The 144,179-nt window shown below is 43.7% G+C and overlaps 2 protein-coding genes and 1 non-coding gene across 4 annotated transcripts; 2 read left to right on the top strand and 1 right to left on the bottom strand.

Annotated features, from left to right (window-relative positions):
• The first annotated feature begins 25,183 nt into the window (after positions 1 to 25,183).
• On the top strand, positions 25,184 to 67,333 carry CAPN7 (calpain 7). 2 transcript variants are annotated; one of them, XM_032332743.1, is made up of 21 exons: positions 25,186 to 25,521; positions 28,492 to 28,600; positions 33,548 to 33,705; positions 34,589 to 34,656; positions 36,590 to 36,790; positions 38,509 to 38,595; positions 43,021 to 43,147; positions 44,357 to 44,442; positions 45,671 to 45,764; positions 47,160 to 47,306; positions 48,473 to 48,579; positions 49,478 to 49,598; positions 53,972 to 54,116; positions 54,245 to 54,344; positions 54,671 to 54,806; positions 55,311 to 55,386; positions 59,310 to 59,455; positions 60,271 to 60,333; positions 63,775 to 63,905; positions 65,954 to 66,046; positions 66,138 to 67,333. In XM_032332743.1, the coding sequence occupies exons 1-21, from the start codon at positions 25,420 to 25,422 to the stop codon at positions 66,280 to 66,282; spliced, it is 2,442 nt and encodes an 813-aa protein (XP_032188634.1). In that variant the 5' UTR covers positions 25,186 to 25,419; the 3' UTR covers positions 66,283 to 67,333. The 2 variants fall into 2 exon arrangements, with proteins under 2 accessions (XP_032188644.1, XP_032188634.1); XM_032332753.1 differs by lacking the exons at positions 54,671 to 54,806; positions 59,310 to 59,455 and having other exon boundaries at positions 25,184 to 25,521.
• A 1,229-nt stretch (positions 67,334 to 68,562) lies between these two features.
• Positions 68,563 to 141,245, bottom strand: SH3BP5 (SH3 domain binding protein 5). Its single transcript, XM_032332765.1, has 9 exons — positions 140,866 to 141,245; positions 139,079 to 139,141; positions 114,757 to 114,885; positions 82,629 to 82,793; positions 75,217 to 75,347; positions 73,992 to 74,034; positions 73,057 to 73,276; positions 69,983 to 70,243; positions 68,563 to 69,506 (listed from the first exon to the last, which is right to left on the bottom strand). The coding sequence occupies exons 1-9, from the start codon at positions 141,004 to 141,006 to the stop codon at positions 69,298 to 69,300; spliced, it is 1,362 nt and encodes a 453-aa protein (XP_032188656.1). The 5' UTR covers positions 141,007 to 141,245; the 3' UTR covers positions 68,563 to 69,297.
• On the top strand, positions 121,307 to 121,443 carry LOC116581742. Its single transcript, XR_004282207.1, has one exon. It is a non-coding gene; the product is annotated as a small nucleolar RNA SNORA70 (small nucleolar RNA).
• Positions 141,246 to 144,179: the final 2,934 nt, after the last annotated feature.

The raw sequence follows: 144,179 nt of genomic DNA, 5'->3' as shown, positions 1-144,179 counted from the left end.
AGGCCATCCCTGGGGACGGTCCACCAGGACGTACCGTCACACCTTCACCTGGGGCCAGGTCTGTGGCACGCACCACAGTAGAATTTGTCCAATGTTAGGGACCCAAATCTACTCGGTCAAATGCCCTCATCCTGCTAAGCCAGCCCACCCACACGGAAAGCTGGGACAGACCCAGAGACAGGGCGAGCTCCAGAAGGCTCTGGTCTGCACACAGGCCCCTGCTCATGTTGAATTCCTCACCTCCCTTTCTACAAATGGCCTCACATCAGAGGAGCCAAATAAAGAAGGAGCAAGAGGTTTGAAATTCAGGCTTGCAGCAGGCTTCTGGAATTAGCTTCTGGGAGGTTGTAGTCAGAAGAGAGAATATTACTGGTAGTAGTAGTTTATTACTCTGTGTCAAGCTGCTAATCTCATAGTGGAAATTTAGTACATCAGAGAACAAATACTAAAAGTTCTGTGACCAGATATTGTGGATTAGAACAAAGTGACTGGAACAGTTCACACTGTAGTGAACAGAATGTGCGTAAGCCAACGGTTCAGAGGGCATTTGATCATTGCTAAGGGAGAATAAGTCAGGGGCTGGGAGGGTCAGAGGGACAGCATCTTGTCAGCCTGGGGAGTCTCTCACCTGTTCCAGAGGAGGGCAGAGAAGAGCAAAGCACAGAGGGAGAGGGATGTTTCAGGCTCAGGGTGAGGCAGGAGTATGGAGCCCAGGGCGCAGGGGGCATTACCACTCATTGGTGTGGCTGTGGGAAAGTGATGGGAATGAGACTCGAATGAGGCAGCACTCCTCTCACTTCAGCTGAATGGGGCTCACCTGGGGCTGGGAGGCTGCTCACCCCACAGTGCTGGGCTCTACCCCCAGGGCTTCTGATTCTGGAGGTCTGGGCAGGGAGGGCCCTCAGATGTGCATTTCTGCCTGGTTCCCAGGTGCTGCTGCTGCTGGTGGTGGTGCTGGTGCAGGGACCACACTTTGAGAAACACTGGTCTAGATTTAAAAAGGGGACATGGGAGGCTGTTCCCAGCCAAGACTCTTGACCATGGCTCCATGGCCTCATGGCCTTACCTTCTGGTGCTCAGGGACAGCATGTGTCATGCAATGATGACAAGACAGGGGTGAGCCCCATGTCTGCTGTGCTGGCTCCATGTTCTTGAACTTTCCTTCCTTCCTAGTTTCTTCCTCTACAACCCTTCAGGCTTTTCTGCTTTTGGTCCTACAACACGTTTGAATACTGTTCTTCCAGGCCCCTCTGCCTCACCTGTCTTGTAAGGAGACAAAGCTTTCACGAGTTATCTGGTTGCCAGCGGATAGCCCTAAAGGGCTCCCACGCTCCTTCCAGACTCCATCCCTAATGCCTGACTTCCTACAGAAACTGCCCAATTTCAGTGACCTCCTTTCCTCCCCACTTAATGGGAAAATGGAGTAATTTCCCTACCCACAAACACCGCTGTGGCTGTGGGAAAGCAAAAATAACTGTTGGTCCTTGGTTTCTTGGTCATATTGTCTCACTCCGATAAGGGACCCATTTTTCATGTCACTGACAGATTGAGGACATTAGAATTAGAAACTAAGAGAGAAGATTCTAGGGAAAGAAAACACAAGATGAACTTTGTTTTCTAACAGGTATAATGACTTTGGCCCATTTGAAACATTGGGTTCAACCACATAAAACTTCTGTTTTTCAAGGTCTGAATAGTCAAATATTTGTGCTTTTGTATAGTTCAACATAATTATATATTCTGATTGTATAAATATATATTTCTATATACATATTAATTGTTCATAAATACTGTATATATGTTATATATCCTATCTTCATATATTCCTAATTACATGTATATTTAATAGATACTAGTTATATATATACACACCTTAATTATATAAGAAACTGTAAATGTAGGGCACCTGGGTGGCTCAGTTGTTAAACCTCTGCCTTCAGCTCAGATCATGAGCCCAGGATCCTAGGATCAAGCCCCACATCAGGCCTCCTGCTCAGAGGAGAGCCTGCTCTTCCCTCTTTCACACCCCCCTGCTTGTGCTCCCCCTCTCTCCGTGCCTCTCCCTGCCAAATAAATAAATAAAACCCTAAAAAAAGAAAGAAACTGTAAATGTATTTAATTAAACCTACATATTCTTTTTTATATCCTAATCATGTGTATATCCAAACTGTATATATCTCAATTACACATATTCATTACATATATCCTGATTATGTGTCTTCTAATTTTAAACATTTTTATTATATGTGTATGTGTATATATGTTTAGATAAAGATACACACACTAGGATATATGTAAAATTACAATGTAGTTATATCCTTAAAGAAATGCACACGCATTCATAGCAAACAGAAGTCAAATTCTGGCATGTAAAAAAAAAATTAGGACTGTGGGGTTTGGCTTCTCTGTTTGGTTACCTGAGATGTTTGTGGATTTCTGAGAGCACACCACCACCTTGTGTCTTTTTGAGGAAATACGTGTCTCCTAGCCTACTCTAGAAGGGACTTTTAATAAACATTTAACACCTACTATGAACCTAACACTAGGGTGGATTTCCAAGCAACAATATCTAGTCTGAAGCTTCTCTGGAATTCTTTGGAGCACATGAGCTCCATTCCCCAGGCAAAGAACGTCAGTGTGAGAAGCAGGCTGGTGTAGGAAGCAAGTAGAATGACATGTGTCCCACATCCCTGAAGCAGTCACTGCCAGGCTCCAGACAGCTTCTCCAAGAAGAGAGTATGGGCCTAGTAGTCTCTCCCAAGAGAATCTAGAAATTCAAATGTTGGTGTGAAAAATCCAACTTGTAAAAAACACAACTAATTCTGGGATACCTGGACGGTTCAGTCGGTTAAGTGTCTTGACTTCAGCTCTGGTCATGACACCAGGGTCCTGGGATCAAGCCCGGAGTGGGGCTCTCTGCTCAGCAAGGAATCTGCTTCTCCCTCTGCCTGCTGCTATCCCTGCTAGTGCTCGCTCTTTTTCTGACAAATACATAAAATCTTAAAAATCAAATAAAAATTTTTAAAAAAGTCTACTTATTTCTAAACCCTATCAGCCAACATTATGCATCTGCAAGCTACATTCGACTCACATCCTGCCAGATTCGAACCCCTGGTCTGCATTTTTTATCTCTTTCCATCATTCTGGTGGGGCCTCTAGAATGATAGGAGGTGAATGTTGCCTCCTGGGGATGCAGTGGTGAGCAACTACAGACATAGCCTTCCTCTCAGGAGGCTCCAGGAATGGCAAGCCCTCATATTCACATTGCTGAGGATTTTCTAGACTGGTAAAAAGCACACCAGTCCAATGTACCTACAGACCTTGCTCTGGAACAACCTGGCAATCTGCCAGTTCTGAATTTTTGCAAGTCACATAATAGAGACTAGGTGGTTAAGAGAAATAGAACTCCTGCCCCTTATCAAAGAGCAAAGTACCTCCTTAATTACATTTCACCATTTGAGGTGGATGTTAAATTGGTAGAGGGAAAAGTGCATGAAGGTAGAGATCAACCATACCCCTATTCACTGTGCCTGGTACCAAGAGAGTTCAGAACTAATAAAACTAAATTAGAACCCACTAGAATGACTCAAATTGAGAAGGCTGACAATAGGAAGCGTCAAAGAGAATGTGGAAGAACTGGAATGTTCATACACTGCTGGGGGCTGTTGTTGGAGGACCCCAACCCTCTCTGGACCTTCCCTGGTATGATCCAAAACCAATTCTGTATACAGAGGGCTGGGAGAGACCAAAGAAGGAGTCAGGCCACTCCAGGCTGGTAGGTGGCTGTTTTGATAATAGCAAAGGGAATTTACATACAAGGTTTGTCTTGGGTGTCTTGGGCAGCAGCAAGACAATGGATCCCCCAAACCCACCCTCTAAATCCTAAAAGCTCATAAGGAGGCACTAACTGGGCCCAGTTACCTATACTGTGCAGGTGTTTTTAATACCACATCATCATCTTAAGGCTTTGTCCTTGGAGCAGTCTCTGGGAACAGAAAAGGCAAGGGGAACCCACACTCCAAGGACAGGGGAAGGGGTGAGGAACCTCTGAGAGCCCCAGGGTCAATTCATCTATTAGGAGTTCATATCTTTTTTTTTTTTAATTTACTTATTTATTTTAGAGCAGGGGAAAGGGGGCAGAGGGAGAAAGCGGGGCAGAGGGAGAGAGAGAGAATCTTAAGCAGACTCTGTGCAGAGAGTAGAGCCCCACATGGGGCTCGATCTCAGGATCTCAGGACCCTGTGATCATGACCTGAGCTGAAACCAAGAGTCAGACAGTTAATCTACTGAGCCACCCAGGTGCCCCCGTGGGGGTCATTTTTTTTTATCACATTCCCCAACAGATGTGTAAACTACTACATCCATTTTGAAGAACTGTTTTTGCAGTACCTTTTAAAGTTGAATATATGCCTATCTTATGATTCAGCACTTTTTTAAAAGATTTTATTTGTTTATTTATTTATGAGAGACAGAGTGAGCAAGAGAGAGGAGAGCACACAAGTGGGGGTGGGGAGCAGAAGGAGAAGCAGACTCCCCACTGAATAGGGAGCCAGACACAAGGCTCAATTCTGGGACTCCAGGAACATGACCTGAGCCAAAGGCAGATGCTTAACCAACTAAATCATCCAGATGCCCCTGATTCAGCAAGTTTATTCCCAGGTATATACCCAAGAAAAATGAATGCACATGTCCACTAAAAGACAGGTAGAAAAATGTTCTTAGCAACTTTATTCGTAATAGCATAAAACTGTAAACAACCAAATGTTCATCATGAACAGAATGGGTGAATTATGCCATACCTACCCCATTGAATATCATACAGTTATTCTTCACAGGAATATATCACTGATACTGGTACATTACAAAATATGAATAAATCTCAAAATGTAATAATAAGTTACAGAAACCAGACTAAAGAATATGTAACCAGATGATTGCAACTGTGTGAAATTAAAGAACAAATAAAACTAATCTACAGTAATGGAGTCAGAATAGTGCTTATTTCTGGATGGAGGGAGATACTGCTTATAAGGGGACAGAAAGGAATCTTCTAGAATGTTGAAAATGTTTTATATTTTAATTTGCGTATGGTTAAATACGGTACACAAATGTAAAAATGTATTGAGATATGCACATAAGACTTGTGCGCTTTATCAAATGACTATTATTACTAATTTTAAAAGATCAAACAAATTGAGGGTTACTGGAGGAGAGGTGGTAGGAGGGATGGGGTCGCTGGGGGATGGACATTAGGGAGGGTATGTGCTATGGTGAGCACTGTGAATTGTGTAAGACTGATGAATTCCAGAACCTGTACCCCTGAGACAAATAACACATATGTTAATTTTTTAAAAAATCAAACAAATTAGAATCCTTAGGGACATACACAATTTGGAGTTGAATATACTAGCAAAATAGAGGCTCTTACTAAATTTTATATGAAATTTTTCAGGATATTGACGCTTAGAGCATTCCCAGCATGTAGAGGGACCTTGGAAAGTGATTTTAAAACATAATCTGGCAGATTGGGACGTTCTGATCAGAACCCCTTTCAAAAAAGAACTCACTGCCCTGCTAAGAAGAGCATGGTTGGTTGATTGCTTCCAGTTCTTAACCCCTTTGCATCTGCTTCAGCATTCAATGGAGGGCATCTTCTTGGAATAGCCCCCAACCAATATCTGATCAAGGCAACAATACAAGGGCCTGATCCAAAGTGGGACACCTCTGAAGAAAAATATTTGCTCTGGAGTTTCCTCTAGACCAGAAGAGACGTTGTTAGGCCTATACGACCGGCCAAACGCTCCCCTTCTCCATCTTTCCTCCTCCCATTTTTGTTCATGAGTGCTCCCATTAAGACTCTCTTTCCCCATTTTAGCCTCTGATTCCTGAGATCCCAACAGATGACATATGACCAGAGCACCACCTAGATGTTTGAAAAGCAGGTGTTACAGTCTGAATGAAATGCACTGATGGAATGTCTTAGAATAATGCTGCTAACAGAAATCTGTTAGCCACATGTATAATTTTTAATTTTCTAGTAGACATGTATGAAAAAGTCAACAGAGGTAACATTTATTTTTGAAGTATTTGATTTAATCCAACATATTTAGGATATAGTCATGTCAACATGTAACCAACATTAAAAATATGAGATATTCTAGTTTCTCTTTTGCACTTGGCCTTTGAGAGCTGGTATAAATCTTATACTTACAGCACACCTCAACTTAGACTAGCTGCATTTCAAGCATTTTCAAAGAAAAGAAGTCTGCTAACATTAGAGAAATTGAAGAGTATTGTAGACAAAGGCAAAGGCCAGAGATTGCATTTGTATTTATGGCATGAGTGAATACAGTTGCCTCCTTTTGAGGCTCTGACAAGGTAGCTGTACCACGCTCAGCCCTTCTCTTTTTTACTTTTTTATTGAGGTATAACACCCCTCCTTTCACCATCATATACCAAACTTTAGTTTGTTTCCCCAAGTTCACAAAGAGATGGGCACTTGACACATAGCTGCCCTCTTCCGTCACCAGGCAGAATCCTAAGTGTCATTATTACCTAGTGGATAACCCATCCAGTTCTCCAAGTGCTCCTGACTTTTCCTGGCAGGAAGAGGTAGTTATGGACTTCTTTGGGGCTCTGAAAACTTATGACCATTTTGCAAAGGAAGATATACACAAACAAAACTTCGCATCTAATTTCATGGTGTTCACGGTACTTGTGGATGGAGCTATATAATGAATCTCAGGTTAGGAGCGTCTACTCTAGTTTATTTCTTCCACAGGACAAAGTCAAAAATCCCTGTGTATCATGCGAGGCATTCAGCCACTGAACCCCACCTTCCTTTCTGGGCTCGTCTCCTACTGCCTCTCACCTACAGTTTTTACAAGGGCTCCACCCATTCTTTTCTTCTTTTTTTTTTCTCCAGTAATCTCTACATCCAATGTGGGACTTGAATTCATGACCCCAAGTTCAAGAGTCATACGATCTACCGACTGAGTCAGCCAGATACTCCACATGTACATATCTTATATAGTAAGTATACATAGTGTGTGTGTATATATACATATAAATTCATATACATACATACACACATCAAATGTATTATTAATATAACCAGATGAGTGACATTCCATAATCTTTGCTATATTCAGTTGGTTAGAAGTCATGGGTCTGGCCCATGTTAAAATGGGGATCACCCTAATGCCTGTCATCTAGTCTGCAAACCACTCTTAGAACACAAGGTCTTTTGAAGTTATTTTAACTCGCTATACTGTTTCCTACTTTGGCGCATTCTCCCCATTTACAACGCCTTCTCATCCCTCAGGCGGACTTCTCTGCAGCTCAACATTGATTCAAGAAAAACTTTCTCTGACTCACACTCTTCCCAGTTAATATCATCTATTGTGCATTTGTTCACTTGTAATCCTTAATATCTGTAATACTATTACAGATAGTTAAGTTAATATCATCTATTGTGCATTTGTTCACTTGTAATCCTTAATATCTGTAATATTAAGTTAATATCATCTATTGTGCATTTGTTCACTTGTAATCCTTAATATCTGTAATACTATTGGATACAGTGGTTCGGTATTTTTTGATACAACTATTTGTTCAAATATCTGTTTTCCTCCACAAAACCTTCAGGGTAGAGTTCTTGTGTTTTACACATTGTATCCCTTCACTTTGTGTGGTATCTGGAATACAACAGGTGCTCAAAGAATGTTAATGCAACATTGTTAACAAAATTACTCACCTTGGGAAATAGCTTAAACAGTGAGGTGCTGGCAGATATTAGGGAATTTTATAGATTAATTTTATACCAAGGGTATTTTAATGGGTCTCGAAATAAATTTGATTTCTTGGAAGGCTTAAATGTAAGAATAAAAACATTTTTCTCTACCTACTTTTTCCTTTAATTACAAGAGAAATATTGAGGTGTGCCTAGGTGGCTCAGTGGGTTAAGGCTCTGCCTTCAACTCACATCATGATCTCAGGGTCCTGGGATCGAGCCCCATATCGGGCTCTCTGTTCAGCAGGGAGCCTGCTTCCCCCTCTCTCTACCTGCCTCTCTGCCTACTTGTGGTGTGTGTGTGTGTGTGTGTAATAAATAAATAAATAAAACTATTTAAAAAAAAATTTTTTTAAGGTTTAATAAAAAAAGAAAAAGAAAAAAGAAGAGAAACATTGAGCAAACTCTCAGCAGTCACGTTAGAAAATTAAGTCAACAAATCTTCAACAAAAACGCCTCCAGTGAGAGCACATTTTCCTCTGGACTCTAATCCCATTCCGAAAAGTCACAGATCCATCCACAGATAGCAGAAGAAATGGAAATGCTCAGGTAAGTCAGGAACTAGCTTCTGAGACACTGACAGGACGAATTGTGTTAATAAAGCCCGCTGATTTGATTCTCATTAGGTTTCTCCTACTTAGATGTTTGTCACATTGTATAGTATTGTTATTATATAATTAGAAATTATATCATCCTGTAGTCAAACTTGAAATAATGTGTTAAAATGTGTTACTTCTAATACTCTTTGGTACGCATTCCTTCTAGGCATGATAAGTGTTTCTGACAAACCTGGTATTCTGCAAAATTAAGCACTAAAAACTAATACAGAAGAAAAGGGCTCTTTGAGTGGATCGCTCATAACCTATGCATCTTTGTAACCAAAGCCCCAAGAGAAGGCATAATTGTTAGGTTGAAATGATAATCTAGACAGCCCCCCTCCCCAGGATGTCAGAGAGGTTTCCTAGGAGGATATTTTTAAATGCACAAAAAAACAGGTAGAAATCCGGCCTGGCACTCTGAGATAAGGCGGGTAGAATGGGGCTCTGAGTTAGTGGAACTGCTCTCCAGGTAGGCAGGGGGAGAGGCACAACCTGCCCAGGAAAGTGTGCAAGTCATTCAGTGTTCCTTTCCTCAAAATCAAGCTGAAATGACTCCTTCCTGGATAGTAGACATCTGAGAGCTTTTCCTTTCATTTCCTACTGATGTTTTTAATTCTGCCCAGGCTAGTATGGCTCTCCCTGCCCAGGAGAAAATGTGTATAAACGAACACCACTGCCACCTATTGGACAACAGGAAGAGCTGCGAGAACAAAACATAATTTCTTCTGAAAAAGACAAAAGGTTCATAGTTTCAATTTCTACTTAATAAACCAGCTTGAGAGCATCAGAGGAGTATAAACTTCCTCAATTTGACATTACAATTTAACCTTTTGGAACTTGTGGAGAGGAAGCACTTTCAAGTTGCTACCCAGACAGTCACTGTGGATAATCTTTTAGACACCAGCCAAATTGGAAGCTCAACTGCTAAAACAAAGAAAATCCAGTCATCTAGTCCCCAGAACCTTTACTTCCTTTGCCAGAAACAATGTATTCTTTCTTTGTTCTGGATCCTGGTGTAATTAACTACATAGTGTGATAAAAGCATGTTTTAATTATGGGATAGAAGGTAATAGGAGATAGAAAATGTTCAGGTAATTTTTTTTTTTAAGATTTTATTTATTTGACAGAGAGAGATCACAAGTAGACAGAGAGGCAGTCAGAGAGAGAGAGGAGGAAGCAGGCTCCCCGCTGAGCAGAGAGCCCGATGCAGGCCTCGATTCCAGGACCCTGAGATCATGACCTGAGCCGAAGGCAGTGGCTTAACCCACTGAGCCACCCAGGCACCCGAGGTAATTTTAATAGGAAAATTAAACATGAAATGGTAACTCTTAAAAGGCAGTTAATTACTACAAGGGATTTTTTTTAATTTTTGTTTTATTTTTTCAGTGTTCCAAGATTCATTGTTTATGCACCACAGGGATCTTAGACCTACAGAAGTCCCAATTGCAGAAAGCGGCTACTGCTTCTATGGTTGAGAGAAAGTGAACAAGGAGGGAACAGAGAATTTTGGCAAGGGTCACGGTGCCCCGAAGGCTGATATTCAGGTCTCCGTAGAGGGTGTGGCTGACACAGGTCTAAGTCCAGGAAGGAGAGGCCTGCCTCTGGGTGGCAGACAAACTTGCCAGAGGGTATAGATGGTAACTGATAATTGAGCCACACAAGCAACCTGCCTCACACCATCAGGACATCAGCTTAATCTCGTCCTCTACATCATGTTCAGGTATGGATGAGACCCCTTCAGGGTGATTCCTTGGGTGCAGCAGCTTTAACATCACTCCTTTTGATTGGAGAACTGTTAACCAAAGAGACCAGAAATCTGCTTCACATACACACATATCCAACATACCATGATAAGACAGACAAAGGATGATCCCTACTACAGAAAATCCTATTCAAAAGGGTGTGAGGAGGAGGTGTGAGGAAGGCTCTCTCTCTTTCTTTCTCAAATAAATAAATAAAAATAAAATCTTTAGAAAAAAGAAAAGAAAGAAATCAGTCCTACCCCTACACTCAAGGAATTTTTTTCTGTGACTTCCAAATTCCAAAATACATCTGACTCCAAGGATTTCATAAAGAACTGTGGATCTTCACCCACAGACTGGAAGAAAAAAAACCTGATAACACATAGCCTGTTAATAACAGAGCTCTTCAGGTAATGCTATTGTTGCTTCTGTTTCCCCAAGGTGATCAGTCTCCAGGAAGCTGAGTCCAAGCAGCTCATGCCTTCGGGCCCTGCCTGCACTGACAGATTATCCCTTGAAGCAGCCAGAAGGGTATAGAGCACAGCCAAGTGTCGAGAAAGACAGAAATTTGTCAGTGCCTCAAATACACAAGGTGCTAAAGGCCTTCCGGGCATTATCTCATTCAACTTTCTGCAAACCCTGTGAGGCAGGTACTCATCTCCCCATTGATGCTGGCCCATTGAGATGAGAAATTTGAGACTTAAAAGATGTTACGCAATGTAATCACAGTTTGCAAATTGAGAAAATAGTAGCAGAAGTTGTGAAATGACTTTCTCTTTCAATTTTTCTTGTCTTTGTTATTATGGTGGAACTGAAAATCTCTGAATTTTCTATTTTGTACAGTGAAAATTAAAAGCAGATATTAGTGGATTGTTATAACATTAATTTTCTTGTCATGATATTATACTACAGATATGCAAGATGTTACCATTGGGAGAAACAAGGTAAAGATACATGGGATGTGATCTTTCCATACTATTTCTCTCTCTCTCTCTCTCTCTCTCTCTCTCTTTTTTAACTGAAGTGTAGTTGGCATACAGTGTTACATTAGTTTCAGGTGTATAATATAGTGGTTCAACAATTCTATGCATTATACTATGCTCCTCACTTAAGTACTTACCATCTGTCAGCATATAATATTATTAAAATACTAGTACCTCTATTCCCTATGCTATACTTTTCATCCCCATAAATTATTTATTTTATAATGGGAGGTTCCTACCTCTTAATCCCCTTCACCTATTTTATCTCCCCTCCCATCCTCTCCTCTGAGGACCACCAGTTTGTTCTCTGTATTAATGATTCTCTTTCTGGTTTTTGTTTATTTGTTTTGTTTTTTGGATTCCACATGTAAGTGAAATCATATAGTACTTGTCTTTCTCTGTTTTTATTTCTCATTCTCTTATTCTCTCTTTTTCTATTTTTATTTTTTTTTAAGATTTTATTTATTTGATAGAGACACAGCAAAAGAGGGAGCACAAGCAGGGGGAATGGGAGAGGAAGAAGCAGGTTTCCCACTGAGCTGGAAGCCTGATGCATGAGGGGCTTGATCCCAGGACCCTGGGATCATGGCCTGAGCCAAAGGGACTGAGCCACCCAAGCGCCCCGCTGATACACTTTTTTGACATAATTTGCCACAGACCTTCAATTTGTAAAAAAAAATGCAGTAACTGAAATGCAACAAAACAATATAAGCCTGTACTTGCCCAACAGTGAGGCTAGAGGAGTCTGGCCTGCCTTTCCAGGATGGGGCCTAGAGGGCTGCCAGGGTAACCTCCAGTAAGAGAAATCAGAGAGCTTTAGTGACTAGTAAGCCAGGTAGCCCGTCAGGCAGCCAGGCCAAATGGGGACTGAATGTGGCCAGGTTAAAGGAGCCACCTCAGAAAGATTTTGGGGGGGTAGGCTCCCTTTTCCCTAGGGGCGATGAAGCTAGTTCAGAAGACCCAAGCTCCATGGGCCTGCAGAGCCCCAGCTGCCCTCAACAAGCCCACAGGATGCCTGTTGCACAGACACTGGGAGTGCAGGTCAGACTAGCCAGGAATCTACAAGAGAATAAGTGTCTGGAGAGGCCAGATTACAGAAGCCGGCTACACGGGGTCCAAGCTCTAACTTAGAAAAATGAGCCGGAAGCAGCCGTTCAGGGGTTGGGGTCCTGCCAGAGCCCCGCTGGCTTGGAGGGCCCCTGAGCCCATAGCATGTTAATAGGGTACAGGCAGCCAGGCCAAATGGGGACTGAATGTGGCCAGGTTAAAGGAGCCACCTCAGAAAGATTTTGGGGGGGTAGGCTCCCTTTTCCCTAGGGGCGATGAAGCTAGTTCAGAAGACCCAAGCTCCATGGGCCTGCAGAGCCCCAGCTGCCCTCAACAAGCCCACAGGATGCCTGTTGCACAGACACTGGGAGTGCAGGTCAGACTAGCCAGGAATCTACAAGAGAATAAGTGTCTGGAGAGGCCAGATTACAGAAGCCGGCTACACGGGGTCCAAGCTCTAACTTAGAAAAATGAGCCGGAAGCAGCCGTTCAGGGGTTGGGGTCCTGCCAGAGCCCCGCTGGCTTGGAGGGCCCCTGAGCCCATAGCATGTTAATAGGGTACATGCCTATTCCAGGATTCTGGAAGAGGACAATGTTGGGAGAGGCTGGTTAAGAGGAAGGGGCTATCAGGAGTACCTGCATCTTCTTAATTCTAAACCTTAGCCTCCAAATATGCACATATTCCTCCTAAAGACAGAGCTAGAGGAATTTGAAATGCCTGGCCAGGGTGCAGCAGCGCTGTCTGGCTGGGGTAGCCTTCAAGAAGAGCCCCCTGGGAGCCTTGATTGCTCCAGAGCCCTGGACTCCATCAGGCATCTGGTCTGAATGGGAACTGACTATGGCCAGTTTAAAGCTGCTGCCTTGGAAAGAATTTCAGGGTTAGGATTCCTCTGCCCTGGAGGCCACGTCGTAGGTGGTTCCCGCTGGCACTCCAGACTGCCCTAGGCAAGCTGACAGTTGCTCACTGCAAGCCGAGCTGTGCAGACAGGGGAGCCAGCAACCTGGCACAGGACTGCTGTAGGAAGAGGCCTGGGCACAGGAACAGGTTGGGGATGCAGGGCACCTGCCCAATTCCAGGCCCTAACCTACATAAATGGGCCTACATGTTTGCCCCAAAGGTAAAGCTGAAGGAGTCTGGACCACCTTGTTACTGTGGGGCCTGCTCTGGTAGCCTTTACTAGGAGACACCTGGAAGTTGTTTTGTTTTAAGATTTTATTTATTTGTCAGAGAGAGAGAGAGAGAACAGCAGGGGGGAAACTACAAGCAGAAGGAGAAGCAGGCTCCCTGCTAAGCAAGGATTCTGATGTGGGACTCCATCCCAGGACCCCAAGATAATGACCTGAACTGAAGGCAGATGCTTAACCAATGGAGCCCCCCAGGCCTTCATGAGACACCTGGGAGTTTTGATGACCAGTGTACCTGGGACCCCCGTCAGACAGCCAGTGTATGTGGGGACTAGCTGTCACTAGTGTAAAGCCACCCCCTCAGATTTTAGGAGGTAGGCTCCTTTCACCCTAGAGGCTCTGCAAATGGTTTGGGGCCCTCCCAGAATTCTACCAGCCTGGATGACAGTGGCTGCCATTCTGTGTGCTGGTAGGGTGTGTACTGCACATGTGTGAGAGGTCAGGCTTAGCGTAGCCAGAGAACTGGAAGTGTCTGGGGAAGCCAGGTCGTGAGAACAAGCTGTGTACGTACAAGGCATGTGCCTAATTCTAAGCCCTAACTTACACAAATGCACAAATGATTACACAAATTACTCATTTTTCCTATTGCACGGGAAGGAAAGGAGGTCACTGAAATTGGGCAGTTTATGTAAGAAGTCAGGCACCAGGGATGGAGTCTGGAAAGAACGTGGGAGTCCCTCAGGGCTATCCGCTAATGTCCAGACAACAGAAAGCTTTGTCTCCTTACAAGACAGGTGAGGCAGAGGGGCCTGGAAGAACAGTATTCAAACGCGTTATAGGACCAAAAGCAGAAAAGCCTGAAGGGTTGTAGAGGAAGAAACTAGGAAGGAAGGAAAGTTCAAGAACATGGAGCCAGCACAGCAGATATGGGACTCATCCCTGTCTTGTCATCATTGCATGACACACGCTGTCCCTGAGCACCAGAAGGTAAGGCCATGAGGCCATGGAGCCATGGTCAAGAGTCTCGGCTGGGAACAGACCTTGAGTGTCCCATGTCCCCTTTTTAAAACTAGACCAGTGGTTCTCAAAGTGTGGTCCCTGCACCAGCATCACCAGCAGCAGCATAAGCACCTGGGAACCGGGCAGAAATGCACATCTGAGGGCCCTCCCTGCCCAGACCTCCAGAATCAGAAGCCCTGGGGTAGAGCCCAGCACTGTGGGGTGAGCAGCCTCCCAGCCCCAGGTGAGCCCCATTCAGCTGAAGTGAGAGGAGTGCTGCCTCATTCGAGTCTCATTCCCATCACTTCCCCACAGCCATACCAATGAGTGGTAATGCCCCCTGCGCCCTGGGCTCCATACTCCTGCCTCACCCTGAGCCTGAAACATCCCTCTCCCTCTGTGCTTTGCTCTTCTCTGCCCTCCTCTGGAACAGGTGAGAGACTCCTCAGGCTGACAAGATGCTGTCCCTCTGGCTCTCCCAGCCCCTGACTTATTCTCCCTTAACGATGATCAAATGCCCTCTGAACCGTTGGCTTACACCCATTCTTTTTTTTTTTTTTAAAGATTTTATTTATTCATTTGACACAGAGAGATCACAAGTAGGCAGAGAGGCAGGCAGAGAGAGAGAGAGAGGAGGAAGCAGGCTCCCCGCGGAGCAGAGAACCCGATGCGGGACTCGATCCCAGGACCCTGAGATCATGACCTGAGCCGAAGGCAGCGGCTTAACCCACTGAGCCACCCAGGTGCCCTCTTTTTTTTTTTTTTTAAGATTTTATTTATTTATTTGACAGACAGAGATCACAAGTAGGTAAAGAACTAGGCAGAGAGGAGGAAGCAGGCTCCCTGCTAATCAGAGAGCCCGATGCGGGGCTCAATCCCAGGACCCTGGGATCATGACCTGAGCCAAAGGCAGAGGCTTTAAACCACTGAGCCACCCAGGCGCCCCTGTCACTACAGTGTGAACTGTTCTGGTCACTCTGTTCTAATCCACAATGTCTGGTCACAGAATTCTTAGTATTTGTTGACTGATGTAATAAATTACCACTACAAGGCTAGCAGCTTGACACAGACTAATAAACTACTACTACTGGTAACATTCTCTCTTCTGCCTACAACCTCACAGAAGCTAATTCCAGAAGCCCTCTGCAAGCCTGAATTTCAAATCTTTTGCTGCCTCTTTATTTGACTGCTTTGACCGTGAGGCCATTTATAGGAAGGGAGGCGGGGAATTCAACAACCAACAGCCTGGGGCTTCCTGAGCAGGGGCCTGTGTGCAGACCAGAGCCTTCTGGAGCTCGCCCTGTCTCTGGGTCTGTCCCAGCTCTCCGTGTGGGTGGGCTGGCCTAGTGCAGGATGAGGGCATTTTGACGGAGTAGCTTTGGGTCCCTAACATTGGACAAATTCTACTGTGGTGAGTGTCACAGACCTGGCCCCAGGTGGACGTGCGATTGTATGTCCTGATGGATTGTCCCCAGGGATGGCCTGTCATGATGCTCCACCACCCAACTCTCAAGAGTTTCTGAATAGGGAAGAGGAGTCCAAGATGGCAGAAGAGTAAGAAACTGTAATTTCTTCTGGTCCCAGGAATTCATCTAGATAGCTATCAAATCATTCTGAACACCTGCAAACTCAATCAGAGATCATAGAAAAGAATAGCAGCAATTCTAGGAGGAGAAAAGCAACCACTTTCTGAAAGGTAGGACAGGCAGAGAAGTAAATCTGAGGTGATATATGGGAAGATAGACCGCAGGGGGAGGGAACCTCTGTCAGCAGGCTACTAGCAAGTGAGGGAACAGCGGAGCACAAAATTGGCCCTTTTAGAAGTCTGCTCCACAGGGGCACCTGGGTGGCTCAGTGAGTTAAAGCCTCTGCCTTCGGCTCAGGTCATGATCCCAGGGTCCTGGGATCAAGCTCTGCATCTGGCTTTCTGCTCCGCAGCGAGCCTGCTTCCTCCTCTCTCTCTCTGCCTATCTGCGATCTCTTCTCTCTGTCATATAAATAAATAAAATCTTTAAAGAAGAAGAAGAAGAAGAAGAAGAAGAAGAAGTCTGCTCCACAGAGGGATATCACTCCGGTGGCTAAGAGGTATGGAGGGAACACTTGTTGGGACACTGTGGTCTCAGGACCCCGGGGGTCACAGAAAGACAGAGGGACCTAAGTATGGCAGAGTTCCCACGTATCAAAGCAGGGAAGCTAGCTGCAGAGACAGAGCCAAGGAGGGGGCTCTCAGCTCGGGTTTACCTTAAAATGTGACCTGCAACACAGTCAAGTGCAGAACCGGGGAGATACCCGCTTCCTCCCCTGGAAGGAGAGGAGCGGGGGTATGCCGCAAGAGACTGCAGGGTTTGGAGACTTGAAGCAGGACCATGGGCCAGAGAGAGAAATGCTTGATCACAGGCTGGGTGAGCATGGAGTATGACCAGAGACCAGGGAGACAGGAGTGATTGACTGCTTTTCTTTGAGGGCACACTGAGGAGTGGGGCCCCAACCTCTTGGATCCAGGGCCAGAGATTGGGAGGACAGATTTTCATTCTCATCCTCTACAGCTGCATGGAAAGCCTTCAGGAAACAAAAGCCACAGAGAACAAACCTGAGCAGATTACTCAGCCTCAGGTCCCTGGCAAGGGCCCTGCAATTCCACCTCCAGCAAAGATATTTGAGAATCATGGCAATAGGCCCCTTCCCCAGATCAGCAAGAACATCTAGCCAAGACCAAGTAATGAGAACTGCAGAACTCCAGAGCTAGGGAAAAGCAACGCATAGAATTCATGGCTTTTCCCCATGATTCTTTAGTATTTCAACTTTAATTTAAAATTTTTTTCTTTACTTAGAAATTTCTTATTTTATTAACTTCTTTTTAAAATTTTTTTTTAATTTTCATTTTTACAGTTACATTCTATCCCTTCATTGCATGTAATCTTATTTTTGGCTATATATATATATACACACACACACATACATAAAAGGTTTTTTTTCTTTACAATTTGGGGATACAGTTTCTTCTAATAGACCAAAATACTCACAAAATCTAGTATATGACTCTGTTATGTTCACCTGTCTGATGATATTCTCTTTTTTGTTATTTTTTTCTTCTTCCTTTGTTTTTTGTTTCGTTTTGTTAAATTCTCTTTTAATTTTCATCTTTACAGTTACATTCACTCCTTTCAATGTATTTTATTTTATTTTTGTATATGTAAGCTTTTCTTCCTTTACAATTTTGACATATAGTTTCTTCTAACAAACTGACCCCAATACACTCAGGAAATACTGTATTGCTCTGTTCTATTCACCTGCCTGTTTATATCCCTTCCTTTTTGTTGTTATTGGGGGGGGGGGTTCTCTCTTTTTTTTTCTTGTCTTTTAATTTCCATTTTTAGAGTTATATTCAATCCTTTCATTGTATTTAATTTTATTTTTATACTATATTTCTTTCTGTAACTATCCTTCAGAATAAAATACTGTTCAAAATATAAGTTTAACTAATGAGATGTTGTACTGATCACCAAGCATGCTTAAAGATGACCTTGAGAAAAACAGGTACTAGCAGCAAATCTCTGGTTGAGGGAATGATACATGCCCTTGAAGTCGAGCAGCTGTGGATGCCCAGCTCACTCAGCACGGGATACTGCCCGCTTCACGGAAGCCAAGCAGCTGGGAACTACCCCACCAGCCTGCTCAGGGTAGAACTCGGACGGCTTCCCTTTTTTGTTGTCTCCCCTACCTCAGAGAAAGCCTCCTGTTAAGGTAACCCATTTAAGTGTGTTTGCACAACTACAAATCCCATGCTGTTGGACCAGACACACCTTACTCCTCCTTTTGTTTACCTCCTTTACCTCTAAGATTTGTGACAAACATATGACTCACATTCCTTCCTGTTTACCTACTAGACATATGGCTAATGTATAAACTTTTTTTCTTCTCCTTTATCTTGTATCTAATAAATACGGGACTGAGGAGGTGTTCAGGGTGACAGTCCTTCCAGCTGTCGTCCCCTGCTCCCATTGTCTCACAGCTGACTCATTTGTGCCTCATTCTTCTCCAGGAGCTGTTAGGAAAGTGGCACTTTCTTTATAACTTTGGGATCTAGTTTAGAACAGACCAAAATACACATAGAATCCAGTATATTGCTCTATTCTGCTCACCTGTCTGATTATATTGTCTCTCTCTCTTTTTTCTCCTGGATTTGGGTCTCTTCTGATTTGTTTGTGTATATTTCTCTGGGGTCATTTTTGCCATTTTAGTATTTTGTTCTCTCATTCATCTGTTCTTCTCTGGACAGAATGACAAGACAGAAAAACTCACTCAAAAAAGAAAACAAGAGGCACTGCTGACTGCCAGGGACCTAATTGTTAAGGACATAAGTAAGATATAAGAACTAGAGTTCAGGGACGCCTGGGTGGCTCAGTCGGTTAAGCCGCTGCCTTTGGCTCAGGTCATGATCCCAGGGTCCTGGGATCAAGTCCCACATGGGGCTTTTTGCTCAGCAGGGAGCCTGCTTCTCTCTCTACCTCTGCCTGCCACTCTGCCTACTTGTGTGCTCTCTCTCTCTCTGACAAATAAGTAAATAAAATCTTAAAAAAAAAAAAAAAGAACTAGAGTTCAGAATAGCAATTATAAAAATAAATACTAGGCTTGAAAAAAAGCATAGTAGACACTAGAGAATCACTTTCTGGAGAAATAAAAAAACTAAAATCTAACCAAGTCAAAATAAAAAAGGCTACTAATGAGATGCATTCAAAACTGGAGGCTCTGTGAGGATAAATGAGGCAGAAGAGAGAATTAGTGATATAGAAGACCAAACAATGGAGAATAAAGAAGCGGAGAAAAAGAGAGAGAAACAACTACTAGATCACAAGAGGAGAATCCGAGAGATAAGTGAAACCATAAAGTGGAACAATATTAGAATAAATGGGATCACAAAAGAAGAGAAAAGAAAGAGAGAGGGGCAGAAGGTACATTGGAGCAAATTATAGTGGAGAACTTCCCTAACCTGGGGAAGGAAACAGGCACCAAAATCCAGGAGGCACAGAGAAATCCCTTCAAAATCAATACAAATAGTTCAACACCCCAATATTTAATAGTGAAACTTACAAATCTCAGAGAAAAAGAGAAAATCAAGAAAGCAGCTTGGGACAAGAGATCTGTAACATACAGGCGGTAGAAACATTAGATTGGCAGCAGACCTATCCACAGAGACCTGGCAGATAAGGACAGTCAGAAAGGACTGGCCTGATATATATTCAGGGTTAAGTAAGAAAAATACACAGCCACACATACTTTATTCTGCAGGACTGTCATCAAAAATAGAAGGAGAGATAGAAAGCTTCCAGGACAAACAGAAACTAAAAGAATTTCCAATCACCAAACTAGTCCTACCAGAAATATTAAAAGGGGTCCTCTAAGTAAAGAGACAGCCCAAAAGTAACACAGACCAGAAAGGAACAGAGAAAATATGCAGTAATAGTTACTTTACAGGCAATAAAATGGCAGTAAATTCATATTTTTCAATACTCACTCTGAATATAAATGGGCTACATGACCCAATCAAAAGACACAGAGTATCAGATTGGATTAAAAAAACCAAGACCCATTGATGTGCTATCTACAAGAGACTCATTTTAGACCCAAAGACAACTCCAGATTTAAAGTGAGGGGGTGGAAAATAATTTACCATGCTAATGGCCATCAAAAGAAAGTTCAAGTGCCAATTCTTATATGAGACAAATTAGATTTTAAACCAAAATAACCAAAAACTGTAATAAGAGATGAGAAAGGGCACTGTATCATAATTAAAGGATCTACCCAACAAGAAGATCTAACAATATCATTCGGAACACAGCAGGGATGTCCACCATCACCACTGCTGTTCAACATGGTACTAGAAATCCTAGCCTCAGCAATCAGATAACAAAAAGAAGTAAAAGGCATCCTAATTGGCAAAGAAGTCAAACTCTCTCTTTTTGCAGACATAATACTCTATGTGGAAAACCCAAAAGACTCCACCCCCAAATTGCTAGAACATATACAGGAATTCAGCAAAGTGGCAGTACATAAAATTAATGCACAGAAATCAGTTGCATTTCTATACACAAATAACAAGAGAGAAGAAAGAGAAAGTAAGAAGTCAATCCCATTTACAATTGCACCCCAAACCATAAGATACCTAGGAATAAAGCCACCTAAGAGGCAAAGGATCTGCACTCAGAAAACTATAGAACACTCATGAAAGAAATTGAGGAAGAACACAAGGAAATGGAAAAAAATTCCATGCTCATGGATTGAAAGAACAAATACTGTGAAAATGTCTATGCTACCTAGAGCAATCTACACATTCAATGCAATCCCTATCAAAATACTATCAACTTTTTTCACAGAGCTGGAAAAAATAATCCTAAAATTTGAATGGAACCAGAAAAGACTCTGAATAGCCAAAGGAATGTTGAAAAAGGAAACAAAAAGTGGTGGCATCAGAATTCTAGACTTCAAGCTCTATTACAAAGATGTAATCATCAAGACAGTATGGTATTGATACAAAAACAGACACATTGATCAATGGAACAGAATGGAAAACCCAGAAATGGATCCTTAACTCCATGGTCAATTAATCTTTGACAAAACTTCTGAATATCCAATGGAAAAAAGATAGTCTCTTCAACAAGTGCTATTGGGAAAATTGGACAGAAACATGCAGAAGAATGAAGCTGGACCATTTCTCTATATCATACACAAAAATAGACTCCAAATTGATGAAAGACCTCAATGTGAGACAGGAATCCATCAAAATCCTAGAGGAGAACACAGGCACAAACTCTCTGACCTTGGCCACAACAATTTCTTGCTACTCACATCTCCAAAAGCAAAGAAACAAAAATAAAGATGAACTATTGGAAATTCATCAAGATAAAAAGCTTTTCTACAGCAAAGGAAACAGTCCACAAAACTAAACGGCAACCCACAGAATGGGAGAAGACATTTTCAATAATATATTAGATAAAGGCCAATATCCAAAATCTATAAAGAACTTATCAACCTCAACACTCAAAGAACAAATATCCAATGGTCAGGGGGCGCCTGGGTGGCTCAGTGGGTTAAAGTCTCTGCCTTCGGCTCAGGTCATGATCTCAGGGTCCTGGGATCGAGCCCCACATCAGAGTCTCTGCTCAGCAGGGAGCCTGCTTCCCCCACTCTCTCTGCCTGCCTCTCTGCCTACCTGTGATCTCTCTCTCTGTTAAAAAAAAAAAGAAAGAAAGAAAAGGTCAGAAGACATAAACAGACATTTCTGTAAAGAAAACCTCCAAATGGCCAACAGACACATGAAAAAAAATCACTCTGCAAAATGAAAATGAAAATGAAATGAAAAAAATGAAAACATCACTTGGCATCAGAGAAATACAATTGAAACCACAATGAAATACCACCTCATTCCAGTCAGAATGGCAAAAATTAACAAGTTGAGAAACAACAAATGTTGGTGAGGATGTGGAAGAAGGGGAACAATTTACACTGCTGTTAGGAATGCAAGCTGATACAGCCACTCTGGAAAACAGTATGGAGTTTCTTCAAAAAGTTAAAAATAGAGCTACCCTATGACCCAGCAATTGCCCTACTAGGTATTTACTCAAAGGATACAAAAATAGTGATGCAAAGGAGGACCTGCTCCCTAATGTTTATAGCAGCAATGTCCGCAATAGCCATACTTTGGAAAGAGCCCAGATGTCCATTAACAGATGAATGGATAAAGAAGATGTGGTACACACACACACACACACACACACACACACAGAGGAATATTACACAGCCATGAAAAAAGAAATCTTGCCATTTGCAACAACATGGATAAAACTAGAGGGTATTACGCTAACTGAAATAAGTCAGAGAAAGATAATTTATCTTATGATCTCATTGATATGTGGAATTTAAGAAACAAAACAGAGGATCATAGGAGAAGAGGAGAAAAAATAAAACAAAACAAAACCAGAGAGGGAGATAAACCATAAGAAACTCTTAATCATAGGAAACAAACTGAGGGTTGCTGGAGGGGAGAAGGGTGGGGGCATAGGGTAATTTATTGATGGACATTAAGGCAGGTGTGTGATGTAATGAGCACTGGATATTATATAAGACTGATGAGTCACAGACTTGTACCTCTGAAATGAATAATACATTATATGTTAATTAATTAAATTACAATTTAAAAGTAAAAAATAATAAAAACAAACAAAAAGGATTTTCTGGATAATTGGTGATTACCCAATCCAAGGTCAATATATAAATACCAATTTTATTCCTATATATTATCAAAAAAAATTGTAACTAGACAGTGGAGTTTAGAGTAGTATAAAAATATGAAATGCTTAGGGATAAATGTATTCAATGATGGGCAAGATCTGTGCACTCTGCAACACTACTGAGATAAAGAAGACTGGAGCACATGAAGACATTTACTCTGTTCATGTGTTAGAAAACTCCATAAAACTCCATTTTGTTGAGACTGCAGATGTTTTGAAGCTTCAACTTCCTTTTACCCTGCCTTATCTCACTCTCTCTTGTCTTTGTGTCTTCAGTGTGTAGCTCTGTGCCTGGCACCAAATAGGTGTCCAGTGTCATTGAATAAAAGAATAAGGAATAGGATTAAATGTATAGGGAATAAATGAATAAGTGTGGGAAGCTATCAGAACTAGGTAGGAGTGCTAGAAAAGGCTTCCTTCAAGATAGACTAGGAATTCCATAAGCTGTAATGAAAGGAATAACATCAGACTTAGAAATCCTCTTAAGGGGCGCCTGGGTGACTCAGTGGTTTGGGCTGCTGTCTTCAACTCGGGTCATGATCTCAGGGTCCTGGGATCGAGCCCCGCATCGGGCTCCCTGCTCCGCAGGAAGCCTGCTTCTCTCTCTCTCTGCCTGCCTCTCTGCCTACTTGTGATCTCTGTCTGTCAAATAAATAAATAAAATCTTTAAAAAAAAAAAAAAAAAGAAATCCTCTTAAAAGTTAAACTGCATTTGTCTGTGCTAGCTTGTGGTCAGTTTGTGGGATAGAGTGACCATAAATGCTTTGGGAATATGGCCTCAGTTTATCTTCTGAAGGACCTTCTAATCTGTGTTAAGGAATTTGTATCTCATTCTTCAGAATGGAGATGGCAGAGGGCACATTGTATATATTTAGTAAGAGAGTTCCCTCATTCATGTTTTAAAATACTGAATACCTGCTCTGGACCAAGGCTCGAATTCAATACTAGCATAACACTGGTAAAGACAGAAACCATCCCTGCTTCCCTTATAAAACTATCATAGCTATTGATGAGAACTATCTTTGTACCAGGCATAAAGTCAGATTCTTGTGTTTGTTTTTTTATATAACAGTTCAGTTAGACAGTTGTTACTAAATTCACTAAATGTGAGAGGTTAAAGAAACTAAGAAATGAGACTCCCATTTAAATAAAGACCATGGGGGTGCCTGAGTGGCTCAGTTGGTTGGGCAACTGTCTTGGGCTGGGGTCATGATCCCAGGTTCCTGGGATGGAGCCCCGAGTTGGGCTCCCTGCTCAGTGAGGAGCCTGCTTCTCCCTCTCCCTCTGCTGCTCTGCCTGCTTGTGCTCTCTCCGTTTCTCCGTCAAATAAATAAATAAATAAAATCTTTTACAATAAATAAATAAATGAATAAATGCAGACCATGACTAAAATAAAATTTTTTAAGGTACCATTAAGAAAAAATTAAATCACGAATTTAAAATGTGAAGTCTAGGGGCACCTGTAAAGCTGGTCAGTTGGGTCACTGACTCTTGCTTTCTGCTGGAGTCATGACGCGGGGGGGGGGGGGGGGGGGGGGGGGCAGGGGGGCTGTGTGAGATCAAGCTCTGCCTTCCAGCTTAGGCGGGAATCTTCTTGAGATTCATCCTCCTCCCGCACACTCCACCCCTGTGCTCTTCCCTCTCACGTCCCTCTCTCTCTCAAAATTTTTTAAAAATCTTTTTAAAATTCAATAAAAATAAAAATCTTTTAAAAACGTAGAATTTAACGGGTTTCCACAAATGTATATATTTTGGCATCATCACCAAGACATAAAACATTTCTCTTACAAAAGTTTCCCTTGTATCCCTCCTCAACCATTGATCTGATCTCTAACATCACTGGTTAGATTTGTCTTTAACTGTTTCTTATAAACAGAATTATGCAGTATGTACTCTGTGTCTTTCTGCTTTGAGGTCTCATGATTCAATTGACTTTCAGCCATATTGTGGAGCCTATCACTAGTTCATTTTTATTATTGCTGAATTCAGAGTTTTAAGGGGAAAAGATATTAAACAATCACCTAATTAAATGGTTAATTATAATAACATTAAGTTAACCAAAGGATAAGTACAGGTGAAAATATATTACCTTGTTTGCTGACAATTCAACTAATACCATACACTGGGGGTGCAGAGGTGTATAAGGTTACGATCTAATTTGTGGGAAATAAATGTTATTTAAGGGTATCGTGAAAGAATCTTACGTCCTTATTTCACGCCCCTACTTCTCAAAGTCAGTCCAGATGAAAAGTGTTATTCCTCGGCGCTTTATACCTGCCCTTTAAATACAACAGAAACAACAGCTCCTCAAGGCGCAGGCGCCGCCTCCGTCAGGTGTTGGGAGTCACAGCCCCTGCCGACGGCTTTGCCACATCCGCGCAAACCGCGGAGAGGTCGGCTGCTCGGACTTGACTCTGCTCTCGCCTACCCAATCCCGGGAGTCATGGCGATCACGTGCGCGCCGGCACCCGGCAGGCCAGGCCCCTCCCATCACTCTCGTACTCCCACCAGCCCGCGTTTGCCGCCCCATCTCCCGAGAAACACCCGAAGAGCAGGCTGCGACTGCGCAGTGGAGCCGGTGGGCGGGGCGGGGCGGGGGAATGCGGTTGCCGGGATGGGGGGCGGCCCCACAGGCCAGGAGCCGGAGCGGCGCTGTGGAGGCGCTACGCTGCGGCGGGCCCTGGCCGGGAAGGCCCGCTTCCTTCCCTCAGCCACCGAAAATAAACTTTGCTGCTCTTTTCGCGGCGTTCTCGGATCCGCCTCCCGGCGGTGCCGCGGTCCGTGAAGAGCCTTCGTGCGTCAGGCCTTCCTTCCTTCTCTCCGCCGGTGCGGGCACTCGACGCCATGGACGCTACGGCGCTGGAGCGGGACGCCGTGCAGTTCGCCCGGCTGGCGGTGCAGCGCGACCAAGAAGGTCGCTACTCCGAGGCGGTGTTTTACTACAAGGTAGGGCGGAGGACTGCTGCGCTGTCGGAGAGGCCAGGGGGCGGGTCCAGGTGCGGCGGCGGCCAGGCCTGCTGGGCTTTGCTTTTCCTCCTTCCTGCTCTGCTGCTCTCCTTTTCAGGGGAGAGGCGACCCGGCTCCTGCGGCGGTGGGGAGGTTTGGTCGCGGCTTGGGAGCCACCACTTCTCTGGTTACAGTCTCGAATGGCAAATGTCCACCGCTGAGCTACTTAGGACAGCAGTCGTTAGGTATGGGTAGTTAGTGGCTAATTCTCGCGGTCACTTGGCTCTGATTTATGGCTAATAGGAAGTGGTTCTGATACACACTAAAAAAATGCACGTTCGCTGAAGAAAAGAAGGTTTAGGGAAAAAACACGTTTCTTGGAATTTAATACAGCGGTGCTTGTTTTTTTCGCGTATTTACATACGCAGCTTTGAAAAAATTTGAACGTAGTTGACACAGAATAGTACATTAGCTTCGAGGGAACAGCATAGTGATTCAACTTTTCTATACGTAAGTCAAACTTGGATTGTACCGTTTATACGATTTTTTAAAAGATTTTATTTATTTGTCAGAGAGCTAGAGAGAGTACAGGCAGGCAGAGTGGCAGGTGGAGGCATAGGGAGGAAGCAGGCTCCCTGCAGAGCAAGGAGCCCGATGTGGGACTCGATCCCAGGACCCTGAGATCATGACCTGAGCCGACGGCAGCCGCTTGACCGACTGAGCCACTCAGGCATCCCCCGTTTATACGATTTTTAACTTTTCTTTGTATTTGAGCTTTTTAAAAACTCACTGAAGTTGCAAATAGATGCGCAGTACTTCCATTAACGTGAATGCACTATAATTTATTTACACATTAATGGGCATCGGGCTCATTCTGATTTTTCAGCATCGTAGGTACTGATCTGATTAATATATTTATAACTAATGCTTTTCACATTTCTTGGCTGTTTCTTTTGACTAAGATATTGGGGGCGGAATTATTAAAAAATATGATCTTCCACAGTCCTCTCTGCTCGCCAGTCCTGCGGATTTGCAAATAAACCCCTCCAGCTGGAACTATGTCCGTTGCTTCCTGGTGGAGGTAGCTGTATCCTCGTGATATTTTCCCCCCACCTCCTTTTTTTCTTTTTCTTTTTTTAAAGAAGGAAAGTCCGGCTTTGATAATAGCAGAGTGGGGTGTTTTGTTGTTGTTGTTGTTTCATAAACGTATATGCTGTCAGTAATGTATGATTTGTTTTTCTCAGATGATTATGTTGCCTTCATTTTATAATCTATATTTAGAGACTTTTGGGTGTTTCAGAATCATTTCTTTTGGACTTTTTGAGGAAGGTTTCATGAAGGTAGTATTTTAAAATTCTATGTGACTGAGTTTTGTGAAATAACTGACAAATATTCATAGGTTAAAATAGTGCCATATAAAATAGCTTTGTGTAAAGCAAAAGAAAATACTAGGCAGTGCCTCTTGTTGTGCTCTGCGATTGCATGCATGTCATTAGGAAGATTTTTTTTTTATTCTTGAGAAAGTCAGAAAAGTGGTTGTGTTTCTAGGAACTGTTTATATAAACTTTACCACATCTTTAGCATTTTTGGTCTTCATTACTGTTCTATGAGGGATTCCTTAATTGCCATTTTCAAATATAAATTAAATGAGTAAAATAAAACTGATATCAACAATTTTTTTAGTTGGCTTTATTACTTTAAAGCAAGATAATTATTTGAATGTTCGTTATTTGCATGCAAGATGTAAATGGAGGTGAAAAATACACACACACACAATCAGTATTTAGATAATAATAGTACATAAGATAAAGTATTTTTTAAGATAAAATATTTAATGTTTACGTGTAAAGTTATATTTTCCTCCCATGAAATGTCTGAGTTACAGAATCTGAGAATATCATCTTTCCTACTCCCACAGCCTTTCAGTGAATTTTCTTTTCATTTAATTTCATTCAATATCAGACTCTTTACTGATTTTGTTAAGTTCGTGAAACAACTCCTGCTCTAACAACTGGATTAAAAAAGGTTGGATATCCAGCAGATGGCTGGCTTCTTTGGATCCAGACAGTTAGGTATCAGCCTCTGTGAAGTGTTCATGCTTAGGTTATTGCTGAGAAGGTGGTGTTACTTTGGAGAAATCTCGTTGGTCCTTCTCGCTGCAACTTGATAAGCTGTTATTCTGGAATGGTGATGGGGAGAGTGAGGCTTTCCTCACTAGCCACAGCCTACCTGGCTGTGGGAGTATTAGAAAAACTGGACAATGAATTCAGGTTTTCTTAATAAAAATAAGTTGATTTCATACAACTGAAATCTGCTTTAAAATGTGTCACCCTTTGGAAATATTTTCTGTGGAGAAAAAGATTTTCTTCTCACTGTGAGATATTTAACCTTTACAATTTTTTTTACTTTATTTTTAGTCTCTACACTCAACATGGGCCAGACTTAACAATCTTGCAATCAAGAGTCACATACTGTACTAACTGAGCCAGCCAGGCACCCTAACCTTTATAATTTCATATAATCTTCCTTTGGCATTTAATTTTATTTTATTTGTTATCACTAATTGACTCTTGATTATTATTATTAACCAATAGTAACAAGTATTATTGTTATATACCTGTTCTTAATGCTTTTCAGGTTCAATTCTTATTTTCAAGGTATATGATTCTAAGTCTGACCTATTGCATAAAGAAAAGGGAAAGCAGAAAATTTCATGTGAGCTAAAGCTGTTCTAAGAAAATCTCTTGTATTTGAGTTTGTACATTTTCAACAGTATGAGAAAATTGAGAATATTGAGAACTGAAGAAAATCTGTTGGAGGGTTATATAACCCACTCAGTACTGTCTTAAAGACGTTCTTATTTTGTAATTTATAGATAGCAATAGTGAGTTAGAAAGTGGTAGAGAAAATTCAAATTGTAATTCATCTATTAGATTCCTTTTGTTTTTGTTTTTGTTTTTGTTTTTTTAGGAAGCTGCACAAGCCTTAATTTATGCTGAAATGGCAGGATCAAGCCTAGAACATATTCAAGAAAAAATAAATGAGTATCTGGAAAGAGTTCAGGCTTTGCATTCAGCAGGTTAGTAAAGGAGTACTAAACTTGTGTTTTTTTTTTTTTTGTCTTCCTCTCATCACCTCCTTTCCCCCATGTTTCTCTCTTTTTTTTAAATTTTTATTATTGAAGTATAGTTGACATATGGTGTTTGTATTAGTCCCTTCTGTTTTTCTTTCTTTTTCATTTTCATCTTTGGATGTCAGTCTTCACTCTTGCTGCTCATTCCTTTTTTGGTAATCATGTCTTTAAAAGCCATAGTTTGGAAATATGAGTAATATAGTCTAATCTCCTAATTTCCCAGGGGTGCAGAGATAGTGAATTATATACATTAAAACTGTGTCATTGTCAGAGTCAGGGTTAGGACTCTGTTAAAGTCTACTTTTTAAGTATCTGTCATATGCTGTTCCCTGATACTAAGATTGAATGACTACAGCTAACCCTGAACAACAGGGATTTGACCTGTGCAGGTCTACTTAAATGGAGATTTTTTTTTTTTAAGATTTTATTTATTATTATTTGAGAGAGAGAGAGAGGGAGAGAACACAAGGGTGTGAAGGGGCAGAGGAAGAAGGACAAAGAGACTCCCGGCTGGGCAGGGAGCCCACCATCATTGAGCTCCATCCCAGGACCCCAGAATCGTGATGGGAGCTGAAGGCACCCACTTAACCGACTGAGCCACCTAGGCACCAGATTTTTTACAGTAATGTAACTGTATTCTTTCTTTATGATTTTCTTAATATTTTCTTTCGTCTAGCTTACTCTATCATAAGAATACGGTATATAACACATAGAAAATATGTGTTCATCAACTTATGTTATTGGTAAGGCTTCCAGTCAGTAGTAGCCTATTAGTAGTTAAGTTTTGGGGGAGTCAGAAGTTATAGGCAGATTTTCATCAGTGCCTCTAAGCCCCCACGTTGTTCAGGGGTTGTCTTTACTTCTCTTTAGTGTTAACGACTTCAGCAGTATGTTCATGGTCTCTTCTGTATCAGTATCCTCAACCTCAAGACCTTAGCTAAATTCTTTTTTTAAACTGTATCTTGGAAAGCATTGTGTAAGTAGAGACCTGGAACAACTTGTATTTATTTTGGTAAACAGCATGGTAAATGTTGTGAAACAAGCACACAGGCTTAGTGATCAGTTTTGTTAGAGGTATGTGGCTACGGTCAAAATTTGCTATTGACATGGGTAGAAAAGAAAATCATTACCTACTGACATTTTGTTTTAGAAATGCGTTTTTCTAAGAGTTCTTTTTAACCCTTTTTTTCTCTGGCTGTATAATAAACCCACAAGCAGCTTAGAGAGCTCTTCATTCAACATTGCCTGGTGGACTTTGTGCTACTTTCACCACTCCTTCTGAGTAGATAAGAGCAGTTATAAGCACATCGTTAGGAAAAAGTAGATTCCATCACTGGATTTCTTGTTAGGACAGTGCCCTTAAGGATGAGGTAGTTTAGTTTAAGACAGTGCCCAGAAATTGGGTGTATTGAAAAGTGAACTGCCTTTGTAGCAGGGCCTCAAATGATAGAAAGTTGTATTGATTCAGGTATCCAGAATACCATGTAATTCAGAGTAACTCCATTTTCCCAGCCGAATACACTTATAAATAAGATATTTATAGAGGTGATATTTAGGCACAGAATGTGACAGCTCTAATCGCTTGAGGAACAAAGACTTGTCAGTGAAACAGAAATAAAGTTCAGGAAAGATTTTTAAAGCATAGCATGCCTTAATTGTATTGCCAGCTTTTTGACCTGTTATGTTCAACCTATGGGGTATAATTTGTAGATAATTAAATGGTTTCTTTAATTAGCATTTCAGACAGTGTTCAAAACAAATTTTGCGGATAGACTCTTGAGAATTAAGTTGATTTCTGGGTGGGGAAGGGTAACACAGTTTGAAGTGCACCAGTATTGTATAAAGAGCTCAAGATTTAGAATTAAAAGATCTAAATTGTAGCTTATAGCTACAAAACCTTAGTCTACATCAGGCATTCTCAACTGAGAAAAGTTTTGCACCTTGAGAGATTTTTGGTTTAAAGGGAGAAGTAGGAAGTAGACAATGGAATCCATTTGGGTGAGGCCAGGGATCTTACTAAAAATCCTCCAGTGCACAGGCCAGTCTACAGCAAAGAATTATGCAGCTAACTTCATACAACATGTCAGTAGTATGAGGCAGAGAAACCCTGGGCTAGATATTTTAATGTTCTTGAGATTTTGTGTCTTCATTTTGTAAATGGGATTAGCACATAAACTTCAGAGAGGTGTTTCTGAGAGTTAAAGTTCTAGAAGATCACCGCCATATCTTTAAGACACAAAATGTCAAGTTGTTTTTTTTTAAATAGCAGCTTTATTGAGATATAATTCATGTACCATAAAATTCACCTTTTTAGAGTGTAGAATTCAGTGGTTTTTAGTATGTTTTCAGAGTTGTGCTACCATCACCAGTGTCTAGTAGAACATTTTTGTTGTCCAAAAGAAACCTCTTATCCATTAGCAGTTATTCCCTATTCCTCCCACCCTCTATCGTCTTAACAGCCACTAACCTATTTTCTGTCTCCCTGGAGTTGCCTATTCCGGACATTTCATGTAAATAGAATCATCTAATTCGTGGCCTTTGGTGTTTGCTTTTTTCATTTAACACCATATTTTCAAGATTTATCCATGTTGTAGTAGGTATCAATACTTCATTCCTTTCTCTGGTTGAATAATAATGCCATCATACCATATGTTGTTTGTCCATTCATCTGTTGATGGACATTGGCTTGTTTCCACCTTTTGGCTGTTATGAATAATACTGTTTTAACATTTGTATATATGTTTTTTGTGGACATGTGTTTTTAGTTCTCTTTGATACATACCCAGGAGTGAAATCACTGGGTCATATGGTATAGGTTGTTGTGTAATTTTTTGAGAAACCATGATCTATTTTCCAAAGTGGCAACACCATTTTACATTTCCATCAACAATATATGGAGGTTTCATTTCCTTTATGTCCTTACCAATCTTTGTTATTTTCTGTCTTTTGTCATTTTAGCCACCCAAGTGGGTCTAAAGATGACATCTTGGGTTTTGAAATGCATTTCCCTGATGGCTAATGTAGTTGAGCATCTTCTCATGGGCCAATTGGCCATATGAATATCTTCTTCGCAAAAATGGTTTATAGACCCTTTGTCCATTATGTAAGTCAGGGTTCTCTAGAGAAAAAGAACCAGTAGGATATATATAAAGAGATTTTATATAAGGAATTGGCTTATAATGGAACCTCATCATGGAGGCTAAGAAGTCCCACACTCTGCAGTCTGCATATAGGAACGACCCAAGAAAGCCAGTGATATAGTTTATTTAGTCCAAGTCCAAAGGCCTGGGAAGCACGGTAGTTGATAGTATAAGACCCAGTCCCAAGGGGAGGAAAAGACCAAAAAAAAAAAAAAGGCAGTCTGGCAGAGAGGGCAAATTTTTCCTTCCTCTGTTTTTTTGCTCTGTTCATCCCTCAGTGTATTAGATGATGCCCATCCACATAAGGGAGGACAGACTGCTTTTACTACCAATTCAAAGGTTAATTTCATTCAAAATCACTCTCTCTCTTTTTTTTTTTTTTTAAGATTTTATTTATTTATTTGACAGACAGAGATCACAAGTAGGCAGAGAGGCAGGCAGAGAGAGAGGGGGATGCAGGCTCCCTGCTGAGCAGAGAGCCCAATGCAGGGCTCGATCCCAGGACCCTGGGATCATGACCTGAGTCAAGGCAGATGCACCCAGGCACCCCCAGGCACCACTCTCTTAGACATACCTAGAAATCATGGCTAGCTAAGTATCTGGGTACCTAGTAAAGTTGACACACGTTGATATGATTATTCACCACATTCATTTTCAAAACTGGAATTGTCTTTTTATTGTTTAGTTGTAAGAGATCTTTATATATATATATATATATATTTTTTATAAACATATAATGTATTTTTAGCCTCGGGGTACAGGTCTGTGAATCGCCAGGTTTACACACTTCATAACACTCACTACAGCACACACACACCCCCCAATGTCCATAACCCCACCACCCTCTCCCAACCCCCCTCCCCTCCAGCAACCCTCAGTTTGTTCTTCGAGATTAAGAGTCTCTTATGGTTTGTCTCCCTCCCGATCCTGTCTTGTTTCATTTATTCTTTTCCTATCCCCCAAACCCTCCGCATTGCATCTCCACTTCCTCATATCAGGGAGATCATATGATAGTTGTGTTTATCCGATTGACTTATTTCGCTAAGCATAATACCCTCTAGTTCCATCCACGTTGTCACAAATGGCAAGATTTCATTTCTTTTGATGGCTGCATAGTCTATATATACTACATCTTTTTTATCCATTCGAGATCTTTGTATATTCTTGATACAGGTTCCTTGTTGATATATACCTTTATATTGAAAACAAATACTTATTTCAAATAATCACAGTAAATATATGTGGTTATTTAATCTAGACTCAGATGAATAGGAAACAACAGGAACTTTATCATTAGGGCCTAGAATATTATATTACACAATTGTCTGTACTGAAAAAAATTTTTAATTACCTTAAAACATAATTGAATTTCTTTAGGCTTAAGATTTTTTAAGTTTTTTTTGTTTTGTTTTTGGGAGTGGGTATGTAAGGAGGAGCACTGGTGTTCTATTTTTTTAAATGAAGAAAGTGCTGGTAAGGAGAGAAATTCAGGGGAAATGTTTTAATTAATTAATTTTTAAAAAATTAATAATACATTTTTGGTATTTTGGTCTCTTATGTGCATTGTGTGATGAGTTGAACAAGTGGGGACTTCTTTTTAGGCCTTAAAATTCAGATAGAAAGGAGAGAGTCATTTTTTAAGGATTATGAAGTTTTTATAAAGAGTGTCTTAAATGTATTAAAATGATGTCTTGTTTCCTGGGTATAAAAATACATATATAGGTAATATCTATATGGCTTTCTTCCATCCTAGTTCAGTCAAAGAGTGCTGATCCTTTGAAATCAAAACATCAGTTGGACTTAGAACGTGCTCATTTCCTTGTTACGCAAGCTTTTGATGAAGATGAAAAAGGGAATGTTGAAGATGCTATAGAATTGTATACTGAAGCCGTAGATCTCTGTCTGAAAACCGTATGTATAGCTAATAGTTAAATTTGGTGGAATTATGCTAAGAAATTTCTCTTACTAGTGAATTTTATTCAATTCCTTAAAGAAAAATAATTATTGTATCATAAATATAAGTTACTCTTCATTAAAAGATGATGAAGAATAGAAAACTAATGATGGATTTTAATCCCTTAAAAAATTAACAGTAGTAATATTGAGTCATTAGGCAGTGGTTTTTTTAAATTATAGGTATTTTTTTTAACCTATTTAAACCCATATACTTAAAATTATCACAGGAGGAATTCATCACAAATCTATGAATTTAGAATAAACCTTCCCCTTTTTAAAAAATTTCTTACATTTAAAAAAATAAGGTAGTGGAGGGGAAAAAAAAAAAAAACAGGGTAGTGGTTTGGGAGAGCTTTATTCATTTGCAGTGTGAAATCTGTGTGCTGGGTGGCTTTTACTGCTTCCTGAGGACCCTGGTTGGAACAGCTAAGTTTAGGGGCATCTAGTACATAAGAGCAGTGCATTTGACAGGAATGTGAGGTGGAATGATAGTGTTGTTCTCAGTATTGTCAGAGGACTACCTTTTTGTTCAACCATCTGGCCTGAGGTTTTGAGGTAAGTGCTGGTCTCCTCAGTTTCCTGCTGCTCAGCTTTTCCATGGCACCATGTCCTTAAAATTGTAGTTCATTTATCACATGATGTGGTCTTCAGGTTTATCTCAATGAGAAGTTTTCAACACTATTTTAAATATACCTTTAAGGATGAAAACAAATTGTCATCTTTGTTTATTCTCTCATTATTTGAAGAAATACATTGCATTATAAGTTTTTTGTTAGAAATATGGATCAAGCAAAGAAAAGAATTATGCTTCAGAATGTCTGTCTCTCTTTCTCTTAAGTCTTATGAAACTGCTGATAAAACTCTGCAAAATAAACTGAAACAGTTGGCTCGACAGGCACTAGATAGGTGAGTTTTGGTCACTCAAGTTCTTATCCATGGATAGCAGTATACTGTGTTTACTTAAATTTGACAGATTTCTCTAAATATGTCATAGAGTTAATAGTGACAAACCTCCATCTCCAAGCTGAGATCTAGAGCAAGTCTACCTTCTTCCTCTGGGTGAATTTATTCCTCTCTAGTTCCCTATTTTAAACTCAAGAAATAACAGATCAGCCAAGACCTGTTTTATTTAGTTTTTGCTTTGTGTAAAGCAATGATTATATTTGAAGTGGAAGACTTCCTTCTGTTGTGTAATACCAGATTTCTGGGGAGAACTTCCAGAAAGCCTTCCAGAGCTACTATTAAAAGTAGAGAAATTGAGAGTGAGCTGACCTTGAACCATTCATATACCCTAAATTAAACAGTGTATGTAGCTCCTTCAACTCTTTGCTCAAATTGTTAACTTCAAAAAAGCCTGCCCTAAACATTTTATTTAAAATAGAATCTCCTCCAGTAGTTTCCTTCTACTTAATCCATTCTAATAATATTCTTTCCCAAAGCTCTTAACCACTTTCTAAGGTATATGAAAGTTACCAGTTTATCATGTTTGTTATTAATGTCTGTGTCCCTTTGAACCCCCAACCCTTCATGAGTGCAGAGAAATTTGTCTGTTTTGGTCAATGCTGTAACCACCTAGCAGAGTGCCAGACATACCGTATGTGTTCAGTAGGTATTTGAGAATGGACAGATTTGCACAAGAGAATTACACCTCTTAAAGGGTGTTACATGTGAAGGAAAAAGATGGAAATTGCATTTTTAGTTATAGTGTGAATTAATAAAATTACCTCCTTTTGAGGGTCTGGCCTGGTAACTGTAGCACCTCTAGTCCTTTTTTTTTAAATTGAGGTTTAACAGTCATCCTTCCTTTTCATTGTCATCTAACATTTAGTTTGTCTCTCCAGATTCATGAGGATATGGGCACTTGACACATAGTCTTCATGTCCATTTTCACTTTTTTCACTAGTCAGATTCAGAAGTGATGTTTATTATTACCCATGTGGATAACCCATCCAGTAGCCTCTGCGTGCATCCTTACTTAACACAGAGGGGTGGGTCAGTCATTGGCTCCTCTGAGGGTCTGTTCAAAATTATGGGTGGTCTTTCTAGGAGAGAGGTACATAAAATTTCTTTTGGGTGCATTTTATGTAATTTCAAAAGTGTTCACAAGATTCCTGGACCTCAAGTTAAGAACTTCTGTTTTTTAGCTTACTGAACCTTTGACAAAACAAAGCCAAAATCCCCTTGAATATCATGTGAGACATTCCATGATCAACTTTTTCCCCTGGTCCCCTCTCCTTCTGCCTCTTGTTTGTACTTTTCATAGGGCCTTCATCCTTTTTTTTTTTGAAGTTACCTTAACTCGCTATGCTGTTTCATACTTGTGCACATACTCTTCTCTACTTAGAATGCTCCCTTACTCCCCAGATGAGCTAACTTCTCTGCAGCTCAAGCATCGATTCAGAATAACCTCCCCTGACTCTCTTTTCTTCATCATTAAGTTAATACCATCTGCCTGTATGGTCACTCACATACAGTACTTCTGGCATCTCTCACTTTAGATGCATTTGTCTTTCTTTCCCCCTCAAAACTGTGAACACCTTAAGAGCAGAGGTTGCATTTTATACTTTCTTGTGTCCCCTTACCTTGCATAGTTTCTGACATGCAGTTTGTGCTGAATTAATGTTAGCAGCAATATTATCAATTGCTGTAGATCAGTTGTGAAATACTTATTTTTGGAAGTAGCTTAAGAAGTGAACTGCTGATTGATATGTATGAATCGTCTATACTAATTTTACATTAGGAGTGCTTGACTGGTTCTTGAAATAAGTTTTATTTTCTGGAAAACTTAAATGTGAGAAGAAAAATTAGAACAGTTTTTCTGTACCTCTTTCTGTTACAGAGCAGAAGCATTGAGTGAGCCTTTAACAAAACCATTATGCAAAATCAAGTCAACAAATATCAAACCAAAGCCACCTCCAACAAGGGCACATTTTCCTCTAGGGACTAGTCCTTTCCTGGAAAGACCTCAACCCTTTATAAGTCCACAGTCATGTGATGCACAAGGACAGAGATATACAGCAGAAGAAATAGAAGTTCTCAGGTAAATAATTTTATGATTCATTGTAATGAATAATTTTGTTAACATAGTGCAAGTAATTTTATTTTCATTAGGTTTGCTGAGTTGTAATCATATCTTTGTTATATAGTGTGTTGTGCTTTTATTATGAAATTAAAAATTATATTGTCACATAGCCTTAATGAGAAATAGTTAAAATGTGTTACAGTATATTTTAATATTAGCATTTCTACCAGACATGTGTTTTCCTAAAAATTCTGGCATACTTTAAAATTGAACACTAAAGGTCAAACAGCAGAACGGAGCTATGGTGGACCACTTATCATCTCTGTAGCTTGTAACTAGAGCCCTGACGGGGAGAAAACTTAACCTTGAAATAGTGTAGGCCTGGGTCAGCAAAGGGAAGCTTGAAGTTTTGACTAGTTTTTACATTTCTTTAAAGGATTATAAAAAAAGAAAACAAACACAAAACAGAAGAATATGTGACAAAGACCTCATTACAAAGCCAAAGCAATGTACTATCTGGTCCTTTATAAAAAAAATTTGCTAACTCAGGGTCTAGAAGCAGCCTCAGGGTATATTATAAATGCAAACAACAAAGACGAGGAAATCCTCTTGATTGCATTCTGAGCCAGTATAGATGGGATGTATCTCTGAGCCTGTGTGGCTGCTCTTCAGTTGGAGGAGATCAAGCTGCTTAGTGCTGTGCAAGTCATGTAGTTTCTCACTTTTAATATCCTAAAATTGTGTTGAAAGGGTTTCTTCGTTTGTAGCAGTCACTTGAAGGCATTTTTTTTTCCTACTGAAGATTTTAATAATTCTAATGTGTCTCATTTTGCCTGGAAAAATTGCATATGAACCCCCCACAACACACAGCAAGGCAAAGACGAATAGGTTTTAGAGCTGAGAGACAGTACCAGTCTAACACTGAGGCTACTTAGCATCCATGTGCTCCTTTCTACACACATTTGAATTTCATGCTGCAATGAAACAATAATATTTCTACTTAACAGATTTCAGCTATCCTTTATACAAGTGAAAAGTTCTCATCCTCTCAAAAATGAGGATACACAGTCATTGTATCTGTTGCTCACTGTATTAATTAGTTCTCAAAGTCAGTCACAGTCTCACTGAATATTGTTACCTAGAGGCTAAGTTGTGAAACTGCCCTGTAACTACTTCTAAATAAAACGAGGGAAAGAAGTAGGAGAAGGAAATAGTTGATACATACTACTGAACATACATGTAAAACATGCAAAGCTACTATAAGCCACATTTCTTTAATTTGTCATATGGCTATAGCTTCCTTCTTGCACTACACATTCCTCATTTTCATAACCAGAAAATAGGAAGAACATATTTTCCAGAATTGTAATTGTCATGTTTTTTTATATCCCAAAGTAACTAAAGCAATTGCTTTCTCCCTTTGAGCTTAGGATAGAATTCATTTTGTGTCTTGGTGTCAAGGATACTTCCAATACCTATAGTATAGGCTTATCTTGAGACCATAGTTTAGTTGTAAAGGATGTAAGCCTTGAGACTGTTTTACTGAATTGAATTGAGTTGTTTATTTTTTGGTATTCAACTAATTTTGTGAAAATTTTATTCAAATAAAGATATCAACAACATGAGATTGTCAATGTTATTATAGTGCCATACTTTGTCATATAAATTTCAGATAAGATTGGTAGTTAAGGTAAACTTAAATATTTACTTTAGGGTTTTTTCCTTGTATTTTATAGGACAACATCAAAAATAAATGGTATAGAATATGTTCCTTTCATGAGTATTGATCTGAGGGAACGTTTTGCCTATCCAATGCCTTTCTGGTAAGTAAGCACTATTGTACTTTTTACTTCCAAGATGATTCTAATTTTTCAGTAGTTTTTCCATACTCTGAAATCCAATTTAGCTCATAGCCGTGAAATCAAAATTTATAATAAAAGAGTTTGGAAGAGAGGTACAGCTATGGGAAAAACGTAAGGCAGCATAGCAAGAGTATCTGTGTGGTCATTTGCTTGGTAATGGGCACATACGGATCTTCTTTTGCCTACCATTACACTAGCACAGTACCTGACACAAAGTAAATATTTGTTGAATCAGTGTTTGAATCACAACAGCAAAGTCAGTAAAGAAAGAATTGAATGGAAAAGTGGAATAGAATGATAACGGTGTCATTATTTACTTTTAAAAAGTCCAGTTCAGGAAAGGGTTAATTATGAAAAATGTTGGTTAGCACAGCCTTCCAGGACAGTGGCAGCTTGTGTTAAGAGCCTTAAAAATGGGGGTGCCTGGGTGACTCAGTGGGTTAAGCCTCTATCTTCGGCTCAGGTCATGATCCCAGGGTCCTAGGATCCAGCCCAGCATCCGGCTCTCTGCTCAGCATGGAGCCTGCTTCTCCTTCTCTCTCTGCCTGCCTCTCTGCCTACTTGTGATCTCTGTCTGTCAAATAAATAAAGTCTTTGGGGAAAAAATAAAGCCTTAAAAATGTTACTTGGTTCATGACTCCCAGCATCTACTAATTCTAAGGAAATAAAAAATTTGACTAAAGATGAATAAGGGCATTCATCAGTGAATGAAATGAATGAATGAAACAAACTAAATAGGCAACAGTATGAGAATGAATAAATAATGGCACATCTATATTATTATAGTAAGTGTGTATGCTACCAATAAAAACATCTTTGAAAGATGTAGGGAAAATGCTTTCAATATAGTAAATCTAAAAATAGAAAATTTGGATGTTATATGTATATTTTTCTTTCATTTCTTATGTTTATAGGTAAATAGAAAAAAATGATGTAAAGGTACATATCAGATATTTATAGTGGTTGTCTCTAGAGAGCAAAACTGGGTGATTTAACTTTTTAAAATATTTCAAAACTTTTGCAATGAACATGTTCTATTTATTAGAAAAAATTCAGAGTTGATATTTATTACATACCAATTGTATAAAAGGCTCTGTAAAGAACAAGAGAGCTGCTTTCCCATTTTCTAGTGTTTTGCTATTCTTAGATGAGCAAAAATTAGACATCTAGCCAGTGAGTTGTCAACCTAATTTTTTTCACCCAGGCAATGATGTGATGCTAGTCACTGATTAGAGTCCAATTAGAAAATTAAAAATTAGAAATTTTTATATCAGAGGAGCTCTATAGCATTGATCGATGATACTAAGGGCATAGATTCTAGAGCTAAACTGTCCAGTTTTGTAAGCTGTATGATGCTGGGCAAGTTACTAAATCTGTCTCAGATTTTAAAATAAGAATACAATCTACTTCATAGTGTTACTGCTATTAAATTAACTAATAAAATTTAAAGCAGTTAGGGGCACCTGGGTAGCTCAGTGGATTAAAGCCTCTGCCTTCAGCTCAGGTCATGGTCCTGGGGTCCTGGGTGAGCCCCACATCGGGCTCTCTGCTCAGCAGGGATACTGCTTCCCTCTCCCCACCCCCCGGTCTATTGTGATCTCTGTTAAATAAATAAATTAAATCTTTAAAAAATATATATAAAACATTTAGTAGTGCTTGTTATATTGTTATATAATAAGGATTAACTTAGAAAAATAATTATCTTGTTAAATTCTAAATTATATTACAAAGTTTGTACATTTCAAATACTTTTCCCTTTTGTTCTTTACAGAGCTTTTTATACAATTGGTATGTAATATCAACTCTGATTTTTTTCTCGTAAATAGAACATGCTCATTGCAAAAGTTTTGAAATATTTTAAAAAGTTAAAATCGCCCAGTTTGGCTATCTGGAGACAACCACTATAGATATCTGATGTGTCATTTTTTCTATTTATCGATAAATACATCATTTTTTACATCATTTTTTCTACTTATCTATAAATACAAGAAATGAAAGAAAAAATGTTTAAACAAACAAGCGAACAAAAAGTTTATCCCTTTGACCAGTAATTTCACTTCAGGAGACCAATTCAAAATAATGTTCGTAGATGTAGTCAAAGATTTATATATAAAAGGTAGTCATCAATATTGTAATATTACAATATGTATTGTAATCGTTATTTACAATACAATTGTATTTACAGGATATTACAATTGTAATTGTAAAATTATAATATTGTAATTGTGAAAGTGTGAATGTATTAGAATAATACATTCTTCAATGGTTATATCCAAGTAGGGATATAAACCTGTAGTTCTAATCTTTGTATAATAAATTAAGATAAATCGTGATTTTCGTGCTCGTACAACAAAACATCTATAAGAATAATACTATACTGCCATGAACAATCAAGTTTTTGAGAAATTGAATAACATGGGAAAATGCTTACAATATAATCAAACAGTAAAATACAATGCCATGCAAACTCCTTTAATTTAGTCATAGCACTGGTGACAATTGGAATTTTATATGTTTTATATAAGATTACTTAGTGCCAGTCCTCCACACTGGATTATGTTTCATAAGGACATAGAACATGTTTGTTTTAATTATGCTCCAGTGCATAGTGCAGTGTCTGGCACCCAGTAGGTACTCAGTAAGTACTTGCTGAATTAAGTAAATTTGGAGAAAAATCAAGAATAAATACTAGATTACTCTAGCAAGATTTTTCCATTCTTGTTTTTCTAGATTATTTTACAGTAGAATAATCAGAAGATAAAGTAACAGTAAATATTTCAAAACTCAAAGGTAACAGACTGATAAAAAAGGACTCCACAATTTATGAATCTTTGGTGAGAAAGATTGAGTAATTTTTTAACCTTTTTTTTTCTATTCAGGTCGTGTGTTTTTAAATCCTAAAGTGAATATAAATCATATTTATAAAATATTTTTAATAAATTAAAGTTATAAGAAAACACTGAATTTGTTAACTTAGTGGTGACTTTTAAGAGAATAGATATTAAGGAATCTGTATTCTTACACAGCAGGTTAATAATACAATATAATTATAGATTTGAATTGACTTTATATATTTCCCTAAAATTTTTTAAAATTTAAATTCTTCTGAATTCATTCAACTTACTTTCTATTTAGTCAGCTACTGTTCCTAAACAGGTACCAAAATGACCAGAACACTAGTGGTTCTATGAAATGATCATCAGAAAGTTTGAGAAGTGTATAATAGTCTAAGAAATTTACATAAATCTTGGTTTATTAAACATTTATAGATGTCCTTTAATTAAAACAGTGTGTAAGAGTTTGTAGATAACACCTGACCACAAAACCACCTTTCTCCCAGTGTCAGTAATTTTTTTTAAAAACCATGTTATAGGGGCACCTGGGTAGCTCAGTGGGTTAAACCTCTGCCTTCAGCTCAGGTCATGATCTCAGGGTCCTGGGATGAGCCCAGCATCAGGCTCTCTGCTCAGCAGGGAGACTGCTCCCCCTCCCCCCAGCCCCGGCTGCCTACTTGTGATCTCTGTCTGTCAAATAAATAAAATTTTTTAAAAATGTTTATTTGCTTCATTTTGCATATCATAAACTTTGTATTACCCTAGAAATCTTGTGAAATCTCAAGACTATTACCCTTGTTCGAGAAGAGGTTTGAGGAAAGGTAGATGTTTTTTATCTTGTGCTATACATCAGTCTTCGAGAAATACCACACAGCATATTCCCAACACACAGTTAGAGGGTAATGGATAAGAATGGTGGATCTGGCACCCTAAACCTGGATTCAAATGCCAGTTCTGCCACTTTTGGCTATGTGACCTTGGCAAGTTATTAAATCACTTTTAAGCCTTTTCCAGAAATATTTTAATGGAATTGTCTTAAAGTTTAAATGAACAGTATATATAAAATACTTTAGCATGATATCTGGCACATGATTATTAATCAGTAATTAGCTACTCTCATTGTTAGCCTTGCAGAAAAGAGTTTATCAAGACCCATCATAAGGATCTATAGCTTCCTAGGTCCTTTTGAATTGAATCAGCTTTTATTATTGTTAATAGTTCCATTTTACTGAAACTGAATTTCTTAAATATGCTAATGTAAACTTTTAAAGTATATTCTTAAAGTAAATATGAGTGAATTTAAGTTTCTTTCCTGTTTGCAGTAATAAATTTATATTTTTTTAATTGAGAAGAATCAACACGTTGACTGGATTCATGGTGAAGTGTAAAGAGCCAGATTTTACCAGAGCTTTATTTTAGGATGATATAATAGCTATGATCATTATACCAAAAAAATAAATGAATAAATCTCTAGGAAACTTAATTTTGTTTTGTGTCATTTTTAAAGATTAATTTTAGTAGTAGTAGTATTTAATTTTTATTATTACCTCAGTGATAGATGGGGCAAGCTACCATTATCACCTAAACAAAAAGCTACATTTTCCAAATGGGTACGACCAGAAGACCTCACCAACAATCCTACAATGATTTATACTGTGTCCAGTTTTAGCATAAAGCAGGTAAACATTTTATATGCTTTTATATGAAAGCTAACATTTTGAAGTAATTTGAATATAGATTTGGGGATTTATTTAGTTTTTATTATGTGTCAAGATGCATGAGTTAATTGGAAAAATTCGGCACACTTTGCATACTGAGATAATGAGTATGAATAACTGATTTGAGGAATTGCAGATTTTTATATAGACCCTTTTTATCAGAATATTTTTGCAGATGAGAAAGTTGAGGATCTCAGCCTCACCTTAATAAGAGGATAGATTTTTTTTTTTTTAAAGATTTTATATGGGAGAGAGCGAACACAAGTGGGAGAGGAGAGGGAAGAATGGGGGGAGAGAGTATTTCATGCAGACTCCATGCTGAGCATGGAGGCCAAGACAGGGCTTGGTCTCATGATCTGAGCTGAAATCAAGAGTAGGAGGCTTAACCCACTGAGCCACCCAGGCACCCCGAGAAACAGGTATTTTTTTAAAAAAAAAGATATTAAGCTTATTCATAAAACTTCAATGGTGTAACAACAATATGGCTTTATTGCAAATTTTATTCAGTTAAGTTTTGCATTGACGTACAGCTGTCTTCCAGTTAGTATAAAAATAATGGTCCTGGGGTACCTGGGTGGCTCATCAGTTAAGCATCTGCCTTCCGCTCACATCATGATCTCAGGGTCCTGGGATCGCTTTGGGTTCCCTGCTCAGTGGGGAGTCTGTTTCTTCCTCTGCCCCTCCCAGAGGAAGTCTGGGAAGTCCTCTTGTGCTCACTGTCTCTCTCTAATAAGTAAATACAGCCCTGCTTGTGCTCACTGTCTCTCTCTAATAAGTAAATACAATCCTAAAAAAATTAAAAAGTAATGGTCCTGAAATACTGTGATTCAAGAATCTTTTGATGTGCATATTCAGTTTAGTTGGTCGTATTATAATAAACTTTTTAAAAAATGCCTTTAAATTATTAAAAACTTGTGGATTCAGTGAGTATGCTTTTATCCATGTAAGAAATACATATTTATTCTAAATTAACTTTATTGAAGGATTTTACTCAATTTTTCTGGAATTTATTTGAAGAAAATAGTTTGCAATATAGCATTTCTGTTCATTTTGGTATTCAAGCAGCAGTTAACTCAGTATAAAAAGGCGGCATAGGTGTAGTGCTTAAATATTGTTGTAATGTTGAAATTACATGAATGAATTAATATATTAACACATTTTTATTAACAGACAATAGTATCAGATTGTTCCTTTGTGGCATCACTGGCTATCAGTGCAGCTTATGAAAGACGATTTAATAAGAAGTTGATTACCAGGTAAAATTTTGTATTTGTCCCTTTAGCCCTTTTCATATAATTGTTTCTTGACTAGAAGTTAACAGCTTTGGTTTTATCTGCATAGAAAGTGAAGAAGGCATATCACTTAAGAATATTGTGGCCCTGTATGTTAAACAGATGACTTGTGAATGTGGAAAGATTTCATAAAATAGTCTTAAGAATGTATATACATGTGTTAATATATATGAAATAGGTATGTTTTGAAATAAAATTGGTCAAAGTAAAATCATATCATATTTATAATTATATTATGCTATATGGTAGCCACTAGCTGCATGTGGATATTGTATACTTGAAAAGGTCTATCTGAATCAAAATGAGCTGTAAATGTAAAATACATCAGATTTTGAAAACTAAGCCCAAAAAAATATAAAATTGGAAGATACCTCAAATTTTTATGGTGATTGCACACTGAAACAATATTTTGGATAAGTTTGGTTAAATAAAATATATTAAAATGTCACCTTTTTAACTTTTAATATGGTACCTGGAAAACAGAAAATCTTTCTTTTGGCTAAAACTGCTTTAGAATGTGCTGAAATGTTACTGAAATAGTTTTTCCTCTCAATTTTTTAAAGTTTTGTTAGCTAAAGATCATTTATTATACAAACTAAGCATTATACTATTTCATGCATCTTTTCCTTAGTGGTTTTTGTGTAAGTCCTGAGATCACAAAGATAAATTAAACACAGACCTTTGTTTTAAGCTATTTGCCATCTTGGATAAATAGATTATATAAGTAAATAATATATAGTGTAAAAATAATTGATACTGATACAAATGTCTTACTAGATAATTTTGTGTAGCTTTATCAGAATTGTGTTAACTTTATCTCTGTCAGATTTGTAGTTAGTTGCCTTAGTTCTTCATTGAAATGGTCTCTTGAGCCAGTGAGAGAAGATTATTTCAACTGGCATAGAATATATCCACTTATTAGAAAATTTATTAGAGTTTATAATTAGAAACTTAGTATTTTTCAGAGTATTGTGAAATTTGTGCCCTGCTCTATGATCTCATAAGATATTTTCTTTATATTAAATAAGCACTTTGATTAGGGTGAAATTCTTTTCCTAAGCCTATCACAGAAAAATATTGTTTGTTTTTATAAAATTGCCAAGACAATAGCATATGTCTAAAGAAATATCCTGCATAGTAGTTTATATTGAATATTAATTTGGTATTTCAATATTTATTTTCCTTACAAAAGCATAATTTACCCTCAGAATAAGGATGGTGAGCCAGAATACAATCCATGTGGAAAGTATATGGTAAAACTTCACCTCAATGGTGTCCCAAGAAAGGTGAATAATATCTCTCCCCACCCCAACCCCTTCTCTCTCCTTCCCCACCTTTGAATATTGAGTAGATCATTAAGAAATGTTATGGTGTTATGCATATTGCTCCCAGTAACATCATATGTTAATAATTAAAAATTAAAAATTAAGAAAGTCTGTTTAAAGATGATTTTGGGAAATTTATAGAAAGTTTCAAAAAGTAACATTGGGCTAATGATTACTAATGCTTAAACTTTGATAGTTCTTAATTGATTAAAAGGGAAAGGAAATAGGGCAAACTATAAGGTCACAAGAGTTTATATATATAGTCATAACCTCAAACCTAAGAAGTCTTTCAGATTATGTTTTCTTTTGTGAAATATATACAGTCTGAAATTATACTGCTTTCGTTAAGAACTATGAACTTATGTAATGGCCTGGCATTGTTGGGATTCTCTAGCTCTTGTCTACTCAGGTCCATGGATCAACATGAGCACTTATCTGAGAACTTGTTAGAATTGCAAAATTTAACGCCTTCCTGAACCTACTGAATCAGAATCTATATTTAAACAAATCCCCTGATACTTTCAGTCTGAGAAGTTGCTCAGTGGCTCAGTAATATTCAGATTTTGATATGTATAAAATCACATGGAGAGCTTAATTAAACACAGATTGCTGTCCTGTACCCCTCAGTTTGTGGGGTGGGGCCACAATTTGCATTTCTAACAAGTTCCCAGATGATGCCGGTGCTGCTAAGAAAACCCTTTGAGAACCGCTGCTCTAGATGATTACTTAAAAATTAAGCGGAATCATTGGGAATGATTTTTTCTGTAGTCTTTAACCCATTGTTTAAAGAATCTTTGAAAATGTAGTTACATAATCCTCTTGTTAGTATTAGATCAGAATTTTTCCTATTCTCATTTCCCAAATCACTTTCTGTTGTGACTTAGAAACTGTATCTTTGTGGTGATCACTTCCTGTATTACTTAAATGTATCTTTTGGCCATAATGTTCTGCTTTTACAACTGTACATAACATGAGTCTTTTTGCAGTTTTAGGTTAAAATTACATGTAGTAATATTATTTACCTTAAAAGTGAGGCCCTTTTATAATTACTTTAGATAAAATGTACATTTCTAGAATCTGTAATAATTTTGATGATATAGATCCATTTAACCAGTTGGCTCAAGGTGATCACATGACAGAGAGATTAGCCTATAAAATGGAATAAAGACATTTTTTAATAATTTTATAATTTTTATAAATTGAGCAGATTCTAGAAATATGAAGCTATCATTACTTTAAATAATGGGCATATTATGTCTTTTATTTCATCTATATGAAAGGGTATTTTTTTCCCTTGATAGAAAGGGTTTAAGATATTTTGTACCACTTAAGGAAATTAATGTTTTCTTTCTCCAGGTGATCATTGATGATCAATTACCTGTTGATCATAAGGGAGAATTGCTCTGTTCTTATTCTAACAACAAAAGTGAATTATGGGTTTCTCTCATAGAAAAAGCATATATGAAGGTCATGGGAGGATATGATTTCCCAGGATCCAATTCGGTAAGTATCTGGAGGATCCAGACACAGACTTATGCTATCTAATATGACTATTTTAAATGTGAGAGATTATAGATGATATTTTTATTTAAAGGAAAATGAAACAGAATCTGAACCTCTGAAAAATGTTAATCAATCACCTTATTAAGGAAAACTATTTTCTTTCACAAGGATACTGCATTGTAAAGGATTCAGGGAAGCCTAAAATGCAAGTCTGCTGTCATGTTGAGATACAGGACCAATTAGATACAGCATACCTTTCCAAAGAAGTCTCTTCAGATCAAAGGGATGTGTCATATTGTCATCCTTATGTGTATTCTCTGGATTATAAATTCAGGTTCAAGGAGTTTGTTTTTTAGTTTTTCCTAGTCTTAACACTGTTTAACCTACAAAATCAAGGTGTGTGCCAGTGTCCTTTAGTTGGATGAGGTAGACTGAGCTTATGCCAAAAATTAGATTAGTATAACTTTGAATTAGGACACTAACCAGACTGTGGCCTTAGAAAAGGTATGTAACCATTCCTAGCATCTTTGCTTGTCTGTAATATGAGGATAATACCCACCTTTCAGAGTTGGGAAAATTAAATGAAGTAAAGTATGCAAGTTATCCATCCTTCATAGCTGATTAGTTTCCCACCTAGTACCAGGCTTTCCTCACACTCCTGGTTCTTATAATGCTAGGCAAAGAATGTATAGGTCATACTTCAATGTAATAGGATATTAAAATTTCTTCTTGGCCTACATGCTCAATTGTTCTGTTCTTCAAATATATTTATAGTTTAGTTTCTAATTCAGTGCCTTTTAATTTACCCAGTGCAGCGTAGAGAGAGAAAGAATGAGAATATATGTAAGACTTTAGAAAAGTGGCTGTTCTAAGAAATCACTAAATAGTGAGTGACTGTCAGTGTCATTATTAAAGCAGCTTTTATCTGTAACATGTTTTTAGCTTTTAGTTTTCATTGTATTTACCAGTAGGACAGTTGTTGTGTTCAGGAAAAACAACAGATTATAAGGAATAAACTTGTGCTTAAATCGGGGTAGAAACTTGAGTTAAATAAGAAACGTATTACTGGTCGAAAACAATCGATGATATTTAATAGCTACCATGGGGATTTATTAAAGAGCTTGGAAACAATATTGACAGTCCTGAAAATGTGTTTATGTTGGCAGAATATTGATCTTCATGCACTGACTGGGTGGATACCAGAAAGGATTGCTATGCATTCAGATAGCCAGACTTTCAGTAAGGATAATTCTTTCAGAATGCTTTATCAAAGGTAAACATTTCCTCTCTCTCTTTGATAGTAAAAGAGGCAGTTTTTACAAATTCATGCTTTAGAAGAGATAATACAGAGGCTGCATTTTTAGTTATTTAGGGAAATTCTGGTTTTATGTGTTTTCATTTTTGTTTTTGTTTGTTTGTTTAAATAATCTACACTTAACTTGGGGCTCAAACTCCATGACCCCCCAGATCAAGAGTCACATGCTCCACCAACTGAGTAAGCTAGGTACCCCCAGGAAATTGTGTTTTGAAAATGGACTTCACTTTATGTACTTGCTATGGCCGCCCTCAGTCATCCTCAGTGATAGTGACAATTAATCCAGATTATAAATAATCCAAAACATTTGAATCTGGAATATGTCATATGGGCAAATTGTTTCATACTTCTTAAGTACTTACTTTGAGGGAACGTGGAAAAAGAGAAGTATGAGAATATAAAGAAGAAGACGGCTGTATGAGAATATAAAGAAGAAGAGAGCTTTTAAGCCTTCAATGAATAATCCATAGGTAGAGATGGGAAGGTTGTGCAGTAATACGTATTCAGTAGTGAAACTAGAAAATTTCAAAGATTTGTCAAAGTGTATTTGACATCTTCAACTTCATTTGTAAATCATTTGAAAACTTAGCATTTGCTTTCCTTCATTGGTAAGTTTCTACCTTACAATTATCTAAAACTGGAGAAGGGTGGGGCAATGCAATAATTTATCTGATATGTTGTGAAAACAAGCGTAGTTCTTTTTCTCTAAGGAGTGTTGGGAATATCCCATTTTAGAAAAGATGTCAAATTTGTGGAAATTTTCATGTAAACTATTAGACTGAAGGAAAGATAGTGTGATCTGATGGTATAAATCTGATGTTTTTCTTTAGTTATTTGTCTATTGGGGTCATTCCAGGTTTCACAAAGGGGATGTCCTCATCACTGCATCAACTGGAATGATGACTGAAGCTGAAGGAGAGAAGTGGGGTCTGGTTCCCACACATGCATATGCTGTTTTGGATATTAGAGAGTTCAAGGTTTTGCTTTACATATTTTTCTTCTTTCTCATACCTGATTGTAAGATATTGCAAGGATCCCAAATAGTGTAATAGGCCTTTTTTTTTTTAATTTAAATTTTAGGTAGTTAACATACAGTGCAATATTGGTTTCTAGAGTAGAATTCAGTGATTCATCACTTACATACAATACCCAGTGCTCATCAGTAGTATAATAGCTTTTGAATACTGACACATCAAGGTTCAGATGAAGTTTTAAAAATCATTCTACCTATTACATTAAATAATTTGACCTTGACCATTAGAAATTATGAAATAAAAAGATGGGAAATGTAATGGCAGTGATAGCAGATATTGATGACAAAACAGAAATGCCTTTTGCCTCTTTAAAGTCATTAAATTTGTCTCAAAATTTGTTGAGGTAAACACATAGCCCTCTAGGATCTGAGCTATTTGCTGATGTTGGGGGTAGTCACAGCATTAGGCTCTAAAGCATGGTAGACATTCAGTAAATATTTACGAAAGGACAAAAAAATAAGGGAATATCTATGAATAAGAAATATGCCAATGGATTTGCAAATGTTTCTCTTCCTAGCAGCCCTAACATGCTCTCAGGCATTTCAGATTCTTTTTCTGCTCAAATGTTGGAATAGTTGACTTTATTACTTCTTGGGTTATTGATTACCTCTTTTTAAATGAAAAAGAGATCTGTTCTATGGATTAGAAAGTACAGAGATTGTTAAGGGAGGATTCTTTATCCCTGATGATAGAGAGTACCTAAGCTGTGTAGTCACTGGAAAGTTTAACTAGCCATGTGTTCACTTTCCCCTGCTTAAACTTGCAGAAGGAAGTAGTGGTCGATCAGCAATGACATTGTTCTGCTGTGTATTAATTAGATTGATTTTCTTATATAGCATGTGGAATTATATGAAGTATGAAAGCAGTAGGGACCTGCTGCAACATCAATTTATCTAGTCTCAAGGCTTTCTAAATCAGCCACTACCGTATCCCTAACCATTGTGTATAAAATAGTGTTTTCCTTTAAAAACATAAAAATTGATTACCTAAAGTAAAAAAAAAATATGTGAAATTGAATAAGCTGAGAGATTTGTGCTTGGTATAGAAATGTGTTTTAGAATTTTCCACAAACGTGAGTCAAAATATTGGCCATAACATTTGCTGTTATTTAATACTATGTGTATGTTATTTTATTGTTAAAACATCCTTGTAGGTGATCAGGATGCCTGGGTGGCTCAGTCAATTAAGCACCTGCCTTTGGCTCAGGTCTTGGGATTGAGTCCCACATCAGGCTTCTTGCTCAGCCAGGAACCTGCTTTTCCCTTTCCCTCTGCCCCTCCCCTTGCTTGTGCTTGTGCTCTCTCTCTCTTTGACAAATAAAGTCTTCAAAAAAAAGTTAATTAAAAAAAATCCTGGTAGGTGATCAACAGTGAGGTAATAACAAGACAATTAAATTTCGATAATGAAATTCAATATAGAAGTAAGCTTGAATTTGAAGAAATTTTCTGTGAAGATTGTGTCATTTACTTTGAATAATAAGGCTGTTTGTTGTGATTGCTTAAAGGAAACCAAACAAATAACTTATGAGTGAAATAGGCACCTGTGGTTTGATGTGAAAACAAAACATTTAAAAGCTTGCTGAATGTCAGTAAAGAATTTCAGGTAGCAGCTGTTTTAGTTTAGTTCATCATTTTTATCTTAGTTTTGCTGTCTGTATTTTGAGATAGTTCCTTAGTCCTGACTTGAATTTTAAAATATTTCCAAAAATATTTATCTCATTAGGCATTTATCTCTAGAACCTCTGTTGTGCACCTAGACCCAACCAATCTTAGACAAAAGCTATTGCCAATCTTCTACGTTTTGTGAATTTCTTCGCTTAATAAGATTTTATTAATACAAATGTTTCCTTTTTGTTTGTCTCTAACTAGCTTGACTATTTTAAGATCTTCACACTTTTAGTCTCAGCAGTCCTTTGGGTCATTTTGTTGTGTCCTTGAGGTTACGTTCCATAGTCTGTTGTGAAGCTGCATCTTAGTTTCAAGCTGCCATCTCTAAGTCCAACATGTCTTACCAAGGGATTTTTTAATCTGTCCAACTCTTTTCATTTGCTCCCCCTTGGAAATAATTTTGAAAATGGAATGTTTTATCATAAAGGAGATCCTTTTTTAGTCTTAAAATTTTTTCCCCCTACTCAGGGCCTCTGAATTGCAGGCTCTTCAAACAAAATCTATAGCTCCTTCTTAGCATCCTAAAAATGTCAGTGATGACTGGGACGTGCCCCAAAAGAGCTTAGCAATTATCTCTCCTTTATATTTCTTCTTTAAAAAGTGTTAGGGTTCTGAATATACTTTTTTTTTAAGGTTTTATTTATTGGGGCACCTGAGTGGCTCAGTCATTAAGCGTCTTCCTTCGGCTCAAGTCATGATCCTAGGGTCCTGGGATTGAGCCCCACATCGGGCTCCTTGATCAGCAGGAAGCCTGCTTCTCCCTCTCCCACTCACCCTGTTTGTGTTCCTCTCTTACTGTCTCACTCTCTGTCAAATAAATCTTTTAAAAAGAAAAGGTTTTATTTATTTCAGAGAGAGAAAAAGAGAGCATGAGCAGGGGGAGGGACAGAGGGAGAAACAGTCTCCCTGCTGAGCAAGGAACCCAATGCCAGACTCATCCCAGGACCCTGGGATCAGGAGGCAGATATCCTACTTATGTAGAACTAGGTTTTATGGCGGGAGGGAGGGGAGTTAAATATCTTTGTGGCAGGGGCAATAGTGGACAACTGGTAAGAAGAAATTGAGAAAAGGAATTTGAAGATTCCCGAGAGAAATGAATGTCCAGATATCACATCTTTCCCAGGCCATGATTTGCTACATTTAAAATAGCTGAGGACTGTATCTTTCAAAAATGTCCCCCAAATAGTTTGACATCATTAGAAAATGAATAAAATTTCCTAATTTGACTGCTTGAAATAAGACAAACACTCTTTTGGATTTACAGGCTCTTTTGGTTTTCTGAGTTCAAATAATGAGTTCTGTAGATGCACCCAGTACTTGCTGAGCACTTACCATAACCTTAATAGTCTGTTTTATAAACTCAGGACTTCTGAAAAATGACCGTAGTGTTACCATTTCAAGTTTACAGTCTCATTGGGGAGACAAAACTCATGCATTTGTACAAGTAGGAAACACGATAGAATATTAATTGTTTTAAACTAAAGTAATATAGAATATTAATGTTACAAAGTTTAGAGAAGCAGTAGTAATTAAAAGAAGACCATTACTAATTACTAAATATTTTGCGTATTTTGGATATGTTAATTCATTTAATCTTCACAACAGTGTTCTAGGAGATATTATAATCTTCATTTTATGTGTGAGTAGACAAATGATCAGAGAGTAAATGACCCACCAAAGGTCCATAAAGCTAATTAATAGAGCTGGCATTTGGTCCCATTTCTTTCTGACTCCAAAGTCCATGTTGTTGTTTTTTTTTTCTCTTCTTCACTGCTGCAGTCTTCATTGAGAGAAACAGTGGAGAAAAAAGCTAAGGAGTATCTGAAAGGATCTTAAGGGAGGAGGGTGGTTACAAGGGATGAGAGAGGGCTTTCCAGGAAAGGGGGACAGCATGGGTAATAAGGATTATTTGTGGGGATGATGAGAGAAAAGACTAGATTAGAGCCAAGGGTATGAGTACTGGAAAGTAAAGTGGGGCCAGAGTAGAGTAGACTTTGAAAGGGTGGGCGATTTATGGTGCTCTAAGGCAGCACTGTCAAAAAGAACTTCCTACTATGATGGAAGTGTTCAGTATCTGTGCAGTGCATAAGCTGATAGCTATACATGGTCCTTGAACACTTGAAATGTGACTAGTGTGACTAAGGAACTGATTTTTATTTTTTTATTTAAAAAAAATTTTAGGGCGCCTGGGTGGCTCAGTGGGTTAAGCCACTGCCTTCGGCTCAGGTCATGATCTTAGGGTGCTGGGATCGAGTCCTGCATCGGGCTCTCTGCTCAGCGGGGAGCCTGCTTCCCTCTGTCTCTCTCTACCTGCCTCTCCATCTACTTGTGATTTTTCTCTGTCAAATAAATAAATAAATAAAATCTTTAAAAAAAATAAAAAATTTAAAAAAATAATAATAAAAAAAATTTTAATTACCACCTGTGGGTAGTGACTACCATATGACAGCATAGCTCTTGGGAATAGGTAGGCATCAGATAAGTTATGTAGTGAAAATATTGATTAAAGAATATTGTAAATTGATGTGGAAGGAAAAGTATTGATCAGTATTCAAAATGCAACCTCTCTTGGAAAATGCATGATATAATTAATAAAAATTTGGTAAAACTGTTTTGCAACTTTATCTTTTTTTTTTTTTTTCTTAATAGGGGCTGCGATTTATCCAGCTGAAAAATCCTTGGAGTCATTTACGTTGGAAAGGAAGATACAGTGAAAATGATATAAAAAACTGGACCCCAGAGTTACAAAAATATTTAAACTTTGATCCTCGAACAGCTCAGAAAATAGACAATGGTAAACACATCTTTTCAATTTTGATATCATTCAATCTTCAACATGCTTTAATAATATGAAATGTATTAACTGATTGAAGTCATTTATCATTAAGATATTGTATGGATTAACAGGCATCTAATTTTCAGGAATATTTTGGATTTCATGGGATGATCTCTGCCAGTATTATGATGTGATTTATTTGAGCTGGAATCCAGGTCTTTTTAAAGAATCAACATGTATTCATAGGTAACTTTTTTTGCATATTTCAGAATATGCTTTATAGTGGTCTCCACTTTTATCACGTAAAATATAAGGATTAACTTATGAAGATAAGCATTCTTTTTGTCATTCCTGCAAATGACTGCCATGTGATAGTTATTTTCTTTATATGCTGTTTTGGTTATCCCAAAAATTATTTAAGCAATAAAACAAAAATCCTGATAACCTAGTTGTATTAGAAACACAAAACTTTTTTTTTTTTTTTTTTAGGAAACACAAAACTTTTTAAAATAGTTTGTTTTAGCTCAATGAAAAATTTAATTACTGTTTTCTTTCTTGACTTTCTTTTTTAGTACTTGGGATGCCAAGCAAGGACCTGTGAAAGATGCCTATAGTCTGGCCAACAACCCCCAGTACAAACTGGAGGTGCAGTGTCCACAAGGGGGTGCTGCAGTTTGGGTTTTGCTTAGTAGACACATAACAGACAAGGTACCTTCTTATGTGTCCCATACAGAAACTTTAAAAAATATAATTAGACCATTGTGAATAAGATATGTAATTTGGTCACCAGCCTGTTTCATTTATATAGGTGGCTTGAAGATAGTGTTGTATTACATAAATGTGTATTTGCCTCTAAGGAAATTTATATACTTAAAATCTTGAAGAAGAATGTGAGTTTATGCTTGTCAGGGTTTTGAGCTTGATTATGTAGGTCTTAAGAATACTATCATTAAAATACTCTGAAGGGGGTTTAAAGATGTTAAATCATTAGGCCTGATTCTGTAAACCATAACTATAATCTTAATAGCCTCAGAGTCTTATCTAATGTATTACTTTATACAATGTGGTCATCCATTGAAATGAGTTTAATTCAGAAAAGCAGTTTTTACAGTACTAAGTAGCTGAAATGCTCTTAAAATTAGAATTTTTTTTCCCTACTAAGAGCATTTTGAGCCCATTTTCCTAACTATATTGGATACTTTGTATTTTCAGGATGATTTTGCAAATAATCGAGAATTTATCACAATGGTTGTATACAAGACTGATGGGAAAAAAGTTTATTACCCAGGTATGTTTAGTAGACAGACATTCAAACAAACATTAAAATTTTATTTGCCTGATTAAAATGACAAACTTTATGTAGATAATACACAGAAATAATGCTGATAGGCTAATAAAAACCATTCAAACAGACGTGGTGGTATTTATGCTACTTTGGTGTTTTGTTCTGATTTTTTTTTAATTTAGAGACCTCAAGAATTTGAGATTCCTGTATTCTTGCATATTGCTGTCAGTTTTATTTCTAAAACTTAAATCCTATCTGATCAAAAATCCTATGATTTTCTATGGGCCCCTGGATAAAATCTAAGCTCTCTGGCATGGTTTGTAAGACTTTTGATATCCTGACCTTAACCTTTCTGTTGCCTTTTATCTCAGGCCACAGCTTTTCATACTGTCTTCAGTGAGGTACTGATTACTCCTGAACATTCCATGCCCTTGCTTCCCCTCTTTTCATACAGTTTCTTCTCCCAAGTCTCTCTCTCCTCCCTCTCCTCTACCCACTTACTCCTCTTACCCTAGTCTATGTAATAAACATAGTTAAGATCCAGCTTATATGTTATTTTCTGTGATAACCTTTCTGCCAGGCAACATGACTCTTTCCCTCTGTAGGGCTCCTGAGGCATTTAATATACTATATTGAAATCACTTTCCTTTCACATTAAAAAAAAAAAAAGTTTACCATATATTAAGCATAGGAACTGTTAGTTTATGTGCTTGTTGGAGAGACAGAAATAAGAAAAATACCAGGTAGTGATGTGTCTCTAAAGAAATAAGTAGGGTTATGTGTTTGTGACTGATAGGTTGCTTTGGTTGGGTGGCCATGGAAGGCCTTTTTGAGAAGGGGTAAGAGGAAGTCTGAATGACAAAAGGGGATCAGTCATGCAAAGAAATAAAGGGAAAAGCATTATAGGCAGAGGGAATAACAAGTGGGAGGACTCTAAAATGAGGGGAAAAGAGTGTTTTTTAGAAACGAAAATAAAGCCAGTAGGCCTAGGGTGGTATGGTATCAAGAGGTCAGAAAGGTATGCAGGCTCAGATGACAGATGTTCTGTAAGCCACACCAGGGTTTGGATTTTGTTCTAAGTGTAATAGGAAATCTTTGGAGAGCCTTGATCCGGAAAATGACATGATACAAAATTTTTTTAAAGACTATTCTTTGTAGAATTATATTGGCAGGGGCAAAAAATGGAAAAGTACAAAATTAGTGATTTTTTTTTTTAAGATTTTATGTATTTATTTGTCAGAGAGAGAGGAGCGAGAGTGAGCACAGGCAGACAGAGTGGCAGGTAGAGGCAGAGGGAAAAGCAGGCTCCCCGCCAAGCAAGGAGCCCAATGTGGGACTCGATCCCAGGATGCTGGGATCATGACCTGAGCTGAAGGAAGGTGCTTAACTAACTGAGCCACCCAGGCATCCCCAAAATTAGTGATTTTGAGAAAGAACTTAGCATAATAGGGGAGTATAGATGAGGAGGAGTGGACAGATTTGGGTTTCAGTAGGATTTTCAGGATCTTAGTTAATTTTGAATTAATTCAATTTTAATTAATTAATGAATTTTAATCTGCATTCATTTTTAGGCTTACTTCATAAAAAGCTGTTATAACATTTACTGAGATAGGCAAAAACTGAGCATGGGGCAGAGGAAGCAGTTTTGTTGTGGAGTAAATGCAAAAGTTAATTTTTTTTGTTGTTACTTATTTAAAATACCTATTAGATATCCAGGTATAGAAACCAAAGAAACAATTGGATTTTTGGGTAGAGTTCTGAGATAAAGTTAGGGTTATAGATGCAGATTAAAGAATCAGGGGCATACAGATGCCTTTTGAAGATAGGACTATATACACTGCCATTGGAGAGAGTTGTAGGTACAGAGATGAACACCCAGGACTTGACCCTTGGATTCAGACAGCTTAAGGTTGAGCAGAAGAGAGTTACTGCAGAAAAATTAGAACAGAGTACCTGAGGAAATAAAGTAAGATTTACATGGCCCAAGTGAGGACAGTGTTTCATGAGGGGAAAGAGTGGACAAATGCATCTATTGTTATTTTAGAGGTAAGATAGGTTAGAGAAGAAATAATTGGACTTAGCATCCTGGTAGTCATTGTTGACCTTAACAAGAACAGAGTTGGTAGAGAGGTGAGCTTAGAAGCGCAAATAGAGTGGATTGAGGAGGGACTGGGAGGTAAGGAAGCAATTATTGACCGTTCTTTCAAGAAGGCTGGGCAAAAGAAAGTGGTTTCGTTAAGTCTTATTTTTATTTAGTGAGAGAAAAACATGGTATTCATCCCCCTGACACGGGGTGAGGGGGGAGGCGGAGGACAGGCCCTGACTCCTATCAGTCAGTCATTATCAAGAGATTTTGATATTCCAGAATGGGCATGGCACATAGGATTTCAAGGATTAAAGGTAAATTAGCCAAATTTCCCATTTTTCATTTTGTTGGCCACTATACAGCCAAAAAAACACAAATATTGTGAGTAGCTATTCCTAGCATTAAGATATTTATATGGCTTTTGAACTTCAAAAATATTTTTGTTGCACTTTTTATTTGGATTTTTTTTAAACAATGCTCCCTCTTAACATTTAATGATACTGCCTTTTCAGAAAAAAATAATTTCTGGTTTACAATTTTATTTTCATTACAACACTCAGGTGAATTAAAAAACACTCTTCTGTCATTTCCATTTGACAAGAGCATAAACTGAGGCACAGAAAGGTTAAAAATCTTGTCCAAGATTTTTGTTTTTCTCCTCACACTAGATCACACCACTCTATGCATTAGATATTTATTACCTGTTTGAGATACTAAAATGTTTATTTTTTTCAATAGATTATATAAGTATTCAGTATTCCTAAGTAAGCTAAACGGTATAGCATTGATTTTAAATGACATGTAATAATTGACATGCATGAAATAATTTTATTGTATTGGCTTGATTGCAATAAAACATCAGAGACTATATCATGCAGCATTGTTTGAAATAGCAAAATACTGGAAATAATCTGTGAGATTGTCAGAATAACTAATAAGGTTATAAATAAGTCATATTCATATAATGGTATCTCTTACAGAGAGTTTTAAAAGGAATAAACCGTATCTATATAGAACGTGAATCTAAAAAACATTGAGTAAAAGATGAAAGCTTTAAAATAAGACAATATGGTGTCCTTTTTTTAGATATATACCCACAGAAATAACATTTACTCATTCATTTTTAGGGATGTGTGTGTGTTTAATACTGAAAAGATGCCCAGGGGAGCCTGGGTGGCTCAGTGGGTTAAAGCCTCTGCCTTCAGCTCAGGTCATGATCCCAGAGTCCTGGGATCAAGCCCCACATCGGGCTCTCTGCTCAGCAGGGAGCCTGCTTCCCTTCCTCTCTCTGCCTGCCTCTCTGCCTACTTGTTATGTGTCAAATAAAATCTTAAAAAAAAAGAAAGAAAGAAAAGATGCCCATTAACCCATCAGAGTGGAACAGAATGAGACTAAGGGTGGTGTTTAAAAGGGACTTTGTTTTATAAGGAAGCTAGTATGACTCCCAAAAATGTTAATTTAGTTCTGAATGGTGAGGAATATAGATATATTTTTACATACTACTTTGTATCTTAAAAAATATTGCCTCAAAATGAAAAAGCACCAATCTTGATTTTTAAAATCCTCTACTGGAGAAAATTCAGCACAGGGCTAGTAGGTATTATCTTCTGTCTCATTGAGTGTATTCCAAAAGATAGTCTTTACTTACTAGCAGTTATTTAAAATTTTTAATTATAAAGTTTGAAGTTGAAATTCCTTTGTACTATTATGTTTTAAAGATGGAATCAAGGGGGAGGAATGTCCATCCATTTAATTTTTTTTCCTATCATGACCTGTAAAACTTTAATTTAAAAAGTATAGAAACTAAAGTATCCTTTTCTGTAAACCTACTTATTTGTAGGTGACCCGCCTCCATACATTGATGGCATTCGAATTAACAGCCCTCATTATTTGACTAAGATAAAGCTGACCACACCTGGGACCCATACCTTTACATTAGTGGTTTCTCAGTATGAAAAGCAGAATACAATCCATTATACTGTCCGGGTGAGTAAACCAACATACAATGACAGAACACAATAATTTCAAGTACATAATGTGCTCTGCTTCTCAGTGGGATTAGCTATAGAAAAAAATGTATTTCTGAAAATTGTCTATTAATTTTTGTGTATGTATGCTTATATTAATTCAGCATTAAATTACGATGCTTCCCAGAGAAATTAATGCTTTTGAAAAGTAATATTTTTATTTTGAATGACATATTGAATGAACATTTTAATTTTCAGAATAATAGTTTGGTCCTGAGGTAATGTGATACACTGAAATAATAAATTCTATCTCAGAACAAGCAGTTAAGAACTCCTTTATCCTATGTAATACTTTAATTGACTTAAAAAACACAACTTTGAACTCTGTGAAAGGAAATCAGTTGCCTATGAACATACTGCTCTCTTATAGCTGGGCCGGTTAGTTGGATGGTTGGGGTGGAAGAAGGTTATTGTAATTTTGTTCTGCATAGGTTTTTTCCCATACATCAGTAAGGGAGCTCAACTTGAATAGATTTTTAGTGATGAAAGGGACATTGGGTGGCTGCTTCTACCCACCTTTTTTGTTCAGATGCAGAAACCAAGGCCTAGGGACATTGTCCTGAGTCACACATAGGAGCAGAGAAAGCCAGAAAAAGATCCCTAGCTGCTCAATTCCTAGTTTATTAAGCCTGTGTACAGAATAATTACTTTTATGCCAACTGATTTTTCAGTCTTCTAGTATATTCTTTATCACTATGGAGTTTTTATAAGCAAAATGCACTATGGAGTTTTTTATAAACTTTATCAATACAATAAATTTTGTTTAAAATCTAGGTATATTCAGCCTGCAGCTTTACTTTTTCAAAGATTCCTTCACCGTATACCTTATCAAAACAGGTAAGAATTCTTTCTCTGGGTCATAATATCAGAGAACGGTTAGAATTCCCTGGTCTTTTTCTCCTTTTCTCATTTTATTCACATTTAAGAATTTTCTTACAAAATAAAACATTCTGGACTTGACAGTAATACAGCGGAAATGTAAGTGGCCTCCAGTCTGGGTTGGAATACAAGGTCTTCAGTGAACAACATTTAGTGATTCTGTGAAAAGAAATAAGGCTCAAAGTAAAAAGATTATGCAGACTTTGGTCATTAGGGAAGGATTCATCATGTAGATGAACCTTCATTTTATATTTATTTTTTTAAAAGATTTATTTCAGAGAGAGTGCACAAGCATGAGTTGGGGGAGGGACAAGGGGAGTAGTAGTCTCTCTGCTGAGCAGGGAGCCTACCACAGAGCTCCATCCCAGAACCCTAGCATCTTGACCCAAACTGAAAGCAGATGTTTAACAACAGAGCCATCCAGACGTCCATAAATGAACCTTGAAAGTAGAATTTGAGACTGGTTTTGCAGGGTGTGCTAGATGTCATCTGTAGAGGAAGATTTGAGGGAGAATTCTTGGCTCCTTTATCAAATATTAATTGACCATATATGCTTGGGTTTATTTCCAGGCTCTTTATTCTTTTGGGCCTATATGTGATTTTTATACTGTCAGTACTATATTTTGATGACTATAGCTTTATATAGTACAGCTTGAAATCGGGAACTGTGTTATTCCTGCTTTGTTCTTTCTCAGGATTTCTTCGGCTATTCAGAGTCTTGTGTGGTTCTGTGTAAATGTTAAGAGTGTTTTTTGTGTGGGGCGCCTGGGTGGCTCAGTGGGTTAAACCCTCTGCCTTCGGCTCAGGTCATGATCCCAGGGTCCTGGGATCAAGCCCCGCATCGGGCTCTCTGCTCAGCGGTGAGCCTGCTTCTCCCTCCCTCTCTCTGTCGGTCTCTCTGCCTACTTGTGATCTCTGTCAAATAAATAAAATTTTAAAAAAAATTTTTTTAAGTGTTTTTTGTGTTTAAAAAAAAAGTCATTGGAGTCCTCTAATAGGGATTGGATTGAATTTATAGGTAACTTTTGGTGTATTGACATTTTAACAATATTAACTCTTTCAGTCTATGAACATAGGATATCTTTCCATTTATTGTGTTATTTTCAATTTCTTTGATTAATGTTTAATAGTAGTTTTCAGATGATAGCTCTTTTATCTCCTTAAATTTATTCCTAAGTATCTTATTATTTTTGTTATTTTGAGATTGATTTATTTTTCAGAAACTTCATTGTTAACATAGAAATGCTACTGATTTCTGTATCTTAATTTTGTATCTTTCAGCTTTACTGAATTTGTTGATAAGATCTAACAGTCTTTTGTTTGAGTCTTTAGGTTTTTCTATATATAAATTTGTGTCATCTGCAAATAGAGACAATTTTATTTTTCCTTTCCAGTTTGCTACATTTTCTTTTTCTTGTCTGATTACACTAGCTAGGACTTCCAGAATATGTTGAATAGGAGTGGTAAGAGTGGACATTTTTGTCTTATTCCTGATCTTAGAGGAGAGGCATTCTCTTTTCATCATTGTGTATGTTAACTATAAGCTTGTCGTATGTGGACTTTATTATGTTGAGATATGTTCCTTCTATTCCACATTTCTTAGGAAAGCGTTTCTTCCATGAATGGATATTGAATTTTGTCAGGTGCTTTTTCTGTGTCTGTGGACAGATTCTTCTAACGGAAGAATAAGATTCTTCCATTCTATCTATTGTGACTTACCACATTGGACTGATTAGCATGTGTTGAACCATCCTTGCATCCCTGGGAATTGTATGTTTTCAAATAGATCATTAAGCTTCCTTAAGGATTATTGTGCATTCTTTGTGTTACAGTTCATAGATCTCCATTTCTTAGGGTTATTGGAGCATTGCTCATTTTTTGGATGATGTCCCATTTACCTGATTTTTTGTGATCCTTCGTTTTTAGGTTTGTAAATCTGCACATTTGAGTGATTAGGCTGACTTTCCAGCTTTGCTGTGGCAGGACTTTTTCCACCAGTTAGCTTACTAACAGTTAAACCAGTTAGGTTTCTGGGTGTCTGCTGGTATTGTCCTTGGGCAGACTGGGCCTGCCATGATGGCCTGTTTTGGGGCAAGGCTGCTGTTAGGACTCTGAGGATGGGAATGGTGGTTGTGCCATGAACTGAGAACAGCTGGGTAGGACTGCTGGCTTGGTCCTATCCAAATGAGGCTGTGGAACAGGCTCCACAGTTGCTTAGATTCTCTGGTCGGACTTACTACAAAGTCGGGACATGATACTATAATCAGTAGTAGATGGGGCTATGAATTAGTTTACCTGCTTTGGTAGGGCAACAGGACAGGACCCAGGGGTTGTGCATCTCTTTGTATGGGGACCTGTACTGAATTCCCTAGTCAGGTGAGGCCACCACTTCTGCTCTGCAGACAGGGCAAACCCACAAGCTGTGCTTTTTGTTCAAGCGCCACTATGAAAGGGCTGTTGGGTTATGCAGTTCTCCGTGTGCACTGGTTCAGTTCACTGGTCAGAGAACCTGAAGGCTATATTCAGTGATGAGCAGGCCTACAAATCAGATTTCCTGCCTGGGCTCAGCAGGAGAAGCATCTCTTTGTTATCTTGACATAAGCCCACCTACACCCCAAGCTGTAACCAGACAGGGCCCACTGGCTTTGCCCCGTGAACTCTTGGTTCTGCCTACTCTTAGCCACTGGAATGCACAGCATCCAGTAGTTGTCACCAGCCCTTCTGGTCAGATGGAGCTGGAAGGCAGCATCGACAGCAGTTGGGGCTGTGACTCAGCTCCTTGCCTGATGTGGGCAATCCAGGCTGTAAGGCCAGCAACACCATTTGGCTATACAAATCAGGCAGATCTGCACCCTGCCAAGCTCCCGGGTGGAAGCATACCCCTAACTTGGTTCTGCAATTACTACTTGGGTGCCGCAGGTATGAATTCAGCCTGCTGAGGTGAGGTCCCCATGCTGGTTGTTGCAAGCTCCACCCTTTTCTTTGTCGCAGTTTCTCCTGTAATCCTTACGGTGTGAGATCAGGTAGGGGCTTTTGTAAAGCAAATCACAATTCTTAGGGGAAGCTTGTTCACTGAAGAATCAGAAGCTCTGGGGAGACATCACCACCTGGTGCTGGCCTGGAGATGGTGCAGTCAACATGTAGCTGCTTCTCTTGTCCTTCTAATGTAACCTGTCTTGGGCTCTGTGGTGCAGGAGGGTACTTCTGCCTCACATCCATGTTCAGGAATTTCTCAGTACCATCCTCTTTTGGAATAGCTGTTAGTTGTCCCTGTGAACGGGAGCAAAGCAGGAGGAACCTTTGTTGCCATCTTGGTGACACCATTTCCTTTTTGAAGTCCTTAAAGTAGAATTGGAGAATGGGAAGTTTTGCTAATACAAAAACTTTTTTTTATTAAAGATTAATGGAAAGTGGAGTGGCCAGAGTGCTGGAGGATGTGGAAATTTCCAAGAAACTCACAGAAATAACCCCATCTACCAATTCCATATAGAAAAGACCGGGCCATTACTGATTGAGCTAAGAGGACCAAGGTTTGTGATTAAGTAACTTTCTTAAGTTAATATCTTCATGAGTTTAATGGAACAGAATAGGGTTTTGAAACAGACCTAGGCATATATAGGCACTTGATTAGTAAAAAGATGGCATTGCAGAGGAGCAGGGGAAGGATAGGCTGTTGAATAAATGTGCTGGGATGGTTGGAGTATTCATGTGCCAAAAAGGTAATTAGACCACTTTCTCACATCAGATCTAAAAATCTATTGCAGTTGGGCTGTTAATAAAGGAGATATTTTAATGACTTCAGGATAAAGAAAAAGTTAAGACACAAAGAGCACATAGAAGGATTGTAAATACTCTACACTAGTTATTAAAAAGAGTCCACAGTTTAAAAAATGAAAGCTCGGATAGGCATGTCGTAAGAGGAACAATCCAAAATGGCTGATAAACTGTTGTAAGACCCAAACATTTGTAACAACCCAAGTGTTCATCAGTAGCATTGAAGATTATAAAATAGAGCACTGCATAACAATGAAAATAAATAATAGCTACCCAACATGATGGATAAGTCTTAAAAACAATGCTGAGGAGAAGCCGTATATAATAGAACATCAACTGTATGATTCCACTTAAGTAAGGAGCAAACAAAATGAAACTACTATTTAAAGATGCGTGCTTAGGTTGTCAGACTATATAGAAGCAAGAAAGTAGGGGAGGGGGTTGGGAAATGGGTGAAATAGGTCAAGGAGATTAAGAGGTACAAACTTCCAGTATAAAATAAGTGAAGGATGAAAAGTACAACAGAGAATATAGTCGATAATACTGCTGCACCATACAGTGAGTGAGTGCACCCACTGTGGTGAGCGTAACATACAGAACTTGTATCACGGTTGTACATCTGAAACTAACATATGTCAACATGCTCTTAAAGGAAGGTAGGACATTGTTAAATGTTAGCTCTGTGGGGACAGGAGCTGTAATGAGAAAGGCATGTACAGGGACTTCTACGGTGTTGAGAGTTGCGTTGATCTGGGTGGTGACGACCTATGTGTTCACTTTATGTGTTATGTAGGCTGTGTGTTGTGTGTACATTGTGTTCTATTTCTCAAATTAAAAAGGTTTAAAAAACAATAAAAATAATACTTCTAAGTAAAATTAGCCTTAATTTTGCCTCTTTACAAACACTAATCTTTTATATACGGTTAAGCTAGTTTTCTGCAGTTTGGTAGGTGAAATAAGGTTATCTAGTTGTTGCTCTTTTGTATTCAATTCGTAGATTGAAGTAAAAGGATTTGACATAAAAGTGTTTGACAGTGTGTATCTTTTGCTTTCCCTATTCATGTCTTTTGCCCATTTTTCTCTTGGAATTGTCATGGTTTTCTTAACTTTAGGCACGTATCACATATTTGCAAGTATTTTTCCCCAGATCATTTTTTTTTTTTTATGTAGAGAAAATTTTCTTTTTAAAGTAATCAGATCTGTCTTTTCAGATTTATTTTGCTATGGGCAGGAAATCTCACCCCAGTATCAGATTTGTACCATATTTTTTTCTAGGTCTTTTGTGGTTTGCTTTTTACATCTAGATGGAATGTATTTTTATATTTGGTGTGAATACAGTGTCAGTTCTTTTTCCTAAATTTGTCACCTCCTCACCATCTAAATAATCCTTCTTTTCCCTACTGATTTGGAATGTCATGTCTACCATATGCTAATTACTTCTATAAATTCAGATTTCAGGCTCTCTCCCGTTTTTCTGCAAAGACCGTATTTTATTATTTAAATTTGACAGTATTCTCCAAGAGCCTGTGGTAAAAATACTGTTTCTTCTAAAGTAAGTTTAATACTAATTAATCTTCATGGCTTCAATTAAAAAATATGAATATAAATCAATATAAAAATATAAATGGCATCTTGTATAATTAAGAATAAAAACAGTATATGCATGTGTTCCACAGTGGTTTCCACCTCCTAAAGCTTTAGAAAGCATATACTCAATTTAATAATATATCTACACTTTAGTTATTTTTAGGTATGTATTTGAGACTACTTAATAACAACAGTAATTGTTTCTTTTTATTGCCAGGCAATATAGTGTTGGATTTGAGGTTGTAACAGTGTCTGTGGTGGGAGATCCTGGTCCCCATGGCTTTCAGAGGAAGTCTAGTGGTGATTATAGGTAATGTTTGCATTTTGACTGCATCTGATTTATACTTTACTTTTTGTGGCATCATCTTCTGTAAACTTTGTTCTCATTTCCCTGCATATAGGTGTGGGTTTTGCTACCTGGAATTAGAAAATATACCTGCGGGGATCTACAATATCATTCCTAGTACTTTTTTGCCTAAACAAGAAGGACCTTTTTTCTTGGACTTCAATAGTATTATCCCGATCAAGACAACGCAACTTCAGTGATGCAGCTTTCAGCTTTACTGGATTTTATACTTACCAAATCAGCTCTTCAGATGAGGACAGAAATCCTCAGGACACCAAACAATCAGAACAGAATTAAATCTCTCAAAATGTTACAGTGGGATCTGGTGCTGCTCAAGTCAGAGTGTGTAGAATTGTATATAGTCAGAATTACTCTGAATCACTCAGAAGTACTATTTACATGGTTTTGTGTGTATAAGGACTTGGTTTGCATTGAGGGGCCCCACTGTATAAACAGACTGTGGAGGATTAAAGGTTAGGCTCAGTCAGCACTGTATGGTGCCTTTACTAGAAGAGAATAGAAACCGGATAAGGGACATGACTTACCCACTCAACTGGGTGGAACAGTAGGCTGGAATAATATTCTGAAATACTTACATTTGTCTTTTGGCAGAGCATGTTGTAAGTTAAACTTGCTTGTGTTGTGACTCTACATCTTGGGCAGCTAATTACCAAATGAATCATGTTACCATAACAGATTTTGTGTTACGATTTTTAATGTTTGTTGCCCAGATGTTAGGAAAGAATAAAACTTTAAGAAATATTTTAACTTAGTTTACAATGAAGGTGGTTGAACTTAGGTACCTGTCTCCCATTAACTCATTTAAGGAGAGCTGAGATATATTCACTATTGCATTTCTTTCTTTTATCAGGCTAAATGAAGGTAGTAATCTGAGACACTGAAGACATTACAATTTAGTTTGTATGGTCTTTTAAAAATTGCTCTTATAGTAACACTGAAAAAAATACAATTGAAAATTTAGTATATGGTAATTGGGGTTGTATTTGGGAAAACTGCCAAGATACTAATGCCATGTATAAATTCCCAGTTTACATAGAAATCCATGAGAGCAGAATGATGCTCAGGATTTTAAACATCTGAAAATAAGGTGGAATTTTTCGTCGTCTCTACTTTATAATTATCACCAGTTATTTTGTATTTCTGCTACCTTGATTTGAAATAAAATCTTTATACTTATGGAAACTGCACAGTTTAACCTAGAGAGATTATTAAAAGGCTTCATCTAGTACATTCCATCTAAAAGAACTCATTATTTACATGACAGTTCAGGCTTCAGCAAATCTGTTTCATATTCAGGACAGTGATTCCACTTTGGTAAATATATAGTACTTTCAATTTTAGATGGATTCATTTTGTGGCCCTTCAAAGAAAAATTTAAACACATAATTGGAACATTTTATGTTAAAGCTATTTGTACAGGATGCAAACAAATAAGACCTAATTCCTACCCTCAAAAACCGAATGTAGACCAATGTATGTGGGTTTAATCTAATATTGAATTGTTATAATAGAACTCCAGATATGGTGCTACAGATAGGAAAAAACCAGCCTGAATGTCAACCCGATGCACATTAGAATCGCCTGGGGGAACTTTTAAAAGTTCGGTACCTCAGGTGTACCCCAAATGATCTCAGGCTCTAAGACCGGCGAACAGCCGCCTTCTTGAAGCTTCCTGGGAGGCTGCAGTGCAGCAGAGGTTGGGAAGCACTCTGACATGATCACATTGTCTTCATTCTCCTAAAGCTGCATTCTCCTTACTGCGCTTTAGTCGCAGCGGAATTCTAACTCAAACCTTCATAGTTGGGGCTTAAATTATTAGGATCCAGGACCTTAACTGGAAGTTAGAACAGATGTCCACTGCATTCCATGCTCTTCCTTGTGGCAAGAAGGTTGCCTAGAATGGAAGATTTAGGCAACATCAGGGTTTCTTATTGGAAGACACACAAAAGTAAACATTTTCTTAAACTGTTTTTTATTACACTCAAGAAATTAAGACAAGTACAAAATAACCTTGTGATTAGGATACTGTATCAGTCATTAAAAAAGGAGAAAACACTACAGTATGAAGAGATTTACAAATGACTAAAATATACAAGCTGTGTCAGAACAGACAACTTGAAATGGGGTTGCTTTTCTTTTAGAAATGCTAAAGTTTTCTTAACAAAAAAGGACAAAAAATACAGTGCTCTAAATATGTGTAACCGTGAAAACATTAAAGGAAAGCAATCTTAACACGTACTACTATTAGCATAACAGACTTCATTGCTTCTATTTAACAGCCTGTGCCAACACATGCCTACTCCCTTTCCTAGCTTTAAGGAACAATTCCCTCTAAGAAATACTAATGCAGCATAACCCTTAAATAATTTTATTTTTAAAGTCACAACCTACAGAGAAATTGACACTTTGTCAATCTAGATATAACAATGGCAACCATTCTTCACATGCACTTCTCTTAATTCTTAAGTCCCATGGCTGGTGGGATAAGGTTTATGCTACAGACTCTCCTCCCCCACAGCCACAAATCGCCTTCTATGGTATGTCCCTGCTACCCTCCGTCCCTCCCATCCCCCACGTTGGCATTCACCTTTCCCACCCCAAAAAGTGCAGTTCATGGTGTAACGTTTATAGAAAATGGTTCTAATGGGTATACCAACATATAGGCTTTTTTAAAAAGCCCTTCTGAATACCAGAGATGATGAAAATTGTGTTCTTGGATTTTTTTTTTAAGCCTTCGCTGGCCCAGAAAGGTGTATTCTGAATTTTTTTTTTTTTCATTTTGATCCCCTGGGATATAAAGGAGACACATCTCCATTTTCCCAAATTGAGGGTAAAAGAAGGGAAAGAGAAGCAAGCTGTTGACCCCAGTTTGGCTCAGCTTCCCAGCCCCTTTCCTGGCTTGGGTTCTTTCACAGGAACTAGTTATTGCTTCCATAACACTGTTACGGGTAATATTCCACAAAGGCTGTGACCCTGGTCACAGTCCACTGCAACAACGCCTCTGCTCTGAAAAATCAGCCCAAGAGCTCTCTCCCAGAAGAAAACTCTTCAGCCCTCAAGGTCACAACTTCATTAGTGCAGTTTAGAGTAAACGCTTAAGATTTGGCATATATTAAATGATTATTGGCACAATGTTCTCCATACAGTTTTGTGTATAAATACTGCTATGCACTTGGGCCAGGGCTTTGGATGGATCAGCCAATCTGCACCATTTTTATGTCAGCAATAATCCCGTCTCTTCCCTTCGAGCACTGGAGAGAGAGCTGTTTCATCCTGTTTTCCAAGGCCTGGCCCTCGCGGGCGGTGCTACTTTGGCTCTTGCCACTGCCGCTGCTGTTGCTGAGACCTCGGTTGTTGTTGGCTTTGTCACTTGTTTTATTCTCTGCCCCTTCTGCCCTGTCTCCTAGAGAAATGCAAAGGACATCAGGTGAGTACTGACAATTCCAGGAGTCGCCTGGGCCCAGGCCATTGTAGCCCTCCAGAATCTCCCAAAATTGCCCGGCTATGCCTGTCACAGAGCCTTCTCCATCACGTTGTGGCTCAAGGCATTTTAGGTATTCCTTATCTTTAGAGAGGACTGGTCCCACCCTAACAGTGGGGAAACAGCCCGCTAGCACAGACTTGTGAAGAGGACTGCTGGGGATCAAAGAGAGAACTCAAACCTCCGTTTTTAAGAACCATTCAGGAGCAGAGCCAGGAGCCCCCAGAACAGTGGCTGGCATCTCCATGATCAACACAGACGGCACGTTCCCAGAGGCCCAGTCATACAGCCCTGGGGCTGCCGAGACCTGGCAAAGGTCTTGAACAGTGCAGTGTTCTGGCTGCTGACGCAGTGCGTCATGTGGCCCAGGCACTACTGGTGAGAGGGCTGTAACTCACCTCGTTCCACCTCACACTCAGGGGAGGAGGCTCCACTGCACTCGCTGCGAGGGCCCAGTACCGGGAACATCATTCCAAACTCTGACAGAGACACAGGGCTGGGCAGATCCAGGCTGCCAGGCCTCACAGCTGCAGGGAACTGGTCAGGCATCTCGGATGGGCTTGTGGGCCCTGAACTAAAGCTGGATACCGACTGGGTTTCCGAGTCGTCTTCTGATACGAAGTTGCTACAGCTATCATCTTCAAAAGCCTCGGAGGCCACTAGGAGGAGAGAGGATACTGGTCAGAGGTTCTGACATGGAGCAACCTTGTTACTTCAGCCCCTCCAGAAGTGTGCCCCCCTGGCCAGCAGCCAGACACGGCCTTGGGACGGCAGAATCCCTGCCCCTGTGTGCGTGCACTTGAGTAAAGGACTGACCCTCCCAAGTCTGCGCGGCCAGAGCGGCCAGCCACTTGAAGGGAAGCAGCTGGGCCCCGTGGATATTCAATGTCCTTAGGATAACTTTCTAACTCCTCCTCTGGAAAGTCAGTGTTGACTACCTAAAGGGCGAGGATAAATCAGCCCAGATCAGGGGCGTTTCTCCACCCCAGATCCGCAAGTACAGAGGAAGAGAGTGGTCCTTTGGGATGCTCGCCGAACAAAGCTAGTAAGATGTGACAGCTGCTTCCGCATAGCAGAAGGAGCTGCGAGAACAAACAGTCCTGTATGGAGTATCTGCTGGGATCCTGTGATCTCCAGATTGCATAAAACTTCCCATCGCATGTAAGACACACTATTTGCTGCAAAAGGACAAAATTCCTTTACAACGCTCTTAGCTTGTGCCTTACTCATTTTGTAGATCAGAATAACTAAGGCCCAGACGACAGGCCATTCTTGTGATCTGAAAGCCACTTTCACCTTTAACTCTTTTCCCTTCACCCTGCACATAAACCTGCTTATTAGACCTTTCCTGTTCTACTCCCCTACCCTCCTCCCTCATCTTTAAAAACATGGTAGCATCCCCTAGAGGACCATCAGTGAAAAGTACTGTAATACTGAGGACAGAAAACAGGCTTATATTTGAATTAAGATCCTGTCTCCCTTGCTGTGTAGCCTTGGTCAGGTTACTTAACCTCTCTGAGCTTCATGTTCCTCTCCATGTGAGAGGCTGGATATTAGAGTACCTCACACATTACTGACGATCAAATTTTAGTTTCCTTTCCTTTGGGCCTGGTACTTAAACATTTGTTGACCGAATTTCAAAACTCTGGAGGATGGACCTTGGGAGAGGACCAACAGGGATTATTCCACAGAAAAGGAGAGAAAGAAGTGTACAAAGACAGTGCTGAAAAAGTTTTCTTGATTAGCCTAAAGGGAAAATGATCATTTTCTTTCACCAAACACAAAGAAAAACCCAAAATGGATTAAAGACCTAAATGTGAGACCTGGAACCATAAAAATCCTAGAAGAGAGCACAAGCGGTAATTCAGTGACATCGGTCATAGCAGCATTTTTTGAGACAGGTCTCATGAGGCAAAGAAAACCAAAGCAATAAACTAATGGGACGACATCAAAACAAAAAGCTTCTGCCCAGTGAAGGAAATAACAAAACTAAAGGGCAACCTACAGAATGGGAGAAGATATTTACAAATGACATATCCAATTAAAATAAGTATCCAAAAATATATAAAGAATTTATACAGGTCAACACAAAAACAAATAATCCAATTAAAAATGGGTCAAAGACAGGTACAGACATTTCTCCAAAGAAGACATAACATATGGCCAACAGACACATGAAAAGTTGCTCAACATCGCTCATCATCAGGGACATTCAAATCAAAACCACAATGAAATACCACCTTACAACTGTCAGAATGCCTAAAACAAAAACACTAGAAAAAACGTGTTGGCAAGAATGTGGGAAAAAAAGGAACCCTTGTGCCCTGTTGGTGGGGATGCAAATTGATGCACCCACTGTGGAAAACAGTATGGAGGTTTCTAAAAAAATTAAAAGAACTACCCTATGATCCAGAAGTTCCACTACTGGGTATTTACTGCCCAGAAATACAAAAACACTTAATTCAAAGGGACACATGCACTCCTATGTTTACAGCAGCATTATCTACAACAGACAAGATATGGAAGCAACCCAGTGTCCATTGATGAACAAATGGATAAAGAAGATGTGAGATACACACACACACACACACACACACACACACACACACGAGTATTACTCAGCCATCAAAAAGAATGGAATCTTGCATTGGCAATAATGTGGATAGAGCTAAAGAGTTTTATGCTAAGAGATGTAATTTGGAGAAAGACAAATACCGTATGATTTCACTCATGTAAAATTTAAGAAACAAATGAGCAAAGGAAAAAAACCCAAAAACAAGAAACACACTTAGCTACTGAACTGATGGTTACCAGAGGGGAAGGGAGTGGGGGGATGAAGGAAATAGGAGATGGGAATTAAAGAGTATACTTATCATGAGGAAAAAAATAAAATGATAAAGGGGGAGGGGCACAGCAAACATGTACCAGTTTCCCAACAGGTGGCCTTGGGAAAAAAGGTGTCTATAGTTAGACACCAGTGAGAGTCACCATTTTCAGACTTCTGGGTGCCTGCCATTATTTCATCTAATTCCAGCCTCCCCCCTACACAGTGGCTACTAGGTGCTCATACTCCCTACTTTACAGCTGAAGAAACAGAGTTGAGCCCTTGCCCACATCATGTACTAGGAGGACCCAGGATGTGAATCAAATCTGTGCACACAGTCCCTATCCAGAGGCAACTCTCCCTTCCTGCAGTACTTCTCAGAGCCCTGAATGTTCTCATATGTACTCTGAACATCAGGGTGAAAGTGTAACATTTTCCAAACTCATCCACCGCAGAACCCTGACTCTGAGGAACATTCAGTAGCACCTTTATAAATACAGCATTCCACAAAATGTGGGAAGCCACGAGAAATCACCACCTTTCTGGCCTGCCCAGCTCTGAGACCCTTCCATGATGGCAAGACAGCCCTGGAAGCAGACCACACAAGCTGCGTCATCTCCCACTTGCACACGAGCCCCCAGAACTCACCAGAAACAGCATCCGGCTCAGGCTTGCTCCCTGACAGGTCCTCTATAGATGTGCTGCTGCCCTCAGCCCCCACGCCACAACCCCGAGGCCCCATGGCACTGGAGCGCCGCCGCTCGTGGATCTCATCTGAGATCATCTCCAGGTTCTTCAGGGCCGTCTTGTACTCGCCTTTCGCCAGGGCCAGTTTGGCCTGCAGGTCATCCACAGTCTTCTTCAGTTGCTGGTCAAGAGAACAGGAGGCCCGGTAAGTGGAGACAGCCCCTACTGGCCTTGCAAGGCTTCTGAATAACAAGTTTAAGCAATTTCTGCCCTTCCCTCCACTCCAAAGACTTCCCCGAGACATGAGTGATGGCCTGATTTCTCTTACCAGCTATCCACACGACGGATCCACACTCCTAGCCCCAACTCCTATCCGGGTGACAAACTCATGCTAATAACCTAACACTACCACTGGCAGGATAAACCCTATCAGAGAAAGAATGGGTGTCAAACTCACACACAAGTCCCACTTTCTAGCCATTTGGTCCCTTGTACTGTGGTTCTCAAACTTAAGCGTGCATCAGAACCCCCGGGAGGCCTTTTGAAAACACAGATGGCTGGGCTCACACCTGCAGTTTCTAATTCAGTAGATCTGCATGGGGTGGGGCTTGGGAAATCTGCACTTCCTAGGCGAAGCTAATGCTGGTCCCAGCAGCCCCCGAGAACCACTGCCCTGGTACAGTGCAGAAAGCAACTGAACAGCACACTGAGAGACTGCAGACACCATTGAGGACCCAACCAAGACCACTCTGAGGCCTGAAAACTCAGTAAAGAATGTGCTTCTCTCTCCGTTTTCCTCTTGTAGCAAATATGCCATGAGAAAGCCTGCTGCCACATAAAGTGGAACTTCGCAGAAAAATCCCATCAACAGCAAAGCCAAAGAAGGCTACACATACCTCAAGCTGCACGTAGTACTTTGCCTTGAGTTCAAAATAGGGCCTGGGGAAGACACAAGGAAGAACTGTAAGGGTGACAGAATACAATGACCCCAGTGGCCACCAGAGGGCACACCCGGGGCAATAGCTAAGGCCAGCAGGCCATCCGTCCAGGATGTAAACGCCAACCATGGCATGAGATGAAGAGGATACTTGTGCCTCTGGAGCCTGATGGATACCGGCGTCAGTCAAAGCTGAGCTGACAGAAGGCCCATCTCAAGATCCGCCGAACCCACACACGTGAACACTTAACTCCTTGTACCCTGGTTCACTTTCCTCCCTGGGGGGCTATTCAAGGCCATACAGGGTGTGCCCAGCAGCCAGGGCAGCCTGGATTCCCTTCTCCTAAGGAGGAGATTGGCCCCCTCAAGACTGAAGAACAGATGAGGAGAAGGAGCTGCCTCAGCACACACCCTCCTCTACTGGGGTCACCCAGGGAGGAGAGAAGCACCATTCACCCATCGCCGAAAGCACTGGGGCTCAGACTGGTCCTCCTGGATTCTGCCCAGGACCAGAGGCATCAGTCTGCAGACCCAGCCCGGTCATGGGCGAGAGAGGACAAATGCTAATATTCTACTGGTCTCCGCTTTCCGGGCCAGTCAAAAGACCCTGGCTCTTTTTAGGAACTTTGGTGTCGAGCATTAAGAGAAGACCAGTGCTTTATTCTTGGGCTGTTCACCTCTTATGAAGCTCTTCAAAAGCATGGAGGCCCAGCGACTGTGAATGAAGCAGAGGGCTTGTCCCCAAGATCATTACTGTATAAAAATATATAGCAATCACGAGTAAAGCTTGCAGAAGCCTCCACTACAACCAGTCTTGCACTGTCTCATTGGCTCTTGGTCCACAGAAAAGGTGCACTGTGCACACAGCTCACGCCCATTATGCTGACAGAAGGACGCAGCTCATCCACACTGTCCACCACAGAGCCAAGGGCACCGACTCTCCCAAAGCCCGGCCCCAGGCCCCAGCCAATGAGCCATGCAATGATGCGCTTTTGAAATTCTTTTTTCTGTGTCTCCCAGGTCGGTCACAGCTGGAGCAGCACTTCCTGCCTCGGAGGGTTATAGAGAACTTGGAGGACGCAGAGGAGGTGGGTCCCTGACTCCATGGCACACAAAAGGTAGAGAAGATGCCTGAGAGGAGGACAATCACCCAGGGCCTCGGGGTCCCACACGCCCAGACTCACTTGGACTTGTTGATGGCTCTCTTGAGCTTCTTCTCCAGCTGCCGCATACGGCCCATGGCCGCGTTGTACCTGGCCGCCGTCTCCTTGTGTACCAGCTCGCTCCTTGTCTTGGTCTGCTCCGCCTCCATGACCTTGAAACGACAGTAGATGTCAGCCTGGCCAGACAGTCTTTTGTTAGGGTATTTCCTATATCATTTTTAAAAATACTCTGAGGAGGGGTGCCTGGGTGGCTCAGTTGGTTAAGCGACTGCCTTCAGCTCAGTTCATGATCCTGGAGTCCTGGGATCGAGTCCCACATTGGGCTCCCAGCTCCATGGGGAGTCTGCTTCTCCCTCTGACCTTCTCCCCTCTTATGCTCTCTCACTCTCTCTCTCTCAAATAAATAAATAAGATCGTAAAAAAAATAAAATAAAATAAAAATACTCTGAGGAAATCAGGGGGCAGATGAAGAGTAAACTAAATTCCAAACAGAAGAGGATGCTCTTCTCTGTGAACCTGTTTCAGAAAAGTCTGGCTGTGGCCATGCCTGGGAAAGAAAACGAGGAAAAGCAAAAATCAGAGAAGAATGAAATATTCTCTGATTGAATTGATGTCCACTTCCTCCTGCTCAGCCCTCCTGCCACGAAATGGCCCCTGTGGACTCCTTGGCTCCTGCCCTGGCACGGGGGCTGACGGGCACACAAATGGGCCAACAGCCCCAGCAGGGACATCGAGGAATGGGGAGACCTCGCGCAGCCAGACCTGACGGCATCGGAATGGCAAGGCAATCCCCACATCAGCTTGTTGGCCCGTTCCCAGATATTCCTGCATTAGCCGGAATGGGGCAGGGGGTCACAAAAGAATCCAGGATCCAGAAGGGGCAAACTTTCCATTTAAACACACGACTATCAAGTCACTCAGGTCAGATTCTGAGGTTCACAGACACACACGATCAGGAGACCTGTCAGTGTTCTGGCAGGAAATTCTGGTGGGGACATTTCGTTGAGCCTGTTGATAAAAATGAGTTTATATAACCAGCAATTGGGCTGTCGATGGCCCAAAACAAGGCGGCTGAAAGGCACACTCCCTGACACATGGAAATGATGGTCCCTTCCTCTGTCACATGAAGAAAACAGCAGAACAGGCCTTCCTTGAGGAGAGAGGAGGAAGGAGACAAATGGCGGACTGGGCCACGTAACCAGCTCACCAGTGCCTTCCCGTCTTGTAGTTACAGCTCACACACGTGTTCTCAGATGAACTGGAGAGGCAGGGACAAGGCCGGGCTAGCACTGGAGAGGAGCCCAGAGGGCCCCGAGCTCATGGGTCACTCCCTCAGATGCCAACAGGACGATTTCGGGGAGGCCCCGCCATGCCTTTAGTTTGGGGCGGCTGCTGCTTTCCCAAACCCCTCCAGTCAACAGCCAGTCGGCCCTGAGAGAGCTTATTTCTGCACTGACTTGTAAGACAGATTTTTTTGAAGTGTCAGGGAAAATGGTGAAAGACTCGAACGAGCATCAGAAACTGCCAGGTGTCCTGGCTAGCGTGCCCTTCCCAGTCATCCTGGGCTTACGCTGTCTTGGAGCCGTTTCACAACCCTGTACGTGTCAGAACACAGGCAGTACGGCAGAGGGGTCTCAGCCTGGAAGTGAAGATGAGCTGCATCCCAGTGGAGAGGGGCTCCAGGACGGACCACCCCGAAAATACTGACCCATTCTGCGTGCTTGTGAATTCATGTCAGCATGCCTGACTCTCTGTGCGTTTCAATTTGTCTTATTACTGATTTCCTCTTTAATTAGGGAATTAAATAATATTTTGAATGTTTTACATTTATAGTTATCAGTTATGCTTTTACCTTTTTAAGAATATATGTATCTTAGCAAAGCTTCAATGCTTGAGGTACTTTTATTTATTTATTTTTTTTAAAGATTTTATTTATTTGACAGACAGAGATCACAAGTAGGCAGAGAGGCAGGCAGAGAGAGAGAGAGAGGGGGAAGCAGGTTCCCTGCTGAGCAGAGAGCCTGATGTGGGGCTCGATCCCAGAACCCTGGGATCATGACCCGAGCTGAAGGCAGAGGCTTTTACCCACTGAGCCACCCAGGCACCCTGCTTGAGGTACTTTTAAACAACAGAATTAAAACTGTGTCAGAGAAGGGAGGTATGAGGGAACTGATCTAAGCTGGCGTGAGGTGATGGGCTTGCTGAAATGACTTCTCGGCCAAGTCCAAGGGGCTAAGAAACCCTCTCCCTCTGCTTCAAACATGAAAGATTTCACAATTTCAAAACAAAGTACACGAAAACCATCCCACACCTGGACACTTAGGGAAACAGCAGTAACTCTTCAGTCGTGTCTTAAATCTCAAGCTTTAAGGATTTGCTGGTATGACCTTCCTGAAAACTCAAAACTCCAAGCTTATGAGACTGATGAAGCCTTCTATTGGAAACTGTTGCATTATGATCAGATGTGATGCAGGGTTCCTCTTTAAGGAGTGGTGCGAGAGCACTTTAAATAGACCTTTGCATAAAAAGCTGGGATTCATGGCTATGGAGCAGGAAGAATCCCCACAAGCAGCAGGACCCACACCAGCTGCACACAGGCCCTCATCTCTCTCAGCCCCTACTCTGCAAAAAGAAGCCCGTCTGTCTGGAGTTAAACACCCAGGAAGCTCCAAGCACTTGGCAATATTGCCAGTGAAGACCGAGGAGGAGCCGCGTATGTCACCGTCCCCCACTTTACCCCTATCTGGCCACATCAGCGTCTCCCATCCCCATTTGTACCAACTCCCAGCTCTTGCAAGAAACCCCTCCAACCCCCAACTCCTCTTTCCGCCTCCAGGGAGAAAGTCACCGAGCCCACCCCTGTGGCTGCATGGTAATCAAGGAGCATCCCCCAACCCCACCCATCTGAAGCCCAGCATCAGGCACAAGCAATGGCAGGAAAATGGGAGCATGGCAGCCGAGGACTGGGGGCTCTGTTAGGAAGGCCAAAGCCACAGAGAACACCAGCAAGCCACAGAAGAAAGCAACAAGGTAGTCCCTTAGCACCTCAAGGTAGCCCCAGGCTGGGCTGAGCAACCAGACACATGGCAGGGGCAACTCAGAACTGGGGTACACACTGTCATCGCCCTTGCCCTCCTCCAAGCCTGGCTTGATAGCTAGCTAGTCCAAACTCTGCAATGGCCTTTTCTCTTTACCCACCATCATTGTCACCTATGGTGTGCACAGAGCACACTGGTGACCAAGCTGTGAGTGGCCCACCTCACGGGCACAGGTGTAGCCAACAGTTGTGACCACCACTCTGGGCTGTCGGGAGGGCTTGACAGCAGAGGTGGCACAGGAGTGGCTTCTTCAGGGTGGGCGGCTGGGGGAACGGACATGAAGGGGAGGAAGCATGGCGGGCAGAACTGGGCTTTATCAGCAGAGGCTGCCGCCCTTCCCTGCATCCACCTTCTGGTCCCAGAGCCCCACCCACCACCTGCAGTGGGGTGAGCGCGCAGGACTCAACAAAGGACAACCGGCAGGGCTCAGCTTCCCGCTGCCTCTCCTGGAGCTGGAGGGCTCCCAAGGGAGCTAACCGTACAACAGGAAGAGAGTCTGGGACTCCGTCAGGATGGCCGAGAACCTTCTCCTCAGAGAGGGCCTGTTCTGAGGATGACCCGCCGGCCATGTTCACTTCTGGGTGTGCCCACCTCAAGGTCTGTCCCAAGAGCCCAAGGACTGACCCCCGGGCCAGGGCCCAGTGGCAAGGTTTGAGGCCTGCTCAACCTGAGCGTCCAGAAGCAGCACTGGAGGGGTCTGCAAGTGGGCAGCGGGCCCCGGAGGGGGCATGCAGGCCAGCAGCTGCCTGTGCTCAGGATCCAGGGGAAGACAAAGGTCTTTGCCTCTCCTCCTGGGTCAGCAGGACAGAGAGAAATGTGTCTCCAGGAGTGCCAGCCCAGCCACCTCCTGAAAGCCCAGGGCAGGTAGGCAGCTGGGTCCCAAAGGCCCCAGGGACCCTACCCACAGCAGTGCACAGTAGATGCACACAGCCGATGCTCCAACAGCCAGGACCTCCTGCCTGGATCCCACAGGCACTGACCGGGTGAGCTCGCTGGGCTGGCACAGGCTCCTGGCACAGGCCACCAGCAGCACTGGCACTGGCCTGACTCAGAGCCCTGGGTTCCAGCTTTCCCAACTCCTCTGCAAACCCCAAGCCAATGCCCTTTGGCCCAGCCACCCTTGATGTCCCTGAGCTAAAATCGGGGCCCTCCTGTCCCCAGGGAAGGCAGTTTCCTGGCCTTCTCAGAAGTTTGGCCACTGGTTCAGACTGTTTTCAGATTCTGCTGCAGAATCTGCTTTCTCTCCGCCATGCAGGAGGCGGGTGGTAAGTACCCAGCAGTGTCAGGGAAGCTGGCCTCGACAGTTCATGTCTGCCACAGCAGCGGGCCTTGGATCCCTACAGTCAGGCAATGTCCACGCCCCTGGACCTAGGGCAAGAGGCTGGCTCCATGCCCCTTCCTCTCCAGAGGCCGCCTGCTGCCTGTCTGTGGCTAGGTAATGCCTCCCCATTCCTTCTTCCTCTCTCTCCTCTCCTCTGACAGTAGCAGAAGAGCCCATTCCTCTCTCCTCAGATGCCTTGTCTCCTCTCCTGACAAAAAGTGATCACCTTCCCACAAAGGCTGCTTCAAAGCCAAAATAGTGGAGGCTGGAGGAGCCCCTGCTGCCAAAGCCCCCAAGTAGTGAGCAGCAGCGACCCCAGGCCCTGTGTCCCCTGAAAGCCACTCAAGTGCAGGCTCAGCCCGCTTGGCGCTGCCTCACCGGCTATGGCTTCTAACTCCTTGACCCTAGCACCGAGCAGAGAACTGTCCCTTTGTCTCTACCTGTGGCATTACATGTGGCCTAACAGAGGACACTGGGACTCCTGACATTGCCTATGGTTTCCTAGGATGCTGGTGCCAGCCATGGCTTTAGGGTATGGCTGCCCAGCGTCACCATACAAAGTCTGAAGGGAATGAAAGGGAGACACAGACGACCCTGGACAAGGAACAAGGGTAGGTCACTACACCATTCCTCCTCGGTGCCAGGGGGGAGAGAATCACACAGCCCAAACCACTGCCGCTTCCTCAAGACAGCCCAGACCCTCCTGAGCTCTGGCTCTCTGACCAGACCATTAAGCGTATGGTACTTTTTATGGAAGAAGAGGGTGAGATGAAGTTAGCTCCCTTCTTCTGAAGAAACAGGCTTCCTGGAGTATCCAGTGGTCAAGACAAGGCAGGAGACACAGTCTGTACCCCTCCTCGTCTTCATCCCCATGAGGTTCGGGGAGCAGGCAACATGAGCCCCATTTGGGGAAATGCCAAATCCAGAGGGAGATCCATAGCCAAGCCCAAAAGGAAGGTCTGCACCATCCATCAGATTCAGTGCACCCCCTTCTGAGTGAAGTTTCTCAGTAATGCAGTGACATGGCTGGGGAAGGCCCGGCCACCAGCTCTGTCTCTTGCTGGTATCTGTTTCAAACCCTGCTTCTCCCTCAGGAGTTCATGCCTATGCAACCATGAAGGAATCTGGGGAAGAGAAGAGGAGCCCCAAGGTGGAAATCGTGCCTGTGAGCCAGAATGCAGTGGTCCTCCCACTACCAAGAAACCTCCAGTGACCTCAGTGAGCGCACACTTCAGAGGACCCTCCCCAGGCCCTTAGGAGCTCGGGTGACCTCAGGAGGCCCAGGACCATCTGGTACAGCCCCACAAGTTGTGTACTGCCCAACCCCAAAAAGCATCACTCTCAAAGAGGATGGTATGAATGGTGCTCCCAGGAGCTGTACTGTGTGCAGGTCCTAGGGACACCTCTTCTTGACCAACCATTCACCATCTACACTAGGGCCCCGGGTCTTACAAAACAGGTTAAAAAAAAAAACAGTCATAGACATGTTTTGTTCCTTTTTAAAGAATAAAGAGTTTCTGAAATGATTTCTTAAGGCTGATTTAGATCTCCAGTTGGGGTGGAAGGAGGGCAAAAGGAAGAGCAGGCCTTTTGTTTAATTCCTTGGAAGGAGCTACCTTTTTTTTTTTTTTTTTTTTTTTTTTGGTCCTTTCCACATCTGTCAGACTTGTCAATTGTCAATTTCAATTCCAGCTTCTACTTTGGTTTTTCACAGGCTGACCCAAAAAAGCTATTCCAGCCTGTGTTTGACTCTCTGAGCATCACATCCACTAGGGGGCAGGAGGCCCAAAGTCACAAGAGGCCAGGCTGGGGATCTGGGGCTTCAGGGTAAGGTGGTTCAAAGATGTGACTTGAAGTCATTTGTGTGTCAGGCTTTCTATTTAGGGAAGCACAAGGCGTGCTTTAATTACCAGATCCCCTAGGACTTGAGCCACTGTGGCAAGTGACACCGAAAAGGGAGAGGCTGCTGGCATCATTAATTCCTGACTTTTCTATTCTAGCCCCACAAGGGGCAAGACCCAGGGGGGTTGCAGCTCCCAATCCCCCTCTACATCGCCCCTCCATCTAAGGTCTTTGCTGGAGCTGCTGAAGCCAGAATCAGCTCTGCCACTCACCCTGCAGCAAATCAGCCTGGAGAAGTGGATAGGTATTCAAGAATATTCTGGGTGACTCCTAGAAAACCCAGTGGAGTTAGGTAGAAGTAACAACTCCAGCTGAGTGAAGCAGCTGTCTTGATTCTGAGCAATGTGGCAGAGAGTGGGTCATGGGAGCTGGTAAGAAGCCAAACAATAATGGCATAAAACCTGGAGTCAAATCAGGGTAAAGATCACACACGGCCCACTTCCGGTTCCCATGCTGGCTGCTGCATTCCCAGCCCGGCCCAAAGGCCAGACATGAGTGCCCCCTGGGTTCTGGCCTCATCTATCATGGTCCCTACCTTCCACTAACAGCACACACACACCCCAAGTCCAGGCCCCACACGGTTTGGGGCTGTTAATGAAAGTCTTCCACCTGGGATTCTAAACTCAGCCACTTCCCCTGGAACTTAGTGGGAACGGGCCCTGGAAAATAACATGCTCCCTCTGGAAAGTCCGGTCTACAGTCAAGACCTTCAGGGACCATCTGAACCAGACAGATCTCAAGTGACACAGGGAAGGAAGAGCTATACCCGTTACTGGGGGACTGTCACTCTGAGCGTGGCTTTGTACCAGGCCAGCAGAGACCACATGGGAAGACAACCTGTGACTTTCAGGGAGCGTTTCTAGGCAACAAGCCTGGTGTCTGTCTCCTCTGCTTGGGGGAACCCCCAAAGGGAACCCTGGGGAACCCAGGGCGCATCAGGACCAGAGGGGCAGTGTGGGTCACATGGATGAGGGGAAGTATTAAGGATGCTCCCATGAGGGGGAGGCCCCCGATGCCCACACGCGTGCAGACACCTGCAGACACGGACACATGCTGGCGAACCAGGCAACCCTCCCCACCCCCTCCTGCAGGCGCCCGGCAGTGACTCATACCCTCTGGGTGGCGTGATTCAGCATCTCCTGCCAGGCTGAGTCAAACTGCCGCTTGTCATCCTCCAGCAGCCGCTGTTCAGCCAGGGAGATGGTTTCCTTAGCGGCACGGAGCACCTCGGTGGCCCTCTGGAAGTCCTGTGTGGCTTTCTGAGCCTCCAGCTGAGCCTGCACAAGAAAGAACCCTCATGAGGTCTCAGGAAATGGCAAGGGCCCCCTCTGGCCCACCACACCTTCCAAGAGATGAGCTTCCTGAGGGCTGGGACCCGCCCCGTCCATCTGTGCCTTTCTAAGTGGGAATAGCCCTGGTAGCCAGAGGGTCTCGTAAATGCCAGACGAGGGGACAGGTGCCAGGGAGGCAAGCAGAGGAGTCACAGGACCCGAGAGACCAGATAAACATACCAGCTCCTGGTCAGAGTTGAAGATGGCAAACCACAGGTATGGCCCCCCGTGGCCTTTCACAGAGCTCTCATGTGCTGGTGAGGCCAAGGTGGACAGATACAGTGGTCCCCAGTGCTGTCCCTGCCCAGATCCATGGCCCAGTGCAATCAGGTCAGAACCAGAAGGGCCCCTGGAGATCACAAATCCAACGGCTTCATTCTACAGGTGACTCCCAGAGTCCCAGCGAGGCCACACAGAGAGGGTGAGAAGCCGAGCTGCGACCGGACACCAGGCACTGCAAAGTCCCACTATGTGCTGTCACTCTGCCAGCCAGGCCCTCACACAATTCACACTCACTGACGGCGATCAGGAAGGACTGAACGGTCACAGCACGGCCCCTGCTTTCCAGGAACGTCAAGTGGGAGAAAGTGTGTGAATCGTAGCAGACCATACATTGGACCGCCACCAGTCACGTGTGGCTAGCAAGCATTTGAAATATTCTTGATCTGCATGGAGTGTGAAGCACCCCAAAGTTTAAAGACTTAGTACCAAAAAAAGAGAACTATCAATAATCTCAATTTTTGTAATGATCACATGGGGAAATGATAGGATTTTGGATGTACTTGGTTAAACAGAGTATCTTAATAAAATTAATTTCAACTATGTGTTTTGACTTTTTTTCTTTTTTACTGTAACTACCAGAAAATTTGAAATTACATAGTTGGATCCCAGTCTACAGCTTTTGGAGAGTAAAATATCTCGCCCCAAGAGTGGCCCATGAGATCGCATCAGGGATCAGCAAGACAACCCTCCAGCACCTCCCTCTGAACTTCCCAGCACAGCACAAGCAAGCAACTACCAAATACTGGCCTGCGACGTCCAACCCACCCACCCTCAGCTAACCCAATCAGTTATACAAGCCCTGGGGACATCCACGGGGAAGCCCCTGGGACTCAGGAGCCAGGGGAACAACAGGAGTCCCATCCATCCCCAGAGTCTCATGTGACTTAGAGGAAGTCTTGGAGAACCACAAGACAAAGACGGTTAAGGGAAACAAAACAGACTCGGAACACACCAGCCCCCAAGGCAAGGGACAGCATGGGTGCCACTCTCTAGCCTGCAGGGAACAGTGGACACAGGCTGTGTCCGACCCTCTGGGAGGACGATATGGTCAGGACACAGACACAGGCATGGAGAGGACACCCAGAATCTGTCCCACAGAGCTGTGTGCCCCAGAGCACCGCAGGAGGGAGGGCGATATCGGACAGCAGGAGGGTATGCAGGACAAATCACTTCAAGGAGAGGGAATTCAGGGCTACTTCTTTGAAAAGAGGATGATCTGGAACGAGGACTGGAACGGAGGACTGGAAGGACAAGACGACCTGAGAAATGCAGGGTCGGTGGGGGGCCAGGAAGAAACAGTCTTGTGAACCACAGTGTCTCCAGGAAACCCTGACAAAGATGAGAATCAAAGTTTCAAAAGGTAGAACACTGAATAATGCATGGCATAGCTGAATCTTTATATCACACACCTGAAACTAACACCACACTGGAATTAAAATAAAAACAGAATAAAATAAAATTTAAAAGATAAAAATATGTATATTGCTATTAAAAAAAAAAAAAAAGGTTTCAAAAAGGAATCAAGAGTGGGCCTGAATGAACACCAGACTAACACTTCAACCAGGCAGCCTGCCCACCTGCGGTGGACCGCTGTGTGGCCCCGGGCCACACGGCCATGCAAGTGTGCCTCTGCAACACGATGGGGACAAGGGGCCCAGCCCTATAGAACTGACCAGCCCACCACAAGGGAACAAGACCACACAGACGCACAGCCCCCTCTCAGCACAAGACATGTCGCTCCAGCCTCTGGACCTGCAGGCCAGGCTGGGGATGTCCCGTGAGAGGACAGCCCTGGTGGGGCTCTCGGTCTGCCTAGCTGCACTCCAGGGCAAGTAGGATGACATAGGCACTTGTTGCTTCGAAGCTCCCACCACCTGCCCCACAGACCACCTACGGGCCTCGAATTGACACCAGCAGATGATAATTAATCCCAGGGGATTCTAACATTTTCCAAGGTGGGATGTATATTTGTGTTTTTTAGGAAATTTTAGTATTTCAATTCAGCAACATTTAAGGGTAATCTCTCTTCCCCCAGACCTCCCCCGCCTAAATTAGGAAGCTTTTTTTGTTTTTCTTCAAACAAATTAAAGAAAGAGGTGAAATGCGGCCACTGTACCACAGACCCGGCCCCCACCCCGCCTGCTCTCTTGCATCTGATGAGTTTAAATAAAGGGGCCCGATCTCTACAAAGATGGGGGCAACAGAGGCATCGGAAGGGCCTTTAGAATAATATGCTCTCTGTCAGGTCAGTGGAGTTTCTGGATTTTCCATGAGGCTCCTATGCTCCTCTATGGTATTATCAGAAACGTGCCTACCTTGTCTTTTTTTTTTTTTTTTTTTTTTTTTTTTTTTTTTTTAAGATTTTATTTATTTATCAGAGGGAGAGAGGGGGAGAGAGCGAGCACAGGCAGACAGAATGGCAGGCAGAGGCAGAGGGAGAAGCAGGCTCCCTGCTGAGCAAGGAGCCCGATGTGGGACTCGATCCCAGGACGCTGGGATCATGACCTGAGCCGAAGGCAGCTGCTTAACCAACTGAGCCACCCAGGCGTCCCGAGAAACGTGCCTACCTTGTCTTATCAACGATCTAATATCGAGGTTGACGAGGCATGGGTCAACCTTTTACCCACAAAAACGACAGCATCTCTCCATCGCTTGCCCACCTACTCACTCATTCAAGTAAGTGTTGGGTGGCTCTTCAGCACCACTGTCTGTTCTCTTCATCTTTCCTGGGAAGAGAATCTGTATGTCTCAGGGTGAGGCAATGTGCCAGTTAAAGAACCTAACTGCCCATCTGTGAAGAAAGCTAGTGTCCTTCTAACTCCTAGCTAGTGAGATACAAATGGACACTGAGTGAGCCTTCCAAGAGGGCTCCTTTGTCTTTCCATTTTGATAGTAACACAATGGCTGGTGCTTCCACAGCCATTTGGGGTCATGAGGCAACCTCCTAAGGATAGACTAAAAGTAAGTTAGATCCCTGCCCTGGATTATCTATCTCCTGAGTTTTTAAATGACTGAAAAAATAAAGGTGCACATTTAAGCCAGTTTTCCATTATATTCAGCCAAACTAAACCTAAATGATAATAGATCTCCCTCTCTCTACAGCTGAGCTATTCTGCAAACCCCACAGAAGTGACTACAGCAATAGCATTGACTGGTTGAATCTCCCTCAACTTCTTTCTGGCTGCTCCCAGCCCATTTTACTACTAATAAGCCTGAAAAGCCAACCTTTTGGAGATTCCTAAGGAATCTTAGAGCTCATGGCCTCTTTGTAAGGCATTTCATCAAATATTTTTTAAACCACATTCACAAGGAAAGACCAGGCAGGTGCACGCACAAGGAGAGGGAGCATTCTACTGTACCCTTGGATGTAGTCCTTTCAGCATTGTTGAGTAACCTCCTGCAGACTAATGTCTGGAGGGGAGGGGCCCACCCCAAAATTAGGGGTTCCAATTCAATCAGGAAAGCAGACATGTTCAATATAAGATAGACAGTGACAGTAACAGAGGTATAAAGTGCTACGGGATTATAGAGAAGAGAGAATGATTTGTCAATGTTTTCCCAGGAAGACCCATCAAGGGAGAGGGTGTCAGGGACCAGGTCAGGTCATGATAATACAGGAGGCATCCATGAGTTTACACACACATCTAACCGGAAGGGACATCGCTCCAAGATTGCTTCCCAGTGTCCGAGATTGTTTCCCAGCGTCCTAATGGGACATATGACCTCAAAATCAGAAGCTGACTTAGCAATCCCAACAGGGGCTGGTTAACCGGTTCTCACTGATGTATGAAGGAGGACACCCAGAAATCTTGGGCACAACCAATGCCAACAAGTTTTACTTTCAAACTCTAAGAATGGACCCAAGCCCTAGTATTAATAGATTACTCCTGGTGTACACAAATCAGGTGGTGGTTGTCCTAGCATAAAGCCCAGTTAGCAAAGTGAAGGGCTGAGGCTCTGCTTAGAAGAGTACTGATGTGGGCGCCTGGGTGGCTCAGTGGGTTAAGCCGCTGCCTTTGGCTCAGGTCATGATCTCAGGGTCCTGGGATCGAGTCCCGCATCGGGCTCTCTGCTCAGCGGGGAGCCTGCTTCCCTCTCTCTCTCTCTCTGCCTGCCTCTCTGACTACTTGTGATTTCTCTCTGTCAAATAAATAAATAAAATCTTTAAAAAAAAAAAAAAAAAAAAGAAGAGTACTGATGTGGTAAACATTGGGGGAGCTGGGGTTTAGCTACAAGGTGCAACACAGGGCAACTACAAACATCTTCATGATTCATGGATACTAACAACTTTCATGGAAATAGCTCGCTGGAAAAAATGAATTAGCTTAGTAACCTTCATTAGACTCTGGCCTGGGGTCAGCTGTGACTGTGAAGGCCTCACATGTGTGGGTGTTCCACAGTGTCATCAACAAGGGGAAAGGGGAGCAGAGTGGAGAGGTCCACCAGTGTCAAGGCTGCCAGGAGAAGGGAGAGGCCACAATCCCAGCTGCTACTAGACTTCCCCCACAGTCCATATTTGGGCTCAGGAAAGACCAAGAGCATCTGGACTTTTGCAGTGGTTGCAACATAGGGTCAGAGTAGAAGGAAGTTTAAAGATCACGCAGCTCAAGGCCTTCATTTTTCAAAAGATGACCCAAAACGCAAGACAACTTGCTGAATGTCCCACCGTTATTTATGCCTGGCCACAGCCAGGAAACCAGAGCTTCTGACCCCTAACCGTGGCTATTTATGCTCTACCTCTAATAGGAGACTTCAGTCTACCTTTGACCCATGGAAACCGGATAGTATCTCTCCATCACTCTACCTCCGACCTGCATAACTTTGGCAAGGGCATAAACATCAGACAATCAGACAGTCTACCTGTAACTAACAGACATCAAGAGGAGATGATCAGGGGGGCAAAGATGAGATGAGAATTCAAAGCGTGTGTGGGACTGCTGCCTCCCACCTGTGGCTCACCAGGCACACCAGCTAGTCAGCTAAGGAAACTGGAAAGGAGTCTTCTCACACATGGCTTCTCAAAGCCATGCTCCAGCTGTGAGTTGCTCCAAGTCACGGAGAGTGCCCCCACGATGAGACCAGTCTTGTACCTGAGTACTAGCAACCCCCTAGCAACTTGTACCTGAGTACTAGGATGGACACAGATGGTTGTAAGACGGTAATGACAGCAGTTGCTGTTTGAGCATTGACCCAGACTCAGATAACGTAGGAGAGGTGTTCTGAATACAGGGCCTCATTTCAATCTCAAAATTCCACTATGAGCTCAGTCCAGTTATCATCCCTACTTTATAAAGGAGACCAAAACTCAGAAAGGCTAAATAAATTGTCCCAAATCACACAGTTAACAAGGGTGAGATCAAGCCTCAAAGCCTGAGGCTTCATTCTGGACTTCTATTAAATACCACCTGCTGGGACTACAAACTCCTCACAAAGACGTCAAGCTAAGTTTGGTCTTAACCCCTACACCCAAATCAAGGCCACGCAGGTCACTGCTAGAGAGATCCAAATAGGTAGGGGGCGTGCAGTGAGAAAAGAGGCCAACCACAAGGACAGCACACTGCTCCCCCCAGAGTGCACACAAGGAGCGGGCCACTGCCGTCTGAGCACAGCGCTCGCAGTGAGGAGCCAGCCTGCAGACAGCAGGGTCCAGAAGCTCATCCTGCATGCCCTCTGAATTGAACTTCTCCTACTGCCCAGTGCTATTTCCTTATCTGCTTTTGGGAACAATTTGGGTCCCACTCACAGAGGAGCGAGGAAGAAGGAAGAGACACAGGGAAGCATCTGTCAAAATCACTCACACCCATTCCAGGTCCAGGCCCTCCTGGGAGTGGAAGCACTTACAGAGCAACCGGTCTTCCAGAAACCCCTGGGTGCTGTGCATGGAAAGGAAGATATGGGAGTGCCCCCATTTTCTTCTAAAGAGGGTGGAAAAGACACCTACCTGAGGGGAAGCACAGGCTGCCTAGAGTAGGAGGTCAGCGACAACCCTTCCATGAACATGGGGTCTCAGGGCACCAAGGAAAGGGAGGCCCAGCTTCTCCTGTTGGGTCCGTGCTCTGGCTGGCCTGGCCCTGATGCCCACAGGCATCAGGACACGGTCGTTGCACTGAGCAACCATTGGCAGGGGACCCTCTGTCCTTGCTTTTTCAACTTTTCTCTTTGTAAACTGGATATGGATTTTGTCCTCACCTCTTCATAGTGAGTGTTGTCTGCCTCTGTCCTTGCTTTTCCAACTTTTCTCTTTGTAAACCGGATACAATTTTGTCCTTGCCTCTTTATAGTGAATGTTGTCTGCACTGCTGGAAAGAACCCGTCTTCCATCTAGAAGCTCATGAAGAAAAGTCCCAGATTCCTCTCTAGGCCATCTGAGGAAAACAAAACCTTTGAAGGCATGATCAAAACCCCCACTGGCCTCGGTGAGGAAGGCATGTCCAGGACGAACATCAAAGAGGACAACCAAAAGAGGCATCCGTTCTCTGTGTGAGTCAAGCTCTAGTTTGTTTTGCATGTATTCTGGGCACTCCTAGACATCAGCAGCTGCCAGACAGTCTGAGCCTCTCAATTCTGAACGCTTCCAACCCTTCCACCCACCCCCTCCCCCACCCAACCAAACTTCAGTCTGAGGTTAACCGAAGGGTGGCCGGAGATAGGAGCCGGCTATTTTGACGAGGCCATTCGGCCCCCGAGGACATTCTGGATACAAACGTTTTCATCAGAATTACCCCAGTCGATACATTTTCATTTGAAAGCATTTTCTACAAAAAATTCCATGAGGCCCGTTCAGTTCCTTAATCATTTTTCATCTCCAGTGTTTCTAATTTTGTTCGTTTTTCTTTAGTCAAAGTTATTTTTATCAGAATCCATTCTTTTCTACTTCAGATCAATAAATTTGATTCACTGAACGGTTTCACCCATGTCACACTTTATTAATTACAGCTTGTGCCATACAGCTTTTCATTCTTTCTCTCAAACTCAACTTTCCTAGAGCAATTTTGTACACACCTAAAAATCTGCTGAGTCTATGGGACAATTTTCACTCAGTCCCAACTCTTCCCAGGTATAGGATGAGCCCTAATCAGTTAACAGTAAACTGCATAATGCAGGATATAGTACATGATATAGATTCTAAATTAAACAAAAGGTCCATAGTATGTATCTGTGAAAATCATGACAAGACTGTGTGCGGTTCTGAGACAGAACTTCGGGCCCGCGGCTGTTTCAGAGGACAGACCACAAGCTCTTTAGGAGATCCCAATGTCAAAGGAACCTCCTGGGATTAGAAAAACCAAGATCAGATCAAGTTCTGTCCTGAGGTTAAATATGAGCTGTTTAAAATTAAAAGGTAAAAAGCTATTATCAATGTTTAAAACAACACAGCAAGAAAGGAGAGATGGGTGCGGTGGGGGGGGGGGGGGGGCGGTGGCGCGGGTAAGATTTGCCAAGGCTTAATCACCCTAGAAGCTGGATGAAGACTACATGGGGCTCTGTTACACTTTTCACTCTACTTTGTGTTTGAAATTTTTTATAATACAAAGTAAAAAGGAAAATGTTATCGTTTACAATTACCCCCTTAGGGTTTTCTAGAACTGCACTGTCTAGTACAGGAGGCACAGGCCACATGTGGCTATTTACATTCAAATTCATTACAATGAAATAAATTAAAATGTCAGTTTCTCAGTCACTCCAGCCACATTTCTAGTGCTCCACAACCACACATGGCTTGTGGCTTCCACACTGGACAAGGCAGATACAAAACATTTCCAACATCACGGAAAGTCCTTCTGGACAGCACTGGCCTAGATACTGTGCAACCCTGAAACGAAGGGCAACAAAAGATCTCAGCTACCAACCAGAGTCTTGAACTTGCTGTGCTCATTAAAACAGCACCTGGATTCCTACCTTAGATGATTAACAACCATGCATTTAAAAACCCATCATAAAGGAACCTGGAGGATACACTATGGCCAGACCCTGGATGTGGGGAAGGCCCAGCCACCAAGCAGGATGCTGTGACTCTGTTCCTAGAGGACCCTCTCCCACTCCCCATGGTCATCCAGGGCCTCACACTGACCGGGGTGGGGTCCAACTCCAGGGTTTCAGTTGGGGGCTCTGAGGAGGTTCATCCAGGATTGAGTCCACCTTGGCTAGTCTTCCGTGAGGCATCACCCTACAGCTCACCTCAGGACACAAGCATACACAGCCACATTGGACCCAAGGGCATCCCTACCCACTCATGGGCCACTGTCCCTCTGCTGTAAGTTAGCACCATCTGTCACCCTCCCAAATTTCCCCAATTTGGCCAAAAGCTTCTGGCAGGAGGAAGGCACACGCCTTGTACTTCCCCAGGGCACGGGGGCTACTTCATCCAAATCAGCATGTCAGAGCCTGTCCGTGAGCGCAGTTCTCTGATCCCTCCCCCACCAATGCACTCCTACCCCATTCAGCTATCAGCAGCTCACGGTCTGCCAGCCATGCATGGCACACCTCAGCAGGCCCCCAGATCAAACCCATTCTGTTGTGGAAAGGACACAACAGGTGCCCAGTCTTCCCCATCCACCCCAGCTAGAAGGATGACACCCACTTCCTCCTTGGCTTCCTCTTGCGCGCACACACACACGCACACACACACACACACACACACACACACACACACTGACTGGGTGCGTGCAGCAGCTGCTGGCTATAGAACCACCAGCTGGCAAGAGTTTGGGGCCGGGTTCGAGGCAGAGGCCTGATTCGCAGGGGACAGCAGCAGTGCCCAATGTCAAGGCCTGCAGGACCCAATAGCATTCCAGGAGCCGCCTGGATCCCTGCACCACAGAATCAAATCACCAAGTGTAAGGACTCGAGGAGATGGAAACAATGTCAATCAATCGTTTTCTTTTATGGAAGGAAATTCAGAGTAGGATGGCCCACTCAAGGGCATAAATCACATACCCCATCTCTTAAATTCTTCAAACGTGTGCAAACGCAGAGTTCCTGTGCTATGGAGGGTTTCCCCACATTTGGCACAGCTGTACCTTCCTCTCCGTGAGTCCATTCAAATGTGTCTCCCTCCCTGCCTTGGTCCCCACACTGTCATTCCCAGGACACACAAAGCATCAGTAGCGGCCAGTCTGAAGGCCAGAGAGACACATACCAACCAGGGAAGCCATTCCATCCCTTCCAGGGAAACACACAAGGTACACCTGGGCCACGACAGGAGACATGACTTGGGGCAGATCACCGCCTGCCTCTCGAGGGGGTGGAGAGTGCTGCCTTACACTGAGGGGCAGTGGGGAGGCGAGGGGAGCCAGAATGCCCTGCCTGGGGGGACTCCACGGACTCTGTAACTATATCTCCTGACAGTTCTCTCTGCTAGTCGGGAGCGGCTGTTTCCTGCGAAAAGGATGGAGAAGCCGAGAGGTGGGCGTAAGAAGCACTGCGATGCCGGAACTGGGGACAGCATCTCCCTCCCTTCAGCCACAGCCAGGGAGTCAAAGGCTAGCAGCCATGAGGTGCCCCTGGAACAAAGTTCTGATCCCTGAGTTTTCCCCTTCCTCTCCAGGGGAGGAGCAGGGGGCTGACTGGCTGTCACGCTGGGCTCTGTCCCTGCAGGCGCCCTCTGTATCAGCAGCTGCACGCAGAGTCGCCAGCAATTCTAGGGACTGCTCTCCAGAGAGCTGTGCCTCCGACACCAGGTGGATCACCAGGACCCCCTTGCAGCTCTCCAATGCCCAGGGACCCCAACTCTTAACAGACCACAGTGCCAACAAAAGAAACCCTCCGGAGTCCTGCCCAGACCAGAGCTGACTGAAGGGCATGTCAGAGCCGCTGCGAGGCAGCACGCTACGTGCAGGGAACAGGGAGCAATACGGTCTATTCCTGGCACCCACGATGGCCCTTGTCTTGGGTCTACAGCCTTGAACAAGTCATTAGACTTCTCGGTCTGGAATGCCAAGGCCTCCGCTAACTCCCAGAGAGTCCTGCTTTCAGCACTGAGGATACATAATTACAGCAGGGCTCACAAGGTCATCCTGGAACGCTGTGTCTGGCTTCAACAGGTGCAAACAGTCAGCAGGCAAGTTAACCACTGAGCTATTTCACTTCTGCCATCAGCATTTTTATTGTGTTTGTTTGCAAATCTTCCAAAATATAAGGTTAATAAAATCGCTTCTTGAAGTGCTTCTCAGTCAGCTATTATCTTGCTCCTTATCTACCAGAGAGTTCTTTCTGTATACTCAAAACTATGTTCCTGGATTGGGCAATAGCGTAACGCAAGGGCAGAGGGGAGGTTCACACGGTCAAGTCAACACAGAACAGCTGTTGTCAGGTCAAATGCTTTAAACCGATACCAAGAAACACATTTTTAATACAACCAGGGAAATGTGTAGAAGGAGTAGGTACTGGAGGATATCACAAGAACTTCAATTTAAATGTGATTTCTTGGGGGTTTTTATCTAGGAGAAATAAAATATGTAAGTATTTATGGTTGAAGCTATACGATATCTGAATAGTTTTAAAATAGGAGACGTGATTGGCAAGATGCTGGTTGCTGATGCTGGTGATGGTGCAGAGAGGTCACTGATTATTCTCTCTACTTTGCTATATATATTTGTAATATCCCATCATAAAAAGTGGTCAAGAAATGTTTTTTGAAGACCTGGCTATTTACCTGCCACAAAATCACAAAACTCAAGAAAATGCTACTCACTGAAAGGACAGAGGAAGGAAAGGTATCTGTTAGAAGTTGTCCTCACTAAAGGCAAAATTTAAACGAATTTTAAAAAAAAAAAACCCACCAGTAAGATTGCCAAGGAGGGAAAGTTAAGAGTCAGCATGTTGTCCAAGCAAGAACAGGTCTCCATGGAAAGGGTGCCTGCCCTGCCCATATTTGAGATATGTCAAAACATGGGGGTCCAACACTGACTTCCCAACACCCTGTTAGTGGCCAAAGCACTCCAGCTGTCCATAGGTTCTCAACAATAAGTCTCTTCAGCTATGACTTAAAGCCCTCAGCTCTTTCTTAGTCTCCGGCAGAGACAGAGAAGGAAAAAAACACATATACTCACTTGCCACAAAGCACTTGCAAGGCAGTCTGAAACCCAACTGGAAGGACCTAAGTCCTGCCCCTCCCTGCATCTCACTTCTATTGCCCTGAGAGAGGAAGAACAAAGGCACTGGGGCAGGTGAGTTTATTAAATCCTATTGTGTGCCAGGTTTCCCTGCATCTGGGACTCCAGCCAGCCCAGCTGGTTAAGTTATTATTGTACCCATTTTTCATCCAAAGAAATAGAGGTTAGGGAACTGGTCCGAGGTCACATGCTCAAACCAAGGTCACATGCTCAAGCCCTGACTCCAGTGACCTGGGGAGGAAAAGCAAACACACAGAGTCCCATACTGTTCCAGTTCTCCAGTGATAAAACTGACAAAACAGGTCTGGATGAGAAACCACAGGACCCTCTAGGGCACTCTCAGTTCGGAAAACAATCTCTACCACCGCATCTGCACACCCAGTCTGCCGAGCCCCATGGCCAAGAGCTTTTCTCTGTAGAGCACCCAAAGGCTTGACAAGCCCTGGCCCAAACTCCCTCCCCCCAGTTCTGCACCAAGGAACAAATGTGCCCTAAGGAAACCTCAGCAGACATTTTCAGCTTCAGTTCTTATCCTGATTATTTTACAAACTTCCGAAATCATCTCCTAGCTTCCAATCTCACAGAGCCAACTGAAACTCCATCTGGTACCGATTTAGACTACCCAACTGCATACAGCACACTTGGTAATCTTTCTGAAGAGCACATCTGATGACGTCACTCCCTAACACTCTCCCCACCCCCAATACAATCAGGCCACAATCAGTGACCCAGCTTCTCACTTCCTACCGACCCATTGAGGCCCTCACCATTCCTTCAACACTCCTCACTCTTCTGTGTCCCATTCCCTCCACTGGCAACATGTTCTTCCTCCTTCTCTCCAACGGAACTCCTAATCATCCCTTAAAACCCATCTCAAATACCCCATCTTCTGTGAATTCTTTTTTCACTACAGCATGCCAAGTTCATTGGTTAAACAATCATAACTTATTTCTTAGGACACTTCAGAGGCAAAAAAAAAAAAAAAAGTTCTTGTCATCCCTCAGCCTCCTTGGAGGGAAGAGTCCTATTCTTCTAGAACTTCCACGTTTCCCCACTCTTCTCAACCCCCATTCATAAGTTTCCCAAAACTTGATGGAGAACTCATTCAGACTGAGATGTACTGCCCAACAGCAGCAGGGCACATGAAAGTTTTCAAAACACAAGCTTCTTGAGGGCGGGAACTGTGGTTTATACCTTACCACTCACAAAGACCAGCACGGAGATGAACACACATCCCAGCCCAAAGCCACTCTCCCAGGCACTTGGGTTATATCGCCCGTTACTGGCTCCTGTAGCCCCTTTTTGCCAAGGAAGGCCATGACCGTCCTCTGCTGACATGGGTTTTGTGAACTGTTGACCAGTTCCCAAAATACCCACAAAATCCCCAAAACAATAATGACTCCAGTTCCTGCAAATCGCATTCAGAACTAATCCAAATCACATTCAGAAACAAATCTAAGGTGACCCGCACAACCCACGACAAAGAGAGACATCACTGATCACCACAGGGAGGCAAGCTCTGGCTTCCAGAGCTGGCCAGGGCTCCGGCCTCCTCCTCACTGCTGCACGGATCACGGGCCGAACTTCCGTGAGCTACCTGCGCTCCTTCTGTCTCCACTTGGAGGCTGCTTTCTTAAACCACTGAGACAAATGGGTTGAAAGTCCTTAACATCCCTCTGATCCCTGAGACACAGAATAAAAGAAATAATGGGAACATCTGTTGTTAGTCCCTTCGTCCTCAGCTGGGATCCATAAAAAGATGTTCTCAATTGAAGAGTTTCCTTCTGTTGGCCAGCTCTGGTCTCCCACCAGCCAGCACCCCACAGCCCTTGGCTTCACTCCCACGAGGCTGCCGTTAACACCAGCAGAGGACCCGCTCATTCCAGACTAAGTGACCTCCATTAACCCGAACTCACTCGGCAACCTGGAATGGATGGCTGAGAAGAAGGTTCTCAGAGCTTTCAATTTTTGTCCAGAAGCCTAGGAGAAACCCACCGAGGGGCCGTGAAGGGCACGAGGGAGGAAAGGAAACAGTGGACAGTTCAACGCCAGAGCCACCACCACGTGCTAAGCGATGAAAGACACCTGGCCAGTCCCCCAGACCCAGGACCCCTGAAGTTGGTGCAACCGCAGAAAAGGGCCAGGAGCCACAGTGTCTCCTCTCTGCATAGTGCATGGAATTTCTATGACCTCAACAGCAGCATCACCCGTGATCCAGGACTTAAAAGAGTAGGGACTGTGTTACCGAATTATTTAATTCCCAAAACCTAGCCTAGTGCCCCGTGACTACAGATGTTTAAGAAATATGTGTTTAATTAGTGTACCAAGCTAGGCTACAAATGATAAGCCACAAACAGCTCCCTCGTGGTCAATCCTTTAATGTGCTTTGTGATTGTTTTTTCCTTCTGTGGCTCACACAATCAGATTAATGTCTCTCTGGGCACAATTATCCTTGGAAATGCCCATTTATGTGATGTGAAAACTCACTTGAACAATGACCTAATGGTCTATACTCAATTGTGTGGCGTGAATGCCATTCTCTCAAGACCTAAACCCCCTTCCACTCTACTTTGCCTCCTCCAAGCTAAAAGCTATAGACCCGTCCCAGTGGGTCTTCAGAAAATGCATTCCTGGATGGAATTTTACCCTCTCTGAATTCACGGGACCACGTTTCTCTACTTATTTCAGCCGTCTGCCACATTGTAAGACAGTGCATGTGGAAAAATGCCCTGAAAACTGCCCAACATTTGAACACACAGATGACACGTCTCAAATTATTTTGCTCTTCACTTGGTCTTCTCAACGAGATTACAAACTCCTTGATGACAGCGATCACGTTCCGTACATCTGGGAGTCACTATCACTAGGACTATGAAGAATGTGCCCTTAGAAACAGGGACAATTCCAAGCCCTGCTCAAGCCAAAGACCTTGGCTGCCCCGGGCAACCTTCTCTGAGTTCCAGGCTTTCCTGGGTCACTTGGCACTATTCACTGCCAGGCCCATTTAAGTACAGCCAGAGGAACAACCAAGTCACTGAAATGTCAAACCCCCTCCTCCAGCCCATCTTCTGCCTCTGGGGCAGCATGACTTGGCTTAATTTTGACTTCTACCTGTAGTAAGATCTCCCAAGGAATTCAAGGTCAGGGGACGCAGACAAAAAGGAGGTCTTCCCATAAATAAGAATTAGCACAACATAGCTCCCTGCTTAGCTCAGTATATGGAAAAGACAGAGGGTCAGCTGTGAAACGGAACAAAGATGTCCCAGAGGCCATGCCCAGCAGACCCCACAGGAGCAGGTTGTCAGGAAGCATGACAAGACAGAGGGTGTCCCTCTGGCCACTGGAGCCCGTGCCACTTCGAGTTACCCAGGGGTTTCTGGAAAAGACAGGAATTGCCTTGTTTCAGGACCTCGGCGGCAGCTGGGCGTCCAGCTCAGGGAGGCAGAGGCAGCACCCACTGGTGCATCAGGGGTGCCCCGAGGCAGCCTGGGCTCTGGCAAACCCCCTCCCCTTCCCATCCTGTATTGCCAAGCAAGGCTGCTCAGCGGACTCGGGGCCTCTCCCAGCTCTAAGCAGTCAGGAACAAACTGCGGCCAATAAAACTAAGAAAGTAAAAGCATAAGACACTCAGTGTTTTGGGACACCTACACTGGGCTCCCTGCTCAGCGGAAAGCCTGCTTCTCCCACTCCTACCCCCACTCCTACTCCCCCTGCTTGTGTTCCCTCTCTCTCTCTCTATCAAATAAATAAATAAAATCTTTAAAAAAAAAAAAAAAGACACTCAGTGTCTCATCCCAACATCCTGGAGCCAAGACGATTATGCCTTAAGCCTGTATAACTCAATCCTAAGCATCCCTCCTTTCATCAAGCATTCATTTCACCTTTACTGTGCACCGTGAAGGTCTGCAAAGGATAAGAAGCAATTTCTGTCCTCAAGAAGCTCAGGTTTCTAGGGCAGGGTTTTTAGCCCTTGGTGTAGAGGTTAGGAACAAAGACTTGGAACTCGGATAGCCTAGGTCAAATCGTGGCCACGCCACTCACCAGCTGGGTGACCCTAAGTGCTTTAATTCTCTGTGCCTCAGTTTCCTCATCTACAAAATGTAGACAATGACAGAAGCTACCGTGTGGAGTTGCTCTGAGGGGCAAGCGAACACAGTCAAAGTGCTTTGACCAGGCACACAGTAGACCGCACAGAAGCGTTAGCTGTAAGCAGTATGAGCATTATTCAGTCATAGTTATTAACCCACAGGGCATGGGTGACCTTGAAGGGAAGCTGATGAATACCTTTGGATCATGTTTATGATTTATGCACCCACATCCCAGGTTTTCGGAGGATGATGTCCGTAGCCTTCATCACATTCTCCAAGAAGCAAAGCTGGTGGGAAGTTCCGTGAGGTGGGGGAACTGCAGGGCAAGGGCAGAAATTACACGGACCCATGCCCTCACTTCAACCATGCAAAGGGTAAGAACCAAGCAGCACTGCCCAAGAGAACTCTCTGAAATGACAGAAATGTTCTTTATGTGCACTGTCCTCAAATAGTATCCATCGCCCACATGTTGCTACTGGGCGCTTAAAACTGTGGCTGGGGAGACCAAAGAAATGAACTTCCAGTTTTATGGATTTTTGGACTTGGTCTTGAAGTAGCCACATGTGGCTAATGGCCACCATTCCCAACATCACGGAGCTGCTCAGGGTGGGGAGGGAAACATCCCAGGCCAAGAATAGAAACACACAGCAACGCAGAACACTCCAAGATGTTTCCAGAAGCTGGGAGCATAGCGATAGGATGTACCCAGCACCTGGGGTGGCAGTGGGGTGAGGGAGGGGGCGCACGGGGGCATGGTACAGAGTACCCAGAGGCCAGAGCATGAGCGCGAAGCCAGACGGAAAAGCCCTGCATGCTACACTCAGATCTGGGCCTCACGCTGGACACAGATGGGCTGTACAGGTCAGGGTCCTCCAGAGAAAACAGTCCAAAGGACATGTACTCAGGCCTACCTCATTCTACAGTGCTTCACTTTACTGCACTTCAAAGACACTGTGGTTTTTTATAAACTGAAGGTCTGTGCCAACCCTCCCTCAAGGAAGTCTACCGGCGCCATTTTTCCACAGCATCTGTTCACTCCATAGCGCTGTCACATTTTGGTAATTCTCACCGTATTTCAAATGTTGTCGTAACTATATTGAATTGCTATAATCTCATGATCCAACTTGAACAGGTGAGGAGTTGCTTCTTAGAGATGAGCGAAAAAGGTGGTTTATTGAGACGGCATCTACTCCTGGTGCAGATGCTGAGAACACGGCTGATAAGGCAACAAAGGATTTGGAATATTTCATAAACTTAGTTGATAAAACAGCCGCAGGGTTTGAAAGAATCAATTCCAATTTTGAAACAAGTTCTACTACGGGTAAAATGCTATTAAACAGCATCACGTGCTGCAGAAAAAGCATTCATGAAAGGAAGAGTCAATCAATGTGGCAAACTTTAAATGTTTTAAGAAACTGCCCTAGCCACCCCAGCCTTCAGCAACCACCACCCTGATCAGTCAGGGGCCATCAACGTAGAGACAAGACCCTCTAGTGAGCAAAAAGATTATGACTCACTGAAAACTCAGATGACAGTGAGCACTTTTTTTTTTTTTAGCAATGAAGTATTTTTTAATTACATCATATATCTTTCCAGACATAATGCTATTGCACATTTAATTGACTACAATATATGGGAAACAGTTTTTATATGCAGCAGGAAACAAAAAATTTCATTTGATTTGCTTTATTGTGAATTTGCTTTACCACAGTGGTCTGGAACCAAATCTGCAAGATCTCCAAGATATGTCTGTTCACAGAGAAAGAGATTTATGTTAAGTAATCAGCTCATGTAATCATGACAGCTGGCAAGTCCAAAACCTGCAAGAGTAGGCCAACAGGACAAAGATTCAGAGAACAGCTGATACTTCTCAAGTCCAAAGGTCATCTGCTACCGAATTCTTTCTTGGGGGCACCAGGGTGGCTCAGTCAGTTGAGCGTCTAGCTCTTGGTTTCGGCTCAGGCAGGCTGTGATCTCGGGATTGTAAGATCGAACCCCATGTCAAGCTCTGCACTCAGCGATGAGTCTGCTTAAGATTCTTTCTCTCGGGGCACCTGGGTGGCTCAGTGGGTTAAAGCCTCTGCTTTTGGCTCAGGTCATTATCTCAGGGTCCTGGGATGAAGCCCCGCATTGGGCTCTCTGTTCTGTGGGGAGCCTGCTTCCCCCTTTCTCTCTCTGCCTGCCTTTCTGCCTACTTGTGACCTCTGTCAAATAAATAAATAAAATCTTTTAAAAAAAATTAAAAATAAAAAGATTCTCTCTTTCTCACTCTGCCCCTCCCTTCCACTCACTTGCTCTCTCTCAGATAAACAAATATTTAAAAAAAAAATAATAATAACTCTGTGTTGTTTGGAGGAGGTCACTCTTTTTTCCATTCAGGCCTTCAACTGACTATACAAGGCCTACCCACATTATGAAGGACAAACTGCTTTACTCAGATCCCACCAGTTTAAATGTTTCATCCAATAAACACCTTCACAGAAACATTCTGTGTGACCCAGCTAAGTTGACACATAAAATTAACCATTATGTGAACTAAAGTTTTTGGAGAACTGTCAGCAGAACTGATTCCGGCAATATTCAGTTGGGAGGCAGTGGGGACAGGTGGAGGAAGGGCACTAAAAGGCAGGAATACCAATGGAAAGGCTATTTCAGTCCTCCAGGTCAGGGCTTCTGACGTCAGGGCTTCTACCAGAGAGGTGGAAATGGGAAATGAGTCATTTAATTAGCATTGTTAAAAGAAAGTATGAATGGATTCTGTGACTTGACAAAACACACACAACACAATTACACCTTCATGAGAAGCTACGATTTCCTCATAGGTCTCCAACACAAGATAAAGGACAGGAAGTTTCTCCACACGCCATAAAGAGAGGGAAGTGACCTAGCAGAGAGAAACAGGGTTTACTGCGTTTCCCTACTCCGAGGAGTCCTTGGCCTGCTCTGTGGGTCACACCTGTCCACCTCTAACTCCTTCCAACCCAGAGCCTTACTAAAAGATAGAAGATATTACAGCCCACACATGGCACAGTTAGTTAGCTGCCTCCCGATACCTCCCCTCCCTCCATCCTTAGAAACAACCCCGCTAGTGAAAAAAACTCTAAGCCAAGCCACCAGTGCAGCTACCCACGTTCCAGCAATGGAATGGAAGCAGAGTGTTGTCTGAGAATTCCAACTAGACTCTTCAAAAGAGACGGGGCATATGTCCCTTCCCCATTCCTCTTTTGTCCCTTTTGCTCTGAATGGCAGATGTGACAGCTGGAGCTCCTGCTGTTATTTTGGACCATGAGATGGCTTTGAGCTGGAACTCACAGGACTGAGCAGTACATAGGTCACTGGGTCTCAGGTGACCACAGAGTCACAGCACTTGACTACACTAGACTGCCTACTTCAAGTCTTCTTCCAGGTGAGAGAACACATCCTAGTGTGTGCAGGCCACTGTTTTTGAGTCCTCGGTTGCTTGCAACCAAATGCAACTACTGGTTGATATTAGAAGAGGCCATCATATTGTGCATTGTAAATTTCATAATTTCAGGCTGTAGAACTCAGGTGCTGGGATGAGGCCACACAGTAGAGGAATGGACAGAAACCCAATACAGTGCCTTCTCTTATGATTTCCTTCCACTTGCTCTTCAAGAACCCACTACAGGTCCCTTCAACCACCTTGGTTGAGTGCTCAGGTCAGTGTAAAAACAGACCGCCTTGCCTCCTCTGTGTAAAGAGAATCTTCACTTAGTTGGCCTGACTCTGAAACCAAGAAACATGAATTCAAGGAATGAAAGAAACTCAGGAGATTGATACATGATGACTTTTAGAAATAAAGAAGTCCATGAATCCTCTCTGCACTACAGTGCTCTGCCTAAGGGCTGGGGAATGCGCTTTAGGGTACTAACGAACCGATGAACAGATGGTATCCTCGTTGTACTTCCATTTTACCAACTTCTTCAAAGTGAAGGACACAAAGTGAGGCTTCCTAGACATAGCTGATCACTGCCCTAAGTGCAGCAAAGAGGCATTCTTTCCGCTGGGAGAATGTAAGCTCCCTAGTGCCTGGCAAAGTCTGAAATGGAAAACTAAATAAATAAACATGAGTAAATGATCAAGCTATTAAAGCCACTCAAGAATGGGGAGAAGGGGAGAAGTTCGAGGGAGGCAGACATTAGTTGGTGCCTGGATAAGTCAGGGCAGAGTGGCTGAGGTACCAAAGTCAGAGAGCTCCTTCAGAAGAGACCTAGTTCATGTGCCTGTCCACGGAGCCCTTCAGAGTTCTGTCAGGAGCCAACCAGCTCTTAGCCATCAAGGTGGTAAGGTTGAGGGGGGCAGTGATCAGACTCAACCACTTTTCTTCTAGAAACCCCATTTCAGGGAACCTGAGTGGCTCAGTCAGTTGAGCATCTGAATCTTTTGTTTAGGCTCAGGCCATGATCTCAGGGTCATGAGATCAAGCCTGGCGTCAGGCTCCACAGGCAGCACGGAGTCTGCTTGAGAGTCCCTTTCCCCTTCTCTCCCTCCCCCTCTGCTCTTCCCCTGCTTGCACTCTCTTTCTAAAAAACTCCATTTCTTCCGGGAAACACTTAGGAGTTCCCAGGCTTAGGAGTGTTTAGGCTTAGGAGTGTAGAACTGTGGTGTGAGACGTTGAATACTTTCAGCTGTACTCAATACTCCTACATATTCATTCACTTGTACCTGCCTGTAGCCCAAGGCTACAGGCTAAGGAATGGCACAGCGGGACCAGAATCTTCCCTCCACAACAACACATGCTATAAATGCAGGAACCTGAGAGGGGGCGGCAGACTCCAAAACAATTTTATCCAACTGGCTGATGACTCAACACAGCTCCCCTCCTTTGTACAGCCATTAGATTTAGCAAATAAAAATACAGGACTCCCAGTTAAATTTGAATTTCAGGTGCATAACAATTTTTTTTAGTTTTAGTAAGTCCCAAATATCATGTGAGACAGAGACAGCCTTGAAAAAAAATGATCGGAAATTCAAATTTCACTGAACACCCTGTATTCCATCTGTTGCCCCTAGCTCTGCTTTATACCCCACAAGGACATCCCACCACACACACGAACACCCTGGCTACCGCCTGAACTTGCTGCACTTCCCTCTTTCAGGAATGGGTGCCATCCCTTCACACACCTGTCCAGAAGCTCCTGCTGGGCCACAAACACCAAGCTAGGGATCCGCATTCTACAACAGGAAGCGGAATATCCCAAGACAGGGGAAGGTTTCTAAAGCAGAACTACTCAAAGTTCCAGAGTCCGTAAATAGCTAAGCCTTATCACGCATCTAATTTTTAGTGTGAATAAGGCCACCCAATTCTTCGTGGTAGATGTTAACAGAAGGAAGGGGGTAGAATATGAAGTCACCCTGGGAGGGCAGGGGAGGGGTAAATGGGAGAAAAGAAGGAAAGCAGGGTGGGCAGAAGGTGGATCCCCAAGGTGAGGAGAGGGAATGGAAAGGTAAGCCAAAAGAGCTCAAGAGAAATGTCACCACCTGTCGGGGACACACCTGGCTACCTGACAGCATAGAAAGGCTTAGCCATGTTGACAACACTCGTGACAAAAATACACCCCGCACTCTGATTTTCTTCAGCTGCGAAATTGGTCATTCTGCCACTCCTTCTGGGGAACAAGGCTGGTTTACAGAGGGGGAAGGAAGGGATGACCCTTAATAACGCAATCATTTTATTGAAGACGGAAGGAGAGAAAAGAAGAGACACATCCAAGGAGCCTCATAGTTTCAGATACAGAACTCCCCACATCCCCCACTAACCACCAAACTACGGTGACAAACCACGTATGTCAGCTTCGGGCAGCGTGTGGCCCACCAAACGGCACATACTGGGCATTAGACATGCCCCAGTGAAAGGCAAAGGGGACAAGGGACAGGGAACCACCCTGACAAACCCCGACCTTACAAGGTAATGGGGGGGTAGTAATACCTCCAGCTCCATGCTGTTTGGCTGACACCCTGTTGCAGGCCATCGCCCACTGCCAGCCAGGCAGGAAGGGGTCAAAGCAAGTGGCCCAGTGCACTGCCAGCAGAGAAAACCTCAAGATCAGCAACACTCCTGCTCCAGCCCCAGCAGACGATGTCCCCTGCAGGGCCAACCAAGCAGGAAGTGCAGAGGCTCCATCGAGGTGAGCCCTCCAGATTGAAGTCTCAAGACCTCCCCCATGTCAGGAGCCTCTGACCTGGGTTAGAAGCTGCCACCAACCACACCCCCTCCATTAACCCCAACTTGATCAGGCATCTAGGCTTCCAAAATGCAGCTGCTTCTTTGCCACGACCTCCAAGCAAGACTACAAGGCAGGACAAAGTCTTACAGGCAAGGGAGAGTTAACCGTCTATTGCCCTCTCTTGCCATAAATCAGCGGGGGCCCTGCTCTGGGACAGGAGCCCCATCACTCACCGCCTGCCCTTACCATGGGCAGCAGGGATGACGCGGTTCCCAGGAACCAGCCTGGGGCCCCCCAGTGGGAACATGCTCAGGGCCACGGGGAAGGACGTCACTGACCCGGACCTCCTCACCCGAGTCCCAGGTGAGAGCTGCCACCCAGGCAGGCCGGTGGCCCAGCGGAATGAAAGTGACTGGGAGGAAGGGAGGCACGATGGACTTGTGCTCGAGTCCCAGGAGAACTAGGAGGGCGCGCCACCAGGGGAAGGAGTTTCAAAGGGCCCCGGGCTGCTTGGAAAAAGAGCCTCACAGTCACCCCAGGGCAGAAAAGGCAGGGAAACTACCACAGAGATGAGCTCAATTTCTTCCTTTGAGCCCTCCACAACCATGACTGCTCCCGCCTGTCCCCTAAGACATGTCAGGGTGTGGCTCAGGCTTTCCAATGGTCACAAGATGCCTCAGGAAGGGGAAGCACTGGGCGGCATCCAGAACCAGGCAGACGTGAGTTCAAATCTCTACTCCTCTCCTCCCGAGGTTGAGTGATGTGGGGTGCCGAGCCTCACTCAGTATCCCCTCCATCTGACCGTGACAGGAATGCCACCTTCAAGTTTGCTAAGCAGACATGAGAGCATGTACATAATGGACCTACGACTCTACAGGCCTGGGGACCTTGTAGATCCTCAATATGGAAGGACATGGAGGGCCACTTGAAGAACTCAGCTTCTCTAAACCTCACTTTCCAGCCCTGCAGAACTTAAAGGACCTCCCTCCTGCTTGTGAAGCATTTAGAAAAGTGCCTGGTCCACAAAGACTGCTCAAATTCCTCTCCTCTCCCTCCTTCCTTCCATCCTGAATCTCTGACTCCATTCTCTCCACGCAACAGGCTCCCAGTAAGCTGTAACCTCCATATTGACTCCCAGCTCCCCACCTCCAACGGGTCCTGCATCCTCGTCTGTGACATTCCCACTGTGGTACCCCGTCACAGCTTTAACATTCAGGAGAGCGAGCTCACCACCTTCTCCCAAAGCTGGGTGCCCACTGTCCACATCCTGTTGGCATTCTGGGTATCCAGGTCAAAACCCTGGAGTTCCCTATGACTCATTCTTGACCACTGGTTAACCACGAAGTCTGTTAAAGCTTCCCTTCCCATCCTCTCAGATTAAGCCATGACACCAAAAGGGCTTATGCAAAGGCCCAAGTGATGGTCTCTGGGCTCCAAGACCAGTTTCCTCATCTGTACTAGGGGAACGAACAGGAAAGAGAAAGACACACCCCACCCATCCACACACTCACAGAGCAGTACACACGGTGCCTAAGACATAGGTAGATCTCAATGGTGCCGCCATTAACCAAAGACACAATATTTAGCAACCATGTCTAATTACCATCTTAAACAAGGTAACTTCCCAAACGGAAGAGCCCCCAGTGGTTTCTCTGCAGCTTCTCAGCCCAGTCTGGCGGTATTCCCTCAGCTGGCCACCACTCCTTCCCCATCTGGGCCTTCAGCTCCCATAAGGCTCCCTTTCCACCACCCTGGAGCTGACACACTTATCCCAGGTTACACCCACATGGACTTCCCCCTCAGATCTTGGCTCTTTCCTCTTTCTACCCAGACTCTCTCTTGCACTTTGGGGCTCCGGGGGGCCTTTCTGCCCAGGCTTCCCCCAAACCCCCACCCCCTAGAGTGACCTCACCCCAATGGCTTCTTCCACACGGTGTCTACCCAGGGGCCGTGGGGTTCAGTTCCCTAATAAATGAGCCTCCCCCTTGGGTGAATACAAACAGTCCCCATTATTCACGGGTTCCTGATTTACAGATTTGCCTGCTCACTAAAACTTCTTTGTAACCCCCAAATCAGTATTTACAGCACTTGCAGGGTCTGGATAAATACAGTACAGCAAGTACCATAGTGAAGCAGTTCGGTCGCTCCACGTGTGCCTTCCCAGCCACAGCCTAACAAGGCAACTCTCTGCCTTCCTGTTGAAGGTCTCACCCAGGAAACAACTGCCCACCCCTGTCTACTCAGTGCCACATTTCTCACATTTCTGTGCTTTTTGTCAGATTCAGCTGCTCAAATTGGCCCCCAAGCCTGGTGCTGAAGTGCTGGCTAGTGTTCCGAAGTACAAGAAGGCTACGATGTATGTGCCGTATGGAAAAAATATGTGTTTTACGGAAGCTACATTCAGGCGTGAGTCACGGTGCTGTTGGCCATGAGTTTAATGTTAGTGAATCAACAATGCGGAACATCCAGAAAAAGGAAGAGGAAATTTGCAGATCCCCACAAGCGGCTGCTCTAGTAACTGCTAAAGTCAAGTCCATAGTCAGTGCATGAGGAAGCCACAGAAAAGTGGCTAATCTGCGGACTCCATCTGTTATCAAAGCATGGGAGATGGTGACCAGTTAAAAAAGCACAGTGGGCAACACTGTGTGATGCTGAAAGGCGACAAATTTATGATGTCACCCCAGGTTAGGAAAATGTTCGAACCTCCTTGGCTAGTGTCTTATTATAAGGAAATACCATACATAACTAGTTACTTGTAAGAAATATATAACAAATAAGGCAGAGGCTTGAAAAGGGCTTGTCTTTATATTTTTTAAGATTTACTTATTTATTTGAGAGAGAGAGAGAGATCATACACATGCAGAGGGGGAGAGGGAGAGAGAATCTCAGGCAGGTTCCACATTGAGCATGGAGCCTGACACGGGGCTTGATCTCACCACCCTGAGCTCATGACCTGAGCTGAAATGAAGAATCTGTCACTCAACTGACTGAACCACCCAGACACCCCTAAATAAGGTGTCTTTAAAGACAAACCTACGTGAAAGAAGATTATGTATGGATCAGTTGATGAAAATGTGACCAGAGGCTCTCAGAATCCCGACACTCTAGTTCCCCTAGGAGCAATGTCTCAATAGAACGCCTCTCTAATTCAGCATTGGTAGTGACTTTGGAGAACCTAACTACCGTGAATAATGACAACAGACTACCTATGTCTTAAAACTACCTTGCTTGTACGTGCTGAAGGGGTTCCTGGAGGATACGGACATTTTATGCTCCACAATGGCCAGCACAAAGGGGAGATACTCAGAAAATACTTTGAGAAACACTTTAACTCACCAATCCACTAGCCCACTGTAATCCACAGTCTTGCTCTACATCTCAAATGGCAGGGGACCTACACGTTAAATATCAGTACCAAGATTCTACTTTTGCCCAAAACACACCACCCCACATTCTTTTATGAGACTAAGAGTGGAATGCCTGCTCCACAGTTAGGCTCTTTGTTCTCTTCTCAACAAGTGGCTAAAACAGGGCCTGACAATGAGTAGAAACCCAGTAAATATCTATTGAGTAAAAGAAAATGATAAATTCAGAGGGAAAAAAAAATACCCAAACAGGTAAACAAATTAATAACCCATGCCCGACATATCCTTGAGTTTATGTCCCAACTTTGTGGAACCTAGCCCTCTCCTCCTCCACTTACAGAGAGCCTTCTGCAAACGAAACCAATGTCTAGAATTTCCCAACAAAGAAAGCCTACAACACTCTGTGACTCTATGATTAAATAAGAACTCAAGGGATTATCTGATGCACTTGACCTGTCTCATTTCATGGAAAACAGGACTCTCCATTATTGAAGGCCCTTACCACATTATTGTCTGACAGGGCTCAGAGTGCTTGCGTTCAGTGGAGAAGTCCATCAGATACCCCTCCCCCTCATCATTTGTGAGCCTCCGGCACACTTTACCCCCATAAGCAATTCAGTACTTACTCAGGTACCTGGGGACACCCTCCTGTCCTCAAATTCTTGACATTTGACATGTCTCCTCTTGGCCGGCACAGGCCTGCCTCTGCCATCCAGCAGTCTCTAGTGCTGTGGTCTTTGTTTTGTTTTTAAGGCAGCAGATTCACCATAGAAACACAATATTTGATAGCAAAGTACATTTGGAATAACAACTTAGATTCTTTTTCTTTGATCCAAATGCTTTACAAGTGTTAGTTTTATCACTGTGGTTAAGTCGCAGAAATGGCTACAATACTTTGCAGGCACCTTGCAGTCCTTCCCCCCACCTCTTGAGTCTGGACTGACTTACTCTACCCAATAAGGCATGACAAATGTGACATGGGCAGAGGCTTGAAAAGGGCTTGTCCTTTTTATTCCTGGAATCCCCACACCACGTGAAGACTCCCTCGTTGGCCTATTGGATGAGACACATGTGGTCTAGTCACCCGGGAAGCCTTAGCTGACCACGGACCAAGTGCCTGACATATAAAGCCATGGGAGATCAGCCAGCCCCCAGCCAACCCACCAACTGATGACATATGCATGACATCAGCCATGCCTGAAGTAAAAAAACAAAACAAAACAAAAACACAAAAAAAACCTGCCCAGCAAAATCATGAGCTCAATAAGGGTTTTAAGCCACTAAGTTTAGGGTGGTTTATGTCCCAGCAAAAGCAGACATAAATGACTCCATTTTATAGATGAAGAAACTAAGGCACAAAGGTTCCATAACCCATCAAAGTCCCATGGCTATTAAAATACAAATGGCTATCAGACACATGAAAAAATGTTCATCATCACTAGCCATCAGGGAGATTCAAATTAAAACCACATTGAGATACCACCTTACACCAGTTAGAATGGCGAAAATTAACAAGACAGGAAACAACATGTGTTGGAGAGGATGGGGAGAAAGGGGAACCCTCCTACACTATTGGTGGGAATGCAAGTTGGTGCAGCCTCTTTGGAGAACAGTGTGGAGATTCCTCAAGAAATTAAAAATAGAACTTCCCTATGACCCTGCCATTGCACTCCTGGGTATTTACCCCAAAGATACAGATGTAGTGAAAAGAAGGGCCATCTGTACCCCAATGTTTATAGCAGCAATGGTCACGGTCGCCAAACTGGAAAGAACCAAGATGCCCTTCAACAGACGAACAGATAAGGAAGATGTGGTCCATATACACTATGGAGTATTATGCCTCCATCAGAAAGGATGAATACCCAACTTTTGTAGCAACATGGACGGGACTGGAAGAGATTATGTTGAGTGAAGTAAGTCAAGCAGAGAGAGTCAATTATCATATGGTTTCACTTATTTGTGGAGCATAACAAATAGCATGGAGGACAAGGGGAGATGGAGAGGAGAAGGGAGTTGAGGGAAATTGGAAGGGGAGGTGAACCATGAGAGACTATGGTCTCTGAAAAATAATCTGAGGGTTTTGAAGGGGCGGGGTACGGGGGGTGGTGGGAGGTTGGGGGAACCAGGTGGTGGGTATTAGAGAGGGCACAGATTGCATGGAGCACTGGGTGTGGTGCAAAAACAATGAATACTGTTACGCTGAAAAAAATAAATAAATTAAAAAAAAAAAAAAAAGAGCCAGGAAGTGCTCCTCCCCTCTGGTGTCCAAAAAAAAAAACTCAGTTAGGATTCAGAGCCAATAGCCTCTGGCTCAGAGGCCAGGCTTTGCCAGTTGTCCTACAGCTAAGTCATTCTACAAGTTTCAAATGCCTTCCCACTCACCTTACTTCCCTGAAGGAGCTTACATGTGGGGCACAGACTTACATAGCCCCATAAACACAAAACAGGCAACATCTAGCACGGAGTAACCCTGTTTTGCATTTCTGTCATTCTTCAGACTTGCAAAGTCCTCTGACACACTGCAACCAAGTAAAAGCAACGAGAGTTGCCCAAATGTTTATCGATGGATGAACGAACAAAATGTGGTGGGTCCTCTTAAAAAGGAATGAAATTTTAACACATGCTTCAACATGGACGAACCCAGGAGATGTTAGGCAAAGAGAAATAAGCGAGTCACAGAAGGACAGATACTGCCTGATTCCATTTCCATGGGGTACTTATTCACAGGGACAGAAAGTAGAACCATGGTTGTCAAGGACAGGAATTGGAGGGAATGGGGCATGGACATCTCGTAAGTATGGAGCTGCAGTTTGGGAAGACGAGAAAGTTCTGGAGATGGAAGGCAGTGGCGATGGGCCCATGACATGAATGTACTTGATACTGCGGGATTCCACATTTGCAAATGGCTCAGATGGCAAAATGTATGTTCTGTAGAGTTTCCACACCTCTTTAAAAAATAGTAATACTAAGCATGGAGAGTGGCAGCGCTAAAAATGACAGGCTCAGGGTCATTGCTAGACAAGTTAGAGCCGAGGGAGCAAAGCAACCAAGAAACACTCTGGCTGTTCAGGCTTTACTGAGTCACACAGCTCCACCCCCTTGTCAGAATGTCCCCCGCCACACACTGAAGGCCACATGGGCTGACAGAGCCTTACAAACAAGTGCCAGCTCAAGGACAAAAACCCTCAAACCCATCAAAGCCAGTTCCCTGTCCCCACCCCAGCTGGCCGTTGTGGGGGCTGGATTCTACCTCCTCTTGGGAGAATTTGGGCTGCGTTTTCACCCTCACAGGACTGGATCTGACTCATTCCTGATCTGACATGACACCAGGAACAATAAAGTTAGTGTAAATTTTGATAAGCAAATAGAAGTTCTATTGGCCCAACAATTACAAACCTTCGTAATCTCCTGGAAAACCAAGCTGTTTAAGTCCCCTCTCCACTGGGACTCTGGATGGATGGACACTGGCATTCAGACAATATAAAACCACCACTACGGGATGATCTCTTATTTTAAAAAAATAATAATAACAATAGGAGATAAACATCAAATAGTAACAGAAGACAACAGGAACTTATTTTCTTCATTTCGTTTCTTTTCAAAATTTTCTATGACAAAGAGGTTTTTTCAGAGCTGAAACCTAAGCTTATGCAGGGAGTCTGCGGTCAAACACACATTATACCACAGTTAAATCCAAAGGCAATATCACGAGAGAGCCAGGGCTGCTCCCATAAACCATCCCCGTCACACAGACGAGGCTGCAGGGGCTCTGGGAGTGCAGGGCACATGCATGATACACACATGGAGCAGATGCTCAGCAGGCCAGCTCTCAGAGACCATCCCTGCTGTACAGAGCCAGAGGGTCCGTAAATACAGACAGGAAGGGGGTGGGAATAAAAGAGAGGAAGAAAACAGGAAGGCCCACTTGGCAGCCGCTGGAGGGGTGCCCCACCCGCTTCACCATCAGGAAGGTCAGAGGATGCGGGTGCACAAACAGACTCGCCACCTGGCCCAAGCCCAAACAGCCCGCCGTGTGCACAGACAAAATGGGACATCCGCACCCAGCCTTAGCCTTTGAGCGTCCTTCCAGTTCCTCGGCTACAGACCAGCAAGGTCCCTTGGGGTTGAGGGGCAGGGGTCACTCTGGGCCTTCCCCGCCCTTCTTCTTCCTGCCCCACCTGCAAGAAGGCAGCGGTTCCCTTAACAGTCATCTTGGCCTCTGCTAGCTGAGAGTGAGTCAGTCATCCCCAGGGTCTGGGTATAATCTCCAGAGACCTGATGACTCAGTGGCTCACCCACAGAACTCCACGACTGTCACGATCATTGTCCTCACCAGCCACAAGAAGGGACGAGAGGGGGGCGCCTGGGTGGCTCAGTGGGTTAAGCCACTGCCTTCGGCTCAGGTCATGATCTCAGGGTGCTGGGATCGAGTCCCGCATCGGGCTCTCTGCTCAGCGGGGAGCCTGCTTCCCTCTGTCTCTCTCTGCCTGCCTCCCCATCTACTTGTGATTTCTCTCTGTCAAATAAATAAATAAATAAAATCTTTAAAAAAAAAAAGAAGGGACGAGAGGAAGGAGTAATGCCACAGTTCGCAGACGCCCAGCAGCAGGACCCTGCCAAGCCAGCTCCCTCCCACCTCTTTCCCCATCAAAGAGGATTTGGGTACAGAACAGAAGAGAGTGGTGTGAAATCTATCCCAGATGTGTCACAGACAACCCAGCATATAAGATTTAAAGGAACCCCACCCAGACAAAGCTGGATTTGCCACCCGTGTTCCTACCCCTCTGGTCACACAGCCACATGCAGATAAGCTGGGAGTCAAGGGGCAATGGAGGAAACGCTCAGAACACCAGAGGCGGGCCAGGAGGAGCACCGGCTCTTCTGGTGGCCTGCCAACTCATCATCCACGCATCTGTGCGGGTATTCCTCCCGGAGCTGCGCTACTATAAACAAGTAAACAATAACAAGTCAGCTGGAGAGAGTGCTATGGAGAAATGGCCAATCAAGGAATGAGGGACTGGGGTGCTAAAGATGGCAAGTGGCAGTTATGTCAATGGTAGCCCAGGAAGGCCTTGCTGATACAGTGACACTGGAGCAGAAACCTGAAGACAAAGAGAGTAGACCACACAGGTTCAAGGGTTAAGACAGGGACAAGCAGAGGGACCAGAAAGTTCAAAGATTCTGAGTTAAGAGCGCATGTGACAGGAGTACAGCCAAAGGTGGACACGTCCCACCAGCTGGGGCTGGTGACCTGATGGGCCAACCTCCACCGGCCCCTGAATGCAGAGATCCTTTAGCCAGGTCTGTGCTGAAACCTAAGCTCCGGGGACCAGGTGGGAACATGTCTACCACAACTCCAAGGGAAGGCTTGCTTTAATAATCCACTCTTAATCATCCCGAGACCTGAGCATGTGGATGGTTTTAACAAATATCTGTGGGCTCAAAAAAGGCAGAGGGCAATAAATTCAAGTGTCAAAGACTTTCAGGAAAAGAGAGTTTATAACCTGCTCAGTATTCATCAATGCTTACATTAAATTTTCAAAATTTCTCCTCAAACCCAAACCAAACCCTTCATTCTGCAATTTTACGTCAAGAATACTTCTACTCTGGGCCACATGGCGGCGAGGGGTAGGGGAGTAAGGCGAACAACACATCCCCAACTTGGGGTGTGCCTGAAAGACTAGTGGGCCACAGGCATTTTTGATAGACAGCACCTTGGGGTTCTGGAGCTTCTGGGGACCGGCCAGCACCTTTCCATCTCCCTGGAAAGCCAGAGGCCTGGGTGGGGCCCAGAGAAGGTAGAAAGCGGGGGTGGCTGCTCAGAGTTGGTTGCAGACCAATGAATAATTGGCACTTTGATGTGGTACAACCCCGCTCAGCTGGCCAGGGAAGGAGGCAGGGTTCAGGCAGCCATTCTGTCTAGGAATAAGGCAACATATCCGGCAGGTTCCGAACAGAAAGCTCAGTCAGGGCTCACAGTGTGAAACCCAAAAACATACCTAGGACCTCACCAGAACCACCAAAAGCATCAAGGGGAATCCCAGGATGAGAAACTAGAGAGGTGCATGGAAACAGGGCAAAGGGAAAGAATGCCCAACTCCTGGCCCTGACCCTCGAAGGGTCTGAAATGAACACATTCGTCAATTTCTGGGGCTTCACCTCCCAAGCGTTCACCCTCCCGTGATCTCCCATTCAACACCCAACCACCTGCCTGTGAACAGCAGGTGCTCAAACACCTGTCGCTCACACTTTTATACCAGTAGAGACCACAGCTTCCAACACAAACACACACCAGGGACAGAACCCATACTCTGGACCCCTTGCTCAGGTCTGCTTGAGGTGGTGAGTCACACTAAAGAGACACAGGACTAGGAGGCTAGGGTGGGCAAAGGTATGCGAAAGTCCCCAGCCCCGAGGCCTGCTGGATGTTGAGGTGGGGGGGGGGTCTTTTCCTCCCCCTGTTCATGGGACCTTGCTATCAGAGGCTGGGAGGGACATAAGCACAACACGGTACCACATCAGTAGTGAGAAGGAAGATACACTGGGAAGCCAGAACTAGGTCCCACACCGCACAAGACGGCCCCGCTGCCCAGGGACTGGATCTGGGCACCAACTCGGCACCCACTCACAGGGTCCTCCAAATGCCACCACCCACATTCTATTAACAGCATCAAGAGCTGGAATGGAGCAGCTTATGGGGGGAGGGGAAAATAAAGGCTGTCTTCATATGCAGATGGTTACAAAGTCACGGTCCTTCTGCATCCCAGGGGCTCACGCTTCTACCCTCTGGCGGTGGACATGGAAGTCAGAAGGGGCACGCCAGACCTGGTTTGGGGCAGCAGGAAGGGCAGACGATCTGCAGGGTACCTCACCTGCCTCGCCACTCTCCGTGCCTCCCAGTAGGGTTTCGAGTCCTCCACAGCTTTGCCGATTTTCTTCACCAGCTCGTCGAGTTTCACCGTTGCTTCCACCAGAACAGAACGGAACTTCTGACGAGCATCCTGCACCAAGGAGAAAATGAGGACCAGTTCACGCATCAGAAGGAATCCACGAAAATCCACTTCCCCTAACCAAAAGCACCAAGGAGGGCCTGCACACAACCTTCAGGCCCTGAAACTAATACTGCTACAAGACAGTGTCTAGAGCAGCACCATCTGAAACATTCTGAGATACTGGGAATGTTCTATCACTTGCACTGCCCAGTACAGTAGGCACTGGCCACATCTGGCTATTGAGGACTTAAAACTGGCTGGCACCGAGGAAATGTGTTTCTAATTTGTTTAATTTTAAATAAATCTATTTAGATTTTTAAAATAAGTGTGGCTAGTGACTACTAAGAAAGGGTTTTAAGATTTTTTAAATTTACTTGACAGAGAGCACATGCGCACAAGCAGGGGAGGGGCAGAGGGAGAGGGAGAAGCAGACTCCCCACTGAGCAAGGAGCCCAAGGTGGGGCTCAATCCCAAGACCCAGGGATCATGACCTGAGCAGAAGGCAGATGCTTAACCGACTGAGCCACCTAGGCATCCCTTTTTTAAAAGCTCCATCTGGGTCCTCAGAGGAAGACACCCCTGGCAGCTTCAGTCCATAATGATGGCCCCATTCCCTATACTCCCAGGGGGTCCTTAACCATATGATTTAGTCCACATTAAACACTGAGTGGAAACTTCCCACATGCCAGACCCTGTGCTGGGCCTTGGGTTTGGTGCCTGTCTCCAGGGCACTTCCAGTCTGGTGGGTGAGGCAGGCATTATAGCCCATTCCAGAAAAGTTTGTGCCAGGATGAGAATGGTAAAACTGATGCTGCGGAACCCGGCGGCGGAAAACCTCATCAGGCCAGGTAAGGCGTGAGGGAGTGGCAAGAGAGAGGCTTGCAGAAAACATCCAGAGGGGTAACATCTACACAGAAGCCAGAAGTGCGAATGGTCTCTTGGGGGGAGGGAGAGGAAACACCCAGCCCCGAGCCAAAGAGCCATATTCAGCAGAGAGGAGAGAAGGAGAGGCTTGGGGTTTCCAAAAAAAACCTTAAAGAAGCTGGAAGTCTGGAATGTGAAGAATGGCAAAGAGATAAGGGTGGCCACCCACCCTGGAGACAGCTAGAGCAACCTGGGCCCCCAGTAAGAGTCTGGAAGGGAGGAACAGGCAGGTGGGCCGTTCCAAGCTTAACCATGCTGTGAAAGTCAACAAACCCAGATCCACGGACTTTACAAGGAGGAAATACAATTAAAAAGAAGGACTTTAGGGGCACCTGGGTGGCTCAGCGGGTTAAGGCCTCTGCCTTCCGCTCAGGTCATGACCCCAGGGCCCTGGGATAGTGCCCGGCATTGGGCTCTCTGCTCGGCGGGCAGCCTGCTTCCCTTCCTCTCTCTCTCTGCCTGCCTCTCTGCCTACTTGTGATCTCTGTCTGTCAAATAAATATATATATATATATATATTTTTAAAGGGGGTGCGCCTGGGTGGCTCAGTGGGTTAAGCCGCTGCCTTCGGCTCAGGTCATGATCTCAGGGTCCTGGGATCGAGTCCCGCATCGGGCTCTCTGCTCAGCAGGGAGCCTGCTTCCTCCTCCTGTCTCTCTCTGCCTGCCTCTCTGCCTACTGTGATCTGTCTGTCAAATAAATAAATAATATCTTTAAAAAAAAAAAAAAAGGGGGACTTTAGCTCAATGTCTAGGAAGACCTGCTGAAGGGTTGGATCAGTACTTCCCAGAGCTTCCATCCCTCTACTCCTTTCCCTTCAGCATTTGCATGTTTGGGGGGGGGGGGTGTCGGTGGCAGAGGGAGAGGCTTGCATTTAAAAGGGGAAATGGATACTCTGAGAAGGAACAAAACGTGAACACCAGCTGTGGGGCTGTCCCAAGACCAAACAGCCACCCTGCTGATAGTGCCCGCGTGAGCTCCACCAGCAGCAAAGGGCCCATTTCCCAAGTAACCATCTAAAATCTCTAAACATCGGATAGTGGGGGCCTCCTGGGCCAATGGGATGGCTCACGGGAGTGAAGGAGGCTCTGCTCACTTCTATTTCATTCCCCTCTATCATATGGTGCCAGGGCCTGCTAGATGGCTTTGAAAAGGATGCCAACCCCCCAACATATGATGATACTGCCTTTGCCTTGGACGGCAGTTTCTCAGGTCCTGAGCCCCAGCCCACTGCTGACACTGGCTTTGGTCCCTTCCCCCAGGCCTGTATTGTCGTCGTCTTCATCATCATCTTCTCTGGCTTCTCTTCTATCTAGCCAGGCCCACAGCCACCTGCTACAGCTTCTAAAGATGAACATCACCACGAGCTTTATCCTCCAGAGAAAGCCGTACCAGTGCACAAGGCCATCCGGGGACTCGCAAAGCCCCACCAAGCTTCTTCCAGACTTAACTGCCAATATGTAGGAGGTAGCACATTGTCTGAAGCCTGGGAATATATATATATATATATATATATATATATATATATATATATATGCATATATATATATATATATATGATAAATCCAATCCCATCCAAACCTCTGTGAGGCTCTAATCAGCTAACTTCTTTATTAATCATTTTTATTGCCAGTTAAATAGCTACTTTGCATCTCATAGGGAGGGCAGTTAGAAGGAATAAAGGAGAATGCAAATGTAAAACTACCACCAGTTCCTGGACACCCAGCAGATGCTCAGTAAATGCACCCAATCCTCCCCCTACCAACACCTGGCATAAAAAGGGACCCACGTCCCATTTAAAAAAAAAACACCAGGGAGGTCTCTCTGAGGCAGAGGGGGCTGACAAGAATGGAAGGTGCAACCTGTTACACAGTGTAGGCAGAGACTTTGCAAATGCGCTGGCACGCATGACTGATCCCCCAAGTCCCCACCCCGGGAGGCAGTGAGAGCACTAGCCATCCTCCTCCCACGCCTCCCACCTCCAGTCCCCAACCAGACAAATGAGATAACAGAGTGCCCAATCAGTTGGTGTGTGAACCAAGGCAGATCACATCGTCTCTCTGGACCTCTTTTGTAAAATGAGAACTGGGCCGCAAACCAGCAACCTGTGGGCCAGTAGGCTTAGTGCCTTCGGTCTGTATTGTGTGTACTAAATGCCAGAAAAACTCATTAAAAAAAGAAGTGGATTCTCAAAACTTCTCCTAAAGGAAAAGAATTTGATAATCTGACAACCCGGGGCCCCATTCCTACCTGACACCCGCCTGGAAGTGGAATAGGAGATGCCTCTCAGAAAAAGATCGCCCCTTCCAGTCCCCAGCACCCCTGTGCCTGAATCACACCAGGCCGCATCACTCATTTAGGTGCCCAGCCCAGCCCCTGGAGACTTAATTTGCCAAGAGCTATTCTGGGCCCTGGTGACTAGAACCCACCCAAGTCTGTCTTTGTGAGGGAGAGGGAAGTAGAGGGCAGATGGCAGTTTAGTATGTGGCAGACACTATTATAAATGCTTCCATTCCATCAATTTGTGCAATCGCTAACAACCTTAGCAGGCAGTGCTATTGCTGTACTTTGCATTTTACAAAGAGGAGAACTGAGGCACAAAGGTAGCTTGCCTGAGGCCACAGAGTTAGGAAATGGCAGAACCAAGATTTAAACTCAAGCAGTAAATAAGTGTAATGTCACATGAAAAATACCAAGACCTCAGTATACACACTGCATGTGCAACACACACACAACCGTGAAGACCACCCAAAGCGTCATCTAAGCCCCGGCCAAGAAAGGGGATTTGCACATTTCCCCCAGACAGAGCTGCAGGGGCATTAGCAGCAGAGGGAGGAGCATGAGCAAGAAACAGCAGGCGGGGGCGGGGGGCAGGCGGGGGTTGGAAGAAAGGGAGGCACGTGTGCAGAGTAAGGCATTGGAACTTTATCCCACGCACAGTGGGGAGACACGGTGGATTGATTTTATTTAAACATAAGTCTCAATTGACCTCCCATGCCCCTGTCAGAAATGACCAAAGAATGCGTTCTACCACAAAAAGGAAAGGAATGGTAGTTTTCTGGAAGGCTCCACTGTGAAGCACTTCCACAGCCACGATCAGGATCACGTGAATGCCGTATACCGACTACACCACAGCTCTGTTGGGAGGAAAGGAAGTGTTTGGAAAGGGGAGTGTCTGGGGGGCCAGAGGGAGGAAAGAGATTAAAATCTCATCTTCCAAGTCGGACGCTGGCAGATGGTAACTAAAACTGACAAATCAACAAGCTGCAGCACGGAGCCCACTATTTAGAGCCCTGGAAGTTACTACCTAATCAGCGAAAGTACATTAAGCTTATCTCTTACACTGCCTCTAAAGGAGGAAAAAAATGGGAGTAGGGTAGAAGGATGGGACACTAACGCAGGGTTCTTTGTTGTTGTTGCTTTGTTTTCCCCTTTTTAAAAAATTGTGGTAAAATACCACGGTGAATTTTTAAGCAGAGGCATGAGGGGATCAGAGCTGGGTTTTACCAAAGGGCGAACAGGGTTCCTGAGGTGATTCCGGTCAACAGGTTCAGGGACCACCAGCCTGGGTAAGTGTGTGGCCACCAAAGGGTATCGCACCCAAGAGACTTGGTCTGACACCAGCGTTCCTCTCTATCAATGAGGCTGTGTTGGTGGGGACGGTGACGCACGACTGGCTCACGTCCAACCCCCAACAAGCCTATTCATCCAAGACGCATTAAAAGCTGAACACAAAGCCAGCCTTCTCCTTGAGAAGATAAAGCATACCCAGTTCTTTTACCATTCCACAGAGAATCATAGCCATTTGAGTAACAACTCTCCACAAATATTGGAGCGTGAGGGCCCAAAACCAAAATCTCTCCTGCCCGCCCAATGTTAACAGCCCTGATTTTCTTGGACCTCAGCCAGGACTCGGAAGTGGTCATGTGACCCAGGCCTGGCCAATCAGATTCAGATACTCCTCTCGGTGATTGTGGAGGAAGAGCATGTGACCCATCAGAACCAATGAGACTTCAGCCTGGGACTTCTCTGAAACTGTGAGAGGAACTGTCTTCCCTTGAGATGGCTGCGAGAATGGAATGAAAGTGTGGAGCAGATGGAAGCCATCTTGGCACGGTGAGAAGAGACTCTGAGAGAAGGAAGTCCCAGCAACACTTGAGCTTCCGGACGCAGCAATGCTTCACAGTCTAACCCTATACAACACCTTCCCCAGGGCCAACACAGCACACACACACCCAGCTGTCACCACTGTTTCATATTTTGTTCAAGCTAGTTGAAAATAGATTTGTCATTTGCAATACCATGAAACCTTTTAAAAAAAAAAAAGAAAAAAAAGAAAAGAAAGATTGAGAAAGATGCCTTAAGGTAGTCATCAATGTAGACAGGGAAGGATGGGTCAATCTATAGTCCATACCATAGCAAACCACGGTAATATGGTTAACTACTGAAGGTTCTTTCCCCTGACAGCAAAGCCATGCTTCTATGGAGCAGAATCTGGAACTTTAATTCAACCTAACCTGTTTAAAGCATTTCTTTAAATCCATCATAATGCCAGTTGGCGGGGCACCTGGGTGGCTCAGTGGGTTAAGCCTCTGCCTTTGGCTCAGGTCACGATTCCAGGGTCCTGGGATCGAGCCCCGCATCGGGCTCTCTGCTAAGCAGGGAGCCTGCTTCCTCCTCTCTCTCTCTGCCTGTCTCTCTGCCTACTTCTGATCTCTGTCTGTCAAATAAATAAATAAAATCTTAAAAAAAAAAAAAGAATTGGCTTTAGATAAATAAAAATAATATACCTTTAAAAATAATAATAATAATAATGCCAGTTGGCTGTAACTTTAAAGACAGCTTGCCGCAACTGAACTTGTGCTTTTTGCCTTAGTTCCTAGTTCAAGGAAAGACTGGACCGTGGTTCTCCTAACTCCTACAATTATAGAAAAATGTGTTTCCCAAGACAAGAGTGAAGGGTTGCTTCCAGAAACACCCCGGGAGGAGAGAGAACTGACTGTTTTCCCTACAGTAAATGATCCATGCACTTCCGTAAAAACTTATCTCCCGAAAATGAGCAAACCTTTCCCCGGTCAAGAAAAACAAGTCATTTACCATCCGGGGCTATTTACCAGCTAATTTTTTAGACTGGCAGGCAAGGAAGTTCTAGGAGGGTTCCGTCTGCTTGGATCCCTCAGTTCTTCAAATCTGAAAACTGTGTCATTTCCATTAGGTGACTCAGACTGAGGGTAATTTATTCAAGCAAGGACTGCTGAGGGCGGCACAGAACCCTGTCTGAATGTGTCAGTGTGTCAGAAATACACCCCGTATCAGGTAAGCACTCTGGCTAAAGCAAAATGGCCAGCGCCAATGCACTGGAAACAGCGTCACCACACTGGGGATGAACCTCTATTCTCTGGCCAGTTCCCTCATCTAAGCCTCAGTTATCGTGCCTGTAAGCTGAGAATGACAGCCCTTCCCCTTCACAAAGGTATCTCTAGAACCAAGTAGCATGAAGACAGGACATCAGTTTTTTAAAATAACCATCTTACTCTTTCCCTGTGGGGACCCAGTGTGCAATGGCTGCCAACAGTAGCCTTCTTGGTAGTGTGTGCAGCCTGATGTCTGTATGGGTTGCCCTAAGGGACCTTGGAGACAGCCCTTTCCAGTGGACAATGATGTCTGATCTCATGCTATCTCCAATCTAGGCTCCAGGCAGGGATGCAGGGTGCCCTTGGAAAGCCCCAGGGTGCATCGGCCAAGTCATCATCATGTCCCTCCGGACCAAGCCACAGAACAAAGAGCATGTGATTGAGGCTCTACGCAGGGCCAAGTTCCCTGGCCAAGAGGAGATCCACATTTCAAAGAAGTGGGGCTTACCATGTACAATGCGGATGAAATTAAAGACATGTTGGATGAAAAAATCACTCATCCCAGATAGCTGTGGAGTCAAAAAAAAGTCCCTAATCATGGCCCCTAGGACAAATGGCAGGCTCTGCTCTCAGGAGAACCTCACAACTGCCCCCTCCCTATTTATGCCTACCAATAAATCTTACTTCTGTCAAAAACAAAACAAAACAAAAACTCTGTCCTACTAATTACAGATGCTGCCATGCTTCAAAAGATCCTTAATAATGCCATTTATAAATACACTGCTGCTTGTAGAAAGATACCACAGGCATTAACTGAGCTTCACAATGACCCTGTAAGTTGGGCTTAGCAAGAATGATAGTCCCCAGGCTGCAGGTGTCTCAGATCACACACCAGTGCATGTCAGGCTTCAGACAGAAGCACACACTCGAGTCTTTTCATCTGACGTGGTTCACTTCACTTGTGGTTCCCAAAGAGTGGTCCAGGAAACAGTGATGGGGGTCCCTGAGGCCTTTACTGGGTCAAAACCATTTTCATTATCAAGGTCAAAATAATTTTCATTATCAAGTTTACTTATTTGCCTTTTCGCCTTCATTCTCCTATAAGTGTTCAGTGGAGTTTTCCAGAGACTACTCAGTATGTGTCATTGTGAGAGATAGAATGCAGTAGCAGAGAACTCAGCTCTTCTATTAAGCCAAACTTGGAAGATACTTATAAAAACAAAACAAACTAAAAACTATCAAATGATTACTTTTCCTTTTATGAATTTCTATTTGGGAAAAACAGTTATTTCCAATTAAATATGTATCAATATGTAATAAGTCTGTTAGCATCATTTTTAATGAATTAAGACAAGTTTATAAGACTATAAAACAAGTCTTTAATTTTTCTAACACAGCAAATATAGACATTACCCAAAAATCCAGAGCTCTCTGGAATCCTTGGTGATTGGATTACAAGAGTGTAAAGGGAACCTAAGGCCAAAAGCATCAGTCTGCTGTGTAGACTAAGCCACACTCTTCCCCCTGGGCTTGCCCTGCAAAGACCTCTTGCAAATTAGAAACACCAGTGTATTTTCAGTAACAGTGAAACTGTTGTTCCTTTTCAGGTCTTTCTTAAATCCTTCTGTTTGGTCCAAGAAGGCCCTGTTGGGTGCTACTATGTCTCTATGGCACCTTCCCACATCTTTATATTTGCTAATCTCCTTTTTTTTTTTTTTTTTAAAGATTTTATTTATTTATTTGACAGACAGAGATCACAAGTAGGCAGAGAGGCAGGCAGAGAGAGAGGGGAGAAAGCAGGCTCCCTGCTGAGCAGAGAGCCCAATGTGGGGCTCAGATCACAAGTAGGCAGAGAGGCAGGCAGAGAGAGAGGGGAGAAAGCAGGCTCCCTGCTGAGCAGAGAGCCCAATGTGGGGCTCGATCCCAGGACCCTGGGATCATGACCTGAGCCAAAGGCAGAGGCTTTAACCCACTGAGCCACCCAGGCGCCCCGCTAATCTTCTTCTTAAGAAAGGGGTAGCTAGTCTAGCTCAGAGCCTTCCACAGAGAAAAGGATCTGCTAGAATTTGATAAAAAAAATAATAAATCCTCTAGAATTGAAACAGCACTGATTTGCAAATCACCATGCTATGTCCTTACGAGTTGGGCATTTGTACATACATGTAAAATTATTCAATAAAAAAGCTTGCTTTAAGAGTACACTTATAGGGGCACCTGAGTGGCTCAGTGGATTAAGCCTCTGCTTTCGGCTCAGGTCATGATCCCAGGGTCCTGGGATCGAGTCCTACACCAAGCACTAGCTCAGTGGGAAGCCTGCTTCTCCCTCCCCATTCCACTGCTTGTGTTCCCTCTCTCACTGTCCCTCTCTTGGTCAAATAAAATCTTTTTTTGAAAAGTACATTTATCATAAGCACTGAGAAATGTATAGAACTGCTGAATCACTATATTGTACATCTGAAATTAACACTATGTTAACTACACTGGAATTAAAATTTTAAAATGTAATAAAACAAAAAGCTCACTTTAAAAAAAAACACATTTCCTTTTGATGGCTTTCCACTTACAGTCATGAAGTCTCCATTTCAAACAAGGTGAAATAAAAATGTGAGTTGATTTAAAGGGAAATAAGGGATAAACAGTACATACAGAACTGGGATATGACAAAAATTATGATAATGGCAGAAGAATAACTCAAGTTAGACATGTAAAGTCTCCGTTTGCATGAATGTTCTAGAATTCCATGACAAAAGGCCCCACTGGAAACTGTGTGACTTACTGACCAGTTATAAGGTGACTGGAATGTTTTTAAGTTTGCTATAGACCGCATTTTCCTTTCACCCCTCCAATCTCTTAAAAGCACTTGTAGCAGCTAGTAAAACACACAAAGAAAACACTTGATATAGTGTTTTTCAAGAAAACACTTGAAATAGCGCTAGGGTGAAAAGCTGTAAGAGCTCTCCAGGGCTGTCTGACAGAACTCTCTGCAAGAATGGAAATGTTCTGTATCTGTCTGTCCAACACAGAAGCCACTGGCCACATGTGGCTAAATGAAACCGTGCAAGGTGGCTAGAGCAACTACCCAGATTTTTAATTACACTGTAATGTTTAAATTATAACTTAATGAGCCACATGGTGGCTCATGGTTGCTACCCTGGACGGCACAAAGCTAGCTCCTGACCCTGCATTTCACTCCACTTTTCCACTCCGAGATCACGCCACGCTCCTCGGGCCCTCCAGCGGCCTGCTTTCCTTGCCTCGGCCCAGTTTGCCTTTCCTCAGTTCCAGCTCCTGTGTGGGGAGTGACTTTCATAGCCCTGTGAGAAGAGGGGGGCAGGACGATTTCATTTCGCCTTCAGGAATTTTGCAGCAGAGGCAGAACAGGAAAGAAGCCTCCAGGATAGAACCCGGGCCTAGAGAGACCACCCAGCCAGCCAAGGTTTGAGTGCGCAGGAGCCAGGAGGAGGCAGAAGTGGAGAGGGGAGGTGGGGACGGCAGCGGAGTAGCAGGGAGCTGGCTCCAGACCCGCCCTGAGACATCCCCCATCACCATGCAGGCCCAATTCCACATCAGCAAGTGTCATCCAACTAGGAGAACCTGGTTAGAACAGCTCCAAAGGAAGGACGACATACATGGAAAAGAATGGGGGTGGGGTGGGGGGGAGACAAGCGTTGGGCCTTCCAGCTGGAAGAAGCCAGTCATTGCTGGGAGCCAGGTGCCTAACCCCTCTCCCTTCTGACTCCTTTTCTTTTTTCATCTCAGCCTCTGACTTCAGTCACAGAGACCTCCTGCGAGGTCTGCCAAACCCACCAGTTCCTTCCACAGGGACTGTCCCCCCGCACTGTCCCCTCTTCATCAAGCAAAACCTTGCCATCAGATTTCTGCTACAAGACCCTCTCTCTTTGGGGCACTTGGGTGGCTCAGTGGGTTAAGACTCTGCCTTCGGCTCAGGTCATGGTCCCAGGGTCCTGGGATCGAGTCCCGCATTGGGCTCTCTGCTCAGCAGGGAGCCTGCTTCCCCCTCTCTCTCTGCCTGCCTCTCTGCCTACTTGTGATCTCTGTCTGTCAAATAAATAAATAAAATCTTTAAAAAAAAAAAAAAAAAAAAAGACCCTCTCTCAGGGAACAGAGGAAGCCAGAGGAGGAAGACAAAGAGAGGGCAGACAGTGAGCCAAGGCCAACGAGAAAACAGAGGTGGTGGCAGAGGAAGGCTTGTGGGAGATTAGCTGGGTCCCATGCTCTAATCCTGCAATTACATGGCCAAATAAATTATTGGTCAAACCAAGGCAGTTCTGACCATGAGGTGGAACACTATTAATAACTAGGCTGGAACAAGAGGCATAAACTGACAGGTCCGGCCAACTGGCATGTTTGGGCTCCCTATGCTTAAGGCTCTATGGTGCCTCCCTCCCTTGAGTTCCATGAAAGATTCCTTCAACCTTTCAGAATATCCTCCCTTCTACTAAAGCTGAGTGGCTGTGGGCCATACATAGTGTAGGGGGTTCTAAACCCAGCTTGGGCACTGCCCAGCTCCAGACCCTGGGGCAAGTCCTGTGCAGCTTGACTGCCTCAGAGACAAAGCCAGGTGCTGTTTCCTCTTTTCACAGCACCACACCACTTGCCCCGGTTCTCAATTATCCACCCAGAGGGGAAAAAGGAAAGTACTAAAAGATGGTGGTCAGTATGGTTTCCTGCTACAAGTACTCCTCTTCTGAGGTTAACAGAGGTCTCAGAACTTTCTTTGGGCCCAAAGAAAACCAAGTTCCTTCTATACAGAAAGGCTGTTCGAGAGTTCTGATGTGACTCTAGAATGTTTCCAAACACACAGGTGATACCCAACCCCTCTCACAGGACATCACCGCCCACCAGAGCTGTCCCGCCAGCCCAGATCACGCGGCTTCCCTTGAAGCTCTGGCCAAGGTGAAAGATCCCATCACCGAGGGAGGTCCCGCCATTTGGAAACTGAGGAAGGCAACTGGCTGGCAAAACTGGGAATGAGGAAAAGCATCCTCCTTTCAAATTTTTAATTTAAAATAATTTCAGACTTGGAAAAAAAGTTGGGTAAGATGCAGACATGATGTCCCTTAACCCTGACACAGCTCAGTACATAGCTCCTAAAGATGAAGACACTCTCTTACATAACTAGAGGACAATGATCGAAATCTGAATGTTAACACGCATAGTTACACAGAACATTAACACAACCAATTAACCTAGTCTCTGACTTTATTCAAATCGCGTCAACTGTCTCACTATTGTCTTTTATAGTAAAGGAGAAAAATCTTTGAGGATCCAATCCAGGCTTGCCAGCTTGCATTCAGCTGCCGTGTTTCTCTAGTCTCCTTTAATCTGGAACAGTCCTTCAGTCTTTTTTTGTCTTTCATGGCCTTGATATTTTTGAATAATATGAGCCAGTTACTTTGTAGAATGTCCGTTTGGAAAAGACTCACTTTCAATTCATCTTTTTTTGTTGATGTTCCATGTGCCTGAGCCACGAGAATGGAATTTAACCAACTGTAAAACAGAACATTTAAATAGCCCAAGGTCCAAAGCACCACAAAGGAAAAAACCCATGGCCCTTCAAATCTTGGGGTACAAGGGTCAGTCCTAGATAGTCCTAGAGGAAAGACTAAAGTTACATAACAACCCTACATTCTCACACTCACTCACTCTCTCTCATTCTCTCTCTCTCTCACACACACACACACCCCCCTAGAAAGACTGACAGACCCCACTGCTTTTTTTATTCATGGCCAGATATAGGTGTTTTTAAACCCACAGGATTCTTTTTGTAAGAGGAGGCAGAATTGCTGAAACCATGGCATTTTTCTGAGTTCAACCACAAGTGAACTATTTCCATGCTTACAACCAAAGGCTTAACACATTTGCTCAACTTCGAGACCCAATTTTTTCCAAAAATTTGCAAATATCACATTTTGGATGGATTATACTATTGATATGCAGGTTTCTCAGGGGTAGTGTTCTGACCAACACCCAAGCTGGAATGCAATACAAGGTCCATCTTATAGTTCACATGAGTTTTAGAATCAGGGCGATATGGTAAATTCAGGTAACCTTGGAAAGCTCAAGAGAGCAGGTTGGGCAGCCTCTACTGGAAGCATGATTCCACCCACCACAGCATTCCAGGCAAGCTGGCTGTCCTACCTCCTTCGGATAACCTTTCTCCTGCCTGCAGCTCATCAGAATGGAAAGAAAGGAGGGCACAGGCTGCAAAAGAACCAAAGTCAAAATTCACCGCTATCACTTTAGAGACACGGAAGAATCCACCAGAAGAAATAGCTAAAAGCATTAAATGTGGTTGTTTCTAGGAATAAAACAGGGGGATGGGAAGGAAGAGGGCAGATGACTTTCTCAGGGGCTTTTCCTTACTGCTGTGCAACTAGTGCTTCAGGAAAAATAAAATTTTAAGTTTCCAGCAGCACAGGTTGACCAAAGAGCTTCCATATTGCCCCTATTATCAAGACTAAGGAGGAGGATTCATAATTCATTCTGCATATAGCTCAAGTCAAGATCTCGGGACTTTGCTGATCATTTGGCTCAGATGCTCCCATCTCACAGATGAGGTAACTGAAAGCTGAGGAAGTAAATTCCCCTCCCAATGATGTATACCCGGTGAGAATCAGAACAGAGGTTGAACACCTTGTCTCCTAAATCCTACACCAGCATTCTTTCCCCCACAGTCTTGGTGGAGACCTCAGAGTAGGCATCCAGAACACATATCCCAGACTACTTAAGGTCATGACCTCCAGCCTCAGACTCCTGGATTTACATCTTGGCTCCCCAACCTGCTGACCTGGGAGAAGGGACTCAACCTTTCAGCTCCTCTGCTTCTCATCAATGTCCTCAGGAGCTGCTGTGAGACCAGGGTAAACTATATAAAGCACTTGCCACAACACTGAATGTGTAGTAAGCTTTCAATAAATAATGCCTTTTATATAGGTGCCCTTACTCAATAAATGACAAAAGGTAGAAAGGACCAACAGTTGAACATTACGTGCTAGGGACCGTCCCGGGCACTTTATAAACATCCCTTGTTTCATCCTTAACAGCCCTGCAAGCCCTGCCTTCCCATTTCAGAGAGAAAATCAAACCCAGAAGAGCAAAACCAAACCAAACCAAACAAAACAAGACAAAACAAAAATAAAAAACCTTGCCAAGATGGTTCAGCTTATGAAGAGGCAGAGGCAGAATTCAAATCCAGCCCTCCTGAACCTCAAAGCCCACGCTTGCCACCATCACGTGCTAGTTGGTAAGCATCTGTTGACTCCAAAACAAGTTCCCCTATCCATTTTTGACCCCACGTTTTATAACATTAAAGTGTGGTTTGCTTCCAGCTCGGGGAGCAGATCCAGTTTCTAGCAAGTGCATGCGTTACCGAGAGTCTATTTCCCCAGTGGGGATGCAAGCAAAACTGGGGACAAGGAAAGAAACAGCATGTCCAGAGCTGCCCAAGAAGCTTCAGAACCTCCCTCCCCACCCCCGAATTTACAAAGCCTAACCACTGCACTTTCAGCTTTAGGCTCCCCTAATGTTCCTAATAGGACTTGAAGCCATGGCATCATTTTCTCTTAAACACAATTTTTAAGAAATGGGCACAGTGGCAAAGAATTCCCTAGAACAAGACCCACAGCATTGCTTAAACAAACAAACAAAACTGTTCCCTTTTGCTTTTATTGTTGTTGGCTGGCTTAAGGGTCACAGAGAATGCTAACTAAAGTCCTTGCTTGGCTAGCTGGTTAACCATTAAAGCAACTCAACAGGCATTATGAAATGTGGTTGTTTACCAAGTAAATGCACACGGATGTCCTGCAGGCCTCACAATGAGTCCCTGTCTGTACCATACCACCATGTGCATGGCAGTTTTAAATGCAGCTCACAGGGCACCTAGGTGGCTCAGTCGTTAGGCATCTGCCTTTGGCTCAGATGGTGATCCCAGTGTCCTGAGATCAAGCCCTGTGTGGGGCTCCCTGTTGTGGGGTTTGGGGGAGGGGGGAGCCTGCTTCTCCCTCTCCCACTTCCCCTGCTTGTGTTCCCTCTCTCACTGTGTCTCTCTCTGCCAAATAAATAAATAAAACCTTTAAAAGAAAAAAACAATGTCGCTCAAGATTCTTTGGCAGTGCTCCCCATCAAGGGATGGAATCTCTGTCCCCTCCTCTTGAATGAGGGTGACCTCATGACCTGCTTGGACCACAGAATGTGACAAAAGTGCCGCTATGGGACTCCCAAGGCTTAGAGAGAAAAAGCCACTCATGATGCTTCCATAGGGTCATGCTGGGATGCTCACAGTGTGGGGGCCAGACACCATAGAGAGGTCAGAGGGCCCGAGACATCGTGCCAGAAAGCTCAGATTCAGCACTCTGCTTGAGGACCCTGGCTGAGCTCCCAGACCTTGTAGTGGGCTTCCTCAGATGTCCTGTCCAGCCAAGCCTTCAGATGACCAGAGCCCCAGCTGACACTGGACTGCAACTGCACAGACCCTGCCAGGGAGAACCACCCACCTGAGCCTTCTCCTAGGTTCCTGACCCACAGTCCTGGGCAAAATGCCACTGTCTGAGCAATGAAGTTGTGGGATAATCTGATGGGTAGAAACAGCAACAGGACAATCGGGCAGGACGACACCCCCCATTTTACTGTTCTTCCCATAAAGCCAAAAACTGGAGAAGCAAATATCAAATATGCAGGCTTCAAACTGAACTGGAAGCAGCAGAACCCTTGCATTCCAGCAGCAAAAGGACAGGGTGGACGAAGACGACCAAAGCCCATTCGTCACGCCTCAGCTGAGCCTCACACCAAACAACAGAAGAGTTCACATGAAGTGGGCTTGTCTGCGGTTACAACAAACAGCGGATGTTCCTCTCACTGTCTCCCTGTTAGCGGTTTCTCTCTGTCAGAGCAAATATTAATATCTCTTGGATAATCCAGAAAAACAGAGCAAAGGGAAAGAACCAGGAAAGTACAGAACAAAATTGTTTTCCATCTTCCTTTAAGGAAATGAAAGAGGCTGATGCACCGGGCCCTACAAGAGGTACTCTGCGAATTATCCTGAGACCCGCACCACATAGAGTGCTTTACTGCTGGACACATCCAAGTGAGGCTAGGCAGATTAAGTCACTCTCAAAAGAGGAGGGCCGGGCAAAGAGAACCAGGATATTTGCCAAAGGATAAGGTTCAGTAGATGTTTAATTCATTCACCCAAAACACATACACACCCCCACTACATTGCCAGTCCCTACAGTCAATGCTCAGAGGGGAAAATAGCAGCTCTACAGGAAAAAGCAGCAGTCCCTGGGGACCACTGCTCTGACAATTTGGTGACCTGAAGCTTCTATCCACCGCCGGGACAGCAACGAATCCATCAACCCCACAGCCTGTCGTCTTTTGAGGCGGGGACACTTTGGGGCACCTCAGAGTCAGAGGGATAGCATCTCGGATAAACCTGAGAATCCGGTCATATCACAACAGAAAAGTTCCATTTGCACCATAACAGCAAGTGCCTATGTTCCTAAGATGGGTTCCAGATGACTATGTAGCATCTCACTGGTCTTCACAGCTTCAAGGGAAGACCGATCTGATTTTTTTTTTAGGGCAATAGAGTCTGTTCTGTTATTAGAAAGCTATTTCTGTGTTCTTCCCAACAGCCCAAACTAAGAGAAGTTTGCTAATGAAAAGCCAGTGAGTGAGACGGTGCAAGGCAGCCTCTCTGTGCCCTCAGTCCTCATCCGCTTAAAATTCATATAGTAACTCAAATTCATGTCATAACTAAGTTTCAGTATCTAAATATTCCTAATACTTGAAATGTTTCTCACTATTGTATCTTGGTGATTTTTGTGTTTTATAGTAAGTGTACAAATGAGGGCTTCTTGGCTACAGACAATCCTAAAATGCCTTCACAGCACTTTTTGTGCTGCCAGGAATTACCACAATGACTATCTAACAATACAGTAATTCACCAAGCAAACCCACTAACACCAGGGTTGGTCTACAATGAAGGCAGGGACTACCAATCAGAACATTTTTTCCCACCAGCCTTCGTAGTTGCTAAAATTCCTTCCATAGACATTCATTTCTTTGACTCATAAAGACATCTCTTTATAATAGTGCTTCATTCTCCACCCCCATCCCTTGCTTATGAAGATGATAAAATACGGTCATTGTGAAAAATTCAGAAAATACAAAAAAAATGAAACCTAAAAATCACCCACATTTTTAGCAACTAGCAACAGCCACTAGTCACATCTGAGGATACATTTTTCTAGAGCCATGCTTCTCAAACTATATGGTAATGGATCTTCCACCCCCATAACCCACCCACTGTGAATCAACACTATAATACAATAAAAAATAAGCTAAGAAAGTGAAAGGCCTTGTGGAAGTCTCAGCAAGGTCAAACTGCATTTTTAAAAAAGTTTCCAAAGTCTTACTCTCAATTGCTATATTTACTTCACCTTAACAGGTAAAAAGCAATTCATAGTCTGTGGGTCACACTAAACCCTTTGTCTCTCAAATGCACAGATTCTGTTTTTGTGTATCATTTTATATACAGTCTACATATAGTTTTACGTATACTTTAACTTGTATTCCCTAATTTCTTCCCACTAAATAGATCACGGCCCCTTGTCTCTATGCACATATTCCATCCCTTTTTAATGAGAAAAGCCACTCTTGAAACCCTAGCATTTTACTCCCAAAACTAACAAGATATTGTTCACCATCTGTGTCTCAAATAAAAACCAACCAACCTGTAGCATCTCCAAGTAGGGCAGAATCTTCTGCCTCCGTGAGCTAAGACCTCTCTGAGCCAGGGACTTTGGGGAGAACACAGGTTGTGTTCTACCCGTGTTGACCCTGTAACAGGGTCAGCCTAGGAACAGCCCGGGGATAAATGCAATTCCAGAGTAGGCACCTGAGAACTGCCTGTTGTGTATGACAATGCCAAGAGCCGGGAGTCCACAGGAACGTTTGATCCTAGCTGCAAACCAACATCCACCCATCCGGACATGCATGGCACCTATGTTCAGACACTGCAGGGGATGCCGGGGCACTGAGGTGGGAGACCCCACCCCTCCCTCCCCCTTGGGCTGGGTGAGTGGGGTAGCCAGACAAGTAAATAAGTGATAGGAATTATGAATATGCATGAGACAGGCACAGATTAAGATTAAGAGAGGCTCTGGGCACACCTCCCCCCCAGAAATTCTGATTCCCTACTTCTGGGCAGGGCCCAAGATCCTGCAACTCTGGGGCACCTTGCAGGCTCAGTTAAAGGAGCAAGCTACTCTTGATCTTGGGATCATGAGTTCAAGCCCCACACTGGGTGCAGAGGTTACTAAAACAAAACAAAACAAAAACTTAAAAAGAAAAAGTAAAAGATTTGGCAATTCTAACAAAATCCTATGTCACACTGAGGCAGCTGGTGCAACAACGGCCATACTTGGAGGGGTTCACAACCAGGGGCAATTCTGCACCACAGCGGACAATTCACAAGTCCAGGGTGGCTAGTCTGTCACAGCTGGGGGTGGGATGCATGCTGTTGCCAGCATCCAGCGAGCAGATGCTACTACAGTGCACAGAGCAGCCCCCTCACCGCACCCCCGCAAACAAGAATTCTCCAGCCCACCATGTAAGCAGAGCTGAAGTCGAACAACTGCTCTAGAGTAAGACACTTGAACTCTGTGCCTCCATTTTTATCAGCAAAATGGAGATGATAATATCTGTTGCACAATGTTGGTCCAAGGTCTCGGGGACTTATGTACACAAAGTGTTTAGAACAGGGTCTGGCACATTGTAGGGACTACTAATGTTAGCTGTCATGGTGACACGAAGAGCAGTTAGAGGAGACAAAAACAGGCAAGGAAGACATCCCAGGATGGACCGAAGTCTCCCCTACAAGCAGGGGCCACACAACAGCCCACAGCTGTCCTGCTTCATTATGAACAGCCATAATACTTATTAATGGCTCACTATGCACCATCACTGGGATGGGGGAACCAAGGCCTGGGGACATTAAGTAATTTGCCCAAAGCCATGAAGGGCAATCTGTGATTACTCATCCACTCAAATGGCTACTGGGCACCACAAACTGCCAGACAGATCCCAGGAGAGGACACACGCTAACAAAGGAGGGCTCGCTCAGGAAACTGATCTCTGCACCCCAGCAGACCAGCCACAGAGCAAAGCCCTGTTGCTCCAGTGACTTCAAAGTCCAGCCCACCTGTAGAAGCCCTCTCTCTGGCCCCTTGCCCAGAGCCAGTCTCTGACAAAGAAATGTCATGGTGGGGTGTGGGGGAAGAGAACGGAGCCATGGCCAGAGACTGTGAGAGGCCTGGCTTCAGTGGACATCCCATCAGAGATGTCTCTGCTTCTGGTGCCCCACAGGCACGAGGCCTCTCCTTCTTCCAGGCTGGGTGGTTATCAAAGCACTCCCTCTTGTCCTCCATGTCCACCCAGGACATGGGCAAGAATCACTGCCCCAGTTCACAGATGAGGTGACTCAGGTTCCAAAGGGCCAAGTGCCCCTAAAAGTCAACAGACCTCAGGTTCTACCCATGTACCCTGATACCAAGACTCTCTTCCCTCAACCCACTACTTCCCTGTGACTTTGGGTTTGCGGTTTTTTCTCCTGATGACAAAGTAATACAAATTCAACGCAAATAACTCAAAACACTACAGGAAAGTATAAAGACAATAAATATTCCTCATCTCTCATCAGATAGAACGTGTCTGATCTTTTCCAGACATTTTTATGCACATAAACATATTTTTTAGGATAAGACCATACTGTATGCTCTTTTGGAATCTGTTTCCATTCAGACATCTTTCTAGGTTAAGAACAGGCCATGTCATCATTTTAAGGCCCAGGCTGTTGGCCACTGCCTATCCATAGTATTCACTTTTCAAATCCCCTCTTGATAGTCATTTGGATTCGTAATTTTCCAACATTTTTAAACAATGCTGCAATGAACATTATTGGACCTATATCCTTGCCCACTTATTTCCTTTGGGTAAATTTGTGCAACCACTGGGTCAAAAGTTGCTGTCCCTTGACATCCCAGCAGCAAGGAGGGGGCGCATCACTGAAGCAGGAAGTCCTAAGTCCTACCATTCTGATGGCCAAACTTCAGGCCAAAGCCGTGAGGACAGCAGCGGCTGCAGCTCATGTCACCCGGGGCCGCTTCCAATCCACCCCCACTGTTCCTCCCCAACCCGAGGTTCCAAGCATGAAACAATTTTTTGGTTTTGTTTTTGTTTTGAAACAGAAAGCCCTGCTGCTTTCTGGAGGGGGAGAAAGGCAGATTCTGGGTACAGGCCTTACGCAAGTTTAGGGAACACAGCTGGCATCAGAATCAAACGCTTTTTCAAACCACCCCCACCTAAGCAGTGAGGGAAAGAGCTTGAGCGTTGACCATTAACGGCTTTCCCTCCCTGGGGAAGAGCAGACTGAAAAGTCCGCTTCTGACAACTCAGAGCCAGAAAGGCTTCCATGGGTAACTAGCCCTGGTCGTGGCCTTCCTCCCCTTCCTCCTTCTCTCTGACCACTTTTTGGATCTAGAACAGTCCGCCTTCCAGGCAAGCAAGGGAGACCATGAAAACACTGCACATCATCGTCAAAAGTAGGTAACTGCCATGGAAATATTGCAATCTTGATTACAATGTTTTAGAAATCCTCTGTGCCGCATCTTATTTGAACACTCAGAAACAAGCTAGTTCTATAGAACACGTATTGTAAAAGTATATTAGCACATTTACTTCTTTGGCAGGGTTGTTACACATTGAATGACACATTTCTCTGACTCCTCTCCTCTCCTCTATCCATGGCTCACCGCCCCCCCCCCCCCCCAGGACACTGGGCCCTCTCTTGCAGGGGCTCAGTCAGGCCTTACTCAGCTTAGCACTGCCTGTTCCCTCTGGCTGGAATGCTTGTCCCCCACATGGCCCTAAGGTGCAAGGGAAGCCTTTCAAACCCACTACGTGTAACGCTGCATCCTCCTGGCTCCCAAACACCCACACTGCTAGCCCCTCCTGGCCATGGTTCCCTCCTTAGGGCACATCACCACATAACCTAGTGTGTCCTTTAATTATAATTCTCTGCCCATTCTCTGCCCTGCTCTCTCCCCTTCATGGTTCTCAACACACAGTTGGTGCTCAATACTCAATGATTAAAGCTGACTAACTCACACATCTGTGAGAAAATATTTATTTTCTTAATTTGAAATATCAGGCTTCTATCCAAGGGCTTCTCTGGTTAAAAGGTTACTCCTGTCACCAGTTTGAAAGGACTGGCCCTCTGATATAAATCAGAGTGCAAAGGGAATATGACATTGTTTAAACAATGGCAGAGGCAAACCGAGGTCACAGGAAGGGGCAGATTTCCAACTGACAACATGGAAGGTGGCTGGCATCCAAAAGTCTTTTTTGGTAGTCTCCAAGTTAAAGAACTGAGACAAGGGATAGATCCTAAGGTGTATCAGACCTGCACCCCAGCCTACCCCAGACACAATTATTCCATGTCCTGAGGGAGGGAGCAGCTATCACAAACCTGATCACCACCATGCTTTAATCACAGTCAAGGTCAGGAGGGCTACTGGCCACTCCAGGTCAGAATTAAAAAGCAAAGGGAAAAGAAATGCAGAAGCAAAAGACGCCCCTCTAGAGGCTCCGAAATTACAGCCAAACCATCCTCATTATTTGCAGATTCCATACTCACTAAAATGTATGTGTAATTCCAAAATCAATAGTCCCAGAGCTTCTCCAGTCCCTCATGGACAAGCAGAGTGTGGCCAAAATGTGAGTTGCCCCACACGCGTGTTCCCAGTGAAGCAGAACAAAGAGACATGCTCTGCCTTGTTTCAGCTCTGGTGCTGTAAACAAGTGTCCTTTCATGGGCCAGCTAGTGCCACACTTTTTGCACTTTTGCTTTGTGCTGGGGAGTCGGCTGTTGGAGGCGGCCCCAAGCCCAGGGCTGAAGGGCTGGCCAACATTGCTGAGCCCAGGAAGGCTGGGATGGGCCTTACAGAGAATGGGTGGTGGTAGCGAGGCAAGCTTGGCTCAGGCCTGAGTCACAGGCTACTGGCCTGCGAGTTCAACATTAACGAGTCAAGGATGTCTATGAAAGAAACTGGCTCTAAACCGAAACATGCATAAAACAAGGTACCAGATTGCTCAGCAGATGAAAGTAGTATGACCTGAGGCCCAGAGGAAGACGTAATATAAGGCCTAGCAATGGCTCCGTCTTCCCTACTTCAATGTTCACAGTGACTTTACAGAAAACTGTCACCACGAATAATGAGAGAAACAAGCCGATATTAAAATGGCTGTTTCCTGTCCCACATCTTTTGGCACACTCCCCTCCGCCACCCCCACGGCTCATTCCATCTGCTCCTCTTTGCACGGGGACTTTCCCGCTCGCTCACTCGCACAGCGGGCCTCTGCTCAGGTGTCTTCCAGTGACCCCTCCCCCAGAACCCCTGTCACCTCACTCTTCGGCTGCAGTGATGACAACCAGCAATTATTATCTACCTCCTGGTTCCTCGCCCTCAACTAAAATCATAACTCCCTGAGGGCAGGCCTTTGTCTTATTCACCCACGGACCCGCACTGGCCAACCCAGGGCCCAGCCCAAGGTGGGTGCCCGGTGCTTGACGGCAGGGACACCGCCCACCTCGGGGCTTGGGCAGTGTGTCGAGCGTCGGGGCACTGGCACTGAGGGTGAAAGGCACTGCTCCTGAGTCTGACAGGAAACATATACTAGACCGGGGGCTACATGGTGCTATTCAGCACGCAAACGTTGCTGGTCCAAGTTGAGATGTGCTCTAAGTGTAAAATATGCACAAGAATTTGAAGACTTAAAAAAATATACATACACACACACATATGCATATATATATACACATGCATAAAACATCTAATTTACTACTTGTGTATTCATCTCATGTTGAAATTATATTATGTTGGGTGTTCAGAGCTGAACAAAATAGATTAAAATTAATTTCAGCTGTTTCTTTTTTACTTTCTAATGTGGCCACAAGGGAAGTTTTCATGAATTAGGTAGCTTGTGTCATACCTCTGTGAGTCCACCTTGGTTATAATAATACCAAGAAAAGGTCAGCCAGCAACACAAGCCCGCTCTGACTACCTCTCTGCAGAGCCTAGTGCTCTCCAGAGCAAGGCTGGAAACACCTGTCCTGCAGCTTCCTGTCACACGCACACTTAAGTATTCAGAAGAAGGATTGTGAAATCAGAGCTAAAAGTTTACCAGGTGAACCAATTTTAGACTCAGAAGGTAAGCACCCTGTGGAGCCTTCTTGTTCATGCCTCCCCCGCCCAAAAGCCTATTTCTGAATTGTCTATGCAGAGTTGGAATGGCAAAACATGAGCTAGAAGGGAGCTAGAAGGGATGTGGAAAGTTGATCTGGCCCTGGCACATCACTGAACCATGAGACCATGTACCTCTAACAACCTCATCTGGAGAAGAAGCAGAGCCCACTTTCCAGAACTGTGCTCTCCAGAACTTTCTACAATGACAGAACTGTTCTCTGTTCTGTCCAATATGGTGGCTACTAGGCTCTTGAAATGTGACTACTGAATTTCTCATCTTATTTCAATTAATTTAAAGGTAAAGAGTGACACATGACCAATGGCTGCCATACTGGACAGCACAGTTCTAGGCTCCCATGACAGGAGATAAAGCTTGTAAAAATCACTTTGTAACTCCAAAGCCCTAGAGAAATGGCAGGGGTTCTATTGTTTAATGTATTAGAAATACGAGATTCTGAGAGATTTCAATTGTCCCAAGAGACTCAATCCACTAGAAGTCAAAAAAAAATTTTTTAATAAATATGCAGGTTTTACTTCACCTGGGGGAGAAGGTCAGCCAATGTTCGTGGATACATACAATCAGAATAGAAGGGTGAGCGATAACCTTCACACACAACTCAGAAAACATGCTTTCAATACTTTCCCCCCACACACACACTCAGATTCAGTGCCTCCAGGGCCTAACCATGCAGTCAGAAATCAAGGCTGCCAGTGTCCTCCGCACAGATTATTCTTATCTCCCACACCCTCATTCTTAGGGACCAGATGTTTCCTGCCCTTTTTGGTGACCTTCCCTACTACTTCTCCTGCTACAGAAACAGGTCCTCCCAACTGCTCCAAGCAGTCCTACGGTTCTCTGAGTCATTCACCGGCTCTCAGACCCATGTAGGGCTTGTTCAGATTCGCTGACGGATGGTAAAAACCACCACCACTAAAAAAGGATGGGGACTAATTGGTAGCTGCAAAGAATGCTCATCTGTTTACACTCACGTTGGAAGATGCTCATGAAATTCAAATCAAGTTCTAGTCTCAAGTGCCTCTCCCCAGCAGGAAAGCCCTTCCAGTCTAAACAGCTTTCTGCTACCATTAAGATCATTACATTCCACACGCAAACAGACAATAAGGAAATGAGCAGGGAAATGGAAGGAGGGTGAATTTTTAGGACAGAAAGTCAAAAACTGTAAAGTCTAAGGAAATTCTCAATGTTTCCAAATACAAATGTAAGGAGCCACCCTAAGATACTGGAGAGCTTTTGTAAACTCTATTCATTCTTTCTCCATTATAGAGCACAGCTAATTCTCCCCTCAATCCTTCCAAGCTCTTACGCAGATGCGTGAACTTTAGTGCTCCATACAGCCCTTGATTTTGGCCCCACCAAGCTCCCATGATGAAAAACATGTGAAATAGGATCCACATGTGTTCCACCCACACGCTGGGCTCAGCAGCATATTTCATTCCGTCAGACAGCGGGCTGTTGCTCAACTCCACGGAGAGGACGCCAGCAGTCATCCTCCAGCTATTAAAACAAGGTCAAGCTGCCTGGTGTCAGCAGGATTGACACCACCTCACCAAAAACAGGGACCCAGACTCCAGTACCTCAAGTTCAGTCTCCCGTCTGTTGATGTCATCTGTGGATTGATTTAACTTCTCCAGTTCTCCCTAGTGAAGAAAAAAGAGGGAAGAAAGATTTAAGGGATTCGTCTTTTGTTTCCAATACGACTGAGCTCACTCTCTGCAGAAGTATTCCAGCACAATTTGTAGGAAGAGGGATGAGTCACTATTAGTTCTCAAGGACAACAGTTGAGCCCTGGCTTGAAGAGCAAATGAATGTCGGTTATTTCTGAAGTCTTTTTCTTGATGTTGATGGTGTCTCTTTCAAAAATGCCGTAAGTTCCCAGAATTTTTTTTCTTAGAAAGTCAAGTATTTATTGCAGGTATGTGACTTCAGGTAAAGCCACCTGTTACAAATGGTTTAGGAGTCAAATTAAAATAGTATCTCCTGCCTCCAAGCAAGAACTTTGCAGAAAAGACAATAAAAGAAAATAAGACCGAGCTGAAACTAGAAACCCAAGTGAAATTATTTAAATCAAGGGCAGAATTCTGACATTAACTCCTTCGTGATTGAGTTATTTTTCTAGAAATGAAAATCTTTTCAAACTGTCAATTAAAACTACCTGTTTTAACAAAACAAAAACTAGCTTTAATCCTTATCCTTTAAATAAACATTTATAAACTGACATTTTGTAGAAAGTACCCAGTGAGAAGTTAACTCTTTTTACTCTCCGAACAAAGGATCTGGTAAGCAGAATTCCCCTACCAGGAAAACAAGATTTAGTAGTCTGAAGTAGTGATTTTAATTAATAGAATTCCTAATGCAAAGATTTTTCCACCTGATCTTTATCTTGCTAATCTGCCAAAACAATTCATTTAAATGGCAACAGCTGAGTTAAAATGGGCTTTTAATTGATCTGCGCACTGAAAAACCAATTAGGGCTCTAGAAATTGCAGAGCACGATTAAAAGCAATGTGTGTATACATATATATAGATATATAAATGATTTATGGAAAGGGTAGAAAAACGGGTCTCGGAAAGGGATTTGCTGTGCTTTTTGCCTGGAGGGTGAGGAGGTTAAGCTGTCACTCCTAGATCTTGGCTTAGAAATTGTTTTTTAATCATCTCTCAGAAATGGAGGCGCAGAAAGCCAGGCCAATCCCCTCGCCTTCTCCCCGCATGAGCTTTGCGCATCAGTTGTCCCCGGTTTCTGTTCACACCCCGACCTCCTAACAAGGAAAAGCTGGGTTTTCCACCATTAGAAGCCAAGCGGAGGTTTGAGCCAGTGGCGACAATAAGCCCTTCGCTAACAATGAATCAGACGAGGAGGAAGATGGAAGGCTCAGGCGAGCACCTCCGCCAGGTGAGGGCTCGCAATCCCGGCACGGGTGCCAGCCCACGCTGCAGGGGCGGACAACGCCCACAGTGCCCAGCGCCCACGCGGCCCGGTCGACCCCGCCGCCCCTAGCCCGGAGGCCGCGGGATGCCCGCTGCGCCGCAAGCCTGACGGGGGGGACCCCGCCACACGCATGGCGCCCCCGCCCCCTTTTTCCCTTTGTTGCACATCCGCCCGAACCACTGGGCATGCTGCGGCGACCCCCAGATCCTGCCGGGGGTCTGCGGGGGCTCCCCACGACAGAGTCAGGCCGCATTCACGCGGGCACTGCAACCTCCCCGTGAACCCTGTGAAACTGGAAACCCGGACCCTCTCTTCTCGCCCCCGGACCTATGTGGCCACCACCGCCAGGACCGCAGGCACTGGGGGCCGCGAGGCGGGTGTAAGTGCGGATGCCCGCCTCGGTGGCGTCCCCCCTCCCCCTGTGAGCCCTACCTGGATCCGGGGGTCCACCTCCTCTTCCTCCTCCAGCCCCTGTTCCATCCCCTCTTCCTCGTCCTCCTCCTCCAAGTCCCGGGCCGACGGCGGGAGCTCTGCCGGCTCCTCCGGGCGGTTCCGCTTCAGCGCCGCGTCCATAGGGGCAGCGAGAACGCTAACGGCGCGGGGGACTTCGGAGCGTCCAGAGGGGAGGCAGCCGCCGCGGGCTCGGCCAGAGCCGTCTCGCCCCAGTCCGGCACAGTCCGGAGGCGCCGCTCGCCGATGCGGATCCTGCCGGCCCCGGCTGAGCGGAGGAAATGGGCGCGGCCGCCCCCTTTCTGCCGCGGCTGTCAGCGCAGCGGCGCCCGCTCCGCCCTCGCCCCGCCGGGCCGCCCTTGGCGCTGTGACTGTTCGCCGCCAGTCCCAGTCAGCCACCCAGGTCTCCGTCACAAAAACCCCAGCTCCGCGAACACCTTCAAGGGGGTGAACCAGGAGAGCCGCCAACCTTTGTCAACTTAGCAGCCAGATCACAAACTACCCACCGTTTGGCCCCCTGCTTTCGGGGTAGCTTTCTCTCTCCCTCCTGAACCAGAGCAAATTGTATGGAAGGAAAGTTTGGGGCATTTCCACTGTCTGAAGTCACCTTGAGAAGCTTGGACTCAGTGACCCTGGACCAGTTTCAAGATCCTCAAATCCCTGTATGCCTCTAAAACACCTTTCTCCCCTTGGGTGAACCTTGGTAAATGGATCTACCTGAAGAGTTCCCCCAAAACGGGGAAGTGAAACATGCTCACACAGACCCAGAAGTACAAAGAGGGGAGCTGAGTGCAGCTTTGCGCCTGGAGCCCTTGGCCAGAGGCTAGGTGGTCCCTGCTGGGCAGAGCTCCATACCCAAACACCCACACTCTCATAGCTGTGCCATGGTCCTAACTGAATAGCCAAGAAGCAAGGACAATCCATTGGTGATCAGGGATGTGGTTGGGTGGGTACAGCTTTCCCCAGGCCAGAGCGGATGTCACCCCTGGTGGTGGGCAGGCTCTGTCCAGGGATTTCTGAACTGGCAAGGTTTCCTGCCCACCTTGAATAAGGAGGGAGCCAGAGTTTGCCTGGCAAACTCAACATCTGGAGGCCAAAGTGCTTTTATGAAATGTCAGGGCCACTGTGATGTCAAGTGAACACAAATTCAGATGACCTTAGCCAAGCAGGCAAGGACACTGCCAGCGGCCATCACTAATGCCTCCACTACAAAAATGTAGAATGTGTACACTTTCTACACAGGCTTGTGGCTCATCAACTGTTAGTTGGGAGAACAAACTCACTTGAGGAAAAAGCTTTCTGAGAGCCTATCTTGAAAGCCACCTTTGGGAAACCTGCCTACCCTGGCTTCATTAGAGGCTACATTGGTGGTGGGGGTGGGAGGGATGTGAGTTACTCCCCCAGCGAGGTACCCCCTTCCCATGCTGACACTGTGGTCCACTGTGAAAGGAGATTCGTTCTGTCACCTGGAGGTAACACAGGCACAACCACACACATTGAGTTTGGTTTGGAAACAGTCATCGTACTTACAGTCAAGGGAGAGCCTGCAATTCTCTGAGCAAGGTCCTAAAACCCCTTGCTAAAAACCTAGCTGCGTTTGATTTTTCACCAGTGTTTCCCCGGTGGCTTGGACGAAGCCTATTACTGAGCAGGTTTATCCTAGCTGTGAATAAACTGAGAGACAGAGGTCGAAAACAAGAGTGAGGTCAGCCCTGACTCTTCTCAGTAGATAAACCACAACCTCCCAATGAGCTTCCATTTCAGCGCAGATCTAAGAGCCGTTGAGTGGTTCAGAATGCCACCACGGACACGGGGAAACTTCTCTAAAACATCCATGTAGGCTTTTTTTGTTATCGTATTTTTAGGAGACCTGGGCCAGGTATAGTGTTAATCCCAGTAGTGTTTGGAAGTTAAAATAAGGGAAATAAATCACAGTACTACTCCCTGTATTTTTTTTTGTTGGTACATAAATGCATAGGAACCGAAGCAGGGAATGAACTGAGGTCACAGTGAAATCCACTGGAGCTAAATACCAAGGTGGAGGTCCTTGTCACAGGGAAGGCCTCTTTGAGAAGGGCGCTTTGAGCCAAGACCTGAGAGAAACGAGAAAATGAACCCCATCTACCTTCATGGGGAGAGCGCTCCAGCCACGGAAGCCTCGTGTGTAGAGGTCCCCAGGTGAAACCGTGCCTCTGGTCCTGGAGAGCCAGGGACATGAAATCCGAGACCTGCAGGTGGCTAGATCAGAGAGGGCCATGACATGGTAAGGAGCTCGGGTTTTAGTGAGTGATATGGAGTGTGGGAACTGGACTGGGGTCCCTGGGGAGCTGGGGGCAGAGGGACAGAAGGAGATGTTAGGCCAACGGTCTAGCGGTGGTAGAGCTTCTGCTGGTTGTTCCCCTTTCCCAGGGGAATGGCGGGCACAGTCAGCAGCTGAGAATAAGCGGGTGGGGGAAGGCTTGGAACCACACTGGATGCTGGAGGAGAGACACTGAAGAAGCTGGGAAGTCAGCTGACTGGGTGAATATTTTCTAATTTCCAGACTGCCCTGAGGACCCACCTGTGGTTTGGGATGCTCCTGGGTGGCCAGTCCATGGGGATGGGTGGCTTTTCCCACCCAATCTCAGCTTCCAGACACAGGTGGAGAGTAGTGAGAACGCCACCCTTAACCAGGGTTGGGACTCTCTCACCAAGGTCTTCCGGTGGGGAGTAAGAAGCATAAGGGGTTTGAGGGCGACTGCAGGTGCAACAACTTTTAATGATGGCCCATGGAATCAACACTGGAGAAGTGAGGGAGAGATTAAAATACCAGGGAACAATGTTGCAGCCCTGAGTCAAGGGAGAGAAAGAGGGAATGAATTTAAGACTGTATGAAAGTTGGTGGCTAATAATATCTGGAGAGAGAAAACTTAAAGATGATTCCAGAGTTTCTAGTTTGAGTGATTGGATGACCCCATTAATTAGGACCTATGCTATAGAGATTTTGGTTGGGAAGAAAACAAATTTGTTTTTTGGATGTGAAGGGGGACACCCTAGAAGTTGAGCTATGTTGCGTTTGGAAATTGGGACCCAGGTTCTCCAAGGGCTGAACAAAACTCCCCGGAAGGTCTTTCTTGTTGCCTCAATATACCTCCTTGACTTAGCAAGTGTAATGTAGCTCCTCTGATCTCTGAGGATAAGGAAGGTTGTATTTCTCCTCCTCTTCCCCACTCTTTAAGCCTAAAGGTATCGGTATTTACACAGAGATTTTTTTAAATGTTTTTTTAAAGTGAAATTTGCAAGCCACTGTGGCCAGC

This window comes from Mustela erminea, chromosome 1, assembly GCF_009829155.1.
Source record: "Mustela erminea isolate mMusErm1 chromosome 1, mMusErm1.Pri, whole genome shotgun sequence".
Lineage (NCBI taxonomy): Eukaryota > Metazoa > Chordata > Mammalia > Carnivora > Mustelidae > Mustela > Mustela erminea.
The sequence above is the reverse complement of the archived record's forward strand: the minus strand, read 5'-3'. Positions and strand labels throughout refer to the sequence as shown.

Coding starts and splice junctions, on each gene's coding strand:
- CAPN7 (XM_032332743.1), top strand. CDS start 25,420: ATGGACGCTACGGCGCTGGAGCGGGACGCCGTGCAGTTCGCCCGGCTG. Junction 34,657..36,589: donor GCTCGACAGGCACTAGATAG/GTGAGTTTTGGT, acceptor TTTCTGTTACAG/AGCAGAAGCATTGAGTGAGC. Junction 48,580..49,477: donor TTCAGAATGCTTTATCAAAG/GTAAACATTTCC, acceptor GGGTCATTCCAG/GTTTCACAAAGGGGATGTCC.
- SH3BP5 (XM_032332765.1), bottom strand. CDS start 141,006: ATGGACGCGGCGCTGAAGCGGAACCGCCCGGAGGAGCCGGCAGAGCTC. Junction 139,142..140,865: donor AGGTGGACCCCCGGATCCAG/GTAGGGCTCACA, acceptor TTTCTTCACTAG/GGAGAACTGGAGAAGTTAAA. Junction 114,886..139,078: donor GACGGGAGACTGAACTTGAG/GTACTGGAGTCT, acceptor TCCTTGGTGCAG/GATGCTCGTCAGAAGTTCCG.